This window comes from Solanum dulcamara, chromosome 3 (assembly GCF_947179165.1).
Source record: "Solanum dulcamara chromosome 3, daSolDulc1.2, whole genome shotgun sequence".
NCBI classification, from domain to species: Eukaryota; Viridiplantae; Streptophyta; class Magnoliopsida; order Solanales; family Solanaceae; genus Solanum; species Solanum dulcamara.
The window spans coordinates 73,502,055-73,640,289 of NC_077239.1; the positions used below are offsets into that span (position 1 = coordinate 73,502,055).

The 138,235-nt window shown below is 34.5% G+C and overlaps 5 protein-coding genes, 1 non-coding gene and 5 pseudogenes across 11 annotated transcripts; 6 read left to right on the forward strand and 5 right to left on the reverse strand.

Moving 5' to 3' along the window:
• The first annotated feature begins 18,683 nt into the window (after positions 1-18,683).
• Positions 18,684-30,002, forward strand: LOC129882883 (rho GTPase-activating protein 2-like; annotated as a pseudogene). Its single transcript, XR_008765840.1, has 4 exons — positions 18,684-19,248; positions 28,593-28,713; positions 28,813-29,163; positions 29,265-30,002. The product of XR_008765840.1 is annotated as a rho GTPase-activating protein 2-like (transcript).
• A 1,993-nt stretch (positions 30,003-31,995) lies between these two features.
• On the reverse strand, positions 31,996-42,452 carry LOC129883667 (uncharacterized). Its single transcript, XM_055958286.1, has 5 exons — positions 42,376-42,452; positions 42,168-42,267; positions 41,796-41,866; positions 41,377-41,387; positions 31,996-32,474 (listed from the first exon to the last, which is right to left on the reverse strand). Exons 1-5 carry the CDS (start codon positions 42,450-42,452, stop codon positions 31,996-31,998), a joined length of 738 nt encoding a protein of 245 aa, XP_055814261.1.
• Positions 42,453-42,704: 252 nt separating this feature from the next.
• On the reverse strand, positions 42,705-48,746 carry LOC129882884 (RNA-binding protein BRN1). Its single transcript, XM_055957373.1, has 9 exons — positions 48,401-48,746; positions 48,155-48,237; positions 46,400-46,451; positions 46,094-46,219; positions 45,929-46,008; positions 44,627-44,803; positions 43,979-44,321; positions 43,185-43,328; positions 42,705-43,100 (listed from the first exon to the last, which is right to left on the reverse strand). Exons 1-9 carry the CDS (start codon positions 48,573-48,575, stop codon positions 42,973-42,975), a joined length of 1,308 nt encoding a protein of 435 aa, XP_055813348.1. The 5' UTR covers positions 48,576-48,746; the 3' UTR covers positions 42,705-42,972.
• An 11,116-nt stretch (positions 48,747-59,862) lies between these two features.
• LOC129882885 (uncharacterized) lies at positions 59,863-64,148 on the reverse strand. Of its 2 annotated transcripts, none has more exons than XM_055957375.1 (8): positions 63,738-64,122; positions 63,459-63,575; positions 62,155-62,216; positions 61,802-62,038; positions 61,519-61,736; positions 60,825-60,957; positions 60,367-60,404; positions 59,863-60,261 (listed from the first exon to the last, which is right to left on the reverse strand). In XM_055957375.1, the coding sequence occupies exons 1-8, from the start codon at positions 63,781-63,783 to the stop codon at positions 60,165-60,167; spliced, it is 948 nt and encodes a 315-aa protein (XP_055813350.1). In that variant the 5' UTR covers positions 63,784-64,122; the 3' UTR covers positions 59,863-60,164. The 2 variants fall into 2 exon arrangements, 1 of the variants encoding a protein (XP_055813350.1); XR_008765841.1 differs by having other exon boundaries at positions 60,165-60,261; positions 60,825-60,940; positions 63,738-64,148.
• Positions 64,149-65,211: 1,063 nt separating this feature from the next.
• LOC129882886 (uncharacterized) lies at positions 65,212-69,958 on the reverse strand. 2 transcript variants are annotated; one of them, XM_055957376.1, is made up of 4 exons: positions 69,785-69,958; positions 67,339-68,048; positions 67,122-67,241; positions 65,212-67,018 (listed from the first exon to the last, which is right to left on the reverse strand). In XM_055957376.1, exons 2-4 carry the CDS (start codon positions 68,038-68,040, stop codon positions 65,726-65,728), a joined length of 2,115 nt encoding a protein of 704 aa, XP_055813351.1. In that variant the 5' UTR covers positions 68,041-68,048; positions 69,785-69,958; the 3' UTR covers positions 65,212-65,725. The 2 variants fall into 2 exon arrangements, with proteins under 2 accessions (XP_055813351.1, XP_055813352.1); XM_055957377.1 differs by having other exon boundaries at positions 67,339-68,051.
• Positions 69,959-80,612: 10,654 nt separating this feature from the next.
• Positions 80,613-80,684, forward strand: TRNAP-AGG (transfer RNA proline (anticodon AGG)). The gene has a single exon. It is a non-coding gene; the product is annotated as a tRNA-Pro (tRNA).
• A 12,257-nt stretch (positions 80,685-92,941) lies between these two features.
• LOC129883668 (polyadenylate-binding protein RBP45-like) lies at positions 92,942-95,358 on the forward strand (annotated as a pseudogene).
• A 6,739-nt stretch (positions 95,359-102,097) lies between these two features.
• On the forward strand, positions 102,098-107,222 carry LOC129882888 (DEAD-box ATP-dependent RNA helicase 32-like; annotated as a pseudogene).
• Positions 107,223-114,290: 7,068 nt separating this feature from the next.
• Positions 114,291-118,093, forward strand: LOC129882887 (cyclin-dependent kinase G-2-like). Of its 3 annotated transcripts, XR_008765843.1 has the most exons (7): positions 114,292-116,411; positions 116,569-116,704; positions 116,804-116,892; positions 117,086-117,200; positions 117,290-117,396; positions 117,481-117,898; positions 118,020-118,093. XR_008765843.1 is itself a non-coding variant. In XM_055957378.1 (6 exons), exons 1-6 carry the CDS (start codon positions 114,571-114,573, stop codon positions 117,578-117,580), a joined length of 2,388 nt encoding a protein of 795 aa, XP_055813353.1. In that variant the 5' UTR covers positions 114,292-114,570; the 3' UTR covers positions 117,581-117,986. The 3 variants fall into 3 exon arrangements, 1 of the variants encoding a protein (XP_055813353.1); XR_008765844.1 differs by lacking the exons at positions 117,481-117,898; positions 118,020-118,093 and adding an exon at positions 116,976-116,998 and having other exon boundaries at positions 114,291-116,411; positions 117,290-117,389; XM_055957378.1 differs by lacking the exon at positions 118,020-118,093 and having other exon boundaries at positions 117,481-117,986.
• Positions 118,094-120,376: 2,283 nt separating this feature from the next.
• Positions 120,377-128,405, forward strand: LOC129882889 (DEAD-box ATP-dependent RNA helicase 32-like; annotated as a pseudogene).
• Positions 128,406-128,832: 427 nt separating this feature from the next.
• On the reverse strand, positions 128,833-132,092 carry LOC129882891 (uncharacterized; annotated as a pseudogene).
• Positions 132,093-138,235: the final 6,143 nt, after the last annotated feature.

A 138,235-nucleotide genomic window follows, 5' to 3' on the forward strand; every position in this document is an offset into this window, starting at 1 on the left:
CTGTTTTTGAAGCATCTCCATTTTAAAAGATGGAAATTTAATTCAACTTTATATATGTTATATTATTTGAACGCACTGAGTTATGTTTTTATTTAGTTATAATTTTGGCTAGTGGACTGATTTTAGATTTTCTTCTTTTTATAATGAATTGCCTAGTTATAGAGCATTAGTTTTGTTTTATGTAAATTGATACATTATATTTTTATTGATACATGTTTATTGTACCATTCTAACTCTAGAAATGGTTCCGGGGGGTATTTTGGGTATTTCAAGGGCCGAAATTAGTTTAATTGCGACTTAATGGATTTCGGTTCAAGGAGACCTCAAATTCAAATTCTGATGATTCTATTGAGTTTGGAATGTCAAATTTTGTGGGAATGCATATAAGGTTTGTGTTTATGGGATTCCGAATAAATCTCGAGAGTCCATTTGAAGAATATGAGTTTGGGTAGTTGCTGGTTTCTGGTGCAGTCGAATCCCTTCTCCACGTTCACGGAGGGTGAACGCATTCGTGGAGAACATACATCTCCTTCTCCGCATTTGCGGAGTGTGTCCGCATTCGCAGAGTACATGCATTCTCTTCTCCGCGTCCGCGGAGTATGTCCGTATCCGCTGAGGGTCCCTTCAGTGAACTCCGCATTCATGGAGTTAATTGTCCGCATTCTCGAATAGAAAATTTGACCTAAACTGGTAAAGTTGGGAAAACCTTCATTTTTTCACCATTTTTGAGTTCTTGAAGCTTGGGGAGGCGATTTGAGGATATTTTTGAGGGAAAGTATTGGGTAAGTTTCGACCTTAAATCTTCTATTCTCATTAATGATTTGGTGACTTCAACTCTTAAATCTTTAGTTTCAAATCCCAAATTTTTTCTTTTCTTCTCTAACTTGAATTTGAGGAAAATAGTAATTTCTAACTCGTTTTGAACTCTATTTTTGTGGGGAGTTTTCAACCATGAGTTCCTACTTACTAATAGAACATGATTTTACAAGAAAATTTCAGATTCGACCCTTTTCGAAATTAATCAATTTTTGAACTGTTTTACCCCCGTTTCTAAAATCTATCAATATGGGTATCATTAGACTCCTTATGATGTGTATGTTTCATTCCTAATAGTGAGTTGTTGTTCAGGGCATTAATTTGAGAGTTGATCATCTGGTGGAGGTGTTCAAGTGCGATTTCGACTATTGAGGTAGGTTTGACTATCCTTCTTAGGGTTGAGTCGGGGTAATTAGTCAAATTCTATGTTGTAGACTTTAGAATGGGGTCGTAGTGTAGTTTGGGACCAATAAAAGATATTGTGATGTCCGTGGGGGGGCTTATATGTGTTGTATAGCTCGTGTAGGGGCTTTATGTGATATTTTATTTGTGATTGAGACAGTGTAACCCATACCTAACTGAGTTAGAGATGTGAAGAGGTTATTTGACTTACAATGCCCGCCTAAGGGATTGAGTTGGGGGATTTAAACATGCCTAAGTATTGAAATATTGTTGAATAAGGAGTGAACACTTAATTTGAGGTATTTTCTTTCCATTACTGTCTATTGAGGGTGAATATCATGCTTAGATAAGTTTTTGATAACTTTGAACCTTGTTTTACATGTTGAGTTGTAAATTATCTCCATGCCTTATATGATGTAAATGCATTCATCCTTATTCATATTATCATCTATCATTGTGAAGTTGAGATCTATGGAAATTCTTTTGAGAAATAAATGTGACACCTTTAAACCCTTGTATCTTGAGTCCCTGATCGAGGCAGTTTTGCGGCAGGGTAGTGGATACATTGTGATCCCTTGACCACGAGTAGGTGGTGAGTGGAAGAGATATTAGTATCATGAGTCCTTGGCCATAAGCTGGGTGGTGAGGTAGCTGATACCTTTGAGATTATGACAAGGTATATGGTCTGCGAGAACCCCATGGGTCCTGTTTGGTAGTACAACTCAGCAGGTGTATACGACAAGTTGTACTACGGTGCCTTGATTCCACCATATCATTATATCATTACATCATCATATGGCATTGCATCGCATTAATACCTGTGATACTTGACCTATCTATCTAACTGTGATATTGAACTGTATTTATGTGTTTACTTTACTCGCGCCGTTATATACAAATTGGCGGCAGCGTAGCTGGAATGAGACTTTTCTATATGTAGGTGAAAGTGTTTCTTAGTTTACTCCATAGCTTTTGATTAATTCCTTATACTCAGTTGGTTAAACCAACTGAGTACATGTTAATTGTACTCACCCCTACTTCTGTGCCCTTTTTTGATACAGATACTAGCTAGGGCGTTCAACGATATTTAATTCCTGTGGGTACACTATTCTCGAATCAGTGGTGAGATCTTGAGATCCAGATCGCCGCTAGTCTATCTTGTGTTCTAGTCTTTTCTATATTCATAGACTTAAACTGTGTATTCAGATTCAGTTGTGTATTTAGATGCTCTTTACACTTATGACACCAGATTTTGAGAATTATTCATTGTTGTTACCTTTTATTGTGTTTATTGTGGCCTAATTTCTCTTTTTGGGAGTCTCGTACGATTTTACTTTTTGGCTTACGCATCTGGACTGGGCTTGTGGTGTGTGCAATCATGACCTGGGTTTTTGAGTCATGACAAATATTACTATTATTATTATTATTATTATTTTCACTAAGTGTCTTTACAGGTACCCAGAGTTTTCTCCCAAAGAAACTATTCGAATTAAGTTTGAAAAATATTTTTTAATTTGTTATTGTGTATATTATTGGCTTTAAACAAATATTAGGATGTTTTAATATTATTATTTTATTTTATTCTTTGTGTATATTTTATGTTTATACTTGTGCATCATTTTTATCTCCTCCTCAATTTAAAAAATGAGTTAATCGGGACCCACAGTTGTAGATTCTAAAGGATGCTAATACCTTCCCTTCGGAATCACTTGAACCCCTTACCTGGAATCTATTGGTTTCGTAGATATTTTTATAAATAATTAATTGGTTTTCTAATTATACTAAAATTAGGTGGCAACTCCTAAAAATTAAATTTTTCTTTAAATTCTTTTTAAACTATTAAATTGATTTTTTTACGAGTCCACGACGTTGCACCTTATTTGTTAAAATAGGGATGTAACAACCGTTTCACAATGTAAATCACAATTACAACAGTCAACATAGATACACTTGAACCTTCGGTCCTTTCATATCAACTACTACACAGAATGGGTGTGTTCAATTATTTTTGGATCAGTTTCTCTATCATTAACCATATAGTCAAGATCAGTTCACAGATGATAGTCACACAATGGTTCTCTCATGGAACTCATACACAAACCATATATGTGTCGGAACATGACACCCGATCCAATATATGTATCGAAACGTGACACCCTATCCTATATATGTTTTAGAATGTGACATATGAACCAATATATGTGTTGGTACGCGACACCCGATCCAATATCACAATCACATGTCCACAACGAATATTTCACATACTTGCACAATCAAGTAATAGGTTCATCGCATGCAATTGTTCATAATAAGTCATTTCATTAGTTTCATTCTATCTTCCCTTCATTAACAATATCTCATCAAGCCTTCTTTATTCAACGCATCACTTTTGATAGAACAAGTCCAAGATTTTGGATTTCATAGCATTGAGATTTTAGACCAATCACAATAATATATCATTCACCCAATCATAATGATTAAATGCATGGTAAACATCACAATATTACTCAATCTTTATTAAGAATCTCTCTATGATATAGTCTAAACCATAGCTTACAACTACAGGCCACCAAATAGGTTCATGGCATGAGATTTATCAACACTAAGTCATTCACATTTACCCTTTATTTCATGACTCGCACTACTCAAGTAATTCACAGGGAATAATCAGCATAAACACACACAATTATTGTATAAACCTATCCTTATATGCATCAATAGCCCATAATCCCCAAGTCTCAGGATTTCATTATGACCTAGCTATTGTCTATACTTAATCTCACAAAAATCATATGCCTTCTAATAGTTTCACCAAGATTAACATTCAAAGATTGGGTCTTTATCCCTAATCACATAATAATCATGACCCACAGCATACATTCCCTCTTTAAACAACAATTGACAATCATTTAACCATCTAGACTCCGTGTCCGAAGGCCTAAGCATGAAATCTCCCATCAATCTATATTATATTAAGCAATGAGAATGAATTTATACTACTCAATTGAGAAAACCTAGCCTACCTGGACTCCAAGCAATTGTAGAAGGATTATAGCACAATCCCTGACTTTGAGAAGGAGAACCAATGGAGACGGCCTGAAATCTATGGGTTGTAGCCTTCCTTGTGTTAGAAATCTCTTCTCCTCTTCTCTCCAAGCCTAGAATAGCTTTTGGGGGGGTTCTAGGGTAACCCTCATCTATTTTGGCACTTAGGGAAAGAATAAGATAATAAAAAGACGTCTCCTTTACATTCTGGCCCGTCAGATCCCCTTCTGGCGGCCCAAATCCCACTCTGGCGGCCCAGCATGGAAAATGCTCAGTAAAATGGGTATAACTTTTTACTCTGAACTTCAAATGAGAAAAAATTGGTGGCGTTGGAAAGAAGACTCATAGAGCTTTAATTTGATAGGTCATGGTCCACCTAATTCTATATAGGCTTAGAGTTATGGTCGTTTGAAGTTGACCCTAGTTTTAACTTAAGTCCGAAACTAAAGCAGAAAAATACTTTCAACTTAACTTTGAGATAGGAGCATAGTGCGACCTTAATTCATAGCTAATGCACTCGCATATCAAAAAATTGATCATAGTCTTAGGACGAATGAGATTCGTATACCTTTACCGCAGATATTTTTAGTAAATATATATATATTAAAAATAGAAGAAATACAAAATTAAGTGAGTTATTTAATTTTTAAAATAACAATATATAGCAATTAACAGTTGAAAAATATCTTACGTTAAAAATGATTTTATAATTTTTTTTTATCACTCCTACACACGTAATTGTATTCACTCTATATTCTACTTCAACATACCAATAAAAATCATAAAATAATTAAGACTATACTGACTACTGAGTAAGCGATATCATGATTAAAGAAAATTCTTAGGATGTTGCCTTTTTATTAATATATATATGTTTGATATATTTATTATATATGGACACATTTAAGGAATATTTGAGATTTTACAATTATACCTATCTATTTTTATGGTGGATCTAAGAGTAAGAATTACTTTATTGAATGTTATTCAATTTATTGTATATGGATGAGTAACTGTTTCAAAATTAATATATATCTTGTGTAAATTTACAACAAGAAAATATAAAAAATTAGCATCATCAGAATTATAGATATTGTATTTACATTTCAAGCAAAAGAAAAATATTACGAATGAGTTATATTGTTTATATTTTCATTTAATATTTGAGTTAGACGTGTTTGGTTTTATCAACATTAAAAATATTATTGCTTTGTAATTAAAGATTTGTAACATTCTGATGATACTAAAAAATTAAAAAAACTATTCATTAACTCTCGAAAACTCGATATATAATATTTATTTTTTCTGATTCATATAATACGTCTAAATTTACAATATTTGTTACTCCTATTTTCAAACTATCACTAATGCATTATTATATTTTTAATTAATAAGCGTTTAAAACATAATTCTTATTATAAAATAAAAATAATATAGCAAGAACTAAATAATTAGCAAGAGTTTAAATATAAAATATTAAAAGAGTGGTAATAATAAGAGCAAGGTAGGAAAGTCTTATTCTTCCTTTTTTTTGTGCAATTGTTATTTTATCATCTATTATACAATACAAGATAATTTATAAAGTATCAAAAGGATGAAGGTAATTTGCGAAAATAAATATTTTACAAAGGATGGTTATCTAGCCTCGACATCATCCACTATTTAATTATTTATAGTATTCTTCCTTAAATGTCTGTGTATAAAGATATACTTTTTTATGATATATCAGGAAAAAACTATTTGAATACAAAATTTTAGTGAAATAAAAAAAGTATATTTAGAAATTTTATCAGGATAATTCAGTGAAGTAAAATTTATGATATAATTTTTTTTTAAAAATAGCGAGTATTTTACTCTACCTAATAAAAACATCACTTTACCTTGAAGATAATGTATTTCTATTTTGTATATTATGTTTTTTAAATGTTGGTGAACAAATTCACCAAATTATTACTTGAATAAATTTGTTGAACACCTATTTAACCATTTTTTTGAAGATCATAAGTGAATAAGAATTTTGATAAAATATATTTTGTCATTTCTTTTTTAATATATTCTTTTTATACATTGAATATTGTATTCAAACAATGTTATTGGGATATTCATATCCAAAGAATATCTACATCTCAATGTGTTTGTCACGATTTAATACACTGGCATTGATTCCCACACTAAATTCTTCAATTGGCAAATCATCTCTCACCAAGTTAACCATACTATAACTAATTCATTCAACACAATTGAAGCATTAAGGCATATAAAATAATTCTAAGAATCTGAAAATCATCATACATTATTTTAAGTAATAATGTCTAAGAATAGTCATAAACTAAGTAAATAAAACAAGCAATGTCTTAAGAAAGTAGACATCGCCCATCAGTCATTTGAAAGATCTATGACAGTCTGAATAAAAGCCGCTCATCCTCAAATCGAAAATATATGATTGCACTAGATGTGAGGTCACATGAAAGATTGTGAACACAGTAGGGTTGTTCAAAATCAAATCAAAACAAATAACCCAAATTGAAATAAAGTTATTGATTTATCGATAATGGGTTATTGATTTAGCGGTTTCGGTAATGATTTTAATTTTTTCATTAGTGAGTAATCGGTTCTTAACGTTTTGAAACTTTTCTTAACGGGTAAACCGATAACTCGATAGTAAATTAATAAATTATATATTTACCATTCGGTTTATAAAGTCCCTAATTTAGGACTTAGTTTCATACTTTTATTTGTAATTGTCTCAAACTCTTGGTTATTCTACAATATGTCAGTGTTTGCTTTTGCCCAAGATGCCACCAGTCAACTCATGTGCATGATTTATTTGGTTTGTCATCTTGTTTCTAAGTAATTTTTAATAAAAAAATTTATGTCAAATTTTAACGGTTAAATCGATAATCGATAAGCCAATATCTTAATAATTCTATAATCATTTAGCATATTTACAAATTGATAATCGATAAATTAAATCGACAAACTTTAAAATCAAATTGAACTAATCGATACGCAGTCCTAGATCATAGTCTGCACTAAAATAAAATGTAGCAGTAGTACCAGTACAAACACTATGCGCTAGTAGATATTATAGGCCGACTAAAATTAGTCAAGTATATATAAAAGCCAACAAAGCAGATAGGCATGTACAACTACACATAATCAATACCCAACAAGTCAAGCAATCAACATTAACCAGATAGATAATCTCACTTTCGACTTACCATTGTCAAACATCACGGGATATACAAGCACATTGAATTCAATGGCAATCACAAAACTCTACATAATATAAGCAGTCACGCACAAATATAAAATTGCATGCACCCTGGATCATAGTTGTATAGATCTCATTAGTCTTATTAGTCACTCACACAATCACTTATTTGTACACACATGGTAAGAAATTTTAATCTTGTCCAACTAGCCATGATCAGTGGTAGGTCATGGGTGTCAATGTATCCTATCGACGTGACACTTGATTCATCACACAATCATGCATCAAACTGGCGTGGTATCGTTCCATCATACATAATCACTTGTTTGTAAACTCACATTAGACTTGAGCCACTCATCATCAAAATAGTGTGTATACATACATACTCATTATCTTAACATAACTCAGTATGTTCTATGTTCAGTTATCTCTACGGACGACAATAACAAGTATAAACGAATATCACAAGTGCACATCATAATCACAAGTCATTTAAGATAGTTTTCAATCACATCTTATTCATATAAGCATTGTCCAACTATTTCTAATCAAAATTGTAATGCCAATAGTTTGGCTTTGAATTTGACAGGCCCGCTATAACGAAAGTATACATTTTTTGTCACGCTTTGAGACTATATTTTGGACGTGGCCGGCAATCAAAATCATTGTTAGCCTGAGCGAATCCTTAACCTAGCATACTGTAAGACTGAATATTGATTAGTGCGAAAAAATTTAAAAAATGAGCATGCAATACAATAACATAGAAAACAAACTCAATAACTTTATGCATAAAGTTTGAAATCTATATCATATGCATATGTTTGTAAAACAACTAAGACTGTAACTCAACTGACTCATCTATGAATCCTCTAATATATTGAAAAATGGTTATCGGGACAAGACCCAAGCTACCTGAATATTTTGTTAACAATATTTAATAACTATTTATACTCTGGATAAACTAGAGATTTTTGAAGGTAAGGAAGTTTTTCAAAGCTAGATGAAAGAGAAATCCTAGTGATGTAGTTGCTGCCGATTTTGAGCACCTGAATCTGCATCAAAAATAATGCAGTGTCGAATGACGTCAGTACATTAAATATATGGTATGTAATAAGGATGAATGAAAATACTGAACTAAATTGAATATACATGCTGAAAGGAACACTGAAAGTAAAGCATGAAAGTTTAATAAAACGTTAAGGATTCACAACTGAGATAAACTTTTGATCTTAGCTTAAAAACTTTTGGGGTGTTACACTTTTCTCTAGCTATACTATTAAAGTCTTTGATCTTGTTTTTTAAAATTCTCTGATTTCTCTCCTTCCAAATGGCGTGAGACATTTTGCATACACCAACTTGAATATTTGAGCTCTCTAAGATTTAGAAAATAATTTTTTCAGATCTCTTATGTGGAATACAAATATTTCATATATAAATGACGATCTCTTATATATAAAAAAATATTTTTTTAAAAATATAAAACCATTTTCCAACCAAGGGAGTATTTATTATAGAAACCATTTGGACTTTCTACACAAGATGAAATATTTGTCTGTTGTTGTATTAGGTTTAAGGACAAGTTGACGAGACTGTTTGATTCACTTATTTTAAATGTTTTTAAGTTAAAATAATTTTGTAAATATTTTACTGAAGGCTGACGTTCTTCTTTTTGTTACCATGCTTCTACTCAAAGGTGATTAGATACTAATAAAGACATGAATCGTCGAATTGAATCTGTATAATTTCTCAATTTTGACTACTGGCGGACGTATAACTATCGTTCGCAGTCAACCTTACTTTGTGCAAGATAAAAAAAAGATTTTTTAAGTACTTATTTAAGTCAAATAACAAAAATTAAGACAAAATTAAGTCCATCCAAACATACTCGTAATCTTTATTTAGTACTCCCACTGATCCATTACTTGTCATTTTTTTGTTTTGCACATCTCTTAAAATACGAAAAAGGCCCAAAAATACCTCTGAATTATAGGAAAAGATTTTAAAATAGTATAACTTACATAAATCACATAGTGTTAAGAGTTAATTAAATTCTATCCCTATTCTTTTTCAAATTACAAAAATTACTTATTTTTTGAGAAAATCGGATATTCATCTTCCCTGATACATAGTGATGCCTTTAAAGCTATTGCGGTAAAAAGGAAAATTAATGGAAGATCTATTAATTGAATATTTTGTTACGTTTAAAAATGAAAAAAGTAAATAAAGAAAGCATAAATTATGAAAAAAACTTAATTGGCAATGGAATTCAATCCCTGGCAAATTGAAACAAGCTAGTACAATTCAAAATTCAAAATTCTTCTTTCCATTCTTCTAAAAAAAATCTCAATTTTTGAATTAAAATTATCGATAAATTATACTGATACAACACGAACCTATCGATCTTGTTAATATATTACGAAATCTGAAAAAGTGAGGTAAGGTATGAACGATACAAAAGTGATGGAATTGTTGTTGGTCAAAATATAGGAGTTGGTGGTGGCTCCGATAAGGGCTTTGATTCAAGATTCATGGATGGTGCCATTGTTGAAAATGAAAAAAATTATGAGAGTTGGTACAAAGCAAAGAAGAATATGTAGAAGGATTTCGTCATCACGTTTTTTTGTTTTTAACAAATCAGATTGTTGATTTATTTATTTTATTTTTGTTTTCACCTTTTTGTGATACATATAGATTCAGATTTTTAATTTATCTAGTTGTTTTCTTTCTTAAATTAATGTATCATGCGTTCGTTTCAATATTATGATACATTATATTTTTATCATTCACAATATATTGTGTTCAAATATTAGTTTTGATACATAACCTTAATTTATTAAAACATAAATTAGTATGTATCATGTTCATAGTTATTTATTCGATACATAACTGTTACAAATTTCGTTATTTTTTACTACCAGATACATACATCTTAATTTATTCAACTAGAAAGTTATGTATCTATAGACATTATCAAATATAATTGTTGATATATAAACACTACTATTTTTATAACAATATCAGTTTGTATCATATTCATAGTTATGTATATGGCACAACATTGATAGAACAACTGGCTGATTTTTTATTATTTTTTGTTGTTAATCTTTTTCTGATACATATGAGTTCCGGACATGATACATAAATTTAACTTTATAATAAATGTATCTGATACATAACGACTACCAGTATTATATCTATCTCAAATATAACATCTTATGGGCAACAATTACCTATTTAATGTATCTAGTAGAAATACTGTACTTAACAATTCAAACAAGGTACACAAATAGTAATGTATCATTATAGATGTATTCATCTCGAAAATACAATTCAAATATAATGTATTATAATGTTGAAACGAAGGCATTATACATTAATTTAAGAAGCAAAAATAATTAGATACATTAAAAATGTGAACCTATATGTATCACAAAAAGATGAACAACAAAAATCGACCTTCATCCATATGTATCAGCAATTTTTAAAGATGGAAAAACTAAAAAATAAAATAAAATTAATTGACGGAAAGAAATCTACCTCTTGAAATCATTAATTTGAAAGAGAAAATATTTGAAATTCCAAAATAAATTAATGTACGTAACTGTGGAGAGATTTGTGGAATGAAAAAAAGAAGAAAATCATGAGTATGGTATTTTGAATTGATGTATCCGAAAAATGAGATGATGGGAGCAAAAAAAGGGATTTTTGATATTTTTTGAAACGGTAGGAAAAATAAGAAAATATGGTAAAAAGGGGTGTGTAGTTAAGTAATTTTTCCTTTAAAATACCCTCCATCCACCTTTTGGTCTAAAAATACCTTTCTAGTCATATTTTTGGTCTAAAAATACCCTTCAATCCACCTTTTTGGCTAATTTTAACCTTTGAAACTAACAACTCTCTTTTTAATTTTTATTTTTTAAAAGTATTTATCATGTGTCATTTTTTTATTGGATGAAATAAAAATCCACCTTGACTAATTCTTTTTTATAATTTATCTAAGCCAAAAATAATATACCTCTTCAAGATCCTAATTTTTTTTAAAATTTTAAATCTATTAGTTTTTGTTGCTATAACTTTTTCTTCTTAATTTTTTATAAAGTTTGTTTTGGGATCATGAAGAGGATATTGTTTTGATTTAGAAAAATTATGAGAAAAAATATATAAAAAAATAGTTTTTTTACTTGCTGTAGTTTTTTTTACAATAACTATCTAAAAACTATCTTGTAAACTATCTTGTAAAGACATACTCGTAAACTTATTTAAAAATTCTTTTTAGTTATACGTATTATTATAGGATAGTTTTACAATAACTATCTAACAACTATTTTGTAATAGAAAAAAATTATTTATTTATTTTTAACTATCTTGTAATGATTAATTTAGTTTTAAATATTTTTTTTACTATCTTGTAATAACTAAAAAATAACTTAATTATATGTATAACTGAATTTTTTAAATTATTTTATTTATACATATTGTAAAAAATAAGTATTATTAAACAGTAATGAAAAAAAAAATTAAGCCAAGAACTAAAAAAAAGAAGAGTCAATATAGTAAAGCCCTTTTCCGCTTAAAATATTACTAATTAAAAGGATAATTTAAATAAATTATTCTATTTATTATTTGATATTAATTTAATACTACTCTCTTTTTTACTATATTAATTTTTCTTTACATTTATTAAATAAAGGTAAATATGAAGATAAATAATTAATTATACTTAATTTTTAAGATGATAATTATTTATGATACTATTTTTAATAAGTAAGAGAATTAAAGTAGATCGTCGTCTCAAATTATCGGGACTAACACCAGTAATGGAAAAAAAGGGAAAGTCAAATAACTGCACACGTCTCAGTGCCTCACTTAACTTTTGTTACTTAATTTAGGGTCGATTTCACGTTACTCCTTAAGTAATACTTAAGGGTCCAAAAAATAATAATATTTAAGGATCCAAAAAATAATACTATTGTTATGAGTGGACGTCCCTATCTTCATTTGTTTTTTTCTTCCTTCTTTTACTTTTCTCTCCACTTCAATTTGTCCCATTCCCCAACTTGTTAACTTTGTCATTTGCGGTGGCTATAAATAGCCACTGAATAAATGGAATTCTCTCATCTACTCTTTGTTATTTTCTTTTACTTCCTTCTTCTTATTTTGCTAAGTTAGTTTATTTTATAACACGTTATTAGCACGAGCCTTCATCACTTTGAGTTATTTTAAAGAGATAACAAAAGGGTAAGAATTTTATTTTCTTAAAATGTCTAATATCTCTAAACATGAATTTGTTGCTCTTGATATATCTGAAAAAGGCTACTCATTATAGACACTAGATGCCGAAATATACCTAGAATCGATTGGGTCTGGCAAACACTATCAAAGATGAAAATATGGCATCTAGTCAAGACCATGCCAAAGCCATGATATTTCTCTGTCACCATCTTGACGAGGGGTTCAAATTATAGTACCTCACATTAAAAGACCCCCTTAAACTGTGGAAGAATCTAAAAGAAAGATATGACCACCGGAAGTTGGTCATCCTTCCATAGGCACGTCATGATTGGCTAAATCTGAGATTAATGGATTTTAAAAAAAATAACTAAATATAATTCTGCCTTGTTTAGAATTATAGCACAGTTAAATTTATGCAGAGAAGAAATCACTGAGCAAGACAAACTTAAAAAAGCATACTTCATATTTTCACCCGCGAATATGCTCTTGCAGCAACAATATCGCGAAAAGAGTTTTAAAAAATATTCTGAATTACTTTCTCACATTCGTTTTGTTGAACGCCACAACGAACTGTTAATGAAAAATCATGATAGTTTGCATGTTGGATCTTTGCCACTCCCTGAAGTGAATCAGGCAAACTATAACCAACGAGAAATAGGTCATGGCCCCAGTCGTGGTCGTGGTCATGATCGAAGAAGAAATTATAATCATGATGCTCGGCTGACATCGAGAAATGATCAACAATTTAAAAAGAAGAGTGAAACGCCAGAAGCTATACCAAAGAAAAATTCAGAAAGTATATGCCATAGATGTGGAGGTAAGGGGCACTGGTCACGGACCTACCGGTCATCAAAACGTCTGGTTTAGCTATATCAGGCATCCTTGAAAAGGACAGAAATAATACACAGATAAGCTTTATCTCTGAAGATAATATTGAGCTTATGAATCTGGATGTAACTGATTTCTTCAATTTTCCAGAAAGAAATATGAATATTGATAATCCTAATAATATTTAAATATTTTTTTTCATTTTATTTGTACTAAATAATATGTTTGTATTTTTTAATTCATGTAAATAAATAAAATTTATATAATAAGTCATGTATTAATTATAATATTTACCTTATTTCTTTTTGAAGAAAAATATGGATATGCCTCAAATTTTGTTTGGATCAATGATCAATTACGAGGATATTTGTGTAATTGATAGTGGAACGACTCATGCCATTTTTAAAGACGAAAAATATTTTTCCTACTTGCTTAAAAGAAAATCAAATGATACTACAATTTCTGATAATTCAAACATTATTGAAGGCTTCGGAAGAGCTACTATATTTCTGCCTAAAGGGACAAAAATTGTTATAGATGATGTACTATTCTCTTCTAAATGCCCAAGAAACTTGTTAAGTTTTAAAGATATCCGCAGAAATGGATATCATATTGAGACACTAAATAAAATAAATATTGAATACCTTGGTATTATGCAAAAATTAGTGCAATTGAAGCACATTTGATCGTAAACCAGAAGTTTACTGATCTAAATACATTTGCGCTATGGCATGATCGAATAGGTCATCTTGGATCAATAATGATGAGACAAATACTTGAAAATTCAACTGGACATCCGTTAAAGAACCTGAAGACTCTTACGAATAATGAATTTTCATGTGCTTGTTATCAAGCCAAATTAATTGCTAGACCATCAATCCTGAAGGTTGACATCGAATCTCTTGGTTTTTTAGAGCGTATACATGGAGATATATGTAGAACTATTCAACTAGTGGATTGTTTAGATATTTTATGGTCCTAATAGATACATCATCAAGATGGTCTCATTTGTGCCTCTTATCATCTCGCAACCTGACGTTTGCGAAGTTGTTAACACAAATAATAAGATTAAGGGCGCAATTTCCAGATCATCCAATTAAGGCTACTCTTCTTGATAATGCTGGAGAATTTACATCCCAAGCTTTTGATGATTATTGCTTATCAATTGGGATAAAAATTGAGCATCATGTTGCTCATGTTCATACTCAAAATGACCTTGCAGAGTCATTTATTAAACGTCTACAATTGATAGCACGATCCCTACTAATAAAAATAAAATTGTCAATTACTTTTTGGGGTTATGCTATCTTACATGCAATAACACTTGCCGTCTCAGACCGATAAATTATAATAAATACTGTCCATCACAATTAGTATTTGGTCATGAGCCAAATATAGTCCATCTGCGAATTTTTGTTTGTGCGGTATACGTGCCTGTAGCACTATCACAACGTACAAAGATGGGCCCTCAACGAAGGTTGGACATATATGTTGGGTTTGACTCACCCTCCATAATTCGCTACCTTGAACCATTGACAGGAGACTTATTTAGTGCTCGATTTGCAGATTGTTGATTTGATTAAATAACTTTCCCGCAAATAGGAGGAGAGAAAAGGAATCTGAAAAAGAAATTGCGTAAATTTTTTTATCACTATCTCATTTTGATCCACGTACTCGCACATGTGAGTAGGAGGTCCAAAAGATCATCCACTTACAGAAAATAGCAAATCAAATGCCAGATGCATTTACTGATTTGAAATGGATAACTAAGTCACATATTCCTACAGTGAATGTGCCTATCTAGATTGTTGTCCCAAAAGGACCATCTACTAGTATAATAGCTTCTGAATCTCAAACACGCTTGAAACGCGGTAGACCATTGGATTCAAATGATAAAAATCCTAGAAAGAGAAGCGTGAGAAATAATAAAGATGATAGTACAAAAGAACCTCCTGAAGAAGGTCAGAATTTGAGTAATCCTGATGTTCCTGAAGAAATCAATAAATCCGAGAATCAAGTGAATGAAGAACTTTCAATAAGTTCTACCGGTGATGAGATAAATTTAGATCGATCAAAAGACACGATTGATAATGTTTTTGCATATAATGTTGCACTTAACCTCATTCAAGATAGTGAAAGTCGAGTCTAAATCTGTCAAAGAATGTTGATGTAGATGTGATTGGCCAGAATGACAAAAGACAATTCAATCAGAATTAGACTCACTTGCTAAACGTGAGGTTTTTGGACCTGTAGTCCAAACCCCTAAAGGTGTAAAATAAGTTGGCTATAAATGAGTTTTTGTGCAAAAATAAAATGAGAGAAATAAAATTATAAAATACAAGGCATGCCTCGTTGCCCAAGGATTCTCTCAAAGACATTTCAACCGAGGAACAAAACAAGATCATTTCGTTTCATTTTTAGTAAAATAGTGAAGGATATTCCACCGGGGTCAACTATGAAGAAACATATTCACCTGTTATGGATGAAATAATTTTTTGATATCTCATTAGTCTAGATGTACATAAAAATCTTGAAATACATCTAATGGATGTAGTTATAGCTTACCTTTTATGGTTCACTTGATAATGAAATTTACATAAAAATTCTAGAAGGATTAAAATTGCCTAAAGCATGTACTAAGTCTCGGGAGATGTATTCAATCAAATTACAAAGATCATTATATGGTCTGAAACAATCATAACATATGTGGTAAATCGCCTTAGTGAGTACTTGATAAATGAAGGTTATATAAATGATGTCATTTGTCCATGTGTTTTTATTAAGAAAATGGAATCAGAATTTGTTATACTCGCCATTTATGTTGATGACATAAATCTAATTGGAACCCCTGAAGAGGTCCAAAAGGCGATTGAATATCTAAAGAAAGAATTTGAGATGAAAGATCTTGGAAAGACAAAACTTTGTCTGGATCTGCAAATTAAACATTTAGCAGGCGGAGTCTTTGTCCACCAATCTGCCTACACTATCTTAAAGCGATTTTACATGGACAAAGCACATTCATTAAGTACTCCAATAGTTATTCGATCACTTGAAGTGAAAAAAGATCCATTTCGACCTCCAAAAGAGGATGAAGAACTTCTTGGTCCTGAAGTACCATATCTTAGTGCTATTGATGCACTTATGTATCTTGCTAACGCAATCAAGCCTGATATAATATTTTATGTTAATTTGCTGGCAAGGTATATTTCATCCCTAATGCGAAGGCATTGAAACGGTATCAAACATATTTTGCGATACCAAAAGGGTATCATTGATATGAGTTTGTTTTATACTAACAAAGATTGTGCAGACCTTATTGGTTATGCAGATGCAGGTTATTTATCAGACCCACATAAAACTCTATTTCAAATAGGCTATCTATTTACATACGGAGGAACTGCTATATCGTGACGATCTACAAAGCAGTCTATTGTTGCTACTTATTCAAATCATGCTGAAATAATAGCAATTCATGAAGCAAGTAGAAAATGTGTATGGTTGAGATCGATGATACAGTTCATCAAAGAAAAATGCGGCCTGAAAAATGTTGTCAAAGTACCACAATTATATTCGAAGACAATGCCGCGTGCATAACTCAATTGAAAGGTGACTTCATAAATCGAGTGCTTTATGTTTATGCACAAGTTATATCTAAATAATAAGAATTATATATTTCGTATTATTATTCTAAGAAAATAGAAAAGAAAATTTCACTGATTTTTTTTTTATTTCTTTACGTCTATATGTGGTGGAAATATTATTTCTCTATTATTAAATGTTAAGGGATTAAAGTAGACTCTATACTTTGCAAAAGAAAAAGTCCTTGACTTTTGAGTATAAAATATAACTATAGGAATTATGCTTTAAAATGAATGAAGTGAGGATTTTTTTTTCCAGAGAAAAAGAGTTAAGTGTCAAAAATACATATATTTTTAAGTTTTGTATCTAAATTATTAGGAACGTGAATTTCATGTATAAATTATTTTTTGTTATGTGCAATTAAATTAAAATTATGTACAGTCAAAAAACAACAATAACGCATTCTTTTCTTAACAAAAATAAATATATAACGAAACTGACAACTCATATACTAGTACTTCAAAAAAATTTAAAAAATACTAGTACTTCAATAAAGATTTGACTCAAACTGTCCTCATCAATCTAAGGTATATTTAAGACCCACGTGAACGTTACAATTTTTAAAATTTATAGCTCGTAAAAGTTAATGAAAATTAATACAGACATAAAATAGAGTTAATTAAGAAAGAGAGAAAAAAAATCCAATTGCAGACTTAAATTTTTTGTGACGCTGCAATTGGATTGTGTAGTAAAGTTTAGTTCATCAACTACCAATTTGTTACTACCTCTATTCCATATTAATTGAATTTTTATTTTTTTTAAAAATTATTTAAAATAATTAAATTATTCAAAATTCAAGAAAAATATTTGAATCTTTTTTCATGTTTATCCTTTCCATTAATGAAGTTTTATAATTTTCTAAAAGTTAAATTACACTACTTACAAAGTTATACTCTAATAAGGGACAATTTGTATTTATAATTTCACATTTAATCATCTCTATGAGGCTAATTAAATAAAAGGGTAATAGAAGAAAATATGATTCAAATTTTATCCTTGAATGCTTTTCTCAATATATGTGCATTACCTTAGAAATTCAATTAATATGAAATAGAGAAAATATTAATCTAAAAATATATATTTATTTTTATTATTTAGTTCAAAGAATCAATAAATAATTCATTACTTAACTTTTAAAATATTAAATTTATTACATTCAAAAGTGTCATTTTATTTATTGCAAATGTGTCAACGATCAGGTCGAGAGTCATTCGAAAACAACTTCACTCTCTTCATAGGATAGTGGTAAGGATTACGTGCATTCTACCCTCTCAGACCTAGCGATTTCACTGAATATGTTATTGTTATTGTGTCAACAGTCAAGTCAATACTGAATAAGTTAAAATGAATGAATGAAATATGAGTTAATTAAGAGTGTGCATATAATAAATATGTGTAATTAAAACCATTAATTGATGAGTTGACATAATGCAAATCCAAATAAAGATAAAAGAGAGCAGTTAGGTTTTAGTTAGAACAAAGTGGACTTTATTCTTAATTAAAGAGTACTTAATAATAGTGATGATTGGTAAACAACACCTTACCTGAAAGCAGAAAAAAATTCTGTAGAGAAAAGTGGTAAAACTGAAATTTATTCTTCTATGAAAGGGCATTCTGGTCAGGAAAAAATTATTTGAAACCCAGTGGCCGTTTGAACCTCCCGAAGAAACCTCGAAACAATCTTCAATGCAACCAATTCAACAATTCCAAACACGGCCTAAAGAAACAGAAACGCAAAGGGGATTTTGTGGCTGCGCCGGTGGGGGGTGTTTCTTGCGAAAGAAATTACCGGAGAATATAAGAAGAGGGATGGCGGGGTTGGCGGAGGCGGAGCAAAGCCGGGAGCATCAGTTGCGTTTGTTGGATTTTTTATTAGCGGCTTTGAGGAAATCTATGGTGTACTGTCGTTTTGATCAAAAGGAGGAGGTGAAATCAACTGTTCATACTATGGAAATCGGTTGGCCTACGAATGTTCAGCATCTTACTCATGTCACTTTCGATCGCTTTCATGGGTTTTTGGGTCTTCCTGTTGAGTTTGAAGTTGAAATCCCTTGTAAAGCACCAAGTGCCAGGTTTGTTAAAAATCTTAGCTTTATCGTGTTTTGGCCTTTTTTGGGTACTTTTAAATTTCAAATTGTTGATCTGGGTCTACTTTGGTTTCATGATTCTTTTTGTCTTTTATGTTGTTTGCATCTGGTTGTAAAAGCATAAAACTGAGATAAAGATGAGACTTTTAGGAGGTGATTTTACTTTTTCAGCTTAATTACCAGTGTTTGATACTTATTCTTCAATTAACTATAACTTAAATTCCAAACTAGTTAGGATTGACTATGTAAATTTTCACTAATACTCAGAGGATTTGTTATAGTTAAGCTATCTTTGTACTGGCTGTCAACTTACGAGTAAAGGTTCTACTTTATATGACCTTTGGACAGACATTTGCAAAGCTCACTTTTTCAAATACTCTTTACTTTCCTTTTTAGTCGGTTTAAAAAAATGTCTCTGCCATTTTTTTGGCAACTATTTAATTTTAATTTTCCGTGTGACATGTTTAAAATGACAAGATTAAAAGACAATTTGGTAGATTTAAGACTACAAGATTCAAAAGTCTGCTTGCCAAGTCAAAACCAAATAAACAAATTGAAATAGAGGATAAATATGTTTTATAATGATGATCTGGCAACAGACTCTGCAATACAACAAGTTTAGGAGTAGTTCATGTAAACTTTGAAAAATAATGATGTTTTTATATGTGCAGTAAATGCACAGATTTACTGTGTATTACTTTAATCCTATTAGATTTTAGGTCAAAATCATGCTGTTCCTTGAGAATTGAAGAGGGGAGAATGAGCAGACGTAGAACAATTTCGATTTCTTGTTATCGTGTTTATTGGGAATTGAAAGAGAGGAGAACGAGTAGACATCGAACGATTAATTCGATTTCTTGTTATCGTGGAATTTGTCATCAAGATGGATCGTCCTTATGTGGTCAACAAACTCATACTAATGCAATGCTAGTTGAGGATGAAGATAGCATTAGTATGCTCTAATACCGTGCAACTAGTCAATACTTCTATTATAGGCCCACTTAGGAAGATTGGAATTATGTCACTATCCTACTTTGTAATTCAATAGTTCTGAATTCTGATATGCCCATTCAATGGCCCCCTATCCTCTTGGGTACATGATCATAATAGTTTATTTCATGCCTCACCAACCGAAAGCAAGTTTTTTTTTTTCTTTTGGTTTTTGGTATTACTCCCTCCGTCCCAATCAAGGTGGCGCAATTGGAATTTCAAGAGTCAATCAAGTTTTTCTTTGACTAGAATTTCTTTATATGCCTTTTGTGATTTATATTAATTTTTACGTAATTTTTCAAATATATAAATTTTATTTCAAAAAACTTATAGATTCTGTATCCAAATTCACGATCAAAGTTTAGAAGTTTGAATATCGAAATTTCAACTTTGCCACATAAATTGGACAAAGGGAGTAATTTTCACGTGAGTCTCGTTGTAATCAACTGGAGCATGTTCATCACCTAGCGTAAGTTGGTTTGCACCTTAAGAGGTCGTTTGGTTTGAATACAAGTTAGGATGAAATTAGTTATAATAAGTTATGATGAGATTAGTTATGATGGGATAAGTTATGCTGTGATTATTTCTTATTGATTGTTTGGTTTGTTGTATTCAAAATAATATGCATTGCATAAATTTTAAGAACACGTTGGTTGTTTACCAAAAGACCCTTCACTTTATTTAGTTTTTTATATTTTCTTCGCAAGCTTTAATTATTCGTTCTTAAAAATAATTTTTTCATCTTATTTAGCTTAAATATTTTTATGTGTGCATTCTCATGATGATACCATATATATATATTTAAAAATAAAACATTCATCTTGTTTAGCTTAAAAATAGAACTTTCATCTCAAATTTGTTAAAGTAAATGAGGATTTATTATTTATATCACTTCATTTAAGCACATATCACTCTTAAATTGTAAAATACTAAATTTTTTCATTTTAGTTGATATTTAAAATACAAGCTTTCAAGTGACTAAAGAAAAATTTAATTAAAAATATGTAATTTATTAGTAGAGAAATCAAAACATAAATAAACATAAGAATTAATCAAATGGGAAGGCGTACGCGAAGTTGATAGAAAGCACGGATGAGGTGGAGAAGTGGACGAATAGGGAACTTTATAAGATAGCGAGGAAGGAGGCGAAGTCGGCGGTTTCGACGGCAAAAACAACTGCTTTTGAACGCCTTTATGCTGAACTAGAAGAGAAAGGTGGGTATAGAAAATTGTTCAGGATAGCCAGGGCGCGGGAGAGAAGGTCACGCGATGTGGACCAAGTGAAGTGCATTAAGGATGAGCATGGAAAAGTATTGGTAGACGAGACCCTCATTAAACAGAGATGGCAATCCTACTTCCATAAACTCTTGAATGAGGAAGGGGACATAGACTTTGTGTTGGGAGATTTAGAACATACAGGGAGGCGTCAAGATTTTGGGTATTGTAGGAGTATTAAGGTCGAGGAGATTAAGAGTGTCGTTCGTAGGATGCGCTGGGGAAGAGCAACCGGACCTGACGAGATTCTTGGGGAATTTTGGAAGAGCACGAGCTCGGTAGGTTTGGAGTGGTTGACTAGGTTATTTAATGTCATCTTTAGAACGGCAACAATGCCCGAAGAATGGAGGTCGAGCGTAATGATCCCTCTATACAAAAACAAAGGGGATATCCAGAGTTGCAACAACTATAGAGGTATCAAGCTACTAAGCCATACTATGAAACTGTGGGAAAGAGTGGTGGAGATGAGGGTGAGGAGAGACGTGTCTGTTTCAGAGAACCAGTTTGGATTTATGCCGGGACGCTCAACTACAGAAGCCATCCATCTTATGAGGAGACTGGTGGAGCAACATAGGGAGAGGAAGAAGGACTTGCATATGGTATTCATCGACCTAGAAAAGGCTTATGATAAAGTCCCAAGAGAAATACTATGGACATGTTTGGAGGCTAAAGGTGTACCTTTGACATACATTAGGATGATCAAGGACATGTACGAGGGAGCCAAAACCAGGGTAAGGACAGTAGGAGGGGACTCAGATCATTTCCCAGTGGTGATGGGGTTGCATCAAGGATCAGCTCTTAGTCCTTTTTTATTTGCCTTGGTGATAGATGGATTGACGCGACAAATTCAAGGTGAGGTGCCATGGTGTATGCTTTTCGCGGATGACATAGTCCTGATCGATGAGACTCGCAGTGGAGTTAATGCTAGGCTGGAGGATTGGAGACATACCTTGGAGTCTAAAGGGTTTAAGTTGTGTAGGACCAAGACAGAGTACTTAGAGTGCAAGTTCAGTGAGACACCTCATGAGGTTGGCGTGGAAGTTAGGCTTGGTGCCCAAGCCATCCAAAAGAGAAGTAGTTTCAAGTATCTTGGGTCTATCATGCAAGGCAGCGGGGAGATTGACGATGATGTCACACATCGTATTGGGGTAGGGTGGATGAAATAGAGGCTCGCTTCCGGAGTGCTATGTGACAAGAATGTGCCACCAAAACTTAAGGGCAAGTTCTACAAAGTGGTGGTTAGACCGGCTATGTTGTATGGGGCGGAGTGTTGGCCAGTTAAGACTTCTCACATTCAAAAGATGAAAGTTGCTGAGATGAGAATGCTGAGATGGATGTGTCGGCACACCAGGAGCGACAGGATTAAAAATGAGGCTATTCGGGACAAGGTAGGAGTGGCCTCGGTGGAAGACAAGATGTGGGAAATGCGACTAAGATGGTTTGGACATGTGAAGAGGAGAGACACAGATGCCCCAGTACGGAGGTGTGAGAGGCTGGCCATGGATGGTTACAGAAGAGGTAGGGGTAGGCCGAAGAAGTATTGGGGAGAGGTGATTAGACAGGACATGGCGCAGTTATAGCTTACGGAGGACATGACCTTAGATAGGAGGGTGTGGAGGACCCACATTAGGGTAGAAGGCTATTTCATAGTCTCGTTATTTTTCTCTATCCGTAGGCGTAGTAGTGCATTACGATCTCTTGCGCTTTGATTTCTTATTTCTTTTATTTATGTTAATATTTATTACTTTCTATGCTTTGATTACTCTATTCTATCTGTGATGCTTTCATTATTTATTTATTCATTATTTGTTATTTGTTATTTGTATTTATTTATTTGTATTTATTTGTTATCTATTCGTTATTTGTTTGTTGTTTTTCTTATAAAGCTTTTAATTTCCTATTCTTATCTAACATTTTTTTATGCGTTTTTTATGCGTTTATGCTTTTACTGAGCCGAGGGTCTCCAGGAAACAGCCGTCCTACCTTGGTAGGAGTAAGGTCTGCGTACATTCTACCCTCCCCAGACCCCATGTTGTGGGATTTCACTGGGTTGTTGTTGTTGTTGTATGTCTAATTTTTTAATTAAAAAATATATAGGATTATCATAAAAATAAGGAGTAGTGAAGATTGTAAATGTTATTATACATGGTATTAAAAATAATGTGAATATACATGAATGTGAAAAGTGATGTATAAAAAGGATTTAAAGGGATATTTTTGTCATTTTCTCTATTTTATCGCTGGATAAGTTATCCTGAGATTACTATACCACCCAAGAGGAGGGATAACTTATTCCGGTACTAATTATTAATCCCGGGATAAGTTATCTCGAACTTGCCAACCAAATAACAAATTAAGTGACATTATAATTTAATTCCGGAACTATTGATGTCATCCTTCACACCAAACGACCCCTAAGTGATTATCTAAGGTTCTGTTTGCATCTACAATCGCCTTTCTCAGAATTGTCATTTTTTAGTAAGTTTTACCACCAATTAGAAGTGGCTCTTATAGAATTGTAGTACGTCAAGACAGATGCTGTTAATTACCATCTGCCAAATTTGCACCTTGAGTGGTAACTTTGGAAGAAATTAGTAGTTCTGTGACCAAATTGTCAAAGTAACCTTTTATTTACCAGCTAGTTCTGTGGATAGTATGCAAAGGTCGGATCATGTTCCTGTACTGTGTTTGATTCTTGTGGTGTCTCCCGTTAAAATGTAACACAGAAGATCCTCAGATAACTCCTTGGATATATCTACCATTCTATTCATTTCGCCTGAGTATCCTTGCGCCAAATTAGAGCAAGTTTATAACCTTGTTGAAGTTGATTGCACCACAAGTGATTATTTAAAGTTGTGTCCGTATCTAAGCCCAACTTTTTTCGGAATTGTCATTTTAGTAATGTTAGAGTGGATTAAAGTCTCACATTAATTGGGGAATGGACTGGTGGTGTGCTTATATGGACTTTGAGAATCCTCCCCTCATAAGCTAGCTTTTAGGGTTGAGTTAGGCCCAAGTGTCATATGTTTGATTTTTGGGGTTGAGGTTGAGTTAGGCCCAAATATCATATCCTTACAAGTAAGTTTTGCTATCAACGGATCTAGAATTTTCATTAAGGGGGTTCAAAAATTAAAATTGTAGTGCTTGGGATTTGAACTCATAACCTTAAAGTTGAATTTTGAAACCCCTAAACCATTGAGCCATCCTCCACTCTTGTGTTCAAGAGGATTAAGAATCCATATATACACATAATAAAAAATAATTACCTTATATATATACAGTGTGATTTTTAGCCGTGGGGGTTTGAGTGAACACCCTTGCAGGGCTTTAGATTCGCCCCGGAATTGTCAAGAGGGATGAAAGTAGTAGTTCCTTCACCAAAATGTCAAAATAACCTCTCATTCTCCAGCTACTCCCATGCCAGTATGCAAAACTCGGATGATATTTCTGCTCTGTGATTTATCTTTGTGGTATTTCCGTCAAAAATGGGAACAAGGAAGATCTTGACATAACTCTTCAAACATGTCTAGACTACTAAGTTTTGCCCTCAATTTATCTCACCGGTAGCAGAAATTGCAACGTTTTGTGCTATATTTCATCTCTTTTGCTAAGGGCTAAACTCACCACTTTAAAAATAAGATGCGTCCATGGTTAAGGACTTCTAGTAGCTTCAGCTTAAAAACAAATTTGTAGGACAACAATTATTGGAATTTAGCAATCCAACTAATTACAAGACATGGATGCTAAATAAAGACAGTACATGGAGGATGGTTGTAACACCCCGACTTTTTGAAATGTCTAAATTAATTTGTACCTTCGTGGCTAGGTGAAGAGTGATTAATATATTAAGAGTGATGTGGTATGACTTATTTGAATTGTTCAAAGGTCATATTTTAAGATTGGTAGTCAAGTGAGTTGTAAATAAAAGTTGGCGAAAGTTATCGTAAGTTCCTTTATAAAGATTTATCTGGAATTTGGGTCGAATGTCTCAAAGGTTTTCTCCCAATCTATAGAGTTATGGGGCCCACGACCTATCAAGTCGAAGGTCTACGAGTCTAGTTTCCAAGTTATCAAATCGTTCATTCATACGACTTCAAAATAAGGAGATATTCGCGTTTTCATAAGACTGCGCAAGCCGGCACGTGAAGTGGGCCCCTAGATCAATGTAACTTTATAAAAGTGTATCTTCTCCAATTTAATTCATTCCAGATCGTCAAAACCCACAAAAAATTAGAGAAATTACCTTCTAATCATTCCTAAACATTGATAATCTCATCTTGGATCTTTAACGAAAATTGCTCTACGTTGTGAGCTCGTCATTTTGGTATAGTTTTCTTTGTGGATTGTGTGGTATATCTCCGTTGGGGTTTTGGCAACAGTGGTTTTGATTCATTTTGAGGGTTTGAGTTCTATTCCAAGGTTAAGATCAAGGTAAGACCCTCCTTTCGCTAATTCTAGCTTCGCTAAGCCGTAAATAGTCATCCATGATGGAAATTCATATTTTTATTGGGTTGTAGTGATGTCTTATATTCGATGTGTTAATTGTGGTACTTCTATATTGTAGTAGCAAGGGGGTTCGTTAAGAAGTCCATAGGTTGCTTGAAATCATTGAAAAAGTATGTTAAGTCTATTTCCTTCTTTCGGCATGTTTGCTTAAAGCTTAGGAGCAATACAAGAAGGTTATTGTTATCGTTGTTATACTTGTAGCAAAGATTGTTGGTTGTTGGCTGCTCGAGTTGTTGTAATCCTCCCTTGTGGGGATTTATATTCTGTTAGTAGTGGCCCTATGTTGGACACGACTTAGAGGCTATTTGTACAGGTTGCGTATAGCTAAATTGCTCGCTTTTAGCCTATTGAATTGTTATTGTTGCCCTTGGGGCTATTGTGGTTAGCTGTAGGAATGTGATTGTTGCCTAAGAAGGCTATGTGTTGCCTACGAGGCTATATTGATGCCTAAGAAGGCTGTATGCTGTCTATAGAGCTATGGTGTTGCCTAAGAGGGCTATGAGTTACCTACAGGGCTATATTGATGCCTAAGAAAGCTATGTGTTGCCTACAGGACTATGTTGTTGCCAAGAGGGCTATGAGTTGACTATCAGGACCATGATCTCTATACAGAAGCTGAAAGCAGGTATATATCAAGACAATACATCAAACAACTATCAAGCCTTAGCAAACCAACAAACAAGGCCAACATGGACATTAGCGTAGCTATACAACCCACGCACTAGTTTGCAAGCCTCTAAGAGTAGTAAAGCTTGGCGGGACAAGGCCCGGCCTACCCAAAAATATATACGACAAAAGCTAACAAGCAAAAAAAATCTGTCCGGGAAGAAAGGGGCTAGCCAACCCTGCTAGAACTAAACCCTACTGTCGGGACCTGCACGCATGAATGCAGCGCCCCTAGGCAATGGGGCGTCAGTACGAAATAATATACCGAGTATTAAAAGTAATAGATTAAATGAGCAGGTATCATAATATACTGAAAGTAATTAAGTAAGGAAATCAAGAATAAGATATGTGTACTGATTTGCTCCTGAATCTAAACATAGTAAAAATAATCAAGCAACAACCTAACCAAGTCCTCGTAAGCTCAGCAGGTACAAACAACAAACACCACCACCTACCTAGGTCCCCATAAGTCCAGAAGGTACCAATTCAATCTATATACTCCTATCGGAAGTCCCCTAGCCCCGTAGGCAGTCACGTAGACATCTTAGGCAATAATATAGCCCCATAGGCAGCACATAGCCCTCTTAGGCATCAATATAACCTCATAGTCAACTCATAGCCCTCTTGGCAATAACATAGCCCCGTAGGCAACACATAGCCTTCTCAGGCATCAATATAGCCCCATAGGCAACTCATAGCCCTCTTTGGCGTCAATATAGCCCCGTAGGCAACACATAGCCTTCTTAGGCAACGATCACATTCCTGCAGCTAACCACAATAGCCCCAAGGGCAACAATAACAATTCAATAGGCTAAAACGAGCAATTTAGCTATAATCAACCTATACGAAAAGCCTCTAAGTCGTGCCCAACATAGGGACACTACTAACAGAATATGAATCTCGACAAGTATAACAACCTTCTTGTATTGCTCCTAAGCTTTAAGGAAACAACCGTAACACACCTTTTTCAATGATTTCAAACGGCCTATGGACTTCTTAACAAACCCCCTTGCTACTATAACATGGAAGTACCACAATTAACACATCGAATATAAGACACCACGACACTTTTATAAAGTTCCACTGGCCTAGGGGCCCACTTCACGTGCCTGCTTGCGAAGTCTTACGAAAACGCGAATATGTCCCTATTTTGAAGTCGTATGAATGAACGATTTGATACCTTGAAAATTAGACTCGTAGACTTTCGATTTGATAGGTCGTGGGCCCATAACTCTTTATAGCTTGGGAGAAAACCTTCTACACATTTGACCCAAATTTAAAGGAACTTTTATTTACAACTCGCTTGACTCCAAAATCTTAAAATACGACCCTTGAACAATTCAAATAAGTCATACCACATCATTCTTAATATAGTAATCACTCTTCACCTTGCCACGAAGGTACAAGTTAATTTAGACAATTCAAAAAGTCGGGGTGTTACAATGGTTTTGTATGCATCTTCTTGTCTTTCTTTAGTCAATCCCTTAAAAAGGGAAAACAAAAAAAACTGGTTATAGTTGATTCCAGATGTTAGAAATTTGAGGTCCTCGTGAATGGTGGAGTAATGGCTATTGTTTCAATTGAGGATGATTCCACCATATCCATACAGATGCTGAACTCTTTGCACTGTTCATTACTATACTATGTTGTTCAGTTTCACTCAATTCTTTGAACTGTCTTCAACTCTTCATTTAATATAAACTTCTCTACAGTAAGTATATGTTCATTCCTGTTTCTATTTCTCTGAGTTACATTTATTATGTTAGTGGTTGCCTCTTTATTCCAAACCAAAAAAATGATGTAAGTGGTTGTCAGTAATTTGCTTCCAGACCTTATACAGATTTTCAAGCTCATTATTGTATCATGCTAAATTTGTACAATTGTTTTTGCAGTGTCAGCGTTTTTGGCATCTCCGCAGAGTCAATGCAGTGTTCATATGATACAAGAGGCAACAGTGTCCCGACTATTCTCTTGTTAATGAAGGAACGTTTATACTCACAAGATGGTCTAAAGGTATCACATTTTTTCTATCATTTCTGAGTCTTGAGGAAGTCTCCATAACTATATTCAATGTCAAAATAGTTGTCTAAGTATTGCTTGATGAACCTTCAGGCTGAAGGAATTTTCCGAATAAACCCAGAGAATAGCCATGAAGAGTATGTAAGGGACCAGCTCAACAGAGGCATTGTGCCTGACGACATAAATGTCCACTGTTTGGCTGGACTCATCAAAGCTTGGTTCCGAGAGCTTCCAGCAGGTGTGCTTGATGGGCTTTCACCTGAGCAGGTATTGCAATGCAACACCGAGGAGGAATTTATTGAGCTTGTGAAACAGCTTAAGCCAACTGAGACCGCATTGCTCAAGTGGGCAATTGATCTTATGGCTGACGTTGTTGAGCAAGAGGAAACCAACAAGATGAATGCCAGAAACATTGCTATGGTTTTTGCCCCAAATATGACACAGGTAACCTGGATATACTTCAGCAGTACAGGCATACAAAATTAAAATTCTAGTTTCACTAATTGGTTGAAGCATATCATTATATTTCTTGTTTCTGGTATTAGATGTCTGATCCATTAACGGCACTCATGCACGCTGTTCAAGTGATGAACTTACTGAAGACCCTGATTGTGAAAACACTGCGAGAACGTGGAGAGACAGAAGGCGGAGGATATTCACCCATGTCATCTAGTTTCTCTGATAGACAAACTGAGAAGGAATTTGACGCCCAACAAGAGATGGAGACTGGATGTGAATCAACAGGGCCAGCATCAGATGATGATGAACAACCTCATTACATCTACAACAGTGAAGACAGAGATGAAATCGAGTCATTGAGTGAGATAGAAGGAAGCTTCCTACAGCAAGTGGATGAGAATGATCATGCAAAAAATGACTTCCGGAAACAACTACAAGGAATTTTGTGTAGCGAACACAAACCCACGAGTGCCTCCACCGTTAATGAAGATCCTTCTTCATCTAGTTGATAATAAAAACGGGAGTTCAGGCCTGAGCTCTAGTAACAGTAAAGACTCAAGAGCAACTTCTGTTTCTGTGGGGTTAAAGGTGCAAGCAGATTAACTGGAGCACAAATGATGTCAATATAGTAATGGTAAGTAAGATGTGAACATGGTAGAGTTTGCTGTTATATGTAGTTAGTTGGTTGTCTCATCCAAGCTGGTGCGATTGAATCTATTCCGGTGATGCATCTTTTAGGAGTTTCTATATCATCAGTGAATGGTTGTTTTATGTAAAAAGTTGCTACGCTTAGTCTAGACACAGAATGATTTTCATTTGTTTCATCAGCAAAGGATCTCTAAATGTCAAAGGAACATAATAAAAAGGCGACGATTCACGAAAACATAAAACATTAAATATCCTCATTTATTCCACATCGTCCTCAGTGCACAGTCCTTAATTTGTTTCAACAAGAAAATAGTAGAGAACTTTCTCTATACAAGATTGTGGTTTGTTCTTTCATTTTCCATGAATCTTGTTGATTTGGCAACATTACTTTTGGAGAGTGGCCAGACATCATTTAGGAGAAGTGGTCAACTAACTAATAGCCAGCTAAAGGCCTAAAAACAGTGAAAGGTGATTGTTCTAGTGGGAATTTTATGGAAGCAAAGTCCATTTGTGCTCCATTTCCATTTTGTTCATAATCATGAAGCATGTGAATTGTTTTTTATTTGAAACAGTATTATCTTATGGTGCACTTTAAATTCAACCACCTTTGAGTTGTTGCTATGGTTTTCTCATTCCACAATTTTCTCCACAGGCGTACCCATTCTATCATACTTCAATTTTACGTTTGTACATAGAAAATTTAAAGAAGAAATATGTATAGAAGTTAAGGATGGTTGGTATATATTGTTTTATTATATTGTATTGTATCGTACTGTATCATTTTGATAACTCTATAATGTTCGGATGGATTGTAGCGTTTTCCAGCGTTATATAATGTCACACATTGCAATTTAAAAGATAAACCTATACGAAAAGTAGAATATAGGGTATAGTTGCTATAAAAAGATAAGATAATAATTAATAAATATAATTATTGGATAATAAGTAAATACAAAATGAGAAAAAGAAGAAGGTAACAACATGATGATATCAAATTGGTTGTTAAATAATGGACAAGCATAAATAGTTCTCAAATCAAAATTTAGTATGTTGGAAAAATATAAACTCTTTATTTGACTACAAAGTATAAATACTCTTTATTTGACCACTAATTATGAGATAACTAAGATTAGTAATTAATAATTTGTATCTGGATAAATTATTCATGTCAAAGGGTTTTAATGGTATAAAAATAATGAAAAAGACAAAAATAACCCTAAGGTTTCTCAAACTTGTTTTCCTGCTAAATATGATGGAGCGTATTTTGTAAACAAAAAACTTTTTTTTAGAAATTATGTAATGCATGCTATTTTTAATAAAAAAAATAAAACAGTTAATAAGAAATAATATCAAAATAATTGATTTCAAAATAACTAATTACAACATAACTATTCTCAGCTTAACTTGTCGACGAACCAAACTTGAAACTACCCTTATTTAAAATTAAAAAAAAACTTCAAGAAACAAAATCATTGATTTTAGTCCTCTCATAAATCCATATGTTGTGAACAAACATGTTGGTACGAGTTTTATCTTGTGCACAAACATGTTGGTTCCCTTGATATAAAGAAATTGCTAACCTATAATTAACATTATATATAATTTAAAGGTTTATTTGAATTTTACAGGTTAGGCCCAAAAAAAAAGTTAGTAATATGCTTCTTTTGTGATTGGTACGAGATTGTAGGGATTTTATTATGTATCATCTTTATCATCAAACAAAAGATCTTAATATTGAGTGGCTAGCAAAATCACAAGGTTATTTTACCCCACAAACTTTAAATTAAAATAGATAAAGTGACAAAGCAAAAGAGAAAAGAATACGAAATGCCAAATTAAAAGATATTTTTATACATATTAAAATTCAAAAAGAATATACGGAAAAGCGATTTAACTATTTCCATTCACAACTTGCTTTCTTTTCTTGTCGTGTCTTGAAGCACAACTAGGATAAGTTTCATCTTTTTATTCTCTCAATTGGAACTTTACAACTTTCGATTTTTGAAAGATGAAGAAGTAGTATTTATTACCCTATTATAACCCTTTAATCGTGCATTCACGACTTTCATTTCTCTATACACTTTGATAATTGTAACTAAAAAATAGACAAGAAACAGAGAGAGGAAAAGAAAGAAGAAAGAAATTTGAACAAATAATTACTCACTAAAATTAAGAGGCCAAACAAGTCTCCCAAAAAAGCTTATCCTTGTCTTTTTGGCTCTTCAATTCAGTATCAACAACAACACTACAAACATTACTTTTCAATTTGTTATTACATCTATTGATACCATTATTCATCCAACGTTGTTCAACTACACCCCCATCATCCTCGTCCTCCCTGTCACTGTTCCAATTACCAACACGTTTACGACTAAAACCACGAGAACATCTCGAATAAGTATCCACATCACCATCATTATCATCATCAACATCAACATCAACATCATTATCGTTAACGTTATCGTTATCGTTATCATTATCATTATCGTCATTTTGAATTTTGAAATCCAATTCCGTATCTTCATAGCTACATGATTGTGCATCATCATCTTCAAGAAAACGTTGATGAGAAGGATTTAAAGTTATCAAAGAATCCATTGGATCATCACTTGTTGTACTACAAAAGTTAGAATCAAATTCAGAATCCCCTGTAGATTCAAAAAGCATAAATGAAGACACATCAACAATACTACTATAACTATTACTATTCCATTCTTGATGATTCATCATTTCTTCTTAGGTACCAAAAAAAAACATTCTTGGACAAAATCCCAAATCAAGAAAATGAATATATATAGGAAAAATTTTAAAAAATGAAATCTTTTTTTTTTTTGGAAAGAGGAAAGAGGAAAGAGGAAAGGAGGAATACAAGGAACATGAGAAAAGTGGGAAGATATAAAAATTGAAAGGGCGTGTGATGATACCAAACTTCTAGAAGCCTCAATTATATATAAATGTTTTTTTTATGTGTGTAATAGTTGTAGCATCAATCAATATTCTAAGGAGTCAGCCCACTTCTTCTAGAAACTTTATACTCTGTCCAATTCCCACTTTTTCTCCTTTTTTTCCCCTTTTAGATAAAGAATTATTCAAACCTTGAATACTACTATTGTGTTTACTGCTTTAAGATTTATTTTAATTTGAATTTACTGATTCAAATTAATTTTTCTCTTTATATTCACTTTCCGTTAGAATCATAAATTGGAGTGATAATGCATATCACTTTCTCCGTTTTAATTTATTTATTTTACTTCATTTTTTTGCCTTAAAAAAAAATAATATTTTTAGCAATTTTTTAATTTTAACATTTTACTTGAAGTGTCAAAGACGGCAAAATTAAAGAACTATTTGATACATTGGAGAATGCAAATGACAAGTTGAAAAATCGCTTCCACTTAGTAGCACAAATACACAGCCGGTTGAATATACCATGTACTCAACAAAAGGCAGAGCAAGAGTAGTATCAATACACAAAAATAATGGTGTAATGGTAGAATCACGTGGTTAGCCAATAAGCGGATCATAGACAAGTAAATTCCATACAATAATCATACACATATATAGAATAAGTCAACTAATCTCAAGTCCAACTATATTTAGCAATATCACAACTCAATATCTTCCACATGCTATAACTTCACACAAAGGTCCTCTCAAGGGACCTACAAACAACCAACATTGTGTCGGAACGTGACACCCGATCCAATTATGTTTCAGAACGTGACATCCGATCCAAGCATACCACAATCACAAATACATTCAATATTTACAATATTTATATCACGAAGAACAGGTTCATCACAAAAATAGGTCAGCAAGTGATCATTTCACGTATAATCTACCATGTTTCCCTATTCATATACACACATACATATCATGAAGCAATGTTTCTAGTATATGAAACACATACAGGTAACTAGACCATCACCTACCTCAAATTCGAGTTTCAACAACCTTATAATGCAATAACCTTCCCTTTCCGGGTTCGTTTTTCTCGTTCTTGGTCTAAAAAACAGTAAATACGTATAAAGGATCAACACAATGGCCTAACTATCATGAAATATAACACAATTCATACTTTAGGCCAAACCCATGATCCTAACTCCACCCTAGGGCTATTTTCCACAATTAGTTTTTCAGTTCAAACCCTTCCCCTACCAACCATACTTTCTAGGTTCTAGAAATCAAAGTATGAATTTAGAGAGTAAATTTCTTATCTTAAGCGTGGAAATCCGTGAAAAATTGATAAAATTCTCCCTAGGTCGCCTCTTGAAGTCTTAAAAAACTGATTTTGCAGAAAAAGATTATTTTTGGGGTTTGTCACAAATTAAGTCGCAACTTCCCTGCTCTGGCGGGGCCGCTCTAGCAGGAGAAATCCCGCTCTGACGGGTTACACGGAAATAGAGAACTCAGAATTTGAGCTCCAAGCCCCTATTTCACAACACACCCCCTTTCCATGTCGTATTAAAATATACCCTTCACGCCAAATTCAATTTCGAGAGTTTAACTCACCCGAATGCAGTTTCGCGAAACTGTAAATGTTTCGTATCGTCCTGGCTATCTGCCGATCGAATCAAATTAGAGGTTTGACCTCCCATCATTCACATAATTATCCTAGACTTCACCTGACTCAGAATTCGTCCAAATCTGGGTTAAGCTTAAAAAGAATTCTGAAGTTACTATTAAAGTATTCTGGCCCGAAATCCTTCCCTATTGGCCTATTTCTAATGACGAAAATAAATCGTTACAAACTCATACACTACTTTTTCAGAATAAATAAGTAAATACATAAAATAATGTAACAGAAAAAGAAAGAGATAAACGTACTTATGGTTTTACTTTCAAATTGAGTTGGTCTCATGTGAGCCTTTATTTGACAAAATGGAAAAAGTGCTCAAATTCAAAGCTGGCGATGTTAGGCTTTGAACGTCGTAGAGGTGGTATAATTAGTTTATCAAAGAGATAAACGTAAAAAAACACATCTAAACTATCTTTTTTTTTTGAGTTTCATACTTAAATTATTGGAAGTGTGAGTTTCATATTTAAACTATCTCTTATTAGTTTGAGAAATTAACACACCCCAGTGGTGTGTGTAATGCACTTTCTCTACTCTCTCTATTTTTTGCAAAAACCTTGTCACATGGCATTCCACATGAATAAAATATTCTACCTTGATAAAAATTAAATAAACTGTTAATATTAATTAAAAGTTAAAGACTAAAGTATTTTTATCCAAAAAAAAGAAATTATTTTTTAAAAAAAGAATTTATTTTTTTTAAAAAATAAAATTTAAAATATTTTGCTTACGCACTCCACCACCTCCCCTCCCCAAAATCCCCTTCCTTTTATTTTTATAAATTTTTAAATTCTTTTACAAAGTATTTTAAAAAAATTCATACTTCATCCTCCTCCACTCCTTCCTAAAAATGTTATTATTTTTAATTTTTTAAAATAAAATTATACTCACCTCATCTATCTTGCAGCAAATAAAAAATACTTTCCTAAAATCATATGTATATATCTAACACAAAACGAGAAAAATATTAAAAGCGGAGGGTTAGGTGGGGCGGAGTATAATTTATTTTTTAAAAAAATATATATATCTAAATTATTATTTGTAGGGGGGGGGGAGAGGGGAGATGAAGTAAGAATTTTTTAAAAATTTTTTATAAAAGAAATTTAATAAATAAAAATAAAACTAAAAAATTGGGGTGGGGGGAGGGGGTATGGTGAGAGAAAGTGGTGGAGTGAGGTAAGAATTTCTTTTTTTATATTTTATTTTATAATTTTTTTGAGCGGAATATTATTGTAATACTTTAATCTTTAATTTTAACTAATTCTATTAATTTAGTTTAATTTTTGTTAATGTGGAATGTTTTGTCCATGTTGAGTGTGATGTTGTAATTTTTTTAAAATGAAAGAGAGAGTGTTGTAGTACACACATGATGAGAGTTGAATAAAAAAGAGTGGTGTGTTTCTCAAACTAATAATTGATAGTTTAGATATGAAACTCACATTCTCAATAGTTTAAGTATGAAACTCAAAAAAAAGATAATTCAGGTGTGTTTTTAACACTTATCTCTTTATGAAATGATAAATTATCTAATTCGCCGATTGATTATTGATCTGTTCATTTATTAGCTTAGTCCATTTTAGCCTATCAAAATTTGAGTTGATATCTAGCCCAAATTGATTCATGTGAAATCTTTTATATATATATATATATATATATATATATATATATATATATATATATATATATATATATATATATATATATATATATATATTATAGAGTCATAATAATAAAAAAATTATTAGATACTAAAAATTATAAAAGAACTAATAAAACAATTAAAACTTGAGAATGATTGGGCGACTTGAGTTTTGTCTCCCATTTTATCTAATTTCAGCTCAAATAACTTTCTAGTGAGTCAATAATCCATTTATTTACTTACTTAGTTCATTTTGATCCGTCAAAATTCAGCTTAATCCGTTCATTTGACACCTCTAGTCGTTAGGACAGATAAATGGAAAAGTAAACTAATGGGCATTAGAATTTAATTTCTTTGGGCATAATGACCCTCTACTGCTTGCTTGCACAATTTCTAAGAGGAAGACTGAAAGTGCTTCCAAATGTTGGGATTGAATATTGAATTGATTATGCATTTATAGTCCTTGTTCAACACATGGAGTAAATGAATTTAGAACACTAAGAAAGACTAAATTATATGTTTGTAAAAGTGAACTTTAACTTGACTTCTCCTTAATTAGTTGATTTTAACAAACCTAAAAAGAGATGTGAAATACCAATGATCTTATTTTTGAGTAGTCTCTTAATTTATTAGTACTGTATATCCTCTCTGTTTAATAATATTTTAAATTTAAACATTCAAAAACTATAAAAAATATATTAATAAGTTGTAATCCTTCTCATATTAACATGGTGAAAAAACTACGTCTTAAAATGTTGATCAAAGTCCATAAAGTTTAACTCTCAAAAAGTGAAAACATGATAAAATAAAAGTGAATGAAGAAAGTACTGAACATAATTTAAGACTTTTATTGCTTCTAACACATACACAAGTATACACGATCATATAAGTAATAAAGGATTGAGTCCAAATATTATTCCCATAGAAACTTATATGATTGAATGTCTAATTTGAATTTCGATTGTAACTATTTGAGAAGTTCAACAATTTTGTAGTTTATTATAACTAATGAAATAACTAACAGGAAACAATAAATATGATGCAAGTAGACAAGATTAGGTTTAATCAAACAAGAGAAAGATCTACAACTATGATGATTAACAATTCAGTTGAGTCATCTGTTTCATTACATCTATTAATTTCTTCGAATTACTAATTGCAGGTTGATAACTTGATATTACTTATATGCATTTTTCATAACTCTAAGTCTATTTAAATTAATCCAACACCTATATTTCTATGGTCTTCGTAAAATAGTTAAATGCATTCAAATTTTTGTATTCAATTAAGCGAGACTAAAGAGTATATTTCTATTCACATTTGGAAAATAATTTCATGTCTAGAGGTTCACAAACACACTTAATTTTTTCTTTTGTTTTCACATATGCATTTTTACTTGAACATCAACTTTCTTTATCCTAAGTGAGAGAAAAGTTTTCATCAATTTATAAAATAAAATAAAAAGAATCTATTACTATCAATTTTATCTTGATTTTTGCTCAAATATTGTTCTACCTTAGTGACAAATTTGTTCGGACTTATATTGGTTCATGTCCTATTATCCGGAGTAATGTTACGGATTTACCATTTAACTTTTACTTTAAAAGTAATTGGAAATTTTATGTTTGTTTAAAAAATCAATTTAATAATTTTTGTAATATTTGAGTAAAAAATAAGTAATATTTTTATAATTACAAAAAATAGTTTAATGAATTGAGTACGTTACAGTTGCAATTTCTGAATTGCGACCCAAGAGACATACAATTTCCTTATTTTGAATAGTTTACCCTCTCTTTTTCCATTTTTCTTTAAATAATTTTTCAGCCATTGCAAATTGATTGACATTATTATTAATATTATTATAATTTAATATTGTGTGCAACATACAGCAGGAAAACTCCAACAGCTTGGGGATATTGTCTCTGGTTTTGGTGTGTAAAAGCTGGCTAAGGAGGAAATGGGATGGCTGTTCTTTGTAGAAATTATTCTGATAGTTTAATTTTTTTTGTTTCCTAACCCAAAATTATTCCATCATAACTCATGTTGATGATAGTATAAATTAATTTTTCAATATTCTATATATATATATATAAGTTAGACTAAGCTGGAACTTCTACTATTATTTTTCAAAAGATGAATAATAAAGGGATGACAATAGGAAAGTTAGCTCTTGAAGCCAAACGAGATATAAGGGTGTGTTTGGTACTGAGGAGAAAATATTTTTTCAATTTTTCATTTAATTGGTTGGTTAAAATATTTTGAAATTGTATATTTTAAGAAAACAAGCTCCTTAAAGATACTGAAGATGACTTCCCCAGACACTAATAAAAAAAAAAGAAATTTTATAAGTAAAGGCGGATCCTGAATTTTAAATGTTTGGGTGTCACGTTACTTTGAACAGTATCCTATGACATAATTCCAGCGTAGAGCTAGATAATATTTAATATTAATTAGCAAAAATGCATACAAAATTTAGACTTTTTTTGTTGGTTTAGTTAAGATTTTATTTACAAGAGGTCTAGGGTTCTAATATACTTAACTGATGTCTTGCATGATAAAAAAAGTTTTCCCCACAACAAGGCTCAAACTTGCATCTTCATGATAATAAACTTGAGCTTTAACCACTGATACCACAAGACTCATTATTTTTAAGGGCGCTACATTTAATATTTATACTTTCTTTATAAATATATATATACAAATATACATGTATATACAGATTTCCAACTGAGACCATAGGGTGGCGTGGCACCCCCTCCGATATACCTAAATCCGCCCATATTTATAAGTGACATTCATAATTTATTGTCTCTTCCTTACCCACCAAACGTTCCTAACCCCCACATGTTTACCATCTCACAACTTGCTGCCCCAAATTCCCTTCTTTTTTTTTTAATAAAAAAATAAATGGGTTAGAGGGAGGGGAAATGGGTGGAGGAGGAGGGGGATTATAAGATGTGAAATCAAACTCTCAACAACAATATAAAAATTCAGATAGTCAACCAATTAAGTTATTAAAATTTCTCCTATGCCAAACTCCCACTCTCATCTCCCATAGTAAAATCTTGATATAATATATTTTTGCGTACTTACCAAACACTAAAAAAAACAAAATAAAAATCACATATTTTCTGAAAAAACATTTCCATGGTCTGCCAAACACACCTAACCATTACAACCTTATGTTCTACTTGTCTAAACTGACGACTAATTGTAAATTGAATGCGGCAATTCTATTCTAAAGCCGTTTCTCCCGCTCTAAGTAATTGAAAAAAACGAGAAATTAAGAAAATTGACTGCTTAATCGTCAAGTAGTAATAAGTATTTTTATTTTCAAGTAGTAAAGAGTTTTCCACTTTTAGACTTACTACCAATTCCCTAATTTTTTTTGAATATGATAAAATAAGTTGTGTATTTAAGTAAGTTTTCTTAATTTGAATTTATGCCCTTCAACATTGAAGGCACAAATACTCCTTATCAAGAATTTTATCATTCTCACAACTTGAATCAAACTCGCTAATTAAGATTAAAGGGATCCTCTGAAATTTATTTTCTAAATTTTGGTTTTGGTTGTACAAATATTTTTCATAGTCTGTGAATAAAACTTAAATTCAAAGCATATTTAACCGACCAAAAAATGTTGGAACTTCAAATTCACCTAATTAAATATTGGTTTTTATCATTATTAATGCTAATCCTGACTTACCACCACGTCATAGAATCTACCAATTGACACATTTTGACTTTTGAAAATTGGGGATTTGCCGTCCAGAAATTGTGGCCTTTTCAGACAAAATCCTGGGCCACATGAAATAAAAGTAGGCCAATCCTAGCCTTATCCAAATTGGTACAATAAAAACGTGTTACTCCATTACCCACAGGTTTATCCTCCTAACTCAACTTCGTGAGGGACACTTCATAAATCATACCACAAATTAAAATAAAAATAAAAAATTAGCCTTTATGAATTAGATTAATCTTTCTTCTAGAAAAACTAATTATATGGATGAACACAAAGAAAAATACATCATTTTCCTAATATGATCAAGTTTTTGTTCGGATTGCCTTATTCCGGGGACTGTTAGTGGTTTTCAATTTTTGTCTTTACTACTTATTTAATGAAAATTGAACTTATGTTTCTAACGCCACAAATTCGATAGAAATTAAGGGGCATAACTTACTTTTTCTTTATTTCTTATAAGAAATGGGATATTTTCGATCACTTCTTTTTGTTACTTCAAGAGCGGAAAAACAAAAAATTTAAAAAACAGGAAAAGTTAATTCGTTCAAATGACCCCAATATGATTCCGTGACTCAACAGCGTTGACCAGTGTACACAGAAACAGGGCCCAGACAAAGTTAAGCAGCCAAACCTACAATTTTGACACGAATTACATATTTATGATTTTGATTGGGAATAAATTATTTCAAAATTAATTATTTTGGAATAAGTTGTCCTGGAATAAAGTGAGATAACTTATCCTTCACTATAGTATAAATGATGGGATAAGTTATCCCTAATTTGTCAACCAAACAAAACACCAAAATTTTATCGCAGGACTATTTATGTTTATCCCTTACACCAAATGACCCCTTGATAATACGATACAAGTGTCTGCAAAGAAGCCGATAAGTGTAGACACATAAGACAGCAACTTGTAACACGAATAGATTACACCCTTTTATTGGTGTGAGTTTCTATCAGAAATAATTGCTAAAAGAAGAACATTTTTGGATTTCCCATCCGGTGAGTTTCTGGATTTGCACCGGATAGAACCCATTCGAGGATAGCACTCCCCACCAAGAATCAACATATCTAAACAAGCTAAACGTCATGTTTTAAGGTAACAAACATAAGAAAGTACATCCACAAACTATAGAAGCAGTTAGACTTTGAAATTACCTCTTTATTACCTAAACTACTACAATTTGTAAATGTAAATCATCTATTAGACAGGAGTTTCTTCCGTTGTTAGTATATCATCTTGTTGATGCAAACAATATACCTTGAATCAATCATACAAACAAATGACAATCACTATAACTCATAACCAACAAATGGAACTGAATAATACAAAATTCTGTAATCACCAAGCTTTAATGAGTTCCCGAGAGAGTATTATGGGCTCAAACCGGATGCATGAAAATTATTCACACAGCCTACTCTACCATTCTAACTCCTTTTTATAATAACTGAAAATTTTGCTTGGTTAGCTTCGAAATCAATGGATGATGGACTGGCTGCTCTATCCTTGTCCACTTAAATACCTGATTTGGTATAATGAGGATTCAATCTTGTAGAGTACGCCTCCCACACATCCCACATCATACTTACCTTTACCAAATCTGCCATTGATGCATATTAAAAAGCAGGAAAATAGATTTGCACATTAAACTCAGGAGACCTAGGCTGCGAAGAGGATTACATAACTTTCAGCATCAGTAAAGGAAGCATAATAATGATACGTTCAATTGTTCATAATAATTTTCAAACTGAAAAAAGTGTGTAGATCTTTTTCTTTCCTAACCATATCCTCTCTGAAATACAATAAAGAATACCTGCCCAGTCATCTCAGCATTTTATTTGCACCAAAACTGCAAAACATGCAAGAAATAGCCCAAAACTCAGTCAGGACAAGATCAATTATAGCTCGTATCTTGATAAACAAAGCGCACACTACGTGACCGCCTAATGCAGTTACCCTAGTTTAATTCTAGTAGAAAGCAGCATCATATTACAGGGTAGTGCTGCACCTCATGGAGTCTCCACAGCAGAGGTCAATCCAGCAATTAAGATAATCAGGTATTGCAGGTTCTGCTAAAAACTATGTAAAGAGCAGAAAAACATTACATACAAATTTCTAGAAAATATTTTCTAAAGACAACCCATAACCATCAGGAGGGAGACCCCAGCCCTGCAGTAAAATAGGTATTAGGGGAAGATTATGAGTTATTACATCCATTTAAGCTGTAGGATATAATGTGAATCAAAAACTTCAAGGTTCGTTGCATGAAAAAATTTAAACAACCCTCTAAGTTCTTCTCTGGCCCCTCTTAGGAATTAAACCCTGTGTCAACCACTCTTCATAATTGCACCAATAGGATTAAATGGTCCAAGTTAATAACCAGTAAGCATGCTGAGAAATAGAATCTACCTTCTTCTGCATTAGTCTGCATGGAAGAAAGTCCCCACCAGAGCAACGAGACAGGCAATGTAAATATTTTCCTTCACACAAGCCAAAAAGCATCATGAAAGTAATATAGCAACTTCCTGAAATGAACAAACAAGAGAAAAAGATGAGAACAGAAAGCTCTTGTCAATTAAACAACATACTGCAATTTAATAACCATAGCAATTATTTGATCGCAAAGCACCTGGCTTTCAGGATGGAAACAGGAAAGTCCTCCCATAGATGTGATATTATAAAGATACACTTCAACTTTGTTTTACTTCACAACATCAATGCAGAGGCTATTAAAATGAACAAACCTGAGCCTGAGAAAGTAGGAAGTAAAAAAGTTTTCAAGAAACAAAAATGCTCAGGACCTGGGAATATATCATTCTGTTTTTTCCCCCAATAGGAACAAAAGTTAGATGGGTGGAGCAAAAAGTTTACTCTTAACCATGGAAAGTGAAACAACAAAAAAAGGAGATTCATACACTTAATGGCAATCATGTCAATTGAGAAGAATCAATAAAATAATCAATGTCTAATCGTTACTCCATGTTACAGAAATTACAAATTACAGTGGCAGAAGAACTAATCAAGAATTACAAGTTTCTGGCACTTCAACCCATAAGGGAACTACAGTTAGCATTGAGTTGCCATGTTGCTGCTCAACTTTCAGATCTGCTCTTCAATGGGTGCCAATGGAGTAATTCCCAAGTAGCTTGCGTGTGACAATTTCCTCCTGAACCTCACCTTTGATTTTAATAATGTTTATTCTGTTTGTTGTCCCTTTTAAGCTGAACCTTCAACTTCTTACTACCTAATTGGCAACCATTCATCATACTGATTGCAGTTTGTGCAGCCACTGGAGAGTCATAACTTACAAATCCTGCAGAATGAAGTTTAGTCGATAAGCTAAATAGTGGGAATATTAATTTTGATTGACAATAACTTTGCATTTCAAGGTCCCTACCAAAACATTTGCTAACACCAGAAGCTTTGTCAACAAAAACCTTGGCACTCAAGACCCTGCCAAAACGCTGAAATGTATTTGCAAGCTCTTGATCACCAAATTCTTGAGGAATATGGTAAATAAATAGATTAGCACCAGGTGGACCTGTAAACAACAACATTGCTTTTGATAAGTACAGTTTCATTTCCACATGTTCAACTACCACTGCCAAGTACAATAATTCAAGCGACACCTCCACCACTCAATTGCATAAAGCGTTACCAACGACAAATATTAAAAACTTGTGCAATGTTTAATTTGAGTTCCTGTCTATATAGTACAGAATCTTCATATGCTGCTCCTCTCACAACGTTGGTTAAATTTGAAATTTGTCAATGAAAGTTCAAATCAACATGCTGTTAGACCTTACTTTCTGTAACACTTGAGGAATAGCTCTAGCCTATTCGATACTTGCTGTAACACACCATATGTATTAGATATCATTGGTCAGAGATCACATGCATTTATGGAATCCTTTATAAATTAAGTAAAATCAAAGATAATAGATTTTACTATCGTCTTCTACTTCTATTTTCTATTACTTCCTTTTCCTTGCAATAAAAGTACTAAATCACCAACCAGCACTCTGCTAATCAGCAATGATGAGGAACAATTTCCAGGAAACAATTAACCAAAATAAAGACAAGCAGCCTCATTCAGCAGAATGCCCTAACAGCCCCTAGGTTAGGGGACTGTACCTGATTAGCTAGACAAGTTCTAGAGCTAAAAAGGTGACAAAATAAAGGTTCAACAACCTTCAACCTGACCCCCTGTACTTGAACTGACACTTGAAGATGCTGCAGAATGACTGTTTGTCGTACTAAGGGGCATTGAACCGGGAGAACCACTTGGTGGTCTGGTATTCATAACGCCTCCAGGATATGGCATTGGATACTGAATCCCTGGAACAGCAGGGTAAGCGGATCCATAACTTCCAGGTGACATGGCATAATTTCTTGGGCTAATTCCAGGTGACAGATCAGGTGCACCTCCACGTAGAGCACTTGCTTGGTTTATTGGTGGGACTATATTCTGAAACGCGGGCTGATTCTGCATTGATGGTAGGCGATACTGCATGAGCCCATATGCCCCAGGAGTCTGCAAGTGAGAATATTATCTTTGCACTGACCTTAAATTAATTAACGAAACCAGAATGGGAAAGAAAGGAATGATGGAATTAAGGTAAAGGATCATCTCAATTCACATTGAGAATTGTAATAATTGCTGGAATTTTGAGGAGAGAACCATGTCAATCCAATTCATACTTTTGTAATAAGAAAATGACATTTTATTATAGCTAGTACCAAGAAGGTACAGAAAAAGTACAAAAAGGAGTATTCAGAGCAAAATACAAAGCAAGAAGCTTGATGACCAAATTTACTGGAGAATGCAAGCCAGCCAACCTGATAACCATAGCCATTGTATGGTGGCATGTAACCCATTGGTAGGGCTCCAAACAAAGAGGGATGCTGTCTAGAGTCAGAAGCACTAGAAGCTTGAGATAGAGCTTTCTGAGCCCTCCGGGCTTGCCTTTCCTTTTCAGTATCTGCCCATTTGACTACCAAAGGGACAGTAGCACCCTGGATAAAAAGTGTTTGACTAATTTGATAACAATATTTCCAAGAAATGGAAGTCATGAATAAGTGAAACTTAAAAGCCTCATAAAGAGAAATAGCACATCTACTTAAATAGCTTTGGCACCCATTCACCAGACGAACTAAGTTCTCATAGTAAGGTTATTGGCAAATTGCAACAGAAATGATGATGGATCCAGGTCATCACTCGCTCTCAACTCCAATAAACTTACTAGTGAAGTGTTCAAAATTCAGGAACAGTCCAGACAAGAGTTTACATGTGAATCAAATGGTATAGCAGTAACCAGCCTTTCTCTGGTATCATACAATAACAACAACAATATGCCTAAATCCCAAGCAAAATTTTCCACCAAAACATTTAGAGTATTAACTTCAGATGAAACACCACCTCTTAATAAACTGCTGTGAATTACAAATTCCCTTAAATAAATTAGCTCTCTGAAGGAATAAAGCCTGAATCTCATAACATGATATTTAAGTTTTTCTTTTACAGAAAATAATTCTTTCAACAAGAAAATGATTTGATATTATTCCCCAAGCATGAGATAAAATTGAATAGAAAGTTGCAATCAAGCATCTCATTAGTTCAGTCAAAAGCCTCAAGACATAACAACTCCAAGCACGAATGCCATGCTGAAATGACCTAGAAAAAAAAATCACCGGATAATGTCTTTGAATTCCTCTGAACAGCAAATATCAGCAAACAGGCCATTGTGTTGGCCCTGCAACAACAGGGCAATAAATAAGCCATTCACATAGCAGACACATGCTGACTGACAAATGACCCCAATCTAAACCCAACAAAATTGGTGCGTTCATGATGACAGATGCTATTCCTGCAAGCAGTACTTACACAAACACTGCAAAGACAGCAGGACAGATGTATAAAATAGGTCATCCCCATCCTGAATGTTTAACAAGTTCTACAGTACTAGAGGAAGGACTATCACCAGAACAACTGCTTAAAGAATACTCACACTAAAATCACTGCACCTTAATCCTATTCATTTTATGCACAATTATTAGACATATGGCCACTATGCATGCTGAAAAATCAATTTCAAGGGCCTCATATATCAGCAGTCAAAATACTTGCAGATTGAAACAAACCTCCATCTTATGCTTTCCATGGAGGGCCTCTATTGCTGCAACTGCTTGTTCTTTTTTCTCATACTTCAAAAAAGCACAACCTTCAAGAAAGAAGATAACGTAGGAGCTGAATTAATTTCTCCCACATAAAACCATTGAACTTAAGAGAGATAATACCAGGTATACCTTTACTAGTTTGCTGAGAACCTCTGAGAATCTGCAAATCTTTAATGACTCCATATTGAGAGAACAAGGCAGATACTTCAGGGTCAGAAACATTTTTCGGAAGCATTCCAACAAAAAGCTTGTGCTCTGGATTCAGGTTAAGGAAAAGAAAAAAGAAAACAAGAGAGAAAAAGTTATTTATTCTATTTAGTATCAAAAAGAATAATGATGACAATGGTAAGAGTAGAACTATAGATTGAAATAGGAGGGAAAATATGAAATGGTCGGAACAAATATGATAACAAAAGAATTTAAATTATAGTACACCTAGTCTTTCCAACTCGCCATCAGCATACTTCACTTGCAACGGACTAGAAGCCTGAATTGGAAACATAAACCAGTATGACTTATTAACAGAAAGACAAGCAAACATGTGATGCGGATATAAAAGAACTGCAGACACATGTAACCTTAACAGGCTTAATGGGTACAGGTATCTTACTCCCAGCCCAAACCAGGTGAAGACTTGATACATGAAATGCTTTTCTTTGATCAGCATTGAAACAGGTTCAAATGCTTAGTTTGGAGATAACTATACTTGAGGCATGCATACAGTTTAATAGTCAGGTTAGTGTAGGAAACCATAAGGATCCAACGTGCATTAGAAGAAATCTGGTTCTTGACCAATCTATGATGCCAAACACCTCTAAGCTCTGTGATCACTGCTTCTACAATCTTCTTTATATATTTTGGAATAATTTCCCTGCTAGTTCATTCAACCAACCATGAAACTTAGTAAGAAATAGATTACTATAGAGAGGACTTCCAGTATTCATTCTTTCTTTTTATTTTTTGGAAGTCTTCTTCTTCACTGAGAAGAAGATTAAAAAGAAACAGAGAACTAGTGAAAAACATAAGAACCATATTAGATCAACGTATCCAGCCTTTTATCTTACTTTTTACTTGAACAGGCCGCACCTTCCATACAACACCCCAGCTGGTGGCAGGGTAAGTAATGTCTAAATACTTCATCCTTTTCTCAATTCAAATTTCTCCATACAATTCTTAGTTCTCTCCTGATATGATTTGCTAATAGTTCTTACAGCTGCCACTGTACTCTCAGTAAGTCACCAGCTTGATTCTCAGGCACTCTATTTATAACTTAAACTGTAAAGAAGCTTTCGCCCATATGGATTTTGTTGTACAAACATACTGAGTAAGTTACTTTAGTCGGTTAGGACTGATCACTCATCTTCTTTTCTAGTTCCCACTATTTGGAAATATCAAATGAAATGAAGTGAAGCTTGAACCCGGAATTCAAGTCCTGATAATGCCCACGCCCAACTAGGATTCTGGTAAAGCCTTTAGCCTCAGAAAAGCAATCTGCTTCCCTACTAGAGTCCAGTAGTAAAAGCAATTTGCACCAGTTTCCAGAAAGATCCCTTTCTCATAGAACATCCTATCAAGTCACGGTTTCTCAATGGAGTATTTTATTTCCATGATGTTATGACTTTGGTTGTCCAATCACTTGTCATTTATAGTGTCATTACAAAACAGATGGTCCTACATTCTACATGCTGAAAGTTGAAACACGGAAAATTTCATAAGATTCCTCTGAAATATAGAGTCAATCAATTGAATTTCACAGCCATTATCAACCTCAACTGTCAAATCAGCAATTACGGGTCAGATATAATAAAAACTTCATGTTTCGGAATATCTGTAACAAAAGACTTAAACAAGCACAAAACCAATAGGCTATAAAATCTCTGTATTAAAACTAAAACATAGTTAATAGGACGTGGAAAACGAGATAATTAATTATCAAAATCAGAGAATTAGAGAAAGCGCAGAGATTCCATGCGATCACAAGTAACAAAATCTTCTTTAATTATTGAGGAAGTTCATCAATCATCAAGTTTAGTTTTTTACATGAACAATGCAGAGATTCCGCGGCATACAATTAACACAAATCTTCTTTAACTAATTAAGGTACATTACAGTAATGCAAATCTACTTCAATTAATTAAGTAAAAAAGGTAATGTATGTACTTAATGATTAGTAAATAGAATAAAACTGACCCCGGGAAGCGTCTTTTTGTTGTGGCATGCATTAACAGCCTTATCCGCTTCTTCTCTGGATGGACAGATCACAAAACAACAGCCTGAAAACAGCAAAATTAGGGTTTGAGTAATGCAAACACGCATCTAGAGAGTACAAATCTCAAAGTATGAGTGAAGAAAACATGTTGCTGCAATTGCACATTGGCGATCCAGAAATCAGGCGGAGAAGTAGAGAGGAAGAGAAGGTGACATAAATTTGAGAACCTCGAGAAGCACGCGTAGTCTTGTCTTTGATGATGTTGACTTCATCAATACTAGCAAACTCTTGAAACATTTCGACAAGTTGTGATTCCGTCATGTGCTTCGGTACTTGACCGACGAACAATTTCACGCTCTCCTCGCTCTGCTGCTCCCGCTCCTCCCTCTGCAACTCCGCCATTACTGCAACAACGCGGACTCTCTCTCTCTCACACACACACACACACACTCTAAAAGTCTTCGACAACTGTGTCGATCTCTTCAATTTTCTGAATATTTTCTTCTTCTTCTGCGCCGGGTCTTCGCTGATTTCGGGAAATTAGGGGATTTTTAGATGGCAAAATTGGATCTTCACCAATTTTAAATTCATATTCTCGTGTTCTTACCATACCCTTGCTTTCTCTCCTTTATTCCAATATTACCACTGAATTTCTTCAACATCAAGGAAATTTCAAGATGGCAAAATGGGATCTTCACCATTTTTAAATTAATGTTTTTGAAGTCGTTAATACCCTTCGTTTCACTAGTTTATTACAAGAATGCTACTCTAGTATTTTTCTGCTACTTGTTGGCGTGGCTCAGTTGACAGATCAGACTCGTCGGCGATGATTGTTTGTCATAAATTCGACAGAAAGACAGTAATTAACAAATACTTCATTTATTTCAAAAACAATTACCTAGTTTAATTTGATATTGAATTTAAAAAATAAAAAAAAGTTAATTTTATAATATTAAATTAAAATTATATCAAATGTATCAAAATGTCTTTTAATTTTATGATCTTAAATATGTCAAGAAAAAAATTCAAATTAAAGTGTTGACAAAAAAAGGAGGGTCATTTTTTTGACACATATTAAAAAGATAAATAGTTCATTTATTTGTAAACGGATGAAGTAATACTCTCTCCGTCCTTATTTATTTGTCATATATTTTTTAATTTGATTTTTCTTTTTATTTGTTAATTTTGACAAATCAAGAAATGACAATTTTTTTCCTCTCACACCCTTAATTTATTAACATTAAGTTAATATCTTTGAAAAATATAATAAGTAAATATGTTTAAAACTTTATCAATTAATACAAATAAAATAGTAAACTCACTATATCAATCATTATTTTTTTAGTAGATATGTCAAATTAAAATTTGACAATTAAAAAAACGATGTGATTATTAATATACGAATGAAGATCTGAAACAGCTTGCACTCGTATTTACCTAATTACCCTTTGTTTTGAAAAATGTCTGTCTTCTGGGTCCCACGTTTTCAATTGTTGTTTTTTCATTTCCTTCTCTAGAGCGGGATAATTATTAAGGTGGACCTACTTGGCTACTTTAACTGTTTTGTATTACTCAGTCCGTTAAAATCGAACTGAAATTGATCAATAGAATTCAAAAAAAGTTATTGGTTTATCGTTAATAGATTATTAATTTAGCAGTTTCAATAATAATTTTAATTTTATTTTTATTATTGAGTTATCGATTCTTAACAGTTTAAGATTTTTTTATTAACAGATTAATCGATAACCCTATAGTAATTTAATAATTTATATTTATTACCATTCAGTATATAAAATCTTTCACTTAGGATTTAGTTTTCATACTTTTATTTCTTGTTGTCTCAAACTTTTGGTTATTATTACAATATCTGACATTTGCTTTTGTGCAAGGTGGAATTTATTAACTCATGTGCATGATTCATTTAGTTTGTCACCTTGTTTCTAAGTGATTTTCAATGATTTTTTTTGTATCAAATCTTAACGGTTAAACCGATAACCGAACTGATAATGATTAATAACCGGTAATAGATAATCAATAAATCAATATCTTAATAGTTCTATAATGATTTGTCATGTTTATAAATCGATAATCGATAAGTCAAACCGATAAACTTCAAAACCGAACCGAACCGACCGATACACAACCTAATTACTAGTCATTTGGTCATATTATTTGAGGTTTTAATTTTTAATTTAAATCATCACTTGTTTATAAAATTTTGTCGAAATTTTAATTTTGAATGTCATATTTTTTTTTTGAAGTAGGATTTCAAATTTTTAATTGCAATTTCAAATCATTTTTAAAATGTAAAACTTAATTCATTAAGTCTTTATTTTACAAAATACGACTCATTATTCTAATTTTTTTAAAAAAATCATGCTCGACGTGAAGAGATTGTATATATCATGTGCAAGAATTATATTAAAGAATAACTAGTTACTATTATTATTGACTAGTGAATCTTCATAAAATTATATGTAATTAAAAGTTTGTAATAACATATAATCATAAGTATTTATTTATTAAAAAAAATTGAGATATGTGATTTATTAATGTGACGCCTTAAAATATACTACACTTTATTTATAAACTATGATTTTACTTATTTTGTAAAGATTGTATAACAATTGGGGGAGTTTTGATAGTTTTCACAAATTGTAGAGTTTTATGTCTATGAATAAATAAATAAATATATATATATATATAACCTAAAAAACGCAGTTGCATGTCCAAACAAAATTTCAACTTCAAATCAATGTGATTTCAAATCATGTCAAAAAGCGACTATTTTGATTATCCAACTCAACTATAGTTTCTTTGTATTTTAATTTTTTTAGCACAAGTAATTGATCTTAAATAACTATTTATTTCATCAATTTGGTTGAATTTTTCAGTATGAATCAATTTTTTGATTTGTATCAAATATTCCAAATATAAACAATCTTGCAATTACTTATAACAAAAATGAAAATTTTACTAAACCTGAAATAAAATAATTACACACTTTATTACATGTAAGGAAAGCGAAGCATGTTAGAGTTTAATGAGTCTCAATATACCAAGTTGGCCGTATTCCCTGTGCATATTTGATTAAGAGAAAGTATTAAGCTTGTAATGAAGGCACAAATAGAGCGGCAATTATAATCAATATTCTAAAATTCGAGAAAACGATTTTTTATGATCACTTATAAATTTGACGAAGAAAATTATTTTTTCTGATCTTTTATGTATAAAAAATAGAATTTCTTAAAAAATGACATGATACTAAATACAAGTGTATAAAGGATTACAAAATCTTTCCTTCCATACTTGAAGTCAAATTAACTTTTTAGCCTACTCGGTCAAATTCCTCAAACACCTCAATTTATAAATATATATAATTGAGGTGTTTGATCAAGGTTTAAGTAATTAATAGTGTTTTTTAATATAGTAAAAACACGTTCTTTAGATGCTACAAAAAATAATTTTTCTCTTAAAGCACTTTTGGAATATTGGTTAAACACAAAATATTGATTTAATATTGATAAAAGTGTTTTTAAAATTGATTGACCAAAAACAAATTGTTACTCTCCAAAAATATTTTTTTTTTTTTTGAAAAATGCTTTTACAAAAAAAAAACTTTTTAAGATAAATAGATTTTGAATGCTTGACCAAACAGGTCTTGACACCTTTCATTAAATCAACTATATTTATAAAAATCTGTTATATCTCTATTTTAATTTCGCTCCATCAAAATCTAGTTTGTTCTAGATATTTAAACAACTCATACTATTTGACTGTTAACCTACTGCAATCCTCCTCATTTTAATTATACAACAACCATACTTGTCAAAACTAACATTTTATTATGTAATTGGATGTCACTTTTCCTTCCCCTTTTTTCCTTCTACGTTTTTCCTCTTTTTCTTCTACTTTTTCTCCTCCACTAATTTTTGTCCCACCAAGTTGAGGAATCAACTTGTATCAATTTGTTGTTTTCTTCATTTGCAGTGGTTATAAATAGCACTGCAAATGTAAATATACATACAAAAAAAATCATCTGCTCCTTTCTATTTTCTCTTACTTTCTACTTCTTATTTTGCTAAGTTAGTTTATTTTATAACACGTTATTAGTTTATTTTATAACACGTTATCAGCACGAGCCTCCATCGCTTTGAGCTATATTTTTAAGAAGGAAACAAAAGGGATAATAATTTTATTTTCTTAAAATGTCTAATATTTCTAAACTTGAATTTGTTGCTCTTGACATATCTAGAAAAGGCTACTCATCATGGATACTAGATGTCGAAATACATCTAAAATCTATGGGTCTGGCAGACACCATCAAAGATGCCAATACGACATCTAGTCAAGACTGTGCCAAAGCCATGATATTTCTCCGTCACCATCTTGACGAAGGATTAAAATTACAGTACCTTACATTAAAGGATCCCCTTAAATTGTGAAAGAATCTAAAAGAAAGATATGACCACCTGAAGTTGGTCATCCTTCCACAGGCACGTCATGATTGGCTAAATCTGAGATTAATGGATTTTAAAAATATAACTGAATATAATTCTGTCTTGTTTAGAATTATAGCTCAGTTAAATTTATCCAGAGAAGAAATCACTGAGCAAGATAAACTTGAAAAAACATACTTCACATTTTCACCCGCGAATATGCTCCTACAGCAGCAATATCGTGAAAAAGGGTTTAAAAAATATTCTGAATTACTTTCTCACATTTTTATTGTTGAACGCCACAATGAACTGTTAATGAAAAATCATGATAGTCGCCCCGTTGTTTCTTTGACATTCTCTGAAGTGAATCAGGCAAACTATAACTAACGAGAAAGAGGTCATGGCCTTAGTCGTGATCGTGGTCGAAGAAGAAATTATAATCATGATGCTCAGCTGACATCGAGAAATGATCAGCAATATAAAAAGAAGAGTGAAAATCCAGAAGTTTTACCAAAGAACAATTCAAAAAGCATATGTCATAGATGTGGAGGTATGGGACACTGATCACGGACTTGTCGGTCATCAAAACGTCTGGTTCAGCTATATCAGGCATCCTTGAAGAGGGCAAAAAATAATCCAAAGACAAATTTTATCTCTGGAGATAATATTGAGCCTATACATCTGGATATAGCTGATTTCTTCAATTTTTCTGAAGGAAATATGAATATCGATAACCCTGATAATATTTAATATTTTTTTGTATGTACTAAATAATATGTTTGTATTTTTTTAATCCATGTAAATAAATAAAATTTGTGTAATAAGCCATGTTTTAATTATAATATTTACTTTATTTCTTTTTGAAGAAAATATGGATATGCCTCAAATTTTGTTTGGATCAATGATCAATCACGAGGATATTTGTGTAATTGATAGTGAACCAATTCATGCCATTTTTAAAGACAAGAAATATTTTTCCAACTTGCTTAGAAGAAAAGCAAATGTTACTACAATTTTTAGTAATTTAACAATGATTGAAGGCTCCGAAAGAGCTATTATATTTCTACCTAAGGGGACAAAGATTGTTATAGACGATGTACTATTCTTTTCTAAATCCCCAAGATACTTGTTAAGTTTTAAAGATATCATGTTGAGACACTAAATGAAATGAATACTGAATATCTTGATATAACCAAAAGTGTCGTAGGCCAAAAATATATTTTGGAAAAATGAATAGTGAATATCTTGGTATAACAAAGAGTGTCTCAGGCCAGAAATATATTTTGAAAAAATTATCAACTTTGTCGTCTAGCCTATATTATGCAAAAATTAGTGCAATTGAAGCACATATGATCGTAAACCAGAAGTTTATTGATCTAAATACATTTGTGTTATGGCATGATCGAATAGGTCATCCTGGATCAATAATGATGAGACGAATTCTTGAAAATTATAACATCCCTAAAAAATGCTCACAAAATACCTTAAGAATGTCTTGGAATAGGCCACTCAATTAATGCATTATCCTTAATCTTTTTGGAAAATTCGAGCTCGGAATATCGATCAGGGGGTCAAAACCTACGGGAAAATGGTCTCGGTTGATTTTTAGGACCCGTATATCGGAAGATAGATTTTTGAAGAATTCACAAAATAGTAGGGTCCGCGACATGTCTGCGTCGCGGACCTGGGTGGGTTTTCTGGCCGAGTTGAGTTTTTTTAAAGGGCGTTTTAGACCTTTCCCAAATTATTAGTTAATGAACCTAGACGTTTTTAAGACCTAATTCAACTCTATAAATTAACTTAAACCTTTAATTCTATTCATTCTTCTACAATTCATCTATCAAATATTTCTCTTCTATAAAAGGCTCTTAAGGGTTTTCATTGAAGACTTCAAGTAAATTCACTCAAGCTTTTCATCAAAACTCTCAAGTTCTTCCAAATTAATTGGTGTTCTCACTCAAGGTATGTGGGTATTGATTCATGGATCCTTTCATTCATGAAGCCCTATCAATTTCTCAAGATTTTCTATCAAATTAAAGTATGGTATTTTATGGGTTTTGTGATTTCTATTCCAATTGCATGAATTTTGATTTAAAGTAAGATCATGAGTCTGTTTTGATATAAAATGGTGGTTATTGAATTAAATTGAAGAGTTTTTCCATGAATTCTCCTATTTTGATTTGTATGGTTTATGATGTAAATTATGAGTATTTTCAATTATACCTCCTAATGATACTTTCTATATGAATTATGTATGAGCTGATATAAAGTTTATGATCATGCATGTTTTCAAGTTAATTTCATGATTCTCAAGTCAATTGATCATGTATTCATGTCTTACCCTAATTTCAAGTACAAGTTATGGTCATGAATTTTCAAAGTATGAATTATGACTATGTATTTTCATTATAATCATGAATTATAAGTATGTTTCAAATTATGGTTTTTCATGCAAGTTATGAAGTAAAGCGACCTAAGGCATAACGATATGAAATTATGTAAATATGATTGTAATGATGAAAGGACAACTCTCACATTACAAGTATGTTATGAAAATGAGCTACTCTATGATTTCAAGCCTATGATCATGACTATGATATATGAAATTATGATTTTATATTAAGTATGTATTCCGTGGGATTTGACTTAGCACCGAATGTGGACTTGAGGTGGGGACTCGAAATAAGGGGTTCTTATATAAAGTCTCTTGTCTCATAACTACGTGCTACCGTAGGATTGACTTTTTGGCCTAGCTAGTGGATCTACAAATATCACATGTTCATGATCAGGAGTCTATCTTGGCAAAGTAGCTTCCTCCTTCTCGATGTAGGGATCATCGGATTCCATGTTATAGCTCGCATGGTCTTATTGTCGGTTATGGTTCCTATCCCACATATGTATGATCTCTTAAGTATGTATTCCATCTTATCATGTGTTTTACTTGACCTTTGCATTCCATGATTTACGTTGCATGTCATGCCCTCAAACTTAGTACATTCCAACATACTAACGCATATTTTTTGCCTACATTGACTCATAATGTAGGGGTTGAGGTTGAAGATCTTAATCGTCCACGTAACTAGTAGGTGTTCTCTATCCGACGGTGTTGTGGTGAGTCCTCATTGACCGGAGACTAGTTTCAAGTTGGTTACTATTTTCTTTTCAAAAGACTTTTGTTTACGTTGTATATTGAGGGTAATCTAGGGACATGTCTTAGCCCCCGTCCATACTCATGTTTAGAGGCATCTAGTTGAACATATGTTTGAGTCTATATTGTCATAAGACATTTTTATATTTCTATTCATGATTTAGACTCTCTTATGATGTATTCGCTTTTATATTATACCTTATGTATGCTTATGATATGTACAAGAGGCTTGGTTGGAGCCCTTCGGGGTTTCAATCGCCGTGTTACGACTAGGCTCTAGGTTGGGTCGTGACAAAAATTCAACTGGGCATCCGTTAAAGAACTAGAAGATTCTTACGAATGATGATTTTTTATGCGTTGCTTGTTATCAAGGCAAATTAATTGCCAGACCATTGACCCTGAAGGTTGGCATCGAATCTCCTGACTTTTTAGAGCGTATACATAGAGATATATATGGACTTATTCATCCACCTAGTAGATTGTTTAGATATTTTATGGTCCTAATAGATGCATCATCAAGATGGTCTCATGTGTGCCTCTTATCATCTCGCAACCTGGCGTTTGCGAAGTTGTTAACACAAATAATAAGATTAAGGGCGCGATTTCCAAATTATCCAATTAAGGCTACTCGCCTTGATAATGCTGGAGAATTTACATCCCAAGCTTTTGATGATTATTATTTATCAATTGGGATAAAAATTAAGCATCATGTTGCTCATGTTCATACTCACAATGGTCTTGCAGAGTCATTTATTAAACGCCTACAATTGATAGCATGACCCCTACTAATAAAAATAAAATTACCAATTACTGTTTGGGGTCATGCTATCTTACATGCAGTAACACTTGTACGTCTCAGACCGATAAATTATAATAAATACTCTCCATCACAATTAGTATTTGGTCATGAGCCAAATATAGCTCATCTACGAATTTTTGGTTATGCGGTATACGTGCCTGTAGCACTACCACAATGTACAAAGATGGTCCCTCAACGAAGGTTAGACATATATGTTGGGTTTGACTCACCCTCCATAATTCGCTACCTTGAACCGTTGACAAGAGACTTATTTAGTGCTCGATTTGCAGATTGTCGGTTTGATGAAATAATTTTTCTGCCATTAGGGGAAGAGAAAAAAGGACCCCGCAAGAGAAATTGCGTGGAAGATTTCATCGCTATCTCATTTTGATCCACGTACCTGCACATGTGAGCAGGAGGTCCAGAAGATCATCCACTTACAGAACATAACAAATCAAATGTCAGATGCACTTACTGATTTAAAATGGATAACTAAGTCACATATCTCTGCAGTGAATGTGCCTATTCGGATTGATGTCCCAAAAGTACCAATTACTAGTATCATAACTTCTAAATCTCAAACACGCCTGAAGCATGGTAGACCATTGGGTTCAAAGGATAAAAATCCTAGAAATAGAAGTGTAAGGAATAACAAAAATGATACTACAAAAGAACCCCCCGAAGAAGATCAAGATTTGAGTATTCCTGATATTTCTAAAGAAATAAGTGAATCCGAGACTCAAGTGAATGAAGAACTTTCAATAAGTTTTACCGGTGATGAGATAAATTTAGATCGATCAAAAATTACGGTAGATAATATTTTTACATATAATGTTGCAATTAACCTCATACAAGATAGTGAAAGTCTTGAGCCTAATTTTGTCGAAGAATGTCAACGTAGATATGATTGGTCAGAATGACAAAGGCAACTCAATTAGAATTAGACTCACTTGCTAAACGTGAGGTTTTTGGACCTGTAGTCCAAACCCTTGAAGGTGTAAAACCAGTTGGCTATAAATGGGTTTTTGTACAAAAATGAAATGAGAGAAATGAAATTGTAAGATACAAGGCACGCCTTGTTGCACAAGGATTCTCTCAAAGACCCGGGGTCAACTATGAAGAAATATTCACCTGTTATGGATGGAATAACATTTTGATATCTCATCAGTTTAGCTGTACATAAAAATCTTGAAATATATCTAATGGATGTAGTTACAACTTACATTTATGGTTAACTTGATAATGAAATTTACATGAAAATTTCAGAAGGATTAAAATTGGCTGAAGCATGTACTAAGTCTCGGGAGATGTACTCAATGAAACTGCAAAGATCATTATATGATCTGAAACAATCAGGACGTATGTGGTATAATCGCCTTAGTGAATACTTGATAAATAAATGTTATATAAATGATGTCATTTGTCCATGTGTTTTTATTAAGAAAACGGAATCAAAATTTGTTATACTTGTCGTTTATGTTGATGACATAAATCTCATTGGAACCCTTGAAGAGGTCCAAAAGGTGATTGAATATCTAAAGAAAGAATTTGAGATAAAAGATCTTGTAAAGACAAAACTTTATCTAGGTCTGCAAATTGAACATTTAGCAGACGAGGCCTTTGTCCACCAATTCACCTACACTGAGGAAAATTTTAAAACGATTTTACATGGACAAAGTACATCCATTAAGTACTTCAATGATTGTTCGATCACTTGAAGTGGACAAAGATCCATTTCGACCTCTAGAAGAGGATGGAGAACTTCTTGGTCCTAAAGTACCATATCTCAGTGCTATTGGTGCACTTAAGTTCCTTGCTAAGGCAACCAGGCCTGATATAACATTTTATGTTAATTTGCTGGCAAGGTATAGTTCATCCCCAACGCGAAGGCATTGGAACGGTATCAACCATATTTTGCGATATCTAAAAGGTACCATTGATATGTGTTTGTTTTATACTAACAAAGATTGTGCAGACCTTATTGGTTATGCAGATGCAGGTTATTTATCAGACCCACATAAAGTTCGATCTCAAATAGGTTATCTATTTACATACGGAGGAACTGCTATATCATGACGATCTATAAAACAGTCTATTGTTGCTACTTCTTCAAATAATGCTGAAATAATACCAATTCCTGCAAGTAGAGAATGTGTGTGGTTGAGATCGATGATACAGTTCATTAAAGAAAGATGCGGCCTGAAAAATGATGTCAAAGTACCCACAACTATATTCGAAGATAATGCCGTGTGCATAACTCAATTGAAAGATGGCTTCATAAAAGGAGATAGAATGAAACATATTTCACCAAAATTATTCTTCACACATGATCTCTAGAAGAATGGTGATGTTGATGTACAATAAGTTCGTTCTAGTGATAATCTTGTTGATTTATTCACAAAGACATTACCAACATCAACTTTTGAGAAGCTAAGATATAAGGTTGGAATGCGTCGTTTCCAAAATATCAAATGAAGTTTTCATCGGGGGGGGAGGTAAAATACGAGTTGCACTCTTTTTCCTTTAACCAAGATTTGGTCCCACTGAATTTTCCTGGTAAGGTTTTTAATGAGGCAACACTCAAGACATATTACCAGATGTGTGTACTCTTTTTTTTTCACTAGGCTTTTTCCCACTGGATTTTTTCTAGTAAGGTTTTAACGAGACACAATATTTATAGATGTTTACGATAACTATATATTGTTTCTTGTAAAAAAAATTTTTTAATTACACGTGGACATCAAATGGGGAGTATTATGTAATTGGATGTCACTTTCCCTTCCCCCTTTTTCCTCTTTTTCTTCTACTTTTTCTCCTCCACTAACTTTTATCCCACCAAATTGAGGAATCAACTTGTATTAATTTGTTGCTTTTTTCATTTGCAGTCATTATAAATAGGCACTGCAAATGTACATATACATATAAAAAAAAATTCATCTGCACCTTTCTATTTTCTCTTACTCTCTACTTCTTATTTTGCTAAGTTAATTTATTTTATAACATATTTGACATTGCTAAAAAACAACTATATTAACAGTTTGGACAAGAAAATGTGCAGAGTGGAATTATGGATAAGGGCATATATATATCCTGTCACCACTTCATCCTGGCCCCTCCAATTAAAATTTTCCCAAGCTGGCCAACTCCAAATTCTAATAATGTTCCACTCAATTCCATCAATCTCACGAGACTTTGCTTACATATTCCTCAACAACTCTTTCCAATCAAAACACAAACAACTTATAATACACTCTTTGCTCCTTTTTTATCTTTTTAACCTTGTCTAAAACTAAAATAAAATGATTCAGTAGACAACAGGCAAGAATAAATTTATTAGTATAAATTTTGTAAGTAGATATGTTGATATGATACAACGTGACCCCAGACTATGTGGTAAAATTGAGAAGTGGAAGGGAAAACATTTCATTCCTTTCACTTCAAAAGAATGGATGATATATTAGTCACTAGTGTTTAGGAACCTACAGCCTATAGTAAAACAAAAAGGTTGTACATATTCAACATCATTTCCCCCCTTTTTTTGGATCTAGGAGAAGAGGTGTTCAGTATCTCAAATGGTCGCGCCAATGAAATGAGATGGCCCAAGATCAAATGGCTTTTAGTCCAGCCAGTCCCCGAAGCTTCTCACAGAGTACAAAAGTAATCATGGTTTGTGGAGCCAATCTTGCAAATATTGCAAAGCCTCTGAAAATTTTCCAAATTCAAGAAACAGATAATTATTGATTTAACAAGTAACTTAACCTGCAGGAACTAAATTACAAACAGCAGATCAGGGATGTTTCAGCTTACCCTTTGTAAAGACCAGAAGGACCTTCAGTGCGAAGTACCTGGAATCATAAGGTTTCATGAAACATTAGTTTAATCTCATTTGAGTATTGTAGGAGTATGATCACAAACATTCCGAAAAATTTCCAAATGTTTTCCTAACCCCTACTGTTCTAATATCCTCTATCCTGTGTCCCTCAAACACCTAGTGATGGCTTTGCAGTAGCTCATTCCCGATGAAGTATCTTATCATTAAGTTCTTCCCCTCTACATTAATTTTTTGTCAGTTTTTTGATGAAAAGATGGATGAAAGACGAAAATAATCTTAGCCTGAATGCAAAGCTATACACCAAGTGAAGAAGGCTTGACTGTGTTAACAAGTACACTTTGTTAAGGTAGAAAACAATGGAATAACTTGCTGAACACAATTGTCGATAAATAACCATTGAAAAGGGTGGAGTAAGAGGCTGCAAAGTAACAACCTGATACGCACAGTGCAATCCATTTCTATACATTCCGGCACAACTTGAGTCTCTCTGTAACATAAGACGTGTTTTAACCATGTCCATTGGTGCTGTCATAAGTGTGCTTATTGTCCCTGCAATGGTACTTGAGCTTCACAATATGCAAAAGAAGGGTTAGCATATATTGGGACTGCAAATGACAAAACGTAGAAGTATTTATCCTCTTAAAACATAAATTAAAGATGAAAACATTCTTGTAAGTTGTAACATCAGCTCAGACAGGTGGAGTAGGACATTGATCTCCACAAACTAAATACTATTACTTTTTGGGAAATAGAAGGCCTAACAAAACATAGTCAGCTTTCAGTTTCAGTGCATTCCAAAAACACTCCAAAGCTAGGAAAAGATTAGCAGTGTTGTTCATAGTGTAACAACCTGAGGATGCATAGATAACTTTTCAAGAATCAATTACTACCTAAATGAAAGATATGGGAAATAGAGATTAACTAAATGCAGGCAACTCCGGGATCTCTATTTAACACTAATAATATTTTCTGAGTCTTAACTTATAACCATCGTTTTAGTCAAAGTACTCAGTAGCATTTCATCTTGAAAAGAAGGTGCATTGCTTCGACTCAATCATACAGTCGCATGTTCTCTAAAAGTAGCGAGTACATTGGAATATATTTACAGTGAAGGGAAGTGCGCCTACATGAGATGAAGATGAAATCCTTCCTCCAGGGGAGTATATTTTATAAGTGCCTGCTTGGATTCATCATATGTGGCCAACTGAGATGCAGTCAAAGTGGCAGCTCTAGCCATAGCAGGCACAACCCCCTTCCAAAGAGCTCTTACTCCTTCTTCTGAAGCAATTCTCCTCATTTCATGGATTGGTCCTAAGCTTGATCTTGTGTTCATTTGCATCCGTACCTGGAAACCAGCATAACAAATGAGGATCGTTCAGCGGAAACCACAAAGCCTTCAGAAGAGAATACCTTCAAGACTTCCACAGGATTGGTCAATGCTGTGGCAACGGCTCCTGAGAATGCTCCAGATGCAATCTTCACCAAGATATTGGTGGACTCAAAAGCCAATTCACAGAGATATTTTGATGGTTCGTATAATCCTAAACGGAGACCGCCATAAAGAACTGACCTCGTCAATGCAGGTGCCAATCCCAGATACAAGGACCTCAGTCCTTCGCTTTCAACTACTTGAAGAGAAAGCCTCCCCTAACATCGATGCAATGGGAAAAATCACATCAGCTGCAGCTATTAACTGAGATATATCATTCTACGAAATAATAAAAATGGATATAAAACGAAAAAGCCTAAGCTTCCTCTGATACCATTCCGACCAAAGGACCTCTCTGACCAACTAGTTGCATCTGCAGTCTAACTTTCAAAACATCTGCACACAATAAGCACAATCATGCATCTATATTTAGTAAAAGACCGCCTTTCGCTGAAAACTAACTACAATTAGGGTGGAGGGAGGGGGAATTAGGTTATGCTCCCAGTCCTTCCATATCCTTGCAGTTTTTGAGCTTCCAGTTAAATTTATAAGGACTCAAGTACATGGAACAACATATGATAATATAGTACATTCATGTAGTGAATTCTCCAAAATGGAATGCTTGGTCACCTTTTCATGCTCTCGAGTAGTGTAGTGATCATATAGAACTCAATAGCTTTAAATAGTTTTAGAAAAAAACTAAACAATGATTGGGAACTCTTTTTCTTCTTCTTTAAAGGAGAGGTAATTACATTGGATGGCAAACCACCCAAGTAAAATACAGGACATTCAACTTAATACCCCAAATCTTTTTTTTTAACTTCTCTCCCCCCCACCCCCCCCTCTTGGGTGGCAATATATTTTGCAACTCCGAGGTCACATCATCATCAGATCGGTACTATTTATCCATATTTGAAAAAAAATAGAGAGAGTGATATTATCTGGTCTTGTCTGGTTGCAACAAAGGAATACTTTCTACCCTGAGCTTTAACTAAATTGGCCAAGCAAAATCAAAGTGATAGCTAATTCTAAGTAGACGTTTGGACATGAATTGAGTGATACTTAAAGAAAAGTAGTATTTACAACATCAACAACAACAACATACCCAGCATAATCCCACAGTGGGGTCTGGAGATTGTTAGACCGTCGGCTCAAAACAAATGTAATCAAAACATGATAGACAGAAAAAAAAAACGGCAGCAAAATATCAAGATAAACATTGTTTGGTTATATAAGATAAAGAAAAGTAGTTTTTGAAGTTGAAAAAGGGTATTTGAAAGTTGAAGTCGTGCTTCAACAAGCATTTCACTTGAAGAAAGTTCGAAATTTGTAAGTAGGAAAAAAGAATTCATCTTCAACAACCAACCCAAAAACATTCTAATATATAACCAAACAATGTTTTGAACTATTTTTTTGGGATAAAAAGGAATAATATCCGTGTCCAAACGGGGCATTAGTCTCATTTTCTCATCATCAATAAAATGCTAGGCAACATTTGCATCTAAAAGTTTTCTCCTTTAAGCCACCCCTTTACTTCTTAAACTCAAAGCAACAAAATGACTTCCAAATTCAATAGAGGGGTATGAGGAAGAATCAATAAATAAGCATAAAAATGGGATAATTAAGTGAAAAAAGAACCTAAAGGATGAGTGATTCCAGTTGCAGCAGCAACAGACATTCCACTTGTACCAAAATGAGACACAACATCTGAGGCTGAAACACCCCATTTTCGTCTCTCCTTCACCTCCATAGATCCTGAAGGGAAAAAAAACACAAATCAGAATTCATAAAAAAAAAAAAAATCCCCATAACGAGGTACAACAAACTATGATGTATTCTGAACAAAAGAAAAATCAAATTTTGAAGGACTAGGCAACATATTGAATGGGTATATAGAAAAGGGGTTCAATCAAGAACCTGAAGAGAGAGTTTTCCCGGTTGCCGGCGTCGAGTCGCCGGCCATTCTTGATTTTTCCGAAATGGGTCTGCTGCTTTTCTCTCTCTCTTTTTTTTTTCTTTTTTTGATGATTGAATTGAAATTGAACCCCTTCCTTCTTATAACGAAATCTGGTAATGATTATGTACTTTCCAAAAAAGTCTGTCCCTTGCTTGGTATACTTGGCTGGTTGGTATTTTATGTGCCCACCCTTTTGGACCTTATTCCCAATATTTTGAATTGAAAATATGGATCAAACAGAATATGAGCATGAAAGCAAGTTATGTTTTAGGAAAATATTTTCTTCCATATCAAACACATTCTCGATATTTATATCAATTCAATGAATGATAGCAAGATACATGTATTGTTCATTTTACGATAATTCTATTCCGCACTCTATTTTTCGTATAGATTTATTCTTTAAATTGTTGATGTGTAATATTATATAATAACGAAAGACGATACAATTTATTCAAATATTATATTCATCAAAACAATACAACACAATATAAGTCGCACTCGAGTAAGGGCAACATAACTGACTTACTTTAATCTTATATGTTGTCAATGAGTGTATATATGAGATAGAAAAATTTGTTTATCTAATCTATAAGTGCAATTTAATACTGCATTTCAAGATACTGAGGAGTTATTGCATGACCCCTTTCTGTTATTTCAACAACTGCTGCATAAAAGATGAATAGAGATTATAATTGAACCATGTGACTGGTCATATATTTTGCCCTACTGTTTATGTTAAAAAAAAGGAAAAGAATAGCTTGCTGATGTACTTTGAAATACTAGGGCGCCGTCCAATGACGAAACTAAATTAAATTCATGATTTGAATCATAGTATATATGATGGCTCACTATACATGTTTTATAGCATTTTTTCAGCATGACTAAAAAGGGGTTTCAAATCATTGTAAAAACCATTTGCGTTAAATTAAGTTGAAATGGGTGAAATCATTTAGCCCCCCTCTAACTTTACTTTAGAAATTAAGGTTGACCCAATTTATCAAGGCAATGAATGGAGTAACCACAATACCATATAAACTCCATTTGATGCCTTTACATACTCAGTTTGCAACTCAAATAACAAAGTGATGCTAAAGCATAAAAAAATAGAGAAACAAACGCACTCCTACAACATATGTTCAAGTGAAAAACTTGGATGTTTGTTCAGATTGTGACAACCAGAAGACAGATATTCACATGAGTTGGGGTGTTTCCTATAATACAACAACAACAACCCAGTGAAATCTCACAACTGGAGTCTGGGGAGGGTAAAATGTACGCAGACCTTACTCCTACCAAGGTAGAACGGCTGTTTCCGAGAGACTCTCGGTTCAAAAGAAGCATAAAAAAAGGTCAGATAAGGCTAAGAAGTTCAAAGCGATATGGGAAAGTAAATAATGAATAACGCAAATAACGAAAACGACTCAGATAAAATAGAGTAATCAAAGTACAGAATACACATTCCAGTTCAGTTGCACATCCTGAAGCTTAAAAACAAATCACATGCCAATTCCGCTATGGAGAGTAATCCATAGTGATGGCACATTATGAATCTCAATTATACATGCTATGTGCTCATCATCCTTAACACAATAATGACCCTAATACACATGAATAAACATCAGAATGCATGATATAAATCAACAGCATCAAGTTTCTCCTTTATGTCACAAACAACAAATTCAAGAAACAACACCAAAGGAAAGGTGTCAGGATTCAGGATTATGTTTCTCCCCTTGTACATGAAGAAAATGGGAAATACAGTCTCTAATGTTTTTAATTCAGAACTCATCAGAGAAGACAGGTAGAATTGACATTATCTTTGCCATCAGCACATCTGAGAAATGCAAGTTCTTTGTTGATGAACTGGACCTAAAGTTCATCAGTTTCATATGCATAACTTTAACAGAGCCATGGAAGATATTTGAGGGATGCAGATTGCAGCAGTTCAGCGACGAGGTGCAGATGGTTCCCCAAGGGAATAGCGAGATGAGACTAAAGTTGGGTACCTAGGCTCATCCCTAACATGGTGATATTTCAAGCCGTACTCTGGTGGTAATTGACGAGCATATGGTGGATATGCTCTTTCATTTTCAGTGTGGAATCTCCCTGTTGGTGGATATGCTCTTTCATTTTCAGTGTGGAATCTCCCCGTTGGTGGATATGCTCTTTCATTTTCAGTGTGGAATCTCCCCGTTGGTGGATATGCTCTTTCATTTTCAGTGTGGAATCTCCCCGTTGGTGGATATGCTCTTTCATTTTCAGTGTGGAATCTCTCCGTTGGTGGATATGCTCTTTCATTTTCGGTGTGGAATCTCTCCGTTGGTGGATATGCTCTTTCATTTTCAGTGTGGAATCTTCCCATTGGTGGATATGCTCTTTCATTTTCAGTGTGGAATCTTCCCATTGGTGGATATGCTCTTTCATTTTCAGCGTGGAATCTTCCTGCTGGAGGATATGCTCCTTCATTTTCAGTGTGGAATTTCCCCGTATGGCCTCTGATGTCAATTGCAGAACAGGGGTCACTTACGAAAGACTCTCTGTCTGTCAAAGAGTATGACACTACAGGTGTTACCAACGTCCTAGGCAGAGAGAGATATCGATTTACAAGTGAGGTAGTACTCTCGTCATAAGGATTATATGTATCCTTAACATGATTTAGTAAACCATGATTGGTAGGTGTGGCTGAAATTATTGTAGCACCACTTTCCACACCAGGAGCAACAGTAGCAGGCATTTCACTGCGAGCCTTGAGGCCATAAGTTCGATACTCCCTTTCGCTTGGAAACAAAGGTTCAGTGAGTACAGTTTCTTTTCGTGCTAAAGCCACATCACTACTAACCTCGGTGGGATTTCTTCGGAGATGTTCCCTTCCTTGTTCAGATTCATAATGATCCAATGTGCGGCCAACTACTGCAGAAGCAAGGGCCTGCAGATGCTTTGCTGATTGAAGACCGTAGCTTCTATATTCTTTCTCAGTGAGGAAACGAGGTTCACTGTCAACCTCTTTAGGCATGATACGGTGGCCTGCATGCTGCTGCCTTTCCCTTTCATGACCATCTAATGAAAAATTCTCACCTGCTTTGCTTCTACCGTATTGCATTCCAACGTGCTCCCTGGAATGTTCCTTGCTAGGTAAAGGTGCAGCTGATGGGGGCAGATTAACTGGCTCTGACACAGAATGTTTGGAAGTTGGATGTAGCCATGGTGCAGGCGTAAACAGTCTTTTCAACTGCCCTACCTGCTCAAAGGCGAAAACAGGGCCACAAAATTGACATCAGAAGCTAGGTAAATAACACACTTTCTCCAAGTAGAACTTGTCAATGAGGGAGGTGCGTTGTTACCTGCTTAAATGTCAACTCAATCTTGAACTTGTGAGTCCTTTCATCATAACTGTCTTGAATAGCTCTCTTGAACAAATTCTCCGGCAATGGAAGGCATTCCTTGTCAATCCTGAAGCGAACCTGTTGTATGACCAGTCATCAATAAATACACCTTAAGAACTGTGGAACAAGATGAAATCATAAAGAATCTGAAATTAACAATAGGAGCACATTTGACCTGTGCTGGGAAGTCCCCACCAAATGCCGCTGGTTCAAGTTTCATTCCACCAGCAGATGATGCCTCATATATACCATACATGAGTTTAAGATCAACATCAAAGAGAAAGAGCTTGAGACCAGGTTTGATTCCCAAAATAATATCTTTCTTCATAGCTGAAACACCCATCACATGATATTTAAAACAATCGTCTTTGGTCTTTGCATTGCACATGAAAATCACTCCACCAATATCCTTTTCAGCTTTTCCGTCTACGCTCATTTCACTTGTACTGCCCTTTCCTTTGTTTCCACTTTTTATGTTTAGGGACTTCCTAGCATCTTTTTTATCAAAAAAATTTCCTTGGTTGGCATCTTTTATGTTCTTCTCCTTGTTTCTGGATTGAGATCGTAGAGTGGCCTCAACATTATTTCCTTGGTTGCCATCTTTTATGTTCTTCTCCTTATTTCTGGATTGAGATTGTGGAGTGGCCTCAACATTATTTCCTTGGTTTCCATCTTTTATGTTCTTCTCCTTGTTTCTGGATTGAGATCGTGGAGTGACCACAGCTTCTTTCATTTGTGCAGAGTTTAAGTTGGAGGACTTTTTTGCAAGTTTACCTTTAGCCTTTAGTTCCTTCGGGGTTTTATTGTCTTGAGGTACTCTTTCAGAAATAGATGCAGCCGCATTGTTTCTCTTTTTCTTGTTTTTCTTGGAAGCCATACTTGTTCCTGCTAGTTATTTCACCAAAAAATATATATATATATAAGCATGAAAGAGAAATTCCTGAAGAAAAGATTTCACAATAACCAAGTACTTTTGCTAGTTACAAGTTAGAACTGTTAGGGTAGAGTGACCAGACATTGTAAAGTTTCTATATTAAGAAAAAGAACAAGTCTATTATGAAAGATATTCAGGACTACAAGGACCTGAATGCTTCAGAATTTAATGATGTAGATGCTTCAATTCTGCATTCCAAGTTCCACAATCATCACTATCATTAGAATCTACCTGCAAATGACCTTCGTATAATTCCACATAATCGGTTCTTTTAAGCTTACTCTTGCAGGATCGTGGTCTCTCTTTCTCTCATGAAATAATGGTGATGTCCGGCCAACTTTCGCATACCTCGACCTTTATTCTAGGTGCCGCATCATATCAAGTAGTACAGGTCACGGGTGACTCTACCCACTAAAGTTGGGGAGATGGGAGAAAATCAATTATGTAGCTTTTTTTGCCTCTACTCAAATCTGACTGCTAGTCTCCATGCCTACTATTAAGACTTCATCAACCGATACATCACTCTTGGGTGCAAAATTGTGTTATCTCTTAACTACCTCAAATAAAATCACCAAGTTCACAAAACATAACTACCCTACTCTTTCAAATGGATTAGGAAACAACCAGCAATCAACAAGCTACCTCATATGATACTTTTGGTATTTACCTTTTTCCATTCTCCTGACAAGCAGTGCTCAGTTAAATGTATATGTGCTTGGAATTAACTGAGTATTTCTTTAATTAAAAAGGAGTAACTGTGCATTTATGCAGTTGATTGATTCACTAAACTGCACATTTCTACAGTCACTCTTCCAAAGGAATAATAACGTAAGGGCTGTTTGGTCAGGGTTATAAGTAGATTTTATCTACCATAAAATCCAACATTAATTTATGAACAAGACGCCGCTATAAAAAAAAAAGTCATCAAAAACGAAATATAGCATGCATAATCAGTGGATAACAAATGTCCCCATATGTCCCCAAGTTTTCTCATGGTCACTCTGATTGGAAAGGTATTCGGACATTCTAGGATGATTTTGTACGATTGAAGTTAAATCTAGAATTTCTAGAAGATGGGTGCACTACTAAAGAAAGGAGAAGTAAATGCATCACGAGGGAATTGATCCTTGTACCATAAGTAATTAATTTAGCTTTCGATCAAGTGCACCACTAAACCTTTTTGTAGCCCGAGTGCTAGAAGGCAATATTAGATCAATTCTAGAAAATATATACATAAAATATCTAGTTTTGCGGGAAGACCTGGTTCACGTGCACCTTAAAACTACCAACAAAATTCGCCCCTGTCAATACCCCATCTCAAGTTGAATTTCCCAGTTCTCTTTACTCTTGCTGCCAACCAAAACTCAACTGTAGCATAAAACTTCTCAAAACGAGGCTAGAAGGAACAAATTGGATCGTATACACAATTCGGTTCAATTCAACAGCTTACGGCCAACTCTACAAGTTCAGACGGCAATGATAGATCTCTTGAAAGGGTAACAAAGCTTCTTATATTTGGGTAGCTACCAATAAATCAGTAAAAAATAATCATTAGCTACGACGAATCAGAAATGAAGCTTCTTTACGCAAACGGAGATGTTATAAAATAGATTACACAAAGTATATAGAATCATGGAATTAGGGTTTCAGGTGCCCGTCAATCTCACCGGAGAATGAGGGAGCTTACCAGTAAAGTTCACCGGAGAAAGAGAGGGTGAGGAACTGGCCGGAGTAGCAGACGGCGAAAAAACTCGTCGAGAAACAGTGAGGGTTGCACTCGACTTGGGAGAGACCAAATTGAATTTTTAGCGTTTTAGGGGAGAGAAAGTGGTGGGTTATTGGGCCGAAAACAATCCAACTAGGATCCGAATTTGGAATCTAGCATAAGGATTTATTATTTCGTAAATCAATTACATTTTTTACCAAAGAAAAGGAAAAAGATTAATGGAGTTCGACATTACTGTCATCTATATTTTAAAAATACTTTTCAATCGTTTTAAATCTATATTAAGAATAATAATCTCATTTATATATATACAAAAAAAATCTTAAACCCGCTGACAGCTTGCTTCCAATGCAATTTTTCTTTAACTTAAAGGTTTTACATCCACGTTAATTTATTGGTACTTAACTTTTCATAACCGCTACTGTGTTTTTCTTTGTGACAAAATTACTTTCATTATTCCGAAAGTTCTTCTTTGGATTTTCAGCAAAAAAAACTGCAATTTGTGATCAGGTAATTACTTTATCTTACCCCTTGATGACTCCATCAATGGAGTCTTTACAAACAACAAATGGAAGCAAGGAAGGCAACGAGGGTGAAGCCCACAGTGACCACAGATCAGAGAAGAGAAGATGAAGAGATGAAGAGTAGAGAGAAGAAGGAGAAGAGTATAGAGAGAGAAAGAAAATTTATAAAATGAATTGTATTTATTCATCAGTGGGGTCTTACACCCTTATATACTATCCTATTTGTACAAAGTGATGTATTGAGTATATGTACAAATATACTTAGTAACTAATTCAGTTACTAACAAACTTTCTAACTTCATCTAACAAGTTGTAACTAATTCATAACTAATTCTAACAACTTCTTAACCATGTTGCTTGCCACTACCAACTATGGTTAACACTCCTCCTCAAGCTCATGGTTTGAAGAGATTCAGTACACCAAGTTTGTTCAGTAGTTGTTGATGCTGTGTTTTGCCTAAGCCTTTTGTGAGAATATCAGCTAGTTGATCCTTGGTATGAATGAAGCTAGTTTTCAGTATTCCTTGACATATCCTCTCTCTTACAAAATGACAGTCTATATCAATGTGTTTGGTCCTTTCATGGAAGATAGGATTTGCAGCAATTTGGATTGCTGCTTTGCTGTCACATATCATATTCACAGGAAGTTCAATGGGGACTCCTAGTTCTTTGAACAAGCTTACCAGCCAGGTAACCTCAGCTGCACAGTTGGCCATGCTTCTAAACTCAGCTTCAGCTGAGCTTCTGGACACTGTCTCTTGTTTCTTTGATTTCCAAGAGATCAAGGCTCCACCAAACTTTACCAGATATCCAGTAACTGATCTTCTTGTTTCAAGACAAGCTCCCCAGTCTGAATCACAGTAGGCAGTTAGTGTATTTGTCTGATCAGATGGCATTAGTAGTCCAAGACCTGGAGCTTCCTTAAGGTATCTGACAACTCTAAGTGCTGCCTCCATGTGTGAATCTTTGGGACTATGCATGTACTGGCTCAGTACCTGTACTGGAAAGGCTATATCAGGCCTGGTCATGGTGAGGTACAAGAGTCTGCCCACAAGTCTTTGATATCTTTCAGGTTGTTGCAGTAGGTGATCATCAGAACTGCTCTCAGATGGAATCAGTTCATCATATTTCACTGATGTGAGTTTTTTGTTCTGCTCTAATGGTGTTCCTGCAGGTTTAGCTCCTCCTAGGCCACATTCAGCAATCAGTTCCAAAGCATATTTCCTTTGGGACATATGAATTCCTTGACTGGATCTGGCACATTCAATGCCTAAGAAAAACTTCAGCTCACCTAAGTCTTTCATTTTGAATTGTTTTTTCAGATCTCCTTTTGTAGTTTCTACTAACCTTGTGTTGCTCCCAGTGACTAGCAGATCATCTACATAGACTAGTACCACAAGTATATCACTGTCAACTTGTCTGGTGAACAAAGAATAGTCATGATGACTTTGGTGAAAGCCCAGCTTCAGCAAGGATTCAGTCAGCTTCAAGTTCCACTGTCTGGGAGCTTGTTTGAGCCCATACAAAGATTTATGGAGTTTGCAGACTTTAGTAGAGGACTCCCCCTGTCTAGCAAACCCTTCAGGAATAGTCATGTACACTTCTTCCACTAAGTCCCCATTGAGAAAAGCATTGTGGACATCCATCTGATGAATAAACCAGCCCCTAGAGGCAGCCAGAGCTACAACTGCTCGCACAGTGACCATCTTTGCAACTGGACTGAAGGTTTCACTGTAGTCCAAACCAGCCTGCTGATTGAATCCCTTGGCCACCAGTCTAGCTTTCAGTCTTTCAATCTCACCTGTAGATTGGTATTTAATCTTGTAAACCCACTTACAGCCAATAGGTTTCTTGCCAGGAGGCAAGTCAACTAGGGACCATGTATGATTAGCCTCTAAGGCATCAATCTCTAGCTGCATGGCTTAGACCCATTGAGGGTCAAGGGATGCAGCTCTGAAGGAGGTTGGCTCAGAGATAGCTGAATAGGAAGCAAGGCAAGAGCTGTAAAAGGGAGAGAGATGATCATAGGAGATTTGAGCAGCAATGGGAAAAGGGCAGGAGTTAGTTGCAGGGGTGGTGATGTAGTCTTGAAGCCAAGAAGGAGGCCTACTAGGTCTGGAGGATTTCCTGGGAGGATCAGGAGCAGTTTGAGGCAGGGATTCATCAGGTGAAGAAGTTGGAGGAATAGGTGGGTCAGAATCAGGATGTGTGGCAGAGGAAGAAGGAATGATGGGTGTTAGTGTAGAAGGGGAAGGAGACTCTAGAAGTGTGAGGACAGGAAATATGGGATTAGGGGATACCTGTACATCCTTGAAGGGAAATATGTCTTCTTTGAAGACAACATGCCTGTTAACAAAGAAGGACTTAGAGTGCAGATCATACAGCAGATAGCCTTTTTGTGAAGAGGAGTACCCCATAAGGACAGCTGGAATGGCTCTTGGAGAAAATTTGTCAGGAATATGTGGACAAGATGCGTAGCAGAGACACCCAAAGACTCGAATGTGGGCTAAGGAAGGGGGATGAGAGTGGAGTAGTTCGAATGGAGTCTTATACTGGAGTAACTTAGAAGGTACTCTGTTAAGGAGATAGACTGCAGTGGTAACACATTCACCCCAGAATTTTAAAGGAACAGAGGATTGGAACCTGAGTGCCCTGGCCATCTCCAGGATGGTTCTGTGCTTCCTCTCAGCCACACCATTTTGTTGAGGAGTGTATACACAAGTACTCTGATGTCGAATTCCCAGAATGGACAGCATGGCCTGAAAAGCAGTACTGAAGAATTCACTTCCATTATCAGTCCTCAGAGTTTTAACAGTGGTGGAGTAGAGGTTGTGAACCTGTGTAAAAAAATCTTTTAGTACTACAATGGCATCTGCCTTAGAAGCTATAAGAAAGACCCATGTAAACCTGGAATAATCATCTACCACAGTCACAAAGTACTTCTTCCCATTATGAGTAGGAACCCTGTAGGGGCCCCAAATATCACAGTGAACCAGCTCAAATATAGTATGTGAGACATGAGTGCTTATAGGAAATGGAAGTTTAGTTTGCTTAGCAAGTGGGCAAACAGTACAAGCAGGATGTTCATTGTCAAGTACTTCTATAGTAGAAGATTTTTTTATTACATCCACAGGAATATGGCCTAGTCTTAGATGCCAAAGAGTGGCTGAAGCAGAGCTACAAATTGAGGTAACATTGCTCATTGTAGAGACCACAGGGACTGCATGCTTGACTGCTGCCTTTAGATCACCCTCCTGCAGAATGTAGAGTCCTTGATCCTCTTTACCAATCCCCTTGACCTGACCACTGAAGAGATCCTGAAAAACACAGAAGTCAGGAAAGAATGCTGCCATACACTTGAGTTCTTTGGTGAGTTGTGAGACAGAAAGGAGATTGCACTTGAAGTCTGGGACAAACAGAACATTGCTAATACTTTGATTATCAAGAATTCGAGTACTTCCAATATGTGAGACTGATGTAACCTTTCCAGTGGGTAAGAGTACTTGTCTTCTCTCAGAAGATAGTGTTGTGTTAGAAGTATGTAGTAACTCAAACTGGGAGGTCATATGATTTGTGGCACCTGTATCAATAATCCACCTTTTATCTACATATTTAGACACTAAAGCAGATAAAGCACTACCTGCAGTAGCTGCCTTAGCTGAGTGATCCCCTCCATTTTCACTTCCCTTTGCTAGCAGTTGGAGGATCTGATGATACTGATCCTGTGTAAAGAATGCTGTAGGTGCATCAATATTGGACTGTGAGCTTGTGACTTCAACTTGATTAGCATATGAGTTTGAGTTGGACTGTTCTCTTTTCTTCTTTGACTTCCATCCAACTGGATATCCTTTCACTTTAAAACATTGTTCCTTAGAGTGCCCTCTGTAGCCACACACCTCACACACAATTGGAAGCTTTTGGCCCTGGAACTTTGATGGTTTGTATTGATTATCATAGTGTCCTCTTCCTGGGTTGTCATCACCTCCTGGATGCTGACCAAAGCTGACTCCTCCTCCTTTCTTAGAGAATAAGGCAGTACTTTCTACAACTCTGGACATAACATTTTCACGACCTGTACTTGTTAAGTTTCTTTGGCTCTCATGATCTACTATTAGAGAGTAGGCTTTGTTCAAGTTTGGAATTGGAGACTGCATCAATATTTGACCTCTAGCACCCGAGTATGACTCATTGAGTCCCATAAGAAATTCAAGTAGTCTCTGATATTCAAAATGCTCTTGGAACTTTTTTGATTCAGCACATGAGCACCCTGGGCATGGCATGATGGAATCAAACTCATTCCACAATCCCCTAAGTTGAGTGTAGTACTCAGTGACTGTCATAGTTCCTTGAGTCAAGCTGTGAATTTCTTTGTGCAATTGAAACACATGTGCTCCATTTATTTTGTCGAATCTCTCCTTCAGATCACTCCATACCTTATGTGCATCACCAGAATAGACAATACTACTCAACAAGCTAGGTGCGACAGCATTCATTATCCAGGACAGTACCACAGCGTTACACCTTTCCCAGATGTCAAACAACTCAGGTGTAAATTGAGTTTTTTTGAACTTTCCGTCAACAAACCCAATTTTGCCCTTACCTAGGAGGCCAATGCGCATAGATCTGCTCCACACTGCATAGTTCTCGGAGCCAGTAAGTTGAAGCGAGATTAGAGAGCTACCTGGAGTGTCATTGGGGTGGAGATACAGAGGATGGTTGTGACCTATGACTGGAGCTTCATAGCTGGATGGTCCAGTGGTTGCATGAGGCGTCTCAAGGTTCATATTACCAGTTTCCAGTGATCCAGAGGTTTCTTCAGCTGTGTACATCTTTGCTGATGGTTTAGCGACTGGATCGTAGGTTGACTGTCTCTTCTAGGTTGAACGAGAACTTCACGCTTTCTTCTTCTGGCCTACAGTTCTTGTAGGCTCTGATACCATGATGACTCCATCAATGGAGTCTTTACAAACAACAAATGGAAGCAAGGAAGGCAACGAGGGTGAAGCCCACAGTGACCACAGATCAGAGAAGAGAAGATGAAGAGATGAAGAGTAGAGAGAAGAAGGAGAAGAGTATAGAGAGAGAAAGAAAATTTATAAAATGAATTGTATTTATTCATCAGTGGGGTCTTACACCCTTATATACTATCCTATTTGTACAAAGTGATGTATTGAGTATATGTACAAATATACTTAGTAACTAATTCAGTTACTAACAAACTTTCTAACTTCATCTAACAAGTTGTAACTAATTCATAACTAATTCTAACAACTTCTTAACCATGTTGCTTGCCACTACCAACTATGGTTAACACCCCTCTGTATTTTTAGGTTCATTCTCTACTTTTTCTTTACCATGAAATCATTTGGCAGCAAACTGCCCGAACCATAACCCTCTTCTCCTTTGTGAGAAATTTATTTCTCTACCAATACTATTTCTTCTACTTTTGATTTCCAAAAATGGAAAGAAGATATGAAATAACAATTTCCTTTTTTTTTTCCTCATTCGATGTCATAGACAATGCCCGAACTGTGCAATTTCTGAATAACTGATCACAACCACGAAAATTTTAGGTTCAGAATTCCTTCAACTTAGTTTTGGGAATTCATTTGTTATGGGCAAGGGTGGATGCAAAATCTATATCTATATAGATTTAGAGACAGAGGGTTATCTGACCTTTTTTTTATGCTTTTTTTGAGCTAATCTCTCGAAAACAGTCAAATTTCACTGAGTTGTTGTTGTAGTATTTAGAAACAGAGGTCAGGCAATGTGGCAAGCTCATTGTTATCTCTATCAATACTATAAAAGGGAAGAATCGCACCAATTCCAATCCATGATGTAAGTTTCTTTTTTCCTTGCTAAAATCATCTTTCTTTTTATGAATCAACTGCTGGAAGATTCAATTGACTACAAAGTCACAGGTACATAGAATTGGACTCTGTTTGAGATATGCTCTCATATCCCTATTCTTAATCCCCATAATTTACAATCATCGAATGTATAGTCTTTCATGTCGCACATTTTTCTCCTGTTGGAAACTGAAAATCGTGGAATTGGACTCTGTTTGAGATGTGCACTCATAAATATTCCTACTCTTAACCCCCGTAATTTATATTCATCGAATGTATAATCTTCAATGTCGCACAATTCTCCCATGCTTGGAACTGAAAAGGGGAATTTGGCAATGACTTTTTCTCGCTAATACCAAATGGTGGTACTCTATTTTGCCTTCTTCTTCATCTCTTATTATTAGTATTATTTTGCTTTACATGTTCTTTTGGTAAAAAAAAAATTCAGTTGAAGAATAGAGAGAAGTAGTGAAAAAGAAGCTGAAATATATCCTTCTTTTGTCTGTTTCGAGCTTTAATTTAAAATAATGTTGCTTTTGAAGACACAATCTTAATTCTTATGTACAATCTTTTATGGAATATGATACTCCGGTGCTTAAAATATTATCGATGCCCATCATATATTTGCTGTAATTCATGTTTTCGATGTTTCAGGTTCATTTTGAATACTGAACAACTCTTCAGATAAAATTTGATAAAGTGAGATAAAAACTTGAAACACCATCTCTTACGTTGTTGCCTAAGTAAACGACTACAGAACATTTTCATTTTATTCCGTTGGATTTAGTACTTTTAGTCACTGCCCATACCAACAATTTTTTTCCACCAGAAATTTTCTTACTTCTTGTGATGTGTAGCTTTCCTCTTATTAAGTCTAAATATATCTATTATGTTGTCGTCCATTGATTTGATTACTCTCAAATAGATTTACATAATGAATATTCATCTAACCTTTGATACATACATAATGGTACTGAGACAAGATGATTGTTTGTGATTTGTTGTATTTATTTGTAAAAACTTTCTGACTACTGCTTGATTTCAAGTTGGACTTTCGGAATCTGCATCTACTCCTCTCTAACAAATAATTATATTCAAACTAATATGCTTTCCAGGAATAATCTGTCAATATATAATGTTAGAGGTGTACATTATCCAAGGCTTAGTCCATCTGCATCACTATTTCTTAAGTTCATAATTTCTCTTTCGTGAAAATATATCATACAGCTATGAGGTAAATACTCAAATAAACATGTTTTAACACATTTATCCACTATTATTACTCCTTTATAAGTAGAGTAAGAGTCTTATGATAAATGAATTCTACTATATAAAAGAGTCAATAATTATTTTCTTTCTCTGTAAAAGTTTGTTACATCTCTTTAGTTGAGTTTGTACCTTCATTTTCTTTGTTCTGTTGGTTTTCATTTGTTTTACTCACATGAGAATATTGGTTAAAAAAACAGAAATGAATATAAAAAGGGGAGTTTCATAATTGAATCCTGATATATTTTTCCTATTTTCCAAGGAGGTTGATGAACCAAATGAAACCAAAATACTACTATGAGAACACATTGACCCAAGAGGGGGGGAAACACCACTAGGAGAAGAAACAATATTCTATCTTTTAGTAGGATGTCGTTCAATTTTTGCCGTCATTTTAATAGTTTTGTTTACGTTTGCCCAACTTAGATGGTAGACAAAGGTTACTAGACGTAGGTGGTTGTATGCTTACCATAACTACATTATTGGTAGAAAGATGACGATGATGCCAATGAACTTGGAAATGGTAGTGTCAGGTCTAAGCAGAGCAGGAGTGAGGAGAGCTCACAAACCGTAGAGCAGTATAAGGCTCCTAATTTGAGCAATGTTGTATCAAAGCCAGAGCCATTTCAGGGTGATGAGGATGTAGATGAGACTTGGCGTAGAATGAAAGGACATACAACTGGTGATTAGGATTGTACAGGGCAAACCGATAAACTGAACTAAATCGGTAAAAAAATCCGACAAGTGGTTTGGTTTGATTTGGTTTGGTGTGTGGAAAAAAACCCGACCATTATAGGGTTGGTTTGGTTTTAACTAAAAAAAGTCAAATCAAACCAAAAACGACTCGATTATAGATATATTACTTTTAAATTATGTTATACATAAAAATATTTATTAAAATATAATTTATAAATATTTTCTTAAAATTTTTCATAATTTTTGTTTTCTTTCTTACATTTAGATTTGGACTTGAGAAGCCCATCTAAATAATATACAAAAAAGCTCAGAAGGAAATGAACACCGGAAGCCCAAAACATGTTATGTAATTAGAAAACCCTATTCGGCTACAAATGGTTTGGTTTGGTTTGTAAAAAATTCGAATCAATCCGAAAAACCCGAGAAAAATTGATATCGAAAAACCCGACTTTTATTGATTTGTTTTGGTTTATAGATTTAATAACCCGACACAAATGGTTTGATTTGGTTTGTAAAAAATCCGAACCAACCCAGTTCATGTACACCCCCTACTTACAAGTATAAAATAAACATGAAAGTCTTACTGTTAGTGTAGTTAAACAAGTTGTTATGAGTTAGTTAGCTATTGTAATAGATTTTGGTAGAATTACAAACAAAGGCTTGATTCCACAAAAAAAAAATGCTTGATTAATAATATTAATTTTCCATACTGATAAAAGAAGCGGCAAGGCAAAATTGTCTATCAAATATATCTATATCTTGAATTTTTTTACTCACACCATCAAAGACTATATTCTTGAATTTTTTTCATTATTGTGCACGGACAAATTTACTAGTCTTTTGAAATAAATGAAAAAAAATTATGAGGGGACAAATAATTAGAAATGTTGTTGATAGTAAATTTTTGAGCCAAGCTATCATGACCACCATGGTTGAACTAAATGTGGGAGAGAAATAAATTCAGTGCTAACATGTTCAATGACCTCTTTTTTAATCTAGGACACATTATTTTATAGATAGATACTTAATATTGATATATTTGTTTTGACTATCACTTTTGTTATTCTTAACCATAAAGAAAACTACTTAATTGTCACAATCTAACCTTAATGGCTTAGAGATAAAGTCAACAGTTTAAACTCTATATGAAACTCTTCGACCATACTTCATGTGAAATAGCTCCAAAACATGAAACAAACTCAACCTTCATAGTGAAAGTAGTCACAAGAGTCTGTTTAACACTTCTTCAAGACAAAGTATTTAAAGTTTAAGTTCAATGACATATAACTCACAATATAAATATGAAAGTGAGGATTGATACACAAGTCGTTTCCATGAGAGGAAGCTTCAAGTAATTAGGTCAATAATTCAAGAAAATAAGGAGATTGAAATGATGTTACAAATCTTATTAAAGCAAGGTGGATTAGAGGCTTGCATTCAGTGTATTCTGTGATAAAATATGCCACTAAGATTTAAAGGTAAGTTTCATAAAATGGATTGTTAGACTATGTTATATGTAACAGAGTGTTACCAATCAGGAACTTGCACATTCAAAAGATGAAGTAGCGAAAATAAAAATTATGAGATAAATGTGTGGCATACAAGAGATATGAATTGGAAACAGAAATATTCGGGACAAGGTGGGAGTAAGTGTGAAACAAGATGAAAAAGTAAAACTGAGATGGTTTGAACATGTGAAGAGAAAATATATACAAGAATTCCCTATTGAATAGGTGTGAGAGATTACTATGGTGGGTGAAGAGAGATAGCGATAGACCAAAAAAGTATTGAAAAGAGGTAATTAGCCATGACATCACACATATGCAACTTACGAGGACATGCCTAGATAAAGAATATATACAAGTCGAAGATTAGGGTAAAAGATTAATAAATACTAGTAATATTATTATTTTTTGTCAAATATGTTATCCATGATGCTCTTACAAAATATGGACTTTCAGTTTTTATAATTATTTAAATTAAAATATTATTAGTTTGAAAAATACGTATCAATTATTTTTTTACTGCATTAGTTACAAATATAGCTCAAATTACTCTATTTTATCCGTAAAGCTTTCGTTATTTGCTTTCCAAATCGCTTCGAATTTGTTAGCCTTATCTGACTTCTTTTTATGTTTTTTTGAGCCGAGGGTCTTTCTGAAACAACTGTCCTACCTTGATAGGAGTAAAGTTTGCGTACACTTTACCCTCCCCAGACCCCACGATGTGGGATTCCACTGGGTTATTGTTGTAGTTACCAATATGTGATTATTAATTAATGTATTTTCAAAAATAAAATATATCTTCAACACGTAATTTAATATCGTTTATAAATGCACATATATTCGCAATTGTTTATCATTGGCCTAATTTGTGCAAACATAAAGGTTTTTTCACGAGAAAGTATTACAAGAAAGAATACAAGAAATTATCACCTGCGAATTGCGATCACATGGGCATTTGGTCTAGTGGTATGATTCTCGCTTAGGGTGCGAGAGGTCCCGAGTTCAATTCTCGGAATGCCCCCTTGCTAAATGCTTAATCTTTAGCTAAACTTCCTTTTTCTTTTCAAAATACTCCTAAGAACTGTCTATATAGACCATAAAATTAACATTGCCAACAATAAAGGAAATACATCAAATCACCTTGAATTTGGTATTAAAGTATTTTTTTTATAAAAAAATATTTCATTATTATTGAGAAGTATGTAAAGTTTCAGTTTGTTGATATGTGAAAATGATTGTATACACCATCAAAGAATGTGGTGATTATTTTTAACCAGAGGTAAAAGAGGTACAACAGACAATTGTTATTGTCGTTAAATGATTTTAACGACCGGATAGTAATCCGATCGTAAAACTTTTAACGATAGAGCTTTTAATGAAGTTGTTAAATCCTAACAAATTTAGGAAGCTTACAAACTTTGCTACAATTGAGGGTAAACTAATACAAGCTTAACATCTTGCTTTGTCTGCCTTAATTGTATCAACATGTTGTACGCGTTGAATAACATGTAGCTGATTTTTAGGAATAAAATTATTAATTTAAAGATTATGATTAACGGGGAAGATGCACATCTAATAACATATAAAGATAGATGAAGTTATCAAGGAAATATGAAGAATTATTAAGATGATATGACTTTTTCATGATCATCAAAAAGGGGGGATGAAGAGAAAATCTATGTACAAAAGTACAAGAATCAGTTTCAACAAATTTTCAAAGAAAAGTGAAGAAGTTATCAATACTGTAGGGAACTCATTAGAGAACCTGTATTCCTCTAACAATATTGGAGACTTTTTGATGAAGTTGTTCCACTTGTAATTGAATTTATTTCAACTCAACAAAGAACTGAAATTCATAATTCATGCACATGAAATTAGCTTGGAGTTAGAAAAAAAGAGGTTATATGCATGAAGAAAAGAAGCAAAGTAAGTCAAATTATAATTAGATTCATGGTAAGACATAGCCAATTCTAGATAGTATCAAAGAAATAGAAGGTTGTCACATATAAATACATTACGTTAAAATTGTTGGTTTCTTAACCACATTCAAAGCAAGAAGAGTTCTACATAAAGAGTCTTGCAACCAAGAAATCCGATCTTATCAAGATATATCTATATAGTTCTTGAATTAATTATAATTGTTAGTTTCTTTGTGTGGTTCCAAGATAGTATATTGATTATACTTCTAATTGATTGTAATAGGTGTTGTTTTATATTTCTAAGAAACTTTATTGTCTGTGTAGAGTTATTAAAAAGAGGGTAGAAGAAGGTATTGTTGAAAAACAACTGTGAGGTGTGCAAAAGTAACTGTGACCTTCAACTTTATTGTCTCGCAACAACTTTCTTTCTTCTATAAGAGGTTGTATAAAAAGCACTATGAAAATTGAATTTAAGTATATTGAATGTAATTACACAATTTGACTTGTTTAATTATTTGGTCAAATAATTACTTAGTTAATAGAGATTTTGGTGTAACTGAGAAGGGTAATTAACTCTCCAATCAATTATTTTTTACAATATGAATGACAATATCATTTATAAAATGGACATATTTATCAAATATTAACCGTGTAATTAAATTGTGCAACCAAATAATATGCTTGTAATTACAATTATGACTAATAAACAGATCATCACAAATACAATATTATATAATTACTAAGTTGTATAATTATTACCGTAATAATTATATCAATTTCAATTATCAAATGACATTCTAACACGGATTCTAAATAAAAATTAGCATCAATTTAATTTGCTCGTGAAAAATAAAATCTCTCTACTTCTTATTGCCTCTTATTTTATTATAATATAAGTTTCATATATTTAAGATCACATTCGAATATATCAAAACCGATACAAAATTATTATTATTTTTTGGTGAGGGTAGGGCTGAGGAATTTAATTAAAGGAACCAGTGATTGTTATTTGAGTCGAGGGTCTCTCGAAAACAGTCGTCCTACCTTGGTAGGAATAAGGTCTGCGTACACTTTATCCTCCAAACCCACGTTGGGAAATTTTACTGGGTTGTTGTTGTTGTTCAACCAGTGATTGTTATCTCACTATCACTGGATAGGTTGTATGTGACACAATTGATACACTAGTGACGTCAGTATATTAACTATTTTCCATAAGTTTAGATCATCAATGAAAGCAACAGTTTGATCCATCCTAGCTTTTTATTGAGATGAATTAATTGATAGGAAGATCCATTGTCTCTCCAATTATTCTCCTGTCTCGTGTTATTTGTCCACGTTATTAAAAATATTTATTTTTAATTTTTTATTGAATTATAAAATTAAAATCAAATTAATTAAAATTTTCCATTTTCTCTAAAATATAATTCATTTGAAAGTATTCCCTTCATTCATTTTTATTTGTCAACTTTGGAAAATATAGTCTTACGTCTTAGAAAATGATTTGTGGAAAAAGTAATCAATATGAGGGCAAAATAGAAAAGAAGTTATTATCTTATGTTGAAAGTGATAAGTAAAAATAAAAATTTGTTTTTATAAATAGTGTACAAGTAAGAGTTAATGGAGGGAGAGAAAATATTGTAAAGTTTAAAGAAAGTTCCCCCAATGTTTATCTCGGTATTGATGAAATAAGACACATAAATAAAGTGTATTACAAAGAGGTCGGTGAAAGAGATTAATCCTTTGATTTATTTCATTAACCTCAATAGTTTATGTACACAAATACAAGAGTATAATTAGGCTATAATTAAGAAAACTAAATATCTCTATATTAGAAACTAAATAAACTAAATATCTCTATATTAGAAACTAAATAAACTAAATATCTCTATATTAGAAACTAAATATATACAATCTGTTATAATCTATCAGAATATATTTTCATATATTCTAGCACATCCCCGCAGTCGAAGCGGGAGATTGTCGAATGCTAAGACTGTCCCAAAAATCCTCAAATAACACCAACGGAAGGCCTTTGGTGAAGATATCTTCAATATGATAATGAGAGGGTACATGTAACATTCGAACCTGGCCACGAGCCACCTTTTTTCGTACAAAATGTATATCCATCTCAATGTGCTTAGTGCGTTGATGCTGAACAGGATTACCAGCTAGATAAATGACACTAACATTATCACAGTAAATCAAAGTAACTCGTGGAATAGGACAATGAAGTTTCAAAAGCAAGTTTTGCAACCAATACGACTCAGAAATCATATTGACAATCCCTCGGTATTCTGCCTCTGCACTCGAACGGGACAAAATAGCTTGACGTTTGGCGGCCCATGAGATCAAGCTATCACCCATAAAGACACAATAACCCGAATTTAAACGTCGTGTATCAGGGCACCCACCCCAATCAGCATCAGTATACGAGACAACAGTGGTTGTGGAGGGATAAAGGTGAAGACCATAATCCAAAGTAGGTAGAGCACGATGCGCTTGAGAGCGTTCATGTGCTCATCCCGTGGGTCATGCATAAATAAGCATACCTGTTGCACAACATAAGTAATATCGAGTCTTGTGAACGTGAGGTATTACAGTGCTCCGACAAGACTCCGATAAAGTGATGGATCCGTAAATGACATGCTCGTAGTAGCCCTAAGCTTCAGCTTTGTATTAACCGGAGTAGAAGACGGCTTACACGAGGAAATGCCAACACGGTCAATAATCTCAGCTGCATACTTTTTTTGAGATAAAAATAGACCGGCGGTATGACGAGTGACAACAATGCCTAAGAAATAGCTCAACAGGCCCAAATCCGTCATAGCAAATTCTGAGCTAAGAATTGATATGATAGACTGGCGAAGCTCATCGGAGAAAGCAGTTAAAATAATATCATTGACATATAATAAAAGATAAGCCATAGAAGAACCTCGAGGATAAACAAACAAGGAATGATCGGTCTTACTGTGAGAAAACCCAAGGGTATGGACATAATCAGCAAACCGCTTATACCAAGCCCGCGGAGCCTGTTTCAGTCCATATAGAGATTTCTGCAGCAAATATACATGGTTAGACCGATTAGGATCCCGATAACCCAAAGGTTGATACATGTACATAGTCTCCTTGAGCTCGCCATGTAAGAAAGCATTTTTGACATCAAGCTGGTGAATCGGCCATGCCTTGGAGAGAGCCAGACTAAGAACCGTACAAATAGTCGCCGATTTGACAATCGGACTAAATGTCTCACCACAATCCACGTCAATCTGTTGAGTTTTACCATCACCTACAAGACGAGCTTTATGTCGCTCAAACAAACCATCAGAATTTTCTTTATGAGCAAAAATCCATATAAATTAATAAAAATACTCTTCTTATTTATGATTTTTTAAAGGGCGTGTGAAAAGAAAAGTAGATAAGTACTATGAAATGGATGGAGTATTACACCTTTATCTCAATCTATGTGATGGCATGCGAATTTTGAGTTAAATAAATTATTATTTGATCATAATTATTTGTATGTCTTTAACAAATTCAAATTATTAATTATTGTAATGTATAGTACCTTTTTGTAATTTTTAAATGTATAAATTTATTTTGAAAAACTATAAGATTTTTTGTCCAAAAGTACGATTAAATTAAGTTATGCCGTTAGTTCAGGATTCCAAAAGACCTTTGTTGTGTTTTAAACATGAAATTTATTTTGTATTTTTAAAAATTCTATAAATTTCTCATTTAACTTAGTTTTTATTTACTATTTTGCTTCAAATCATCTTAAATTTACATAGTTATTTGATGAACGTTACGTTAGGTAGGATTGTTATTTTATAAGTGATTTAGATGTTTTTAATAAAAATTGGGATGGCATCAATTTATTTCTACAAAATTTTCATAGTATGCGGGTGTAAGCATGCTTAATTTACAAATACGAGGAATGTATATGTAAGTGAGTCAAATGAGTCATATAGATATATTTTGTGTAATTTAACCTAAATTATTATTTAATATAAACTGATTTAATTTCCTTTATATCAAACTAATCAAAAATAAGGTACATGCAAATTTGGAGGCGATAATACAATTTAATACATCAGCAATCTATATTTCGACCATTAATAACAACAATATATTCAACTTAATCTCATAAATGTGGTGAGAGGGCAAAATGTAAGCAAATCTTTTACTCCTATCTTTGTGGGAAAGACGGATAAATCCTCGGGTCAAAAGAAATACTTTTGAAGCATTCAAGGTCGATATCTCAGATAATGGTGGAGTTTGAGTTTTGGGTCAGGTCTTGAGTCATGTATTTGGTTAAGGTCAAGAGTCGAGTCTCGAACAATGATGGGAGTCGAGAATCAAGTGTCGGACAAGGGTCGAATTTGGCATTTATGGTTAAGGGCTAGGTTCGCGGTCAAGAGTTGGGTCTCGAGTCTCTAGGTTCCTTGTTTGAGGGAGGGATCAGAGTGGGAATCAGTTCCGAAGTTAAGTCTCAGATCAGAGTCGAAAATCGGGTCACAATTTAGGGTTTTGGGTCGAGAGTCGGGTTTTAAATTAGGTACTAGGTTGGTTTTCGGGTCAAAGTCAAAGGTCAAGACCCAAATCGAGATTGGGATATTAGGTTGGGATCCCAGGTGCCTATCGAAAGTCAGGCTCGATCATCTCTTGAGTCAATCGCGTTGGTATGAAGGATTGAAAACTAATTTATAAGGAAGTTGATATACAAGTGATATACCACTGATACACATGCTGATATATGGAGCAAAAATGGGCCAAAAACAAAGCAATGGTAGAAGCCCAATTACGGGCCGATAGGGTCCAGGCCTAAGTTTCCCAAATGCATTGATTTACTTAGTTGCTTGTAATTTTGCCTTGATATCATGTGAACTCTCAACACTTCATTTTAATTTAGTTGAATTCCCTTATAGTCATTGCTCCTCCGTTATGAACACCTTTGTTCAAATAAAAATCTTGTTTGTATTACTTAATTATCAAGGGTTTATTTATAGAAATCAACTTGAAAATCTCTTTTATATACTTTGGTCTCGTTTTAGGGTTAACGGCGGATTTTGTTGTTTAGCTATAGAATTTGTCCATCGCTAATTTTTATTTTTCAGTAGTGTTCTTTAGTTGAATCTTCCAACCTTAGTTAACAATTTTGGGCTAGTGGAAGACGATTGATCTCTCCAATTTTATTCTTCTTTTGGTATTCTCTACATGATATCAAAGACATAGTCATATATACATTGGCTTCTGAATTTTGTTCAAGATAGAATTGGTAGTAGATTCAATTAATTGGTTTCTCAAAATGGACTAAGATGGTCGTGCCAATGGACTAGAGATGAAATTATTGAACATGTCCAACCACAAGATATCGATGACCTATATGAAATCTTAATTTATTGGAGAAGATTTATGAGATATTATTAATGGAACTAACACAAGTTTATCTGACGACGATCTTGAGAATAACAACACACTCAAGATCAGTGAAATCGGATTAGTGTCAAGGTGGAGTTCATCCCAAAGAGGTCTATCTCCATAATTTATTTGATCATATTATAATATGTAAATTAGCTCATGAAGTATGGAGGACCATCAATCGGTTGTTCAATAAGAATGATGAAACTTGATTATCTGAAAAAATGAATTTGATTATCTTATTAAGGAAGGGCATATTTGCTCAATTTTGCATACTTTAAGAGCATATGTCACTCATTTTCGCGTATTAATCAGCTAATTAGACTATTTGGGGGCTTCTATTGAATTAAGGACATATTTGGATCAATTATTGAGAGATAAATACATAAAATAAGCTAACTATTAACGGAGAATATATCTACTTAATTTCGAATATTATGGGTTGAGTAATTTAATTAATTCAAATTAAATATTATTTGGACCAATTGTGAGGTAGATTACAGAAATTTTCTCTATTTGAAAAAAATAATCTAGCAATTTAAATATATTTTTTAGAAATATTTTGAGTTGTATCAATAGAAAATCCTAAAAAAAAAGCGGCAAAAGCCCGTGTGGACCATATAAAACTTATTATAATTTGATCAATGAAATTTCCTATATATTATTCGTGGTTATATATCACTTTTAATAATAATTAACGTGTCACGAGTTATTACTATCTTTTCAATAAAAGTTCTAATTTCAAATATTATATGTCTCAAGCTGCTAATATTTTAAGTAACTAATTAGTTATATTATATGTTATCAATGATGATGACATGTAATATCATTCTTTTTAAAATTATTATCGAAGATTATAAATATTTACTTGAAGTCATTAAGATAAATATTGAAACATCCGGAGATAAGTGAATAAATATGCGAATTTTTTGGTAAAAGAAGGTCACAGACATAAACATAATATGCAAATTAGTTGTTTTTAACAAATTTAAATGATGTAGCTTATCGGAGATTTTAGTATTTCTATTTATTTTTCTATTTTAATTTATTCATCTTACTTTTATTTTTAGTTTATTTATAAAAGAATGTCTTTTTTCTTTTTTGGGGTAACTTTTTTATTCTAACTTTTCATAAAGCATGTTTAAGACCACGGTATTAAAAGACATTTTGTTACATTTTACATAGCTTTAATTTATGATTTGAAGTTTCAAAAGGTTTTTTAATTTCTTAAAGTTCATGTTAAGTCAAAACAGTACAAACAAATTGAAACGAAGGGAACGACATTTTTTAATATGCCAAAAAAAGTTAATTTTAGTCTTCGAATACAAAATTAATACATAGATGAGGACCACTGGAATGTTATCTTCTGTCCAAATAGGACTTTATTATATATAATATGGACCAAAATTTTTATGTAATATGGACCAAAGCTTTTATTCTATATAATAGATATCGTATAAATACATAACTATAACTATAAGACTGACATACTTTGTTATGGCAATTCAATAACTATTTGTATAATACTAGCACAAAAACCCACACTTTCAGATCATATAGGGGTCCAAGCATCTTATTTCCTATTTAATTTCTTGCAACAAGGTATTTGTACAATATTTGGTTAAGGTGGTATATAAAATATTTGAAAGTTTCGCAAGTAACATTTCAAGTTGAAATTAGAAGAAAAAGGATTTTCATATATACAAAATAAGACATGGTATTAACAAACATAGCAAGGGTTTTTTCATTTATCAAATCAGCATGTATTTTTTTTAAAACGTATACAAAATCATGCTTTAAATCTTGCTTATGGCTTCAAATCTTGCTCACAATTTCATGTATAAATGTCATCTTATTTCTGTATATAATAATTATCTAACTGTATCAATTTCGTATAAAGTTCATGTTAGATTGTTGAAAAAAAAATACATGATAATTTTTTTTGTATATATATATATATCAAAAGGGTAAATCAGAAATAGATTTTGGGTCATATTTATTTTAAGCCCAGGAAGACACTGATGAATTTTCGACATTTTATATCAGCCCAAATATTGCTTTACTTGTTGACCTTCCGCACATTTTCTGACATAAATTTATGTTATATAAACTGACATTCTAAAGTAGTTTTCCCTCATTAGGTCAATTGAATTGATCATAACAGGTTTTTATTTTTATTTTTTAGATTATCATATATGATTTTTATGAAAATTTATCTAACTATAATTAAACCTAACATGATAGTGTAAAGACTTTATACACGACTACCTTATTACGACTTCACTCCAGTCACTAGTCCTGACTTCGGCATACGTACCCCTCCTGACAATATACGAAAGTTAGACTCAAAAGTAATTGCAATAACCCGACTCTTAATTATAAGTTATAACTCTCATTTTAGGTCTTGAGGGGTTCAATTCAGGTGAGTTTTGGAACTAAAATCTCTTATGTTTGATATATTTATATTACTAGACAAAGTATTTAGCGAATTTATTATAAAAAATAAAAAAAAATCAATAGGATAAGTATAAGTAAGGGGTTAGATCTTACCTTACCAATCCTAATATGGTAACAAACCTCTACTAATTAATAAGCATAAAAAAAAATAAGAGTTAAAGTGAACTACATATCATATGATCATCAATATACTCTATGATGATATTACAAGTGAAGAAGCTTAAATAATGCAAGAATATAAAAGTCTAGAAGAAGGTTGAGTTATCAACCTCAAACTTCCTTTTACAAATGTATGAATTAATATAAAAAAGACAAATTACTCGGCTGAAGTAACCTGAAATATTTCCTCATGTCCTCTTCTTCAAATATGTCCAACATCATTTAATAGTTTATCACTTCTTGAATTTACTGGGCTTGTTGAAGCTACTGACATTATATTGCCAATTGCCATATTATTTCATACAATTGCAAGATAACATATCCGTTGAAATGTGTTCCTTTTTAAATCATGAAAAGTCATCCTTGTCTTGTCATGTATTCAAGATTTGAAATGATACAAAAAGGGAGCAACAAATTATTCTGTCGCGTCCTCTTGTTTTTATTGGGGTCGTTTGATAGGTGATTAAAGTCAGGTGGGTATTAATAATGTAGAAATTACTTATGAGCCAATATATGTATTATTTTATATATGTATTAGTTATGGAGAGAGTAGTTATTCAGATATTAGTTATTCAATATTTTATCTTACATAAAATAACACGTAGAATTTTCTCATAACTTATACATATATTAGATATGTGAGTTTTTGAATTACAAATCAAACACTATTTTAATTGTATACATGAATAATTTACCTCATAATTAGATACCAAATATAATATTACTTATGTAGAAATTAAGTAGGAATTTGCATGGTTATCATTTGTCAAGTACTAATTAATAGCTCACATCTAACCACCTTTTAAATTGTGATAAAATTATAATAGTAACAACAAAAGATCTAGTATCACTTTTGAGTACTTATATCTCCTTTCCATCTTTTAATTTTTCTCGTATTTAATTTATTTTTCTTTGACAATGTTGGTGTGCTAAATGGTAAAAAGGAAAATTACACAACACTTCTGTCATGACTAAATTAATGTCAACACACATGACATGCATCCACAACACTGGATATAACAAGAAAAAATTTTAATTATGTATAAATAGTATAATTTTCCGTTGAAGGGGGTTCGGATGAACCCTGAATTGGCTCCGCCCCTGCTTGTGAGTACATAAAGTTGATTAAATTGGCTGTATAGAAGAAATATCAGAATAAATTTTTATTTTCAATTTCAAACTTCAACTCCTTTTTCTTTACACTCCACTTATGTTGCTTAAATTAATTGCTTTATATTCTAATTACTTCAAAAATTTGGAAGAACCTCAATCATATGCACGTTGAAAGAGACACTTGAGTTGTTCAACAATGACTTCACAAATCACAATTACCTATTACTATCTGACAAGCACACATGCATGGATGCATTGCTTTGCCATAATTTCCACGATTTTAGCACATTTAGGGCATTTGGACTTTAGACATGACAGATTTATAATCATCGATTTGAAATCATATTGATTTGAATTTAAAATTTTATTTAGATATACTTAAGTTGAGGAACGAAATAACCTCATCCAATGGTATTACACATGCATTTCAGCGAGAAACAATATATATTATATTGGGGTCCCTACTCCGTAATGTCAGTAGCTTTGATAGGGAAAAGTTATAGGGTTTCAAGAGGCACTCTCACATGTTCCATTGTTGTTTTGGGAAAAACATTAATATTGAATACTACATGTTTCTGTGCATGTCTAGTGATGTCATTCAAATGCGATGGAAGTCATGATGAACTTTTCAAAATCATTTAAAGGAAGTTGCGGACTTTTATGGTGATATTATGAACAAGCTGCGGGATTGCTTTCTTCTGTAGGATTTGCTTCATAATCATTCCATGTTTTAGGGACCAACTACAGTTACCTGTCTTATCTACATGGGGTCATGAAGTTACTGACTGCTAGATTAATGCTGATAATGGAAGTTATCTATAAGTAAGTAGACATGACTGAATGCCACGAAACGTAAGGCTAACCGAAGCATTTCTGAATAGGACTTTTGACGAAATTTATAATATTTATTAGTATAGTGCTTATTTGTTCACTGACATGGAGTCTCACACACATTATGTTAATGGTCGGCCCCATGGATGACATTGTTATCTTAAAATTTTGGTTTCATTCTGTCTTTCGAATTTTATTTCAAAATGCTAGTCTTAGGTTGAAAGACCACCATTTTTCTTTGGATGAAAGCATTATCCGGTTTCTATTTAACAAAGTTTTGCTAAGCGAGATGAAGCAAGAACTAATCTTGCTATTGATTAGTTATTTTCTTTTTGTTCGGAAGAAAATGTTGATTCGTTTTTCTTGCTGACACTATCTAAATTGTTAGCGCGTTCCTTGATGCATTTGGTTACTCTTTGTTTTTCCTTCAGCCTCATTCCCTATGTAGGTAATGCCTTGGTGGTTGCTTCCATTTTTTTTACTTACGTATTACGTTTCTCTCTCATTTTTTGAGAACCTGGATACCCATATTCCTTTCGGCTGGCATGCCAAACAACGGATCTACATTTTTTTGGTTTCTTTTTGTATTTTATGTTGGAAAATTTTCAATTTTTACTGTAGAATTGAAATCTACAAATGTCACTGCAGTATCAAGAAAAGCAGGTTGATGAGCTTATCTACAACCTGGCATACATAGAATTTCAAATTTATTTTCCGTATTTCAAATACTCGTATTCTCTGCCCAAGCCAGTAAAGGTACTTTACTTCCTCATCTACTAGAGATGTACAAATATTAAGTTTGATATCTTGTGCATTCTTTTTTAGATGGGGATTCTTATTTGAGCCTATAATGGGTCTGGCTGCATTGATTTTTGATTCTTTCTTTCAAGTCTTTCGTATTGTGGAAAGATGACAAAACGGTTTTGCTGTTACCATCCATTTTTATACCTTCTTTTGGAGGCAAAATGGATATTTCTTGGCTTTGTTGCAAGTGAGGTTTTTGTAAGTTGATCAATGGAAGGAGCTAGTGTTATATCTCTAGCCCTGTTATTGATTAGTTTTTATTTTGACAGAAAGCAGGGACTGTTATAACCCTACTGGTTTGTTATTCAAACTGCTAAGCTTTCATTCTTTGAATTGTCACTCTGCAAAAGATATGTATAAACTCATTTGGCCTTGAATCCTTGCAACTGGGAGAAGTCTTGACATCCATATTTCATTTGTTCAATTTTAATAGTCGCATCGAGTTTTGAAATTTCACTTTGTCGATTCCTTTCTTTGTAACGATGTTTGTTTTGGATGGGAGGGGGTTAGTGGTGAAGACTCTGGTTGCTCAGCCCTAGGGTTTCATCTTGGCTCGTTCCATTTCGCCTGAAAAATAATGCCACAAACTGGAGTTGCTCAGCCACCAATGGCACCTATGTCAATGGATCAGTATCAGCAGCAAGCTCCGCCGACTCAGCAACAACAACAGCAAAGGAAGCACAACAACCACAATTTCAACCTTAGGCTCAACCTTCTTGGGTCAGCAGCCATTGCAATCTATGTCTCAAAAGAACGGTGCGACTAATCCTAGCCCTAGCTCGAATGTTAATCCAATTGAGGTTCGGTCTCTTTGGACTGGGGACTTGCAGTATTGGATGGATGAGAATTATCTTTCCACTTTTTTTATCATACCGGCGAGGTAATTTTCAAATATTGTTTTATGAATCCTGCATTTGTACGATTATTTGATTAATTAAGAAATTATTATTAGGAAGTTCGATTTTTAGGTTGTTATAGAGCTGGTTAGGAATATCGCTTCTTTCTGATATAGTTTGGTGATGTAATTATGACTTACAAAATGATTTCTTATTTGTGATAAGAGTCTGTGTAATTCATAATGATCTGAAATGTTGTTTTTTGGGAGATTGTAGTTAAAAGTTCTTTCATTTTCATGTCGAGCCTGCTGATTATATGTTTGCATTTATATATGGAGTCGATTGAATTTGAATAGATTGCCTTTATCATTTTAAATTTCCCAATGCATTTTGTTGCAAATTTTTAAGTGGCTTAGGTGATTGGTAGAAGAGAATGGGGTTGAAAGTTAATGACAAATATTTGGGAAAAAACGAAAACTTGGAGGTGAATTTAGAAGATGTGTTATAGGGTTTGAAAGGTTCCTAGAGCAAAGGGTGGAAATCAACGGGAAAGATCAATATTTGCCTTAATGATATTGGCTTCTATTTTTTAATTTGGACTATGATGATGGCTTCATTGTTCTTTCTGCAGCTTGTTTCTGCTAAGGTCATCAGGAAAAAGCAAAGTGGCCAGTCTGAAGGTTATGGATTCCTCGAGTACAGGAGTCATGCAGCTGCAGAAACTGTTTTACAGACATATAAAGGCACCTTGATGCCAAATGTGGAACAGAACTTCCGTATGAACTGCTCATCTCTTGGTGCCGGTGAGAGGCGAGATGATTCACCCGAGTATACAATATTTGTTGGTGATTCGATTGCTGATATGATAGATTATGTGCTACAAAAGACATTCAAACCAGTGTATTCATCAGTAAAAGGTGCAAAAGTTGTAACAGATAGAATTATTGGACGTACCAAGGGATATAGATTTGTCAAGTTCGCTGATAAGAGTAAACAATTGCGTGCTATGATCGAAATGAATGGTGTACTTTGTTCATCTAGGCCCATGAGGATTGGCCCGACCGCAAACAAGAAACCAATTGGTACCCCCAGAAAGATATGGCCATGTCGCCCTTTCATCTGCTATGTTGAAGGCGAACCTTTTCTATTTTTTTTCTGTTTGAACTTTCACATTTTTTTTCCAAAAAACATGGAGTGAATTAAAATGTGACCCGTTTAATAAATTAACCAGTTTGACACGTCAAGTGGCCCAAATCCGAAACCTTAAATAAATCAAGAAAAAAAATATTAAAAAATTAAAAAAAGATATCATCATCATTTTTGGACCCTCTGTAGCCGTTACACTGTAGCCCTACCGGAATGTCGTCGTCAACGCCGGTGGAACTCTTCAAACCACCGGATCAGTCCCAAAAGTTGCATAATCCTCAATTGATCCAAACCCATCAAGTATTATCCCCTAATTCAAATCATATTTCTCGAATCTGCAGGAAGATCGAATGAAGATTTGAACTGTGCACAAAAATGCATTTCTTTACAAGAATCCGGATTAAATCAAGTCAAGGTAACTATGGGAGATGATTATCCACCACAAGAGCTGCATATGGCCAGAAAATCGGACAACATCACCACAAGAAGCTCGAGAAATCAGCTGGCGATTCAAACTTGTATCGCGACTGCGTCGCCTGAAACTCGAACGCAGAATGGAGGTAACTCCGGCGATATTCGAGCGGCGCTGACCACTGGGGTTTATTCCCCACATCAAAGCGCCCCTACCACCAAAACTTCAGACCAAATGGCCGGCGGAATAGTGGTGGAGAATCCTGGCGGTGCCGGCGGCGGAGCAGCGGTGAACTTTTCCGGTCAAAATCAATGTCAAAAGGAGCGCTTCAACGAGCTTAGCAACCCACACCAGGTACCCTCCTTCGAATCTCAACCTATGAATTCGAATATGGAAATTCATGCTACTGGAAACACAACTGCTGAAGAACTTGTTCAAAAATCTCAATTTTCGAAAATGGATAATTCTCACTATAATCGAATTGATACTGAAAATAGAGAATATCCCATTCATATGATCATGGATGATGATTTGAGTTCTTCAAATTGCAAAAAAAAATGGGCTAGTTACTGTTCCATCCACTGGAAATCTGCAAACTGACATATTGAACTTGAGTCGCAATGAGACTAATGAAATCAGCTCGTCTAATTTCTCCTTGGGTGTAACCACTCGAGGTAATTTGTTAGATGTCCAAATTAATGACAAACACCAAGGATACATGACCAATGAGTTAGAGTCAAGTCAAACTCATATTCAAGTTACTAAGCCCAATTATAGTACTGTGTCTGCAATGAATCTTGCTTCGACTCAGCAGCAGGTCGATAAATTAGACAGCCAACATCACCAACTTCTTGATGTCAATGCAAAGCATCCACAGTTACAAAGAGGAGAGAATATTGCAGGTAATTTTGATCCTTCCAACTTACTGAATTCTGCTGCTATGATGTTGAAATCCAGTGGAACTCATTTGCCACTTCATGCAAATGAGGCCCCTGGTACTGCTGGCATTAATGAAATGTTTAGAGAGAGAAAACCAACCACCCCGGTGAACGCCCAAAACAATTCTCTAACACAAAACAACCCTCATAACCAATGGAACGATAAAAACCAAAAATCACATTTTTTAGACACCTCAAACTCAAAATCCAAAATTCCAACTTCTACCAATAAGGGATTTAATGTCCGACGCTGTATTAGTTGATCATACCACTACTTCGGACAAGCCTAGTACCTCCACTGATCCCAAACGTACCAACCACCCCACAGTTTCGGACTTCCCTCCCATCTCGTCCAATTTTGACAAATTTCAACCGAATAACTCCAAAAATCCGGTTATGTTTTTAAACCCGAGTGCTATACCTCCAAAAGCTAAACCTCCTATCAATCAACCCACCACTACTAACCACCCCCCTCCTCCCATCACAATGCAATCCTTGGCCACAAGACTTAGGATTAGACAAATCCGGACGGAAACCAAAATAGATCTAACACCTCCGAAAAGAGTTACAAAACAGGGTTTCCCAGCCATCATGTTTAAGAGAGAAGATTATATGGTTAAGATGGTTGAATCATGTAAGTATACACTCACAAGCAAGTTTTACAGTCCTATGCCCAAGATGGAAGTTATCCGAAAGAAATTCATTACTCAAACGGAACTTCGAGGCAAGGTTAAGATCACCCATTTTAATTCTAGACATATATATATTGACCTTGATAATGAACACGATAGAGCTACTGTTCTAGATAGCAAGCGAATGTATATTGATGGTGTCTTTATGAGGTTTCAAGTTTGGATCCCTACTTTTGACCCAAACTATGAAACTCCCATTCTCTCGGTTTGGGTAGTACTCCCCGAGCTCCCCTGGCATTGTTTCCATAAAGAATTTGTTACGCTCCTGCTTGCGGACGTGGGACAAGTGTTGCACTTGGACATGGCCTTCATGCAAAAGACGAGGGGGAGCGTAGCAAAAGCAAAAATCCAAATGGACATCACCAAGCCTAGAATCCAAAGTGTATGGATTGGATTCGACGAAAACGATGATCCAAATGGAGAAGGAAGATGGCAGGACATCGAATATGAAGATGTCCCCCTTTACTGTACTTACTGCAAACACCAAGGTCATACTCCTCTTGCTTGCCCCGTCTGCAGAAGAGATGCAGAACGAAACAAGGCCAAAGACAAGGAAGAAGAGCCAAAGAAAGATGCGTCGTCAAAAAACACAGGTATAATCTCTACTCCTATTGTCTTATCTAATGCTGTAACTTTCAGGCAACAGGTACCACTAGAAAAAATCACCACCACAACCAACCCAAACAGGAATCAAGCCTCAAACGACCAATGGGAAACCCAAAAGCGAAGAAACTTCAAAGGTAAGACTCAAACTGTGCAAAACACTCAAATGAAACAAGGCAAGACTCAACAGGTGTATAAACCCACTCAAGTCAAGACGCCAGGTATTGACTCAGTACTCCCAAACCCCAGTCCCCGTTTTAATTGTGATAATGTTGTTATGACTGGTAGATCTCAAAATGGACAAAGCGAGCATCAACCAGGTATTGACTCAATGCTCCCAATCCCCCATGGCTCTCCGAACAATATTCTTACTGTATTGTCTGATTCCGAAGCTGATGGAGGTGAGGATGGTATTCAGGAGAAGCCAACTAACCTGCAGGATGGGGTGTCCAGAGGGGGGGCTTTGTCTCATGTTTTGCATGAGAACCTTATGGTTGACCCTAGGAATGACTTTAGAGCTCCTGCTACCACTACAAACATGGTTCAGCATTCTTCTTCCCAGCAAGTTGACAAAATGGACTTTGTTAATGCCCAAAAATTGGCCTCCAAACTGACCCCTGCTGTGGCTTTTGGAAGATCCCAACAGGTTGCTCAAAGTTCTACAGCTCCTAGTGATTTGCCTCAGAATCTTAAAGGCTCAGATGGTGCTGAAATGAGGCTTGTGGGTGCCCTTAGTTCCACTCAGGAACAAGGTAACACTGCAGCTCCAATTCATGTGCACAGGCTATATTTTTTGGGAGAAGGCTCTTCACTTTGTCCAGCTGTTGGCTCCAAGGAAAATATGCTTGGTTTGGGTGCTGTTACAACTGCTACATTGAAAGAAAAGAGTGTGCAAAATAGGGCCACTGAGGTGCAGGGATTGAGACCTGCATGTGCTACTATTTTCATTCCTGAAATGGGCATCAATGCAGCCCCTTTTCAGTCTCAGGATCTGCAAGTTGTGGGAGATGTTCTAGCTGCTGGTTTGTAGGAAAACTTGCAGGTTTTGAGTGCTACTTCAGCCCCTAATCTGAAGGAATATAGAGTACAACATAGGGACACTCAAGTGCAAGGATTAACACCTGCAGATGGCCCTATTTTCAATCAAGAAATTGGCATAAATGCAGCTCACCTTCAGGGTCAAAATCTGCAGGTTTTTGGAGGTGGATTAGTTGCAGGTTTGCAGGAAAATCTACAGGTTTTGGATACTACATCAGCTACTACTTTGGAAGAGAATATGATGCACAATAGGGCCACTCAGGTGCAGGGATTAAGACCTTTAGTTGCTCCTATTTCCACTCAGGAACTGGGCAACACTGCAGCCCCTACTCAATCTCAAAACCTGCAGGGTTTGGGACATTCATTTCAGCACCAAAAGCAAGGTGTAGGTCACATTGAGAGGACTGAAAATGACCAACATATGGGCTGCAGTTTCAGCACAACCTCAAGCGACCAAGTCCCTAGTCCTTGCTCCCACCGAGTGCTAGACTCAAACTCGAAACAACAACACACTTCCAGCACTAATGGTATAGAATTCTCAGCTAGTCCTAGCAACTCTAACCAGCTTGCTACCTCTAAAACTCTAAGGAGAAAGAGAGCTAGAAAGAAGAAATTAGAAAAGCAACAAGAAGTTGCAGCCTCCACCCCTACAACCACTGTTGATACAAGTGAAAAAGATAACAATGTTGAGGTGATTTCAAACTCTTGCTCACAGTATGTACTCCTAGATCAGACCACACCAATAAGGAGCCCAGATTTTAGTTGTGAAGACCCTCTTAATCTTACACCTTTGAATATTCAGCCAGCTCCTTTTATGCAACCTGAAAATGCCACCAACATCCTATGCACTCTCCATGAGGCTCAAACTTCAACTCCTGATAGCGATGATGAATATGGTGTTATTCATTCGGAGGATGAATATGACCAAGACTTTCAAGGTGAGGTTGAACTTGAGGATGAAGAAGGGACTGCTGAACAGTCCAACAAATCAGCTGCACCATCCAAGACCACTACTAAGGTCACGAATGATGAGATGAACCAACTAGCTAGTGAGCAAGGCTTATCACCTTGAGGCATTCATCACAATCCAAAATTTACAACTATTCATGCTTCTATTAGCAGACCAAACACTAGGCTCCACAACCTTAGATCCCATCAATGATAAACACAATTGTATGGAATGCTAGAGGTATCAATACCAAAGGCATCATAGACAGACTAAAGTTGCTCAAACATATCCATCAAACGTCCATCTTTTCCATCCTAGAACCTTTTTCTAACAATGCTCATCTCCAAAGGTTTAGAATCAACCTTGGTATGGATAGGTCCGCTTGCAATCCTAATGGCAAGATTTGGATCTTCTGGACTCAGGATGTTGATTGTAACGTTATTGATGTTGACGACCAACGGATCACTTGCGAGGTGAAACATGTAGAGCATTCAAATGCATTTCTCATGATATTTGTTTATGGAAAATGAAAAGATACTCTTAGAAGGCCGCTTTGGGATAGGCTACTGCACCACGCTTCCACTAACCTTCCTTGGTGCACAGTTGGGGACTTCAATGTCACCACCTCCACTACTGAGAAACTAGGTGGAATCCCTTACAACATGCAAAAAAGCTTCGAGTTTATGAGCGTTATTGAAGCATGTGGCCTAACGGATTTGGGGTATCATGGCTCAGACTACACTTGGTGTAATCAACGATATATGCATAAAAGAATATGGAAGCGACTCGATAGAGTTATGGTGTCCGATAATTGGTTAGCCGCTATGCCTCACACTTCAGTTACTCATCTTCCCTCTACTGGTTCTGACCATAACCCTTTATTAATAGAGATGAATGCTAGAAAGGATTCCGCTATTAAATATTTTAAATTCTTGAATTGTTGGGTGGATAACCCTACTTTTATCGAAACTGTAGTGTCCAATGTGATCGTTCCACCAAAAAATGAAAAGACTTTCCTCTACCCTTAGCAAATGGTCGCGAGTGGAATTCGGCGACATTTTTGCCAAGGTTAAGGAATATGAAGAATTGGTGAAAAGTGCCGAAGAAAATCTGATAGTGTCCAATAATGAAGAGAACATGATGCAATTGCATGCTCTCAACGCCGAATACATCAGATTTCTTAAAATTGAAGAGAACATTCTCAAACAAAAAACTCAGCTACATTGGTTCAAGGATGGAGATGCTAACACCAAGTATTTCCATGCTTTAATCCGTGGTAGGAGAAGGAGGTTGTTCATTCACAAGGTTACCAACGAGGAAGGGGATTGGATTCAAGGCGACAAACATATTGCTAGAGCAGCTTGCGACCATTTTCAGAAAATATTCACAGGTAATGAGTCTCCGATTCCGGAGAACATCTTGAATTATGTTCCTAGAATGAGCACATATGCTCAAAATGAAAGCCTTCAAGCCATGCCTACCATTGAGGAGTTGAAACAGGTGGTCTTCTCCATGAATCCTAACTCTGCAGCTGGTCCGGATGGTATGAATGAAAAATTCTTCCAAGCTTGCTGGGAGCTAATTTCGGAGGACTTACTAGCAGTGGTTAATTCTTTCTTCGGGGGGGGGGGTATGCTATGCCTAAGTTCTTTTCTCATGCTTGTTTGGTCTTGCTCCCAAAGGTAAATCACCCCAACACATTCTCTGACTATAGACCCATTAGTCTCAGTAACTTCACCAATAAGATCCTATCAAAATTCATCTGCCTCAGGCTTGCTCCAATTCTCCTCGGTCTTATTTCTCCTAACCAGTCCAGGTTTGTAAAAGGAAAAAGCATCTCTGAAAATATCATGCTAGCACAGGAGATTATCCATGATATCCGAAAGCTTGTATTGGCGAGAATGTGGTTATCAAGTTAGACATGGCCAAAGCATATGATAAAGTCTCCTGGTCCTATACTTGTCTGGTATTGAGAAGAATAGGCTTCGGCGAGACCTTTATTGATATGATTTGGCGAATCATGTCTGAGAACTGGTACTCCGTTATCGTTAATGGGTCTAGACATGGTTTCTTTAGAGATCATATGGGTAGATTCATCTTCGCCTACGCCATACCGTTAGGGGAGGGAACCAACAATCAAGCCGAACTAGAGGCGGCAGTTTATGGGCTTAGATGGTGCATTCAACAGGGCTTTCAACACATTATCCTAGAAGACGACTCGGAGTTGCTCACTAAATGGATCAATCATCAGACGAAACCTCCATGGAGCCTTCACCAGGTAACTCGTGACCTTGTTGCTATTTCCGAATTATTTATTTTCTTTTCTTGCAGGCATGTATACAGGGAGGCAAACTTCACTGTGGATGCTCTCTCCAAGCACAGTCACACTCTAACCACTCCAGGCCACTACACCACCCTCCAACAGCTACCTCGTGGTACTTGAGGACACTACATGCTAGATAGAGTCGGCCTGCCCCTGCCCAGCTTCAGACGGAGGAAGACCAAACGGATTAAGAAGCCTCCATGATCTACTACTTTGTGTTGCATCCTTGGATTGAGCACCCAATTGCAGTGTTTGTGATTCTCCATGTTATATCTTTAGCCATGTTATTTGATGATCCTCGCTTACACTAAAATTTTGTTGTATATATAGCTTTTATGAGGATTCATCTCCTTTTTTCTTTAGATTTTTCCTTTACTATGTAAAGGGAGAGTCTCCCTTATTTATGCTTTCCTAGTTTCTTTGTATCGAGAGGAGTCCTCTCCTTTAGGTGCATAGTTTTTAGGTTTCTTTTTGTGTGCTTGTATCGGGGATGAGTTGGCTGACCTTAGTAGGATGGCCGGCTTATGATCCACCATAGGATTGGAGGTTAGGTATATGTCCCCCTCAGTGTGTTTTTTTGTTTGTTATGTATAATACAGCTTAGGGGTGGGCGGCTCAACCCCTTGCCGTGCATGAGAGGTGGGAGCCTCGTGTAGGGTCTGTTCCCGTAAATAAAGAAAAATCTTGCCAAAACGCCCCCTGTCGCCGTCATCACCGGTTCTTCCTTAAATTCTCACCGTTCGTTAACCTTTTCCTCACCGGCGATACACTTCCATATGTAAAATCTTATCCATTTTGCAGAATCAATAGACGTAGAAAGCAATTACAAAGGTATGAGAAAGCACGCGCCTAAATCACAGAAAGTTAAATTAATGAATCGATTATCAGAGGTTCATGAAATTGAGCTTCTGGAGGAATGGTTAGAATCGGGTAAACCGGAATACGGTTCAAATCCGTTGTCGCTCGAGCCATTACCACACAAAGCTCCGGTTGGACGCCTTCCTGATGGTTCATTCTCTAGTTTTGCTGGTTGTGATAGGTTCAGTCAATTGCCAGTTTCTAAGAAAACTAAAGATGGGTTAATTCAGTGTAAATACAAAACTATGACCGATATTCAAAGGGCTTCTCTGCCACACTCGCTTTGCGGGCGTGATATTCTTGCTGCGGCGAAAACTGGTTCAGGAAAGACATTGGCTTTTGTTATTCCGGTATTTTTGCAAAGTGATTATGGATATGTAGTTTATTTTTCTTGAGTTACTGTTCAAAAACATGTCTAAAGTATTCATTTTTTCGAGTTTCATACCTGAACTATCAAGTTTCCTAGCTGAACTATAATCAACTGGTTATCAAAACACATCTCTAGCTATCAGTTGTTCCCTTCTCTTAAATGAAATATCATCATCCCACCATAGTTTAGGTAGGAAAGGGTACAATAGATAGTAGGCCTGATATGATAAATAGCCGGTGATATTTCATGTAGCAAACTCGCATATGAAACTCTTTCTGATGCTTTTGACATGAATTCAGCTCTATGGAACTACAAAGTGTTCAATGCTATTAGATGTGCTCCCTGCTCAAAAGGGTCATGATTCGTGTAGACTAAATTAAAAACGATTTATCGAACAATTCCCAGAGTATTGTGAACAAATGAAACATTTTACCATAGAATCTTCGATAATAGCTGAGCTCCCTGTCCAAAATTGCATGGTTCCTCCTGACAAAGTTAAAAATGATTTTATGTTTCTTTATGTTAGTAGTGCAGGCATTCAGTTTGGATATGGTATGAATGTTGGCTTCACAATGTATGAGCGTCTGTTAGACAGCTCTTATTCATGCGAATCAGCCCCTTGTTATTTCTTGACAAAAGAACGTAGATATCCAATCTCTTATGTGGTTGCTGCTTCGGTATTCAATTTGTTAATTGAAATGTTACTTCCACAGTTCCAACGTTGTTTTTTGGCACTTTGGTGCTTGAATCCCTTATTTCTTTAGTAGTGTAGTTTCTCTTTTTTACTATCTTAATAAATTCAGCCACTTAATTAGATTTATTTCTAGGTGCTAGAGAAATTGTATAAAGCTCGATGGGGACCAGAGGATGGTGTTGGATGCATCATAATGTCTCCCACAAGGGAGTTCGCGGGTCAACTTTTCGAAGTACTTAAATCTGTTGGGAAGCATCACGGCTTTAGTGCTGGCCTTCTGATTGGTGGCCGCAAAGATGTTGACGCTGAAAAAGACCATGTTAATGTACTTAACATTCTGGTCTGTACTCCTGGACGACTTCTTCAGCACATGGATGAGACACCAAATTTTGATTGTTCACAACTTCAGGTCCAGTTAACAGCTCTTTCCCCCTCCTCTCCAAGGCTCTTTTACCATGTCTCGTCCTTGACAAGAGGCTGGGAGTATATACTCTGCATCATCAGGAATTGTTTTTGAGCTCCTACTTTATTAGTGTTAGTGTAGACTACCTTGCACGGAAAATAATGATGTAATTTTCTCATCACAGCATTCTAATTGTGATTATATAGCATCTAGGGACAGTTTGAATCCCTCATTTTTACCTTGGTGGGGTTTGGAACGTCCTTCATTGTCCTTTTCTCTGCTTTTTTCTTTGAAACATAGCTATTGAACAGTGGTCTGTTGAAGCTACTACATTTTTTTGAAATTATTGTCTTTTTTTATTATTTATTCTATTTCAATTGTTTCTTCAAAGAAATATCCTTTCTTTTGTGAAAACACTTGTCTACCTGTCTTCATCCTATGCATTAGAATCATGGATGTTTGTTTAGTTGTTGACTTGGGTGCATTTTTCCTTGCCAGAGAACAGGTTTTAGGTCTGGATGAAGCAGATCATATTCTTGATGTGGGGTTTAAGAGGGAATTAAATGCAATCATTTCACAATTGCCTAAACATAGGCAGACCTTGTTGTTTTCAGCAACCCAGACGAAGTCTGTTCAAGATCTGGCAAGGCTCAGTCTGAAAGACCCTGAATATTTGGGTTTACATGAGGAGTCTGATACTGCGACTCCCAACCGCTTGGAACAAACAGCATGCTTGTTCCTCTTGATAAGAAATTTGACATGTTGTGGAGTTTTATAAAGGCACATCTTAACTCAAGGATATTGGTTTTCCTATCAAGCTGCAAGCAGGTATGTGAACTACTTCTTGGGGTTCCGTAAAATTGAGAATTTACACTTCACAGTGAACATTTTATCGTGAGATGACATGAATATTGCACTTAATCCTAGAGTGCTGGAAAATGAGTTTAGTACCTAATGTCAAAAAGCACTAATGACCTTCGGTATATCACCTGTTTTTGAAAAACAGAAAATTTTCTATCTGCTATACTGAATCGGGTTTCAGAGTATTCAACAGCTCAAACTTTTGCTTCTATTTTTCTGGTGATTTAATTCCTTGTTTCATTTCTTACTGTTCCCAATTCAACAGGTAAAATTTGTTTTTGAAACTTTCAAAAAACTCCGTCCTGGGATTCCCCTCAAGTGTCTTCATGGAAGGATGAAGCAAGATAAAAGGATGGGAATTTATTCCCAATTTTGTGAACAACGTTCTGTTTTGTTCTCCACTGATGTTGCTTCGAGGGGACTTGATTTTAATAAGGCAGTTGATTGGGTTGTCCAGGTTAGTTCTTGATGTTTTCTTAGAGTCGTAAGCCTGAAATTAAACTAGTGATTTTTCATCCGTTAAAGGATGTCGATGCTATTGTAAAGAAGGTAGAAAGTTTGACATGTATATGATGCAAACTCACCTTTCAGGTGGACTGTCCTGAAGATTGTACTGCTTACATACACAGAGTTGGCCGCACTGCTTGTTACTTTTCAGGCGGAAGATCTGTTTTATTTGTGATGCCATCTGAAATGAAGATGCTTGAAAAGTTGGAAGAGAAAAAGATTCCCCTTCGAGTTATCAAGGTAGGATTTCATCCACTTTTGTTTAACAACTGAAGTTGAGGACATAAAATTATAATTTATCTCTTTCGCAAAGCATCTTGTTGTTTTGTTACCTGTTATCAGTGTGAAACAGGCAAATGAAAAGAGGATACAGTCTGTCTCGGATCTTCTTGCTTCTTTATTGGTCAAGTACCCTGATCTACAGCATCTGGCTCAAAGGGCTTTCGTGACATATTTGAAGTCCACACACAAACAGAGAGATAAAGAGACTTTTGATGTTACAAAACTTCCTATTGATGAATTCTCTGCTTCATTGGGTCTTCCTATGACCCCCAAAATCCGATTTCTGAAACAGAAACTCAAAGGGAAGACAGTGTCTGAAGCATTATCTCTCATACCGGAGAACACAATGAATGATAATTTGTTGGAATTTCCAATTAAGGAGCCAGAATTTCCAAATAAGGATCCAGATACAGGTAAATCAGATGTAGAGGAAGTGGATGAAGACATCCTTCTAGCTAAGGAGACGCAAGGAGTTGGAGAAAATATTAACAGCAAAGAGGATGACATGTATGTCAATCACTTTTCTGATATGTCTATTAGATGTGTAGAACTTTTTCTTTTAAGCAAGTAGGAATTAGCTTAGCGGAATGGATTTGTTGGTAATCTTACTTGCATTGCATGGTGGAAATGCAATTTTAGAAAATCTCTCATTAAGCAATGGACTGCTAACCTTAAATATATCCGATGTTTCATCTCCATAATACTCGTACTGCAATTCACCTTATATTTCTCTTAGCTGCTTCTCATTTTAATGTTTATGATCTTCATTGTGATTGATTTTGCTTCCTGTTATTTGAATTGTTTTGTAGGCTGGCCACTAGAGTTGCGAAGAAAAAGAAACTAAAGATCAATGTCCATAGACCAGTAGGAACAAGGGTTGTGTTTGATGAGGAAGGGAACACCTTACCTCCTCTTGCAAGATTAGCAGCATCAAGCAGTGGTGCAGACTCTGTTCAGCTCAACAAAGAAAACAGTACTACTGATATACCCAAGAGTCTCAAAAGCTTTGGTTTCAATATCTTGTGCTATTTGAAATTTTCCTTTTTGATTATATCCGAGTTATATCTGGGAAACTATAGAACTTTTGCTGCTCTTTTTAGTTCAACTCTTGGAACTTGCATTCTGAGTCTGTATAGCTGTTCCCTGCATATTCTGCATACTGTGTGCAGCAAAATTTGGTTATTCGGCCCCAGTCCTGTGTTCAGTGATTATTTATTTCGCTGATGATAAGTCGTCGCTGGATATGTATAGTGCATATTTTCAATTGCATCTGTTACTTTCTTGCACCTTTTTTTTTCTTGATGAAGTCTGTTACTTTCTTACACTTTGTTCTATTATTGTTGACGATGCAGTAAATGAGAGATATGCTGAGTTAAGAAAGAACTTGAAGGTCGCCGACAAGGAAGACAAGGATTTGGACCGCAAACGTCGCAAAGAAAAACAAATCAAGGAGAAGATGAAGAACAAGAGAGGGAGAGAGGAGGATGAGGAGGAGGAAGATGAAGAACTCTCTGGGTCAGACATGGAAATCCCCAGAGGTAGAGTCGACAAGAAAACAAAGGTTTATTTTGACAGTGACAACGAGGATGGCGAGAGGACAGGGCACATGTCTATAAAGGAGGGTATTGCTGCTGATGCTATATCTTTGGCAGAACAAGAACTGGCTCTGAAGTTGCTAAATTCCATGCACTCATAATGGAACAACATTTTTGTAGCTGTAGTTTATGTTATTCTCAGAAGCAATGCTGTTATAATAGTACCTTGAATAGGTAGAAATCATTGGGTCACTTACGAGGCAAACATGAAGATGATTAGCTTATATGCAGTTGCTTTCATGCACAGTTTAAGGAAAAATGTAATGTTTTTGTGCTTGGAAGATAATACTAGAGAATATGTTTCTTTGTTTTTGTACTCATTAGGAAACTATCCTTCATTTGCTCATGTATTGCTCAACTTATATATAAAGTATTGACAATTTTTTAAATTCATCAGTAAAATTTATTTAGACATTTGAATTACTACTAACTAACTTATTTCAATTGAGCACAAAAACAAATGGTGAGGTATTTCTATTAAACAGTTTTCTGTTCAAATTTTGGAAAATCTTTCTGTGTGTGTTCTTATGCGTATATAATATATTTAAGTTAATTACATAAATTATATCTCATCCTTTAGTTATATACACATCAGCCTCGATTGAAATATGCATACGGTTTTACAATTGAAATTTGCATACGGTTTTACGATTATAGTTGTTAATATGTATAATTAGTAGAGGTGACATTTTAAATAGTTACTTGATATATATAATGGGCATTGAATACAGCCACATGCAAATATATCTGGAATTTGAACTAAAAATGTCTAACAAGAACACTTTATCATGTGTTCAAATACTCAACTTAAACTCGAGTCACACTGGAGGGGAAGTGTGGAAACACTATAAATCCTCCAAAATGGGGGGTAAAAAAAATAAAAAAAAAATACTCAACTTAAACAAGTTGACAATTTTTTTTTCATTATTCCTTAATTTGAACCAAAAGTATCTAACAAGAATACTTTATCATGTGTGCATGTGCTCAACTGAAATAAGCCGCAGTTCAAGTATCTGAATGAAATTTGCTAACAAATTTAACGGATAATTAATGTATCATCTTAAATAACATAGTCCATATGGGTTGGGCTAACGAAGGCTCAAGCTTCCATCCCTACTGACTAGTTCTTACAAAGTCCCGCGTACGCGCCCACCACGCCAAATCATGGTTGGTCAAAAATAAAGGAGAAAGAGTTGGCATAAATCAACCATGAAATTGTTAGATGGCCAATTAGTTTTTGGAATGTTTATCTGCACGTTCTAGTTTTAAAAAATTAATGTCATAATTACGCAATATCAATAAATAACTTTCGAAATTGGTAGCCATTGAAAATTTCTTATAATTACTTTATATAGAGATCAAGTCCAAATACATATATATCATAGCATAAATGATTATATTTGGATCAAAGAATCCAACAACATTAATTTAAAGTATGCATATGTAGGCTGAATCACGTTATTTATAGCCTAGTAATTAGAATAGTCAAATAAATTTATGTTAGAAATGTAGCCTTTTTATCACAAATCAAAATCAAGTTATTCAAAAATTATAAATGTCAACGATCACTGTATCTCAAAGATACCAAAGTGATTATAGGTTGTCCAACATAAATGTATAATAGTTGAGAAATCTTCTATAATCAACTAAAATAGCAATAATTATGTGGTAAAAATATACTTTTCTTGTTGAAATCGAAAAGTTAGTTTTCTGGTAGGAAGAAACCTCTATTTGATAATTAAAATAAATATAAATTTACAAATTCTCTGAAAACTATAACTAATTTAGAAATTTTTTTATAAAAAAATCCTCAATGGTTAAAATTTCATGGGGCAAATGGGATGTGGGCAGTTAATGTGCACGTTAGTAATTTTTTTTAAAAAATTAAATAGGGATTAAAATGTGCAGATTGTTGTAAATTAAATTGGCAAAAGCTTATTGTGAATTAAATTGGCAAAACAACAAATAGAAGGTAAAGAGGAGAACAAAGATAATAGGAGAAAGGAAGCAGAACAGAAGAGCAGAATATGCAAATGTTTTGTATTTCGATACCTCCTTCACTTCATTTACATGCCTGCAATATATAAGCAAAAGATAGGCTAAAAAGAGAGAAAATCAGTGGGTTGCCCACTTATCAGTGGGCCCCACTTATATAAAAAAAAACATCCACTAAACATCCACTAACTTTCTAACACTCTCCCTTGGATGTCCACGTGTAATGTGCCTCCATAAATATTGTGTCTACATATCTGGTAATACGCCTTAATTGCTGCCTCATTAAAAACCTTACCAGGAAAATTCAATGGGACAAAACCATGGTTAAGAAAAAAAGAGTGTAGCGCGTATTTTACTCCCCCTGATGAAAACTTCATTTGATATTTTGGAGACGACGCATTCCAACTTTATATCTTAATTTCTCAAAAGTTGATGTTGGTAATGCCTTTGTGAATAAATCTGCAAGATTACCACTTGAACGAACTTGTTGTACATCTATATCACCATTTTTCTGTAGATCATGTGTGAAGAATAATTTTGGTGAAATATGTTTCGTTCTGTCTCCTTTTATGAAGCCACATTTCAATTGAGCTATGCACGCGGCATTGTCTTCGAATATAACTGTGGGTACTTTAACATTATTTTTTCAGGCCGCATCTTTCTTTGATAAACTGTATCATCGATTTCAACCACACATATTCTCTACTTGCTTCATGAATTGCTATTATTTCAGCATGATTTGAAGAAGTAGCAACAATGGACTGCTTTGTAGATCGTCATGATATAGCAGTTCCTCCGTGTGTAAATAGATAGTCTGTCTGAGATCGAGCTTTATGTGTGTCTGATAAATAACATGCATCTGCATAACCAATAAGGTCTGTGCAGCCTTTGTTAGTATAAAACAAACCCATATCAATAGTACCCTTCAGGTATCGCAAAATATGTTTGATACCGTTCCAATGCCTTCGCGTCAGGGATGAACTATACCTTGCCAGCAAATTAACAGAGAATGTTATATCCGGTCTGATTGCGTTAGCAAGGTACATAAGTGCACCAATAGCACTGAGATATGGTACTTCAGGACCAAGAATTTCTTCATCCTCTTCTGGAGGTCAAAATTGATCTTTTTCCACTTCAAGTGATCGAACAACCATTGGAGTACTTAATGGATGTGCTTTGTCCATGTAAAATCTTTTTAAGATTTTCTCAATATAGGCAGATTGATGGACAAAAACCCCGTCTGCTAAATATTCAATTTGCAGACCTAGACAAAGTTTTGTCTTTCCAAGTTCTTTCATTTCAAAATCTTTTTTTAGATATTCAATTGCCTTTTGTACCTCTTCAGAGGTTCCAATGAGATTTATGTCATCAACATAAACGTCGAGTATAACAAACTCTGATTCCGTTTTCTTAATAAAAACACATGGACAAAATAACATCATTGATATAGCCTTCATTTATTAAGTACTCACTTAGGCGATTATACCACATGCGCCCTAATTGTTTCAGACCATATAATGATCTTTGCAGTTTTATTGAGTACATTTTCTGAGACTTTTTATATGCTTCAGGCAATTTTAATCCTTCTAGATTTTCATGTAAATTTCATTATCAAGTGAACCATAAAGGTAAGCTGTAACTACATACATTAGGTATATATTAAGATTTTTATGTACAACTAAACTGATGAGATATCGAAATGTTATTCCATCCATAACAGGTGAATATGTTTCTTCATAATTAACCCCGGGTCTTTGAGAGAATGCTTGTGCAACAAGACGTGCCTTGTATTTTACAATTTCATTTCTCTCATTTCGTTTTCGTATAAAAAACCATTTATAGCTCACTGGTTTTACACCTTCAGGGGTTTGGACTACGGGTCCAAAGACCTCACGTTTAGCAAGTGAGTCTAATTCTGATTGAATTGCCTTTTGCCATTCTGGCCAATCACATCTACGTCGACAATCTTCGATGGATTTAGGCTCAAGACTTTCACTATTTTGCATAAGGTTAATTGCAATATTATATGCAAAAATATTATCCACCGTAATTTTTGATCGATCTAGATTTATCTCATCACCAATAGAACTTATTAAAAGTTCTTCATTCACTTGAGTCTCGGATTCACTAATTTTTTCAGGAATATCAAGATTACTCAAATGTTGACCTTCTTCAGGAAGTTCTTGTGTAGTATCATCTTTATTATTTTTCACGCTTCTCTTTCTAGGATTTTTATCCTTTGAACCCAATGGTCTACCACGTTTCTGGCGTGTTTGGGATTCAGAAGCTATGATACTTGTAGATGGTCCTTTTGGAACATCAATCCGGATAGGCACATTAACTGCAGGGATATGTGACTTAGTTATCCGTTTCAAATCAGTAAATGCATCTGGCATTTGATTTGCTATTTTCTGTAAGTGAATGATCTTCTGGACCTCCTGCTCACATGTGCGGGTACGTGGATCAAAATGAGATAGTGATGAAACTTTTCACGCAATTTCTTTATCTTTTTCGGGTTCCTTTTTCTCTCCCCCTAATGGCGGGAAAAGTGTTTCATCAAACCGATAATCTGCAAATCGAGCAGTGAATAAATCTCCAGTCAATGGTTCAAGGTATCGAATTATGGAGGGTGAGTCAAACCCAACATATATGCCAACCTTCGTTGAGGGCCCATTTTTGTACTTTGTGGTGGTGCTACAAGCACGTATACCGCACAACCAAAAATTCTTAAATGGGCTATATTTGGTTAATGACCAAATACTAATTGTGACTGAGAGTATTTATTATAATGTGTCGGTCTGAGACGTACAAGTGCTGCTGCATGTAAGATAGCATTACCCCAAACAGTAATTGACAATTTTGTTTTCATTAATAGAGGTCTTGCTATCAATTATAGGCGCTTTATAAATGACTCTGCAAGGCCATTTTGAGTATGAACATGAGCAACAAGATGTTCAATTTTTATCCCAATTGATAAGCAATAATCATTAAAAGCTTGGGATGTAAATTCTCCAGCATTATCAAGGCGAATGGTCTTAATTGGATAATCTGAGAATTGCGCTCTCAATCTTATTATTTATGCTAACAACTTCGCAAACGCTAGGTTGCGAGATGATAATAAGCACACATGAGACCAATTAGATGATGCATCTATTAGGACCATAAAATATCTAAACAATCCACTAGGTGGATGAATAGGTCCATATATATCTCCATGTATACGCTCTAAAAAGCTAGGAGATTCGATGCCAACCTTCAGGGTCGATGGTCTGGCAATTAATTTGCCTTGATAACAAGCAGCACATGAAAATTCATTATTCGTAAGAATCTTCTGGTTCTTTAACGGATGTCCAGTTGAATTTTCAAGAATTCGTCTCATCATTATTGATCCAGGATAACCTATTCGATCATGTCATAGCACAAATGTATTTGGATCAGTAAACTTTTGATTTACGACCATATGTGCTTCAATTGCACTAATTTTTGTATAATAAAGGCCAGAGGACAAAGTTGATAATTTTTCCAAAATATATTTCTGGCCTGAGACACTCTTGGTTATACCAAGATATTCAATATTCATTTCATTTAGTGTCTCAACATGATATCCATTTTTGCGGATATCTTTAAAACTTAACAAGTTTCTGGGGATTTAGAAGAAAATAGTGTATCTTCTATAACAATTTTTGTCCCCTTAAGCAGAATTATAGTAGTTCTTCCGGAGCCTTCAATCATTTATGAATTATCAGATATTGTAGTAACATTAGTTTTTCTTCTAAGCAAATTGGAAAAATATTTCTCGTCTTTAAAAATAGCATGAGTTGTTCCACTATCAATTACACAAATATCCTCTTGATTTATCATTGATCCAAACAAGATTTGAGGCATTTCCATATTTTCTTCAATAAGAAATAAAATAAGTATTAACACATGGTATATTACACAAATTTTATTTATTTATTACATTGACTAAGAAAATACAAATATCATATTTAATACAGATAAAAAGAAAAATATTTACATATTATTAGTCTTGTCAATATTCATATTTTCGTCTGAAAAATTAAAGAAATCAGCTACATCCAAATGCATGGGCTCAATATTATCTTCAGAGATAAAATTTGTCTCTGGATTATTTTCTGCCCTCTTTAATGATGCCTGATATAGCTGAACCAGACGTTTTGACGACCGACAAGTCCGCGACCAGTGCCCCACACCTCCACATCTATGACATATACTTTCTGAATTATTCTTCGGTAAAGCTTCTGGCTTTTTACCCTGCCTTTTATATTGCTGGTCATTTCTCGATGCCAGACGAGTATCATGATTAAAATTCTTTCTTTGACCACGACCACGACCACTACTGGGGTCATGACCTCTTTCTCGTTGGTTATAATTTGCCTGATTCACTTTAGGGAGTGGCAAAGAACCAACGGGCCGACTATCATGATTTTTCATTAATAGTTCATTGTGGCGTTCAGCAATCAGAAGGTGAGAAAGTAATTCAGAATATTTTTTAAATTCTTTTTCACGATATTGCTACTGCAGGAGCATATTCGCGGGTGGAAATGTGGAGTATGTCTTTTCAAGTTTATCTTGCTCAGTGATCTCTTCTCCGCATAAATTTAAGTGAGCTATAATTCTAAATAGAGCAGAATTATATTCAGTTATATTTTTGAAATCCATTAATCTCAGATTTAGCCAATCATGACGAGCTTGTGGAAGCATGACCAACTTCAGGTGATCATATCTTTCTTTTAAATTTTTCCAAAATTTAAGGGGGTCTTTTAATGTGAGATATTGTAATTTTAGCCTCTCGTCAAGATGGTGACGGAGAAATATCATGGCTTTAGCACGGTCTTGATTGGATGTCATATTGTCATCTTTAATGGTGTCTGCCAGACCCATTGATTCTAAATGAATTTCGGCATCAAGTGCCCATGATGATTAGCCTTTTCCAGAGATATCAAGAGCAGTAAATTCAATTTTTGAAATATTTGCCATTTTATGAAAATAAATTTAAATAAAACTCTTACCACTTTTTGTTACCTTCTAAAAATAGCTGGAGCCTCGTGCTGATAACGTGTTGTAAATTAAATTGGCAAAAGCTTATTGTGAATTAAATTGACAAAATAACAAATAGAAGGTAAAGAGGAGAACAAAGATAATAGGAGAAAGGAAGCAGAACAGAAGAGCAGAATATGCAAATATTTTGTATTTCGATACCTCCTTCACTTCATTTACATGCCTGCGATATATAGGCAAAAGATAGGCCAGAAAGAGAGGAAATCAGTGGGTTGCCCACTTATCAGTGGGCCCCACTTATATAAAAAAACATCCACTGAACATCAACAAACTTTCTAACACAGATTAGTTGTTTCTTTCTTTCTAATATACTTTCATTTTTTTAGAGTTCCAATTAACTTAGAATTATTTTTTTGAAAAATTTGAAAAGAAAAATTTAGAGTTCCATTTTTTCTTCTGAAAGGCCAAGCTCGAAAATATCCTCTAAGAACCTCATCTCGTCACCTTCCATATTTTTTCCTGCTCTTTCATCTTAGCTCGAAGCAAGGCCGTCGGTTGAGATCTACTATAGAGTTTTCAATTTTCTTCGAGCTAGGGTTTGTTGGGTTTGCTGACTTTTTTGGTGAAATTAGGGTTAGGGTTTTTAGGTGAAATTAGGCTTTTCTTTGATACAGACGTTTATATGGCTGCTGGAAGATATGGTGGTTACAGGGATAATGAATTTAGGGGGCGTGAGGCTGAATTTGAGGTTTCACGGAGGGAGCTTGGTTACTCCAAGGGGGATTACGAACGAATTAGGTCTGAGGATCGGGATTTTGATAGGGATCGAGTTCATGACAGGAGTGGTCGAGATAGGGGTAGGTTGAGACAGAAGGATATAAAAGAAAGGGATATGATAAATGGAAATTATAGGTCCATGTCAAGCAGGAGTGATTCCGGTAGCAGTGATTGTGATGGTGGTGGAGCAAGGAGAAGTGGGCTTAGTGTCAGAGCTGTTGACCGAGAGCCTATAAAAGAAAGGGATATGATAAATGGCAGTTATAGGTCCATGTCAAGCAAGAGTGATTCTGGTAGTAGTGATGGTGATGCTGGTGGAGCGAGGAGAAGTGGCTTTAGTGTCAGGGCTGTTGACCGAGAGCCTGGGGAATTGTCTAGTGAGAGCGGGTCTGATGGGGCTACTGAGTCGGACCAGAAGACCAAGAATGCCGACAATGGTAACCAGTCTCCTGTACAGAGCAAGAAACGAAAATTCTCTCCAATTATATGGGATAGGGAAGATAAGGAAGTAAATCGAATGTCAAATAGTAGAAATTCACCAGCGGCTACTAAGCTACCTCCTCCCCCTCCATTGCCAAAGTCATCTGGCCAGTTGGCTAATCTTCTCCCTGAAAGGGTTGATCAGGTCTCTCAGTTGAATAGTAATGCGGCTCACAGTATGGAGCCATCCCCAAGTAATCCAAATACAGCACTTGGTTTACATATGGATGCATCTGATGAATCCCCAGTTGACATATGCTCTCCACCTCCTGATGAGGAGCAATTGCCCAATCAGGAAGCCAGGAAAGTAGAAGATGAGGAATATGTGCCCGTGCCGACTATAAGATCATCTCGATGGGCAACTGATGCCGACTCTCCAGCTGATGAAGGTGAGATTTCAGGTGGTGATATGCCCCTATTGAAGAAGGGACGAGCAGTTTCCCAGTCAGCTGAAATGGGTGGACGCAGGAAATCACTAACTCCAGAATTTGGGGAGCTCAAGAGAGAAAGCTCTGGAGGAAATAGAGCGAGGTCTTCAGACTCTGATGAGCATATTAGGTCTTGCAGCAGAGATAGCTACCAGGACAATGAATTAGATAAGAATGACTCAATGGATGTGGATAAGGACCGTAATTATGATGGGACTAGTGTTAGCCAGTCAGATACAGAATCTGAAGATGCACATGATTCTCGTGGTTCACCAGAGCCTGCACTTCCACCACAAAGGAGCGTAAACATGCTGCAGGGGTGTAGAAGTGTCGATGAATTCGAGCGGCTTAACAGGATAGATGAAGGAACTTACGGGGTTGTTTACAGAGCTAAAGATAAGAAGACAGGAGAAATTGTTGCACTAAAGAAGGTTAAGATGGAGAAGGAACGAGAAGGATTTCCCTTGACGTCTCTAAGGGAGATTAACATTCTTATTTCTCTTCATCACCCCTCAATTGTAGATGTCAAAGAAGTAGTTGTAGGAAGCAGTCTTGACAGTATTTTTATGGTGATGGAGTACATGGAACATGATCTGAAGGCATTAATGGAGACGATGAAACAACCATTTACCCAAAGTGAAGTCAAATGTCTTATGCTCCAGCTTTTTCATGGTGTCAAGTATCTTCATGATAATTGGGTCCTACACCGAGATTTGAAGACTTCAAATTTGCTTCTAAACAACCGAGGTGAGTTGAAGATTTGTGACTTTGGTTTAGCTCGTCAATATGGGAGCCCCTTGAAACCGTACACTCATTTGGTGGTTACTTTGTGGTACAGGTGAGCTTCATTTTTTATTCTTCATAAATCTGAAAAGATTTAAGTAGATACTCATACTTCTATTGCACCGTGTGTGTATGTAGATGAAGGTTTCTATTGAGTTCTCGCTTAGCTGGCTTCTATTCAGCCAGTGATTGATTAGTTTTTATGCATACAGGGCTCCAGAACTTCTGTTGGGAGCCAAGCAATATTCTACTGCAATTGACATGTGGTCACTGGGTTGTATCATGGCCGAGATGCTATCCAAAGAACCGCTCTTCAATGGGAAAACAGAAGTTGATCAAATTGACAAGGTATCTTTCTAGCTGCTGATGGAGAATTTTTACTTGATTTTGTATGTCATTTACCATGAGTTTCAAGTCTTAATGTACTTCTTTGTTTTTTCTTACCAGATATTCAGAATTCTTGGCACCCCAAATGAGACGATTTGGCCAGGGTTTTCCAAGCTTCCTGGGGTGAAGGTCAACTTTGTAAAGCATCAGTAAGTATTATCTTCTTCTATATTCTATTGCTGCTCTTTTTGGCCAGAGATTCATGTTTTTATTTTTGCCGCTGTTTTCCCAGGCTTCCAGCTTTGGGTGATTCTGGTTTGGCTTTCTGGCCTCCTTTGATGACAATCTATGGTGGAGAAATATTTTCATGTTTCGACTAACCATTTGATTTGTTTGGAACAGGTTTAATAATTTAAGAAAGAGATTTCAAAAGTCTACAGCCTTCATGGGGTTACCAGTCCTATCAGAGGCTGGGCTTGACCTGTTGAATAAGCTTCTAACTTATGATCCGGAGAAGGTGATGGCCATTACATTTGGGAACTTCTAAATTCTGTACTATTTTGTTTTTACTTCTTTTGATATTGTTGTTTATATGACATATTGCAGAGAATAACTGCCGATGCTGCTTTGAACCATGAGTGGTTTCGTGAAGTTCCTCTCCCCAAGTCTAAAGAATTCATGCCTACTTTCCCTGCACAGCATGCGCAAGATAGGTAAAACGTCTTTTAGTGCTAATTTTCCGATGGGAGTTTGTTTAGCTCCTTGGACTGTTAATTGATGTTCTATGTTGTTTTTAGGCTTGTGCGAAGAGTAATGAAGAGTCCAGATCCTCTTGAGGAGCAGCGAAGAAAGGAACTGAAGCAAGGGGTGTTAGGAACTGGTGGATTGTTTGGCTAAGATAAGTGAATAGTGCTCAGTAACTGTTTGAGTTTTGCTTTCTCTAATTCTCATGGGTTGACGTGGTTGAGGTTAGAGCCATGCACTTAAGGAAGTTGCAAAAATTGTTTGCTAGACGATCAGTTCAGCAGTTTTTTAGCAGGCTTATCTGACAATTAGATCGAGAAACAATTCTTTTGGCTGTGCGTTATCAGATCTGTTGCAGGTTGACCTACTAAGCTCCTGGTGCCTTATCAAAATCTTTGAGACTGCTTGCATGGCAGGCATGGGTGGCATAGTGAGCTTACCCATTAAGGAACAGTTTCAATTGAAACTCATGTATGTAACATATTTCCCATTGGCAGTGTAAACAATGCTCTTGAAATTGATTTTGTTAAACATATGGATTGGTTTTGTACTTCTAGTATGTCGATTTTAATTTTCATATTCTGTTTGCAAGAGATGGTGGTGTAAAGCAGATGGGGAATTCTTAGGTTTTTCATTGACGAAGAATTTCAATGAAACTATTGCACATATGAAGGTAATTATTGGATCTGAATACATGGATAGTAATCAAGGATGACAATTATGCTTTCCCATCAACATTGAATGTTTTACTGCTCCCCATGTTTGAAGCTTTGACGCTTCATTATTGTTTGCTTAACATGCTTTTCTTCTGGCCCTTTCCATCTACATGGGTAGGTTGCACATCAGTGTCTGTACCACAAGGGATTAGGACACATAACTCTCACATGTTCCATTGTTGTTTTGGGACAAACATTAATATTGAATACTACATGTTTCTGTGCGTGTCTAGTGATGTCATTCAAATGCGATGGAAGTCGTGATGATCTTTTCAAAATCATTTAAAGGAAGTTGCGGACTTTTATGGTGATATTATGAACAAGCTGCGGGATTGTGTTCTTCTGTAGGATTTGCTTCATAATCATTCCATGTTTTAGGGACCGACTACAGTTACCTGTCTTATCTACATGGGGTTATGAAGTTACTGACTGCTAGATTAATGCTGATAATGGAAGTTATCTATTAGTAAGTAGACATGACTGAATGCCACTGAAACGTAAGGCTAACCGAAGCATTTCTGAATAGGACTTTTGACCAAATTTATAATATTTATTAGTATAGTGCTTATTTGTTCACTGACATGGAGTCTCACACACATGATGTTAATGGTCGGCCCCATGGATGACATTGTTATCTTAAAATTTTGGTTTCATTCTGTCTATCGAAATTTATTTCAAAATGCTTGTCTTAGGTTGAAAGACCACCATTTTTCTTTGGATGAAAGCATTATCCGGTTTCTATTTAACAAAGTTTTGCTAAGCGAGATGAAGCAAGAACTGATCTTGCTATTGATTAGTTATTTTCTTTTTGTTCGGAAGAAAATGTTGATTCGCTTTTCTTGCTGACACTATCTAAATTGTTAGCGCGTTCCTTGATGCATTTGGTTACTCTTTGTTTTTCCTTCAGCCTGATTCCCTATGTAGGTAGTGCCTTGGTGGTTGCTTCCATTTTTTTTTTTGACTTACGTATTACGTTCTATTCTCTCTCATTTTTTGAGAACATGGATACCCATATTCCTTTCGGCTTGCATGCCAAACAATGGATCTACATTTTTTTGGTTTCTTTTTGTATTTTATGTTGGAAAATTTTCAATTTTTACTGTAGAATTGAAATCTACAAATGTCACTGCAGTATCAAGGAAAGCAGGTTGAGGAGCTTATCTACAACCTGGCATACATAGAATTTCAAATTTATTTTCCGTACTTCAGATACTCGTATTCTCTGCCCAAGCCAGTAAAGGTACTTTACTGCCTCATCTGCTAGAGATGTACAAATGTTAAGTTTGATATCTTGTGCATTCTTTTTTAGATGGGGATTCTTATTTGAGCCTATAATGGGTCTGGCTGCATTGATTTTTGATTCTTTCTTTCAAGTCTTTCGTATTGTGGAAAGATGACAAAACGGTTTTGCTGTTACCATCCATTTTTATACCTTCTTTTGGAGGCAAAATGGATATTTCTTGGCTTTGTTGTAAGTGAGGTTTTTGTAAGTTGATCAATGGAAGGAGCTAGTGTTATATCTCTAGCCCTGTTATTGATTAGTTTTTATTTTGACAGAAAGCAGGGACTGTTATAACCCTACTGGTTTGTTATTCAAACTGCTAAGCTTTCATTCTTTGAATTGTCACTCTGCAAAAGATATGTATAAACTCATTTGGCCTTGAATCCTTGCAACTGGGAGAAGTCTTGACATCCATATTTCATTTGTTCAATTTTAATAGTCGCATTGAGTTTTGAAATTTCACTTTGTCGATTCTTTTCTTTGTAATGATATTTATTTTGGATGGGAGGGGGTTAGTGGTGTAGACTCTGGTTGTGCTTCTAAACTTACTTGTGTTTTTTTACCAATAGCCCCACCCTCTCCCTCAATTTGTTTCAGACTAGAAAGAGCAGGAGAGTCTGGTTGCAAATGCCTTTTATCATTTTATGTGGAGTCGATTGAATTTGAATAGATTGCTTTTATCATTTTAAATTTCCCAATGCATTTGGTTGCAAATTTTTAAGTGGCTTAGGTGATTGGTAGAAGAGGATGGGGTTGGAAGTTAATGTCAAATATTTGGAAAAAACGAAAACTTGGAGGTGAATTTAGAAGATGTGTTACAGGGTTTGAAAGGTTCCTAGAGCAAAGGGTGGAATTCAACGGGAAAGATCAATATTTGCCTTAATGATATTGGCTTCTATTTTTTAATTTGGACTATGATGATGGCTTCATTGTTCTTTCTGCAGCTTGTTTCTGCTAAGGTCATCAGGAATAAGCAAAGTGGCCAGTCTGAAGGTTATGGATTCCTCGAGTTCAGGAGTCATGCAGCTGCAGAAACTGTTTTACAGACAAATAAAGGCACCTTGATGCCAAATGTGGAACAGAACTTCCGTATGAACTGCGCATCTCTTGGTGCCGGTGAGAGGCGAGATGATTGAGTATACAATATTTGTTGGTGATTCGGCTGCTGATGTGACAGATTATGTGCTACAAGAGACATTCAAACCCGTGTATTCATCAGTAAAAGGTGCAAAAGTTGTAACAGATAGAATTATTGTACGTACCAAGGGATATAGATTTGTCAAGTTCGCTAATGAGAGTAAACAATTGCGTGCTATGACCGAAATGAATGGTGTACTTTGTTCATCTAGGCCCATGAGGATTGGCCCGGCTGCAAACAAGAAACCAATCGGTACCCCCCAGAAAGGTATGGCCATGTCACCCTTTCATCTGCTATGCTGAAGGCGGACCTTTTCTATTCTTTTTCTGTTTGAACTTTCACAATTTTTTTTCCAAAAAAATATGGAGTGAATTAAAGTGTGACCTGTTTAATAAATTAACCAGTTTGACCCGCCCCGTATAACACGTCAAGTGGCCCAAATCCGAAACCTTAAATCTTGCCAAAACCCTCCCCGCCGCCGTCATCACCGGTTCTTCCTTAAATTCTCGCCGCCCGTTAACCTTTTCCTCACCGGCGATACACTTCCATATGTAAAATCTTATCCATTTTGCAGAATCAATAGACGTAGAAAGCAATTGCAAAGGTATGAGAAAGCATGCGCCTAAATCACGGAAAGTTAAATTACAGAATCGATTATCAGAGGTTCATGAAATTGAACTTCTGGAGGAATGGTTAGAATCGGGTAAACCGGAATACGGTTCAAATCCGTTGTCGCTCGAGCCATTACCACACAAAGCTCCGGTTGGACGCCTTCCTGATGGTTCATTCTCTAGGTTTGCTGGTTGTGATAGGTTCAGTCAATTGCCAGTTTCTAAGAAAACTAAAGATGGGTTAACTCAGTGTAAATACAAAACTATGACCGATATTCAAAGGGCTTCTCTGCCACACTCGCTTTGCGGGCGTGATATTCTTGCTGCGGCGAAAACTGGTTCAGGAAAGACATTGGCTTTTGTTATTCCGGTATTTTTGCAAAGTGATTATGGATATGTAGTTTATTTTTCTTGAGTTACTGTTCAAAAACATGTCTAAAGTATTCATTTTTTCGAGTTTCATACCTGAACTATCAAGTTTCCTAGCTGAACTATAATCAACTGGTTATCAAAACACATCTCTAGCTATCAGTTGTTCCCTTCTCTTAAATGAAATATCATCATCCCACCATAGTTTAGGTAGGAAAGGGTACAATAGATAGTAGGCCTGATATGATAAATAGCCGGTGATATTTCATGTAGCAAACTCGCATATGAAACTCGAAAAATCGGGATATTTAAATGTATATTTGATCCTTCACCTTTTTTTTTTAATACTTTAGTCTTTTAGTCAACATTTGGATTTATTCTTATCACATAAATGCATAGCTAACTAGCTATGCTGGTTATTGAATTGTATCCACGCGAGATATGCAAACAAGGGTGGTGGTAGGCTAAGTAGGTGTTTCTTTGTTTCTCATTGTTCTTTGAGAGGAATAGTTGAAAATTAAGGGTCAATATCTTCTGGTTGGTTGTATTGTCAATGGGCAGTAGCTTTTGTTCTCTTGCATAATTCCCCTAGAAAAGGGCTATGGCAATTGACAGCTTGCACAATCCTTTGGCTTTCCCCCCCGCAATCCTCCTTGTACTCTGACAGCATCAGAATTCAGTTTCTAGCTTCTTCTTTATCACGGTGATAACTTTCTTCTTTGTTAGAAATTGAACAAGAATGTAATAGACAATGACTCAAAATTATATTGCTTTATATCTTTAGGTAAGTGACAGCATATGATGAAAATCTGATTGAGATGCTGTCATGGACAACTGTAATTCCCAAAATTGCTTTATGATCCTAGCTTTGCTTTACTTTTTTTTTTTGATAATTATGATCCTAGTTTTACTTCAAACAATTCTATCTAATGAATGTCTCATTAAATTGGAATGAGAAGTGAAGCTGATTCATCATTCATCCTCTCTTAGTTTGCTATTTAGAGTCCGTTTGGATTAACATATAAGCTGCTTTCAGTTTTTTCGAGTGTTTGGCTGACCAACTTAAAGTAATTTTTTACTTAGCTTATCTAAAACAGCTTATAAACTGTGTTTTCAGCTTATAAGCCAAAAAAATAAGTTAGTTACCCCAGCTTTTTGTTTTAGCTTAAAATAAGTAGTTTTCAGCTTATAAGCAACTTTAAAAAAGCTTATCCAAACAGGCTGTTAGTATCCTCCCTTTTTTATGTGGGGGAAGGGAGGAAGGTGAAGCTTTCACAAGACATTAATGTCACCAAGATCTCAATATTATAATATTTGCAGGCTTATCATTTACTGATCTATTCTTTCTATATACTTTTGCGATTTGTCAGGAGATGTAATTTTGGATACGGATGCACAAAAAGGACTAGAGGAATTCTAGAAGTAAAGAACTGAATAACAATTGCTAAAAACACAAATTTTTTTGAATGCACACTGCACAATGAATGAGAAACGCAAACAATGTTAATACAAATGCACTGTTTTAATGGTGATGCTTCTCATATATTATTTCTATAATACCTCTTTTGTATTGAATAATGAGATGAGTTTCTGTTAAACTGGTAATGTACACAAATGTGTACATCATCTGACCACTACCTTTTTCTCTTACCTAGTTTTCAGTTTTCATGACTTTTCCATCTCCATTTATCAGTCCCTTCTTCCATGTTTCTCTTTTCCATACCTTTGGCTTTTCCATCATTCTTACATTTCAAATCATCACTAGCTGTACAAAGCTGAATAGTTTTTTTTTTTTGTTTCTTTTGTGTTCCTCGTCTCCATTACTTCTTTCCTATCTTTTTTATAAGTACCATTGTCCTCTTTTATGTTTAGTGTGTTTTACTAAACTATTCTGAAGTTTCCTTGCTTACTGCTAGTTTATAGCTTGCTAAGCTGTAATAAGTATTAACCTTAAAAATGGAGAACGTGATGCTTACTTGGACTTCTTGTATTAATCCGGATAACTCTTCCTACTTTACAAGATCATAGCCTTCAATCAATGGGTAAGCTCCCAAACAAGAAAGGTTCTCATCACAATATGAACACATCGCAAACAGTGGAACCTAATCAATTACTGCAATCTAAAACTAAACCAGCTTAGCAGAAAATTAAAAGGACAGGGATGAATAAATGTGCTTATGTGATCCCGTTTTTGAAAGAGAAAACGACAGATGGGTGTGTTCTAGAAGGAGGAGTGGTATCTATGAAGAATTGGAGATGGAATTTCGTGGGAAAGTGACGAAGTTGCTTGGACTAGCCTGTCTTTTGGAGCTAATTGGATGAATAAGACTGGACCAGTGGAGTGAAACAACAGTTAGTTGTAATTTGGTAATAGTGACTTAAATAAGAAAGCTTCGAACTAAAAGATGTGCCATATAAGCTGCTAAAATGTCAGAAGGATAATAGGAATGAGGTGCCTAGTACTTATAAAAATTGAGGTGCTAATTTAATAAGAATCAATGGATATTTTTGATAACCAATAAGAATCAATGGATATATGATGCTCATAACAACAAATGAAAGAGAAATTGCAACCTAGTCGTGACAATTGCGTCTTTAGTATCAAGAGACTGACCAAAACATAAGAAGATTTATCTGCACTCAAGGAAGTGGGTGCAAACCTTGAAAATCAGAATTTAAGCTTCCACAGAGCAAAAACAATAGTGTTTTCATTTAAAATCTGCCCAAGCCTTTGTCGGTAGAGTTACTCGATACTTGTGTTGGTGGGGTAGTAGGTACCCAGGGGAAGAGTCGAGGTGCACTGCAAGCTGGCCTCGAGACCTCCACTATAAAAAATATTAGAAGATTATGTACTCCTGTTAATTAAAAAATTTATCATATCTTTCTCTAGCTCGAAGCAATTTGAATCATACTATCTCGCCAAACTCTTTCTGATGCTTTTGACATGAATTCAGCTCTATGGAACTACAAAGTGTTCAATGCTATTAGCTGTGCTCCCTGCTCAAAAGGGTCATGATTCGTGTAGACTAAATTAAAAACGATTTATCGAACAATTCCCAGAGTATTGTGAACAAATGAAACATTTTACCATAGAATCTTCGATAATAGCTGAGCTCCCTGTCCAAAATTGCATGGTTCCTCCTGACAAAGTTAAAAATGATTTTATGTTTCTTTATGTTAGTAGTGCAGGCATTCAGTTTGGATATGGTATGAATGTTGGCTTCACAATGTATGAGCGTCTGTTAGATAGCTCTTATTCATGTGAATCAGCCCCTTGTTATTTCTTGACAAAAGAACGTAGATGTCCAATCTCTTATGTGGATGCTGCTTCGGTATTCAATTTGTTAATTGAAATGTTACTTCCACAGTTCCAACGTTGTTTTTTTGGCACTTTGGTTCTTGAATCCCTTATTTCTTTAGTAGTGTAGTTTCTCTTTTTTACTATCTTAATAAATTCAGCCACTTAATTAGATTTATTTCTAGGTGCTAGAGAAATTGTATAAAGCTCGATGGGGACCAGAGGATGGTGTTGGATGCATCATAATGTCTCCCACAAGGGAGTTCGCGGGTCAACTTTTCGAAGTACTTAAATCTGTTGGGAAGCATCACGGCTTTAGTGCTGGCCTTCTGATTGGTGGCCGCAAAGATGTTGACGCTGAAAAAGACCATGTTAATGTACTTAACATTCTGGTCTGTACTCCTGGACGACTTCTTCAGCACATGGATGAGACACCAAATTTTGATTGTTCACACTTCAGGTCCAGTTAACAGCTCTTTCCCCCTCCTCTCCAAGGCTCTTTTACCATGTCTCGTCCTTGACAAGAGGCTGGGAGTATATACTCTGCATCATCAGGAATTGTTTTTGAGCTCCTACTTTATTAGTGTTAGTGTAGACTACTTTGCACGGAAAATAATGATGTAATTTTCTCATCACAGCATTCTAATTGTGATTATATAGCATCTAGGGACAGTTTGAATCCCTCATTTTTACCTTGGTGGGGTTTGGAACGTCCTTCATTGTCCTTTTCTCTGCTTTTTTCTTGGAAACATAGCTATTGAACAGTGGTCTGTTGAAGCTACTACATTTTTTTGAAATTATTGTCTTTTATTTATTATTTATTCTATTTCAATTGTTTCTTCAAAGAAACATCCTTTCTTTTGTGAAAACACTTGTCTACCTGTCTTCATCCTATGCATTAGAATCATGGATGTTTGTTTAGTTGTTGACTTGGGTGCATTTTTCCTTGCCAGAGAACAGGTTTTAGGTCTGGATTAAGCAGATCGTATTCTTGATGTGGGGTTTAAGAGGGAATTAAATGCAATCATTTCACAATTGCCTAAACATAGGCAGACCTTGTTGTTTTCAGCAACCCAGACGAAGTCTGTTCAAGATCTGGCAAGGCTCAGTCTGAAAGACCCTGAATATTTGGGTGTACATGAGGAGTCTGATACTGCGACTCCCAACTGCTTGCAACAAACTGCAATGCTTGTTCCTCTTGATAAGAAATTTGACATGTTATGGAGTTTTATAAAGGCACATCTTAACTCAAGGATATTGGTTTTCCTATCAAGCTGCAAGCAGGTATGTGAACTACTTCTTGGGGTTCCGTAAAATTGAGAATTTACACTTCACAGTGAACATTTTATCGTTAGATGACATGAATATTGCACTTAATCCTAGAGTGCTGGAAAATGAGTTTAGTACCTAATGTCAAAAAGCACTAATGACCTTCGGTATATCACCTGTTTTTGAAAAACAGAAAATTTTCTATCTGCTATACTGAATCGGGTTTCAGAGTATTCAACAGCTCAAACTTTTGCTTCTATTTTTCTGGTGATTTAATTCCTTCTTTCATTTCTTACTGTTCCCAATTCAACAGGTAAAATTTGTTTTTGAAACTTTTAAAAACTCCGTCCTGGGATTCCCCTCAAGTGTCTTCATGGAAGGATGAAGCAAGATAAAAGGATGGGATTTTTTTCCCAATTTTGTGAACAACGTTCTGTTCTATTCTCCACTGATGTTTCTTCGAGGCAACAACATGAATTAGATGAGTTTTGGCTCCGGTACCATGTGAAAAAATAGACTTTCAGCCTAACTCAATCTTAGAAAACTAGCTCACAATGAGAGGATTGCCTAATATAACTCAGGAACTCACCTACAAAAAAGACAGCCCGATGCATTAAAGCTCCCGCTATGCGCACGGTCCGGAGAAGGGTCCGACTGCAAGGTCTATTGTACGCAACCTTATCTTGCATTTTCGTCAGAGGCTGTTTCCAAAGATTGAACCCGTGATTTCCTGGTCACGTAGCAGTAACTTTACCGGTTAGTACAAGGAACTCACCTGCACTGAACTTTTACTATACAGGAAACGAAAAATAAGTAAAAATTGATGATGTTAATAGAAAAATTATTATACCTTAAGCAATCCCACGACCTTATTAACATCCTCACCCATCAATCTCTTCTTCAAATCATCACAATACATAAGCACCAATGTTTCCACATAAACCTCCACGTCATCACAATCAAGAATCTCCATCGAATGCGACCCATTTCTCTGAAGCTTCTCAGCGAAAAGCCTTCTCTGTCCTATAAGAACTTTTTGGTCAACATCCATAGAAACCTTAAACCCATCACGCGCCGCTATCGTCAGCCTGACGTCACTCATCGTCGGAAACACAGCATCAGCCAAAACCCTCGAAACTCTCTCGTGAGCTCGGTGTCGTGATTCCAATGAGTGTTTGGAGTCACGGGTCTGCTCCTCCGACATCATCTCGAAAAGGGTTGGGCTAGGATCACTGGTTCGGGTAGGAATTTGGATAGGGGAAGGTGGGTTGGTGGAGGTATGAGGTGGGAAGTAGAAGGAGATAGATATGGGTTAGAAATGAAACCTTGTTTGATCATAGTGGAAACTAATTGGTTCTTGAATGATTTGTTGTTAATGGAAGCCATTGAAGGAGATAAAGTTTGGAGCTTGAGCTTTCTCTAATGAGATTGTTCTTCAGAAAGTGGAGAGCTCTAAGCTATGGCGGAAAAACAGAGGGAGGAGTGTTGGATCTGAAATTTTGGTAGTGACAGTGTATTGAGAAGTAATTTTTAGGATTGAATTAAAAAAAACTATAATAACTGCTACTCAACAAGTTTTTTTTTTGTTTTTAATCATGTATTAATTTTGGTTCAAACGTATAAAAATAGCGTGGAATATGACGTATTATAATAGTTTGGGAAAAAGGTCAAATATACCCCTGAGCTTATCGAAAATGTCTAGATATATCCTCCGTTTGAAGTTTAGCTCACTCATGTCCTTCCCGTCTACATTTGAGTGCATATATACCTCTTTCAGCGTTGGTTGCTTTGTTGATTTTTTTTTTAAATTTTATATTACACGTGTAATTTTCAAATCATCATTTAATTGACACATGACATTTATATTAACTAATTCGACCCAAAAAACCCGACCCACCCGATCCAAAAAAAATCGATCCACCCGACCCCAAATAAACCTTTTAAGCCTATTTTCTTCAAAATTCCTAAATAGGTCTTTTCCTCTCCACTTTCTTCTTCTACACCGCTGCATTTCTGAGAAGAAGAAGAAGATTGAAGTTCACGCCGCTAGGGTTTTGAGAAGATTACTCCCAAACATTGCATTTCAAGTGTTTAAAAAATGAGTCAGGGTTCGAGTGTTTCAAGTAGGTCGAAGATGAATTGTCATTGTGGTATTGCAACGAGGATTTTCACGGCTTTTACTCCAACGAATGCTGGAAGACGCTTTTATAAGTGTTCTAAGCCTAATGTAAATTTATCATACAGTTTCATTGATTTTAAAATTTTCGACCACTATTAATTTCAAGTTTATATTTTGTGGAGGGTTTTAAATGTGATTTCTGGAAATGGGTTGATGATCCACTCCATCCTAGAGTTGCAAATCTCATCCACAATTTAAAGATGGAAAATGATAATCTCCATCGTGAAAAGAAAGTTTTAGAGACAACGATTGCTGATCTTGAAAAGTATTTGGCATCTGATATTGAAGAAAATTGTGAACGTCTAGATGGAATTAGTGTTTCCAATAGTGAGGAAGTTGTCGATAATGAAGAGGTTGTTGTCGATAAGTCTTTGGTGCATAATAGGGATGGAAAACAAAAATATAAGAAAAAAGTCTGTAAAATGTGGATTGTGTTGGCTATGTCCTGGTGTTTTTTTGCAGGATTCATCACATTTGGATGATGAATTAGGAATTTCTAACTTTTGTCATTTCTATTTTGTAGTGTTTAACTTAGAAAATATTAAACATATGTGATGTGGTTGATGATTTTGGAATTCTAGTTCATATTTTGATTTAGTTATGATTTGTCAATTTCATAACCTCTGGCTCCTTTACATTACCAAACCTGATGTGTTAGATTAAAGAAGGAGAACTGGAAATTGATTATAAGACAAGGCTAGGAGTGAATGAATACCTTTTGATTAATGCTTTTACATGTCTTGTTAATTTTTTTGTTGTCTTTTACATTTTTTTTTGTGGTGACAAGTTAAAGACTTGAAGTAAGAATGTAGAACTGGAAATCATTTGCTTATGCATATCAACATCATTGAAAAGAAGGTGTCAATGAAAGTTTCACCTAACTTAATCCTCGTATGCTAAATGAACTAGCCACCAAAAAATTACTACAAGCTATATTGTTTGTCAACCAATTGTGGTTAACTATCAGAGGATTAAGACAAAAACTAACATAGAAAATAAATTACAAGAAATTATCATCGAGTACTGGTTCTCCTCTTCCCCTAACCCCCATCATCTTGATCCTTTTCTTTTTTGCCACCATTTGCATATGTCCGGAAGGACAGCTTCTTTTCCCTTTCATGTTGTTTTGACTGGAGAATAAGGTAGATTAATTGGCATTGAGGCACCAGTGTGGTCTCCAGTAAATTGAATTTTTCTTGTACCAGTTGAAACAATTCTTGTCTTCAACTTCTCAGTCCGTAAATCTGATTCACAAATCACCATTGGTTTTAGGGGTGGGTCTTCTTCATTTCCAACATCAGGGCCATATGGTTCAAACTCTTGTGTTGCAGCTTGTGGTTGAAAAGTAGACTCTTGTGTATCAGTCTCAGTCTCATATTCACTTCCCATTGTTCTTGATTGTGAACCGGTTCCAATCAATCATTTCCTTGAATATGCATTATTTTCAGCAGATTTTTTCTATCAAAAAATTGCAATCAATAAGTATGTTTTTAATGAACTTACAATAAGAAAAAGTAAGAAAAAGGGAATATTGCCAATAAGTATTTTGTAGCTTACCTTGTAATAGCCCTTTTTATTGTGGTTTGGTTTACCACAGTTACTATATGTCATTTGAGTGCCCTTTCTGGATAGGGATCACTCACCTTTTCTTTTGCTTGCTTCATCTGGTTCTCTATTCCTCTTCACTTTAGGTCTGCCAACTTGCTTCACAATATCAGGAGGCAACATTGCATTTGAATGATTAACCTTCCAGAACATTTGACCTCTTACAGGCTGCATCTTTTGTTTATAGGTTAGCATGTAATCCTCCTTGCTATACCACCAATGAATTTCAGTTTTGGGATCAATTTTTTTGTGTGTCAATGCTTTAATGGCATGAAGGCAGGGAATACCTGATAAATTCCAAATTCTACAGGTACATTTTTTTTGCTCAAGATTGACAATGTGTCTATCTTCTCCATTAGACACTTCATAGCCCCAATCTCCATTGAATTCCACCTTACAATGATGTGCTATGGCCCTAAATTCAAGGTACAACTTCATGCAAGTTGGACTAAAATCAGCAACCCGAATCCTCAACTTATTTTCATTTTTTCTTAGCAATCCCATCACTTTTACACTTATGTCTTCTAACATTTTGATTATTAGCTTTCCTCTAGCCTCAAGGATCCATGCATTGAATGACTCAGTGAAATTGTTATCAACCATCATGTTTTTACACTGAGTATCAAAATAAGCTCTACACCATGTCTTTGGTGGATATTTCACCAAATCCCTTGCAGTATCTGTTGATAAATTTCCTAACTTATTCAACTGGTCCTTGAACTCCTCATCATATGAACTCCATGCACACCACCACATAAGCTTCCTCATTTGACTACTCCTTCACTTTTTGCACCAGTTACTCTCAATATGTCTCACACAATACATATGCTGAGCTCCAGGCAACACTTTTTCAACAACATCTAATAATCCCTGTAACTGTGAAACAAAAAATGAGAAAAATGAAATTAAAATATAAGAATTTGAAAGTAAAAGCTGGGAATCATACTTTTTGCATATCTGAAATGAATGTGATTCCTGTACCATCTTTAAGGTCCAAAAACCCCTTCAATAACTCAATGAACCAGCACCATGTTCTGCTTGTTTCTTTGTCCACTATTGCCCATGCTAGTGGAAAGAAACTGTTCATAGAATCTTGTCCTAGTGCAACCAACAACATGCCCTTACATCTACCTTTCAAGAATGTACCATCAACTCCAATTAATGCCCTCAAACCAGATTTTCAGTCTTTTTTTAGAGCATCAAAACACATGTACATCCTCAAAAACTTTCTTTTTCCTTCAGCTAGGGCATCCTTGGAGATATTTATCAAAACACCACTTCCTGGATTAGACTGTTTAATCTCTTGGGCCTAGGCCTCAAGCTTGTTGTAGTCATCTATATAACTACCTTCCAACTTCTCAAGAATCATACACTTAGTCCTTTTAAGCATGGATTGAGACACATTCAACTTAAAAGTATTTTCAAGTTCTGCTCTTATATCTTTTTACATTGTACTTGGGATTATTTTGAAGTATTGAGCTAATGTGGCTGAATCAGCTCTAGGATTAAAAAAGGCATCTTCACGTGTGTATTTATTGATGAGAGTCTTTATCTTAAATCCTTCAGTCTTACCATCTCTTGTAATCAAATACCTAAAAGGACACCCCTCTTCACAACTATACCTAGTTCTCTTTGAGTCACACTTGATTATAGTCAAAGCCCTTTTGTTAGCTAATGCATAAAAAATCACAACCTGTTTACCTTCTTTCATATCCTTAAATGACATTCCATGACATTCCAACTTGCAATTTCTTGTAGTTTTTCAACCTATCACCTACTATTCTTCTCTTTTCTTTGCTAATAACCTCCGTCCACTCATTATCATATTCCTCACCCTTAGAAAGATTCCATTTACAATCAGAACCAATACTGTGTTCACAGTCTGTACCAACCTCAACAACAGTAGAAAATGTTTTAGTATGTTGTGTGATAGGTTGAGCAAAGACTGTGAGCTCACCCTTCTCCACAACAAAGAAGTTGACAACTTTAAATTTCTCACACAATAGGCTCAGGATGACCCTAATGCCAACATCTCCATCTACTATATAATACTTACCAGAGGGACCAGTGGCTATCAATTGTTTAATCTGAGAAAGCCCTAGCTTGGAAGTAAACTCATCACATATATCTTTATGACTCAATAATTCAGGGTCAAAACTATGCAAAAAGTGCACCAATTTCTTAGTGTATACTAACTCAGGTGAAATGACCCAACTACCCCCATAGTTGAACACAATATCAACTTCATCAATCATCCTTCAAAAATACATGAAAGAAACAGTAAATTCAAAACAAAATCAGAGGGACCACATTAAACCAAACACATTAAAAGCTACAAAAATATAATGAAGTAAAGGGAACATCATCTCGAGACCACCAAAAGCAAACAAAACAAAGCCTACAAAGGCATAAAAAAGCACATTCTTTAACATTAAATAATAGATTTCATGTGACCTTGGTAGAAACAATCAAATACCCACACATGCTACACAATATCAACTTCATCATCCTTCAAAAATACATGAAAGAAAATGTAAATTCAAAACAAAATCAGAGGGACCACATCAAACCAAACACATCAAAAGCTACAAAAATGTAATAAAGTATTTGAAAACATCATCTCGAAACCACCAAAAGACAAATAAAACAAAGCCTAGAAAGGCATAAAAAGTACTTCCTTTAACATTAAACAATAGATTTCATGTGATTTTGGTAGACACAATCAAATACCCACACATGCCTCATTAGGTCGACTTTAATCATATAACCCTAATCTAACTGAAAAATGTAAGAAAATCAAATAGATAAATCTTACCTTGACAGAAACAATCACTATCTAGTTTGTATAACTGTGAGCACTCTTTCTTCAAGCTGCTTCTTCTTCTCAGAAATGCAGCGGCGCAGAAGAAGAAAGTGGAAAGGAAAAGACCCATTTAGGGATTTTGAAGAAAATAGGCTTAAAAGGTTTTTTTGGGTTCGGGTGGGTCGGTTTTTTTGGGTCGGGTGGGTCAGTTTTTTTTGGATCGAATTAGTTAATATAAATGTCATTTGTCAATTAAATGATGATTTGGCAATTACACGTGTAATATAAAATATAAAAAAAATTCAACAAAGCAACTAACGCTGAAAGGGGTGTATATATGCGCCCAAATGTAGGCGGCGAGGGCATGAGTGAGCTAAACTTCAAACGGAGGGTATATCTAGACATTTTCGATAAGTTCAGGGGTATATTTGACCCTTTTCCTTAATAGTTATGATTGTATTACTTAGAAAAAGATTATTTTTTATGAGCGTCTACAAATATAACCCCACAAATACTATAGAGAGGAGGTTAAAAAAAAGGTTTTGAGATATAAGACCTGTTTGGATTGGCGAAAAAAAATAGTTTTTAAGTCAAAAAATAAAAAATTAAATTAAAATGACTTTTAAGTTAAAAAATAAAAAGCAAGAGTCTTATTTTTGTTTTTTTAACTTTTTTAAAATTATTTTAACTTATTTTAAGTTATTTTTAACTTTGCTAAACACCCTCAAAAGCAAAAAATGACTTAAAAATAGGTATGATCAACTTTTAAGTCAAGTCATATAGGGACATAGTGCCTGTTTTACTTAGTTTATCTAAAATAATTTATAAGCTGAAAACAGCTTATAAATCAAAAAAATAAATAAGTTGAGATCCCAACATATAAGTCAAACAGATTCAATTATTTTTTAGACTTATTTTAAGTACAAAATGTTTTAGATTGGCCAGTCAAATACTCAAAAAAATATAAACAACTTATAAGTTATTTTCAATAAATTATAAGCAATCCTAACGGGCTCATAATTCTATCTGCATGTATTAAAAACTCTTGAATTACTAATATCATGATTTGTTAAGTATTAGTAATACATAACATAATACCAAATCGTGTGTATAACTAAACAAGTATCTAATTATACACAAAGTTAATGAATATATTATTTTTGCTAATGGACTTTACGATCCCTTAAGCTTGAATATTTGGATAGTAGGTAATATATATCTATACTTTTTTCGTCTTAAAATAAATATCATTTTAATTTATTCGATCTCAAAATAAGTGTCATAACTAATAATGCGAATAGTTATAAAGAAAATTGACTTTCGTTAAAAGTGAGGGGAGTATTTCTCTCCCATTTGATAGAAAGTGTTTTTGCCATTAACTATTTTCTCATAATAATGCATACACCTAAAATATAATTTATCAATACAAAATAAGCATATGATATGTGTCTTTTCGACATATTGTTATCATTGACTATGCATTTTTGTATAAGTTTATCACTTAATTATATACAATAACACAATAAGTTAAAATATTAATACAAAACATAACTCAAGACATTTATGTTGATTTGTACTTTGTAGTAAAGCACTTTTACAAAAAACCATTTATGTTAACTTGTGATTCTTTTCTTCTTTTTTTCTCTCTTAGTTTTTTCTTCTTTTCTTTTTTAGAAGACAGAATGACTTAGGAGACTCTTATACTTGGCTTCGTTTGTTACCTGAATTCTTCTACTCACGATTTTGTCAATTGAACACTTAAAGTGATTAAAAAATATTATTTTAAACCCCTATAATCATGTGTCTCTCAAACGCGCTGATGTGGATAACACATTACTATTCACATCAGATATAAATTGCCACATCATTTTTATTATTACAAATATTATTTTTTAATGAAAATTTCAAACTCATTTCCATAACCCTTTTTTTCTTGATTTCTTGAAAGTTGCCGGAGATGATGTCATCATAAAAAGATTTGAGCTGGGTAACGATGGCGTTCCTGGTGGTGTTGGAGATGATGCGGCCTTCTGGATCTTTCCAGGAAGATTTGTGCCTAGTTTTTTTTTGTGTTTGATGAGTATGTGGAATGCCCTCACTTGGTTCGGCACCATTTTTTCAACTTCCTTCTCCGATTCTACACTCTATCACCGTCGTTCTCTCGATTCAATGGTGGAGTGGAGTGATTAATTAAGAAATTGAATTGCATTCACTTCAAAATTCAATAATTTTCACAAATCAGGCCATTGATTTTATGATGGAAGAATAAATATCAATTATCAATCAAATATTTTTAGCAATAACCTTATTTTGGGTTTAAAATAGCTGTAAAAAATTAGGTTTAAAGAAATCAAAGTGAGTAAAATGAAAATTTTTCTTGAAATCAAAGTGGGTAAAATGAAATTTTTTCTTAACACATATTTCTTTGCATTATATTTTTTGATGGCGGTGTATTTGTGTTTTGCCTTCTAATTTGCTTTCAAAAACGGTTAATGAGGGGAAAATGAAAGAAGACATAGATAATGATTTTTTCAAGTGATGAATAACAGTGACAATTTCAGAAAAAAAAGATAGTGATGACAGCGAAGAAAATAAATGGTGGCAACCATGTTTGGAGATTGGATGAGCTTGGAGAAGGAATGAGTGTTTGTCTTTTTCTTTTTCCTTTTTCTTTAAATTTTATTTACTTTTTTTTTATTTTAGTCCTTATTCAATCATTCACTCTCCTTAAATGTGTGAAACTCACGCACTTTGTCCAACTCAGCTGTCAAGTTGCCACATAAGCCAGATGAAAAAATTACGATAGAAATAAAGCTTGGAAATGAAGAATGCGCTCAGTCAACGGTCAGAAGTGTTTAAAATATTAAGTTTCACTGAGTTTAAGTATTCAATTGGCAAAGTCATAAGTAGAAGAATTCAGGTGACAAACGAAGCCAAGTATAAGAGTCTCCCAACTTATTCCGCCTTTTTAGAATGAGTATGTGAATAGTGATGGAAAGAAAAAGTAGGAGAATATAAACTTTATTAGAATTGAAGTGACATATTTGTAAGTTGCAATAATGCTTCCTCCTCATATTTCCTACAAGAGAAAATGATCTAGCATATCCCTAAAATATTTGATAAATATAAATGATTCTTTGTTTTAAAAAAAATATTTTACTTCTAACTCTGTTATTATTTTTTTTGATTTTTCACCTAATGTCTGATATTCATATTGGAGTTCAACTAAATTCGAATTTGCACTGGAAAGTCCACATTAAGGGTAAAACACTCTCTAACAAAGGCGACTCCATATCCAAGGAAACTTGAATGCGAGACCTCTTTATTAAGAATGAAGGAATACTTACCACTCCATCACAACCCTTATTGATTTCTAACTCTGTTTATTAAGCAAGTGGTCCAATATATCTGTTATTGACTAATGAAAATTGTATTTTCCTTAAATTATAATTTATTTTTAAAAAATAAAAAATACCACCTAATAATTAAACTCCCAACCCTAGCTATTTTAAACTACAACATGTAGTATACGGCCAATGCCAATTTTGAACTTTCATAATTAATATAAAGATAAATATGGCTCTTATAAAGTTATACCTTTAAGTTTTGCATTATAAATGCAACTTTTATATTAGGGGTAATTTTGGTTCCTCTTCTCTTGGCTAAAGGATATGGTGTAAAATGTTCGAAGTATCTAGGTGTCGTTTGGTTTGTGGTCTAATAATAATAATAATAATAATAATAATAATAATAATAAAAGAAATAAAATATCTCATCCATTTTAAATTATTTATTTAATTTGATCACTTGATATGAAATTTTAAAAAAATAAATAAAATTTGAATTGTATGATCTTAATCTAAAGCGTCAACCTGTTAGGAATAAGGTGCTTATACTTTCTCTTTTCAAACTTCACTTTGTGATATAACAGAATATGTTGTTGTTTTATGATTTTAAACTAAAGATATATAGAAAATATTAAAATATTTTTAAATTTATAATCTAATTTTAATATATTTTTGAATATTTTCAAAATATTAAAGTTATAATTTTAAATATATCAAGCGAAAGTGAAAATTTAAAAACTATCAAAAAAATAAAAAAAAAAAATTCAAACATGTGAGTAATAAGAAAAAGTATTGGGAAAAAAAATGCATTGGACCAGTAGTGTATTTGCTGTCAAATTCAAGATATTGTGACGTCTAACTATCAGGTACTACTATATTGGTGAGCATATTTAAATATGTCAATTTCATAAAATAGACATTTAAACTCAATGAGTGATTAAATATATATTTAAATTTGGAAAAATTATTTAATTAGATAAATATTTTTACTGTATTTATTAAAATAATTTATATTTTAAAATAATTATATAATCTTTCTTCTTCTTTCTCGTGCTCTCTCTCTCCCCTCTTTATGCCTTTCCCTTGCTCTCTTTCTCCTTCTCTCAATGGATCCATGATCTCTCTCTCCTTTTTTTTCCCGGTGATAATGATATTTAAAGGTAATTGATAAATGTATTAATATATATTTTGATGTGAGATACATATATTTATGTAAATATATATTAAATATTTAATAGTAAATATATTGATGATATTAATATCGGATAGATGAAATTAATATTAGATATACACGGAATGAAATTGATTATACATACACAGATACATGAGAGTGATATTGAATAAATGTATATATAAAATTTGTAAAATTCGGATATATTCTGAAATATAGATACATAGGGAGAGAGGCGAGCGAGAGAAGAAGATATGCAAACGAGAGAGAAGAGAGGCGAGTGAGAGAGTTAGTATCAGGGTCGTCTCGACCATAAGGCCACTAAAGCAACTCTTTGGGGCCCCAAATTTTTTAGGGCCCCCAACTTTTCCTAAAGAATATATATATAGTATTTGTTTACTTTATGTAATGTGAAAGCCGTTGTAATAATTGAGAAATTAAATAATATTTAATTAATTGTAGCATCTTTTTTACATGGATACTTTTGTTAACTTATTTATACTTTGGTGATTATCATAAATCCATATTACAATTCTTACATTTACCTTTTTTATTCCCCAATCAATTTTATTATTTCATTATTGAATATTCTAACGTCTACCAAACGGTCAAATCTTTTGTATTATGCAAAATCTATTGTTTTGTGTTTATCAAAAGATCAAATTTATTTTTTGATGTATTCTTTAAATTTTAAGCACTGCAACAAATTCATACTAGTATCATTATATAAACTTTTTAAATTTTGAGTCAGATTCTATTATTCTAACTTTATATTATATTTATTCATTAAATATTTTCATTGTTAACATTCTTATTCCATAAAGTCTACGTACATCCTACCTTCTCGATACTTCATTTGTAGGATTACGTTGAGTATATTATAGTTATTCAATTTACATATGATAACTAAAAGAAAAACACTTTTCTATGAAGTTTGGCTTTAGGCCCCGAAGTTGTTGAGACCCCCCTGATCAGTATATCTCAAATACATGTGTATCACATTTGAATACAATGTATTTG

Coding starts and splice junctions, on each gene's coding strand:
- LOC129882886 (XM_055957376.1), bottom strand. CDS start 68,040: ATGGCTTCCAAGAAAAACAAGAAAAAGAGAAACAATGCGGCTGCATCT. Junction 67,242..67,338: donor GTGGGGACTTCCCAGCACAG/GTCAAATGTGCT, acceptor GTCATACAACAG/GTTCGCTTCAGGATTGACAA. Junction 67,019..67,121: donor TTGAGTTGACATTTAAGCAG/GTAACAACGCAC, acceptor GCCTTTGAGCAG/GTAGGGCAGTTGAAAAGACT.
- LOC129882887 (XM_055957378.1), top strand. CDS start 114,571: ATGGCTGCTGGAAGATATGGTGGTTACAGGGATAATGAATTTAGGGGG. Junction 116,705..116,803: donor AAGTTGATCAAATTGACAAG/GTATCTTTCTAG, acceptor TTTTCTTACCAG/ATATTCAGAATTCTTGGCAC. Junction 117,397..117,480: donor GCACAGCATGCGCAAGATAG/GTAAAACGTCTT, acceptor TGTTGTTTTTAG/GCTTGTGCGAAGAGTAATGA.
- LOC129882884 (XM_055957373.1), bottom strand. CDS start 48,575: ATGGCGGAGTTGCAGAGGGAGGAGCGGGAGCAGCAGAGCGAGGAGAGC. Junction 46,009..46,093: donor TTCTCAGCAAACTAGTAAAG/GTATACCTGGTA, acceptor TCTTTCTTGAAG/GTTGTGCTTTTTTGAAGTAT. Junction 44,804..45,928: donor ATGGAAAGCATAAGATGGAG/GTTTGTTTCAAT, acceptor CTTTTTATCCAG/GGTGCTACTGTCCCTTTGGT.
- LOC129883667 (XM_055958286.1), bottom strand. CDS start 42,452: ATGGGAGGACTTTCCTGTTTCCATCCTGAAAGCCAGGTGCTTTGCGAT. Junction 42,268..42,375: donor GCTATGGTTATTAAATTGCA/GTATGTTGTTTA, acceptor GCTTGTGTGAAG/GAAAATATTTACATTGCCTG. Junction 41,867..42,167: donor ATTTCTCAGCATGCTTACTG/GTTATTAACTTG, acceptor CTCTTTACATAG/TTTTTAGCAGAACCTGCAAT.
- LOC129882885 (XM_055957375.1), bottom strand. CDS start 63,783: ATGGCCGGCGACTCGACGCCGGCAACCGGGAAAACTCTCTCTTCAG. Junction 62,039..62,154: donor GAGGTCCTTTGGTCGGAATG/GTATCAGAGGAA, acceptor CATCGATGTTAG/GGGAGGCTTTCTCTTCAAGT. Junction 61,737..61,801: donor ATCCTGTGGAAGTCTTGAAG/GTATTCTCTTCT, acceptor GCTGGTTTCCAG/GTACGGATGCAAATGAACAC.